Genomic DNA, 129,847 nt, shown 5'->3' with positions numbered 1-129,847 from the left:
AACCTTTTTCTGACTACATTAAGATGAGTCAAGCTGCATGACTCTGCACTATCTTTAATGTTCCAATAACATTATGATGATTCGTTTGCTGTTGTTGTTCCCTGATATTCAGATGGCCCAGAAAATGTCATTTTGTCCCCTTCACAAGAATACTTTGAGAAAGGATCAAACGTTGTGCTGTCCTGCCATGCTGACTCCAGACCTGAAGCTCAGTTTGACTGGTTTCTAAATGGAAGTCAGCAGAATCATACTGGACCTGAGCTCAGACTGACCAACATTCAGGAGAGTCAGAGTGGATTTTATAGCTGCCGGGCTTTTAACGCCAAAACTCTAACATATGAAACATCTCTGCAGTTACCTGTGACTGTACTGGGTGAGTTTCTATGAAAGGTTTGTGAAAAATAATGTAGATTCATCGTAAAACCTTTTTTAAAAGAAGGAACTTTAAATTTGTGTAACAAACACAAACACACAAACACATCCATGTGTTTGTTCTTCAGATGTTTCTGCCTTTTCCATCCGGAACAGAAACAACTGAGGGGTCACACATTAAGTCCCATTTAAACCCAATCAACATGTGAACGCACACCACGTGTTCAAACTGAAACTCTTACTTATGATCAATAACCCACAAAATATACATCTTTGACAAGTCTGTCTTTCTTTTCTTTTGAGTTTAGATCATGGTTTTCCTGTTTTGTCTGTTTGTTTGACAAAACATTTTTTCACAAAGTTTACCAGTGCTGATAGTGAATAGGGAAGAGGCTCCAACACTGGTTAATTATTGCACCAAGAACCAGGACTCAGAAATGTTAAGATGTAATCATTAAACATTCAGAGTGAGTCTGACAGCTGAGCTCAGAGCGCTTTTACATTTAAAACTGTTTTAGTTAAACATAGTTTTTGTCTGTTAGTTTGACACATGCTGATTTATTACCTCGTGTTCATTTCTCTGTGTCGTTGAGTGTTCTCTAGTTATTTGATGCAATACAAAGAGATTTAATGACGTGACTGACAGTACAGTTGACACATGTAGCTCAGTAATGACTTCATAAAATGTTGTATTAACTGTAAACTCAATCTTTCTCTTCACTTTAGAAAAGTGATTTTGTGGCCCGGACTTATCCACTGACCAGGGTTTGAGCACCGATCACTGTAAAACCATTGTTATAGTAACCGTCGTGTTTCATTCAGTCAAACATCGTCTGTGATTTTATTTCAATCATCAAATACTGATTATTAGAAAACACATTTTCTCAATACAGGTTTGACTCACCTGGTTGAAAGAATGAAGAAGAAAGTTGCTCTGAATGAAGTTTGTGCTTGTGAGGTTGTGAACTTTTTGGTAACATGTTAGTTTGCATGTTAGATAACGATGTAGTGTATACGGCTTGTTTCCATTAGACTTGAGGTGAAACCTTTCAAACAATGACGTTCAATTAGAGCTCAAAGACCTTGTTGCTGTTGAATATTTTAATCAATTGTTGTTTTATACCGACAGAATCCTGTGTTTTTCTTCTTCATACATTTAAGAAGTTTCTGTGATCTTTTGTCCAACAGAGAGAATATCAAATGCTTCTATCACATCATCACCAAAGGAGGCAATAGAGGGGAAGTCTGTCATCTTAACCTGTGACGCTGCTGGCTCCGTGTTTACCAGAAAGTGGATGAAGGATGGATCTGATCTGACTCAAGCCGACTTTATACTTCATGATTACAACAGAGTGCTGTTTTTTCAACGCCTGAGTAAAACAGACAAAGGAGAATATTCCTGTAAAATCAGCAACCCCATCAACACCATGGAAGCTAAATACCACTTGGTTGTGAACTGTAGGTAACAAACGACTGTGCTCATTAACTGTTCAAATGATGAGCGTCATAACACTAATATGCCATTAAAACACAGCTTACCTTTACCTGTTACACATTGATTTTGATTTTTTTACTCTTTTTTCAGACGGACCAGAACGCCCCACAATCAAAGGCCACCATGTCGTATCTTTGGGACAAACCATCACTTTAACCTGTGATGCAAAGTCTGAACCACCTGCAAACTACAAATGGTTACTGGATGGGACAGAGATACACAATTCTCCTGAGTACACTAAAATGAACGCTGAACTGTCCGACAGTGGAAACTACATCTGTCAAGCTAAGAATATCATAATTGGAAGATCATCTTTTTCAGTGTTTGACGTGACTGTAACAGGTAACAAGACAGTCAGACTTAAAGTTGATAAAGGAGTATTCAAATGAATGAGCACAGGACCAGAGATTTCGTGGTTTAATTCCAAGCATTCATCTTCCTTGTTTAAACTGAATCTGCTTCATTACCCATAATGCCTTAATAATCTGTCGAGAGAAATCAGGGTAAATCAATGAATGCGACCTATCTGCTGTTCGTATGGTACAGTTCCTGTTTACAGAACATGTTCTTGTCCCCCTCTTTTCTTTTCACCTTTGAACTCCTTACATCAGGCTGTCCGGGTGGTTGTATCGCTGGAATAGTTATTGCATGTTTGGTGATCCTTGGAGCAGCTGCTGTTGCAGGATACTTTCTCTATAAAAAGAAGTAAGTTGAAAAGGTCTTTGAATCGTAAGCGGGAAAGCTTATTTTTCATCCCAGCACGTTTGAATGTAATAGTTCATTATGACTAGTAGTTATTTAGTTGTTGCCTACAGTAGGAGAGTGAGGACGATCTCTCCACTTATGAAGCAGCCACAAAGGTGAGAAGTTTAAAATGCAGGAACGGGTTTGTGGAGTTACAGGGGGTTGCTCCAACATTAAATTGAAAGCAACAGGAGGAGAACGAGATTATATGAAAAGCACAGAAGATGTAAAAATGTACGTAGTGGAAAGACAAAGATTGCAAAACAAAAGAGAGAGTTGGAATCCAAGAAGACACGAGTGAGTTCAGAGGAAAAAGCAGACAGAAAATGTTCAACTAGATTCAGTTTTACAGATTGACAGGACAAACGTGGAGGAGTGGTTAGTAAATGGGATTTAAAGATAGTTACAGTAGCAGTAATATGATATGAGAGCAGAGAGAGAGAGAGAGAGAGAGAGAGAGAGAGAGAGAGAGAGAGAAGAGTTCAAGGTGCCAGCTCCCACTGTAGTCTAGGCCTATAGCAGAATAACTATGAGCTGGTCTATACCTGCACCAGCCCTAACTATAAGAATCATCAAATTAATATTTGGTCTGATAATTATTTATTTTAGAGCCAACAACAAACCTCAGCAAAAAGGGACAGGTAAGAACTCCTCAGATTGAATTGAACACATGACTGATATAAATATCTACATATATTCATCTATTACATGTAATTCACCATCACGGCTCTTTGTTTCAGATACACCACAACAACCAAAACAACAAGATCCTGTAAATGAGAACACTTCAACGGTATATGAAAACACATTAATAGTGTATGAGAACGTATCAACAGTATATGACAGGTCATCAGCAGAATATGAGGACACATTCAGGGTATATGAGTGCATATAAAGTCAGCTGTCTTTTGAAGGTAAATGGAACTTGTGACATGAGGAAACGTGTACCAGGAGGAACTCGTCCACAGAGACATCCTTATTATAATGTCAAAGCACTTTGTAAACATCTGTTTTAAATGAGATATAGTAAAACAGATGCTTAAATATATGTATATAGTTTTTTTTCTGGTAATTACTTTAATTAATACATTTTTAATGTTCTGAGACAATAACCACTCAGTTTAGGATAAATACTTTTAGAGAAGTTAGTCACAATGCAGGGAAACTACAATCATCAGTATGACCAAGGGTAACAATCAGTGTGCCTTACAGCTGAAATAATGAACCTTTTGTAACAAACAACAAAAGCATTTCTGTTTTTATTGGGCTGTAGCAATATTATCTATGAAAAGAATTTCAGTTTTCTGTGAACTTTCTTTATTTTTAATTGTTCAGCTACAGAAAACAGACAGGTGCTTTAATTATTTTTTTCACCTTTGATTCTAAAAAATAATAATATTACTAAGAGAGTCTAATCGTAGAGGAGACTGTTGCAGTCGTCTTGTTTGGAGGTGATGAATGTGTGGCTGTGGGTTTTGACAGCTAAAAATGAGAGGGAGGGGCTGGCGATGTTTCGGGGATGGAAAAAGGTTGTTTTGGTGATGTGTTTAATGTATTTCAATCAGGAGAGACTTAATTAAGAATGAACAATTATTTATTACAATGAAATGTGCAACAATTGTAGAATGAAATGTGCAAAGTCTTTTGGGGGCTAGACTCCGTCATGACGACTTCATGAGCTCCGAGGGATAGTGAGGCCGACGCGGGATAGGATGCCCCCCTGTGCAGTCTAGACACTGGTGGTGGTGAAAAGGATGGAGGCTGAGAAGAGGAGTGGGTTTCAGCCGGGGCCTGGACTCTGCTGAGCTGGAGGGAGGTGACTGGGGTGGAGGAGGGTTGCGGCGTATGCCTGCAGCTACAGGATGACTGGAAGAGAGAGAGTTTTTAAACTATTGACAGCAAGCCATTGATTGGTAGAGAAAGTTCGTGGCAGAGTCTGGTTGGTTAATTCCAGGATGATACACGCCCATGATCACCTGCTTGCCAGAGAGAGATACAGGTGGTAGTAGGGGGTGTGGTTTAAGAATTAATGAAGAGGTGAATGAATGAAAGAATAACACCAGTCTTCCTGTCTGAACTTACGCTGAGCTCCATTTGTCAAAGGATAGTGTTTGGTCAAATGAGATATTTTAAATAAAAGGTGTTATGTTGATAGATAAAAAAAAAAGTTGATTTTAAAATGATTTTACAATGTTTATTTATGTTCAGTTAAACATACTTTATCGTCCCTAAAGAGAACAATCAAGTGTTTCAGTCAGCACGATACGAGATAGGATATCTGTGATTTCAACTGAACAGACAAGTGACCCTACCAGGCTCTTATCCTGCATGAAATAATGCAGAACTCTGCCAATCTCATGAATGTGAGCCCGCTGTAATAACGACTCCATGTTGTTAAATGAAGTGATTTTATATTGGCCCCTGCACTAATGTGCTTTGTAGTCGACACATGGTACTCTAGTAAAGCTGTATACAGTAAAAGCTCATATTCTAGAATTAATACATTTGCCTTTTTACTTACACATTATACACACACTAAACACATGGTTTTGATGAAATGACCTCCAGTCCAAATTTTTACAAAAATGTAAAGTGCTGTGTGGAAAAATTAGAACAGAATAACATTACATCCTTATATGCACTGTGTGCATGATAGTGTTCATACTGTTTACACACAGACTTACATCGTTAAGTTACTGGCATTTCAACTGTTCCTTTTTTAATGCATATTTTTTACAAGCTCTCTTGTTATTGTTTTGATGCTGTTTTTACACTTATATTTTCATCTATTTTAATTATTTGCACTGTGTGATTCTGCTCTCCTGTTTTGCTGCTGTAATCCTGTACATTTTTCCGCTTGTGAGATGAATAAAGGATTATTTCTCTCTTGAGTGCCTTCAGAGCATGACACTGCTGTATGTAACGCTTTACACTGCTGTATGTTGCCCTCTTCTGGTTTGACTGTGGTTGTTCGAGCAGTCTGGATTGATGACATTAAAACAACTATTTCTAATCTGATTTACACACCTGGATGTTATCACAGAATTCCTTCTTTGATCAGTTTTGTAAAGGACAGGAAGCTCCCTCTGATAACAATCACCAGTCCCAAGGTCTCCAGACCAACCCTGAGAAGTGGACCTGACAGGAGGAGAAATTATATTGTTATAAATATATATATTTGTCTGGTCTTTGAATATAAAATCTTTATAGCTATTCAATGTAACATGTTAAGCTAACAGCAGTGCAGCATAGCTAATATCACAATTCAAGTAGGAGCACAACTTAAATAAAAACCCACTTACTCCCAAAACTTCAATGAGACACTACACATAACAAAATCAAACAACCCATACACTTGAAAATGTAGGTCTAAGGAAGAGATGAATAAGATGCCATATGAAGTGTTTGTTTGTGTGCATTATCATGAATTAAAGTGAAGAACAGTGACAAATGACCGGACATGAACTTTCTTGTTGCCTGTGTAAGACCTCTCTGGAACGATGCGTCAGTGGCTGTTTGTTGAGTTTAGTTGGTTTATAGTTTGATCTTAATTTGTTTTTTGACAAATAGCCACAATAAGACAAATAAACAGAAACAACAACATTAAGAAATAAAACTGATTTATAGCTACAACGCCAGTGATATTGGTAAAAGTATGTGAGGTGTAAGCAGTAATAAAGTATGATAATTGAGTGATCTATCTATCAACAGAATTATTATAACAACAATACAGTAGGCAGGAGTGATCACGTTAATCACAGCGGATGAAGTTGAGAAGCACTTTGATCCCCATTTTCACTCATCATAATGACGATAGACGTAAAACTGATACTGATGGTTCAATGGTGGCCAGCAGCCCGATCTTTAACTGATTCATATTCAGCAGCTGAAGAAGGCACCACACCTGTTGGGCCTCAAACAAGAAACAAACTGACAGTAACATTGAATCAAAGCTGTGTCCAGATTGGATAAAATAAAGGATTTTATCATTATCAAATAAAACATTTTAACTAACGTGAAAAGGGTGAACCAATCAGTCACATGTCATATACTGCAGTCCCATGCTGAAACCAAAGACACTGAACTCCTTAATGTTACTGAAGTTACTGAAATGTCAGAAGTGTTTGAATCTGCCCTTCACCAGACATTTTTGTCTCATATTTTGGCACCAACCATTCGTGCCTCCCTCCTCGCCTCATTCTGACCTCTGACCGAGGACAAAGTGTCTCAGCCTGTATTAGACTCAGCTCACCACCTGTCCTCAAACCATTGAGCCTCCTTTGGACTATTTCCTCTACGCTTAATACTGCAGTTATGCATTTCATCACCTTATATTTGTCAACATGTGTTTTCACTTCATTGCTGTTCCAAAGTTGCTTGTTATCAAGATAAATGAGGTAAATGATTAATTTACTGATGCAGACAGAGGAACATAAAAAAGACATTACTTCCTTATTCTGCATTCATATTAGAAACCCACTTTCTGATACTCACACATCCGTAGGGCTTGTTCAGAAGTGTGAAACATCAACTCTTTTCTCTGTTATACTTGACAGTACGTGAGATAAATGGACAAAGCTGTGATCAGCATCCTCCTGGGAGTCTTTTCAGGTAAGCTGTCATTATAATCATGAAGATTTTTCATTAGATTATTCAGGACATGTAGTAAGAGTTTGTCATATAATCTGGCATTTGTTTTAGGAAATGGAAATTGTATTGATCAATGTATTAATCACTAACATCATGTAGATCCCACAGCAGGAAAAATATCTACTTTTTTTCAAGAAGTTTAAACTCAGTACAGCCTGGATAAAAACAAGATATATGAACCTTTAACTAATCTGTCATTTACTATTCTAATATTCAGTTTATCCAAATGCACAGCCAAAGAGCAATTTACTTTCCAGAACTTAGAACTTCAAGGCTTTAAAAAAGAGTGAAATTATCCTCAAGTTTCACATTATTAAAGATCCTCTAAGATGTGTTTCTGTGTCTTCCAGGTTTAACTCATGGAGTTGGTTTGTTGCCAGATGGTCCTCTGAATAGTACTGTTGGAGGGACAGTGATGTTCACCACAGTGAATCCACCAGAGGGTCCATTTTTAAATGTTAGCTGGATGTTTGGGGACAGTTTGATATTCATGTCGACTACTGGAAACACAACTTCTCCAGGTTATGAGGGAAGAATCACCTACTTCCCCTCTACTGGATCTCTGGAGCTCAGGAATCTGTCTCTCAGTGACAGTGGAGAATACACAGTCAGGATTACAGGGGACCTTGAGGACATTGACGGTGTAACCACACTGGGTGTTTATGGTAAGACAATGTTTCAATTGATATATCTATTAGAGTGCTGTATAGAGATTATGCACAGCAGGAGAATAATACATGTTCATAATGATTTCATGTCTCTCTCCTCGACTTTATTAACTGTCCTATCTCTAACATAACAGCATTAAAAATCCCAAAATAATAGTTGAAAATAATGATATGAGGAAATACTGCTGTTTAAAAGTGGCAGTTAATGTAACTCTCAAACATGGGCTTAAATTCATCCTGTAGTTTCTCTCCACTCTACCTCGATTATGTGGGAACTATAAAGCCATTTTCTTTTTCACTCACAGAGCCGATCACTGCAGTAACAGCTCATGCCAACGATACAGACTTGATAGAGTTCAGCTCTGTCCGTCTCTCCTGCTCCTCCTCTGGATCCTCCCTCTCTTTCCTCTGGATGAACGACAGCTCTGAGGTCACAGCCAGTGACAGAGTCCAGCTCACTGATGGAGGCTCCACTCTCACTATAAGCAGTGTGAGCCGTTATGACCAGGGACCATACAGCTGTCATGTGTCCAATCCTGTCAGTACTGGTGTCAGTAATAAAGTTCACCTCACCATCAGCTGTGAGTTTCCTACATACTCAGACCTTTTTCTGACTACATTAAGATGAGTCAAGCTGCATGACTCTGCACTATCTTTAATGTTCCAATAACATTATGATGATTCGTTTGCTGTTGTTGTTCCCTGATATTCAGATGGCCCAGAAAATGTCATTTTGTCACCTTCAAAAGAATACTTTGAAAAAGGATCAAACGTTGTGCTGTCCTGCCATGCTGACTCCAGACCTGAAGCTCAGTTTGACTGGTTTCTAAATGGAAGTCAGCAGAATCATACTGGACCTGAGCTCAGACTGACCAACATTCAGGAGAGTCAGAGTGGAAATTATAGCTGCCGGGCTTTTAACGCCAAAACTCTAACATATGAAACATCTCTGCAGTCACCTGTGACTGTACTGGGTGAGTTTCTATGAAATGTTTTGTAAAAAATAAAGTAGATTAATTGTAAAACTGTTTTTAAAAGAATGAACTTTAAATTTGTGGAAAAAACACAAACACATCCATGTGTTTGTCCTTCAGATGTTTCTGCCTTTTCCATCCGGGATTTTGTGGCCCGGACTTATCCACTGACCAGGGTTTGAGCACCGATCACTGTAAAACCATTGTTGTAGTAACCGTCGTGTTTCATTCAGTCAAACATCGTCTGTGATTTTATTTCAAGCATCAAATACTGATTATTAGAAAACACATTTTCTCAATACAGGTTTGACTCACCTGGTTGAAAGAATGAAGAAGAAAGTTGCTCTGAATGAAGTTTGTGCTTGTGAGGTTGTGAACTTTTTGGTAACATGTTAGTTTGCATGTTAGATAACAATGTAGTGTATACGCTTGTTTCCACTGCCCTTTAGTTACCAGAAAAAGTTTCCATGGGTTTAAGGATTTCATTAAGACTTTTAAACGTTTCAAACAATGACGTTCAGTTAGAGCTCAAAGACCTTGTTGCTGTTGAATATTTTAACTAATTGTTGTTTTATACCTACAGGAACCTCTGTTTTTCTTCTTCATACATTTGAGAAGTTTCTGTGATCTTTTGTCCAACAGAGAGAATATCAAATGCTTCTATCACATCATCACCAAAGGAGGCAATAGAGGGGAAGTCTGTGAACTTAACGTGTGACGCTACTGACTCCGTGTTTACCAGAAAGTGGATGAAGGATGGATCTGATCTGACTCAAGCTGATTTTATACTTCATGATAACAACAGACTGCTGTTTTTTCAACACCTGAGTAAAACAGACAAAGGAGAATATTCCTGTAAAATCAGCAACCCCATCAACACCATGGAAGCTAAATACCACTTGGTTGTGAACTGTAGGTAACAAACGACTGTGCTCATTAACTGTTCAAATGATGAGTGTCATAACACTAATATGCCATTAAAACACAGCTTACCTTTACCTGTTACACATTGATTTTGATTTTTTTTACTTTTTTTCAGACGGACCAGAACGCCCCACAATCAAAGGCCACCATGTCGTATCTTTGGGACAAACCATCACTTTAACCTGTGATGCAAAGTCTGAACCACCTGCAAACTACAAATGGTTACTGGATGGGACAGAGATACACAATTCTCCTGAGTACACTAAAAAGAACGCTGAACTGTCCGACAGTGGAAACTACACCTGTCAAGCTGATAATATCATAACTGGAGGATCATCTTCTTCAGTGTTTGAAGTGACTGTAACAGGTAACAAGACAGTCGATTTAAATTAGATAAAGGAGTTTTCAAATGAATTCCATTAAGACTTGAGGTGAAACCTTTTAAACAACGACATTCAATCAGAGCTCAAAGTCTTGTTGCTGTTGAATATTTAAATCAATTGTTAATCTATACCTACAGGAACCTGTGTTTTGTAACAAGTAACAAGATAGGATTTATTGTAAATTTTGTTTGTGTGACATGTCGATAAGATCAATTTCACCAATTAAATGTCTGATCATTTTTTAGCCATGAGGCTGATAGTGGTGAGAGTAGGAAATGAGTGTGGGAAAGGACGGAGCAACATGGGAACAGCTGTGTTTTAAAGAACATGTTTTCTATTTGTTCATGTGTCTCAGAGAAAACAACAGGCCTGTCAGCTGGTGCCATTGCTGGTATAATAATTGCGTGTTTGATTGTTGCCTCTGCTGCTGCTGGAGGATACATGTTTTATAAAAAGAAGTGAGTATAAGAATTTAACATCATAACAACTGAATGTTTTCTGGATTAAGATATGTTGTAATCTGAACTAAACCCGGTTTATTGATTAAACATAGTGAGGCCAGTAACAGTACTTTTAAATAGACAAATATTCATTCAGATGATCAGAATCAGCTGTCAATCAATCAATCATCTTTGTTTGTTTATTATCAATTCATAAAAAGTGTTATCTCAAGGCACTTTACAAAAAGCAGGTAAAGGATCTTACACAATCTGTTAACATTAACAAAAGAGCAGGTAAACAGACCATGCTCATTGTTATTATTACACAAAGCAGGTAAAGTACCTTACTTATGGCTATATTAAAAGAGCCCAGCTTAATCCGTCATGGCAAAGGCAAAAAAAAACTTCCCTTTAACAGGCAGAAATCTTCAGCAGGCCCGGGCTCATGACGGAACAGCCATCTGTTAAACTGCGCTGGGCTTGAGAATGGGATGGGAGAGATGGGACAAGATGCAGAAAGAAGGGTAGGATTGGATGGGGGCGGGGAGAGAGATCGGCTATTTGGGGAGGCCGTCCTTTCCAATGGTCCCGAGGAACCTAAGAGAGCTCAGGAGCTCCCAGAAAAAGGAGTGATTAGTAAATGGGATTTAAAGATAGTTACAGTAGCAGTAATATGATATGATATGGTATGAGAGAGAGAGAGAGAGAGAGAGAGAGAGAGAGAGAGAGAGAAGAGTTCAAGGTGCCAGCTCCCACTGTAGTCTAGGCCTATAGCAGAATAACTATGAGCTGGTCTATACCTGCACCAGCCCTAACTATAAGAATCATCAAATTAATATTTGGTCTGATAATTATTTATTTTAGAGCCAACAACAAACCTCAGCAAAAAGGGACAGGTAAGAACTCCTCAGATTGAATTGAACACATGACTGATATAAATATCTACATATATTCATCTATTACATGTAATTCACCATCACAGCTCTTTGTTTCAGATACACCACAACAACCAAAACAACAAGATCCTGTAAATGAGAACACTTCAAAGGTATATGAAAACACAATAATAGTGTATGAGAACGTATCAACAGTATATGACAGGTCATCAGCAGAGTATGAGGACACATTCAGGGTATATGAGTGCATATAAAGTCAGCTGTCTTTTGAAGGTAAATGGAACTTGTGACATGAGGAAACGTGTACCAGGAGGAACTCGTCCACAGAGACATCCTTATTATAATAAATCAATCAATCAATCTTTATTTATATAGCGTCAATTCATAACAGGCGTTATCTCGAGACACTTTACAAAAGCAGGTAAAGGACCTTACTGTTTGTCTGTTATCATTAACAAAAGAGCAGGTAAACAGACCATGCTCATCGTTATGTTTACAAAAAGTAGGTAAAGGACCTTACTTATGGCTATATTACAAGAGCCCAGCTTAATCCATCATAGCGAGGCAAGAAAAAACTTCCTTTTAACAGGCAGAAATCTTCAGCTGACCCGGGCTCATGACGGAACAGCCATCTGCTAAACTGTGCTGGGCTTGAAAATGGGATGGGAGAGATGGGACAAGATGCAGATAGAAGGGTAGGATTGGATAGGATAGGATAATGTCAAAGCACTTTGTAAACATCTGTTTTAAATGAGATATAGTAAAACAGATGCTTATATATATGTATATAGTTTTTTTCTTCTTCTGGTAATTACTTTAATTAATACATTTTTAATGTTCTGAGACAATAACCACTCAGTTTAGGATAAATACTTTTAGAGAAGTTAGTCACAATGCAGGGAAACTACAATCATCAGTATGACCAAGGGTAACAATCAGTGTGCATTACAGCTGAAATAATGAACTTTTTGTAACAAACAACACAAGCATTTCTGTTTTTATTGGGCTGTAGCAATATTATCTATGAAAAGAATTTCAGTTTTCTGTGAACTCTCTTTATTTTTAATTGTTCTACAGAAAGCAGAGAGGCGCTTTAATCTGAGTCGAATCCTGGAGGAGACTGTTGCAGTCGTCTTTTTTGGAGGTGATGAATGTGCGGCTGAGGGTTTTGACGGTTGTGGCGGTTGTGACGGTGGGGGCGGTGGGGACGGTGGGGGCGGTGGGGGCGGTGGGGACGGTGGGGGCGGTGGGGGCGGTGGGGGCGGTGGGGACGGTGGGGGCTGTTAAAAATGAGAGGGAGGGGCGGGCGATGTTTCGTGGGTGGAAAAAGGTTGTTTTGGTGATGTGTTTGATGTATTTGTCAAAGGAAAGTGTTTGGTCAATTTAAATATTTTAAATAAAATGTGTTATGTTGATAGATAAAGAAAACATTTATTTTAAAATGTTTATTTATGATCAGTTAAACATACTTTATTGTCCCCAAAGAGAACAATCAAGTGTTTCAGTCAGCACAATGCGAGATAGGTTATCTGTGATTTCAACTGAACAGACAAGTGACCCTACCAGGCTGTTATCCTGCATGAAATAATGCAGAACACATTTCTTGAATGAGAGCCCGCTGTAATAACGACTCCATGTTGTTAAATGAAGTGATTTTAACATGGCCCCTGCACTAATGTGGTTTGTAGTGTACATATGGTACTCTAATAAAGCTGTATACAGTAAAAGCTCATATTGTAGAATTAATACATTTGCCTTTTTACTTACACATTATACACACACTAAACACATGGTTTTGAAGAAATGAACTCCAGTCCAAATTTTTACAATAATGTAAAGTGCTGTGTGGAAAAAATAGAACAGGATAACATTACATCCTTATATGCACTGTGTGCATGATAGTGTTCATACTGTTTACACACAGACTTACATCGTTAAGTTACTGGCATTTCAACTGTTCCTTTTTTAATGCATATTTTTTACGAGCTCTCTTGTTATTGTTTTGATGCTTTTTTTACACTTATATTTTGATCTATTTTAATTATTTGCACTGTGTGATTTTCTTCTGCTATCCTGCTTTGCTGCTGGAACACTGTAAATGTTTAAACCCTGAGAAGTGGACCTGACAGGAAGAGAAATTATATTGTTATAAAAATATATTTTTGTCTGGTCTTTGAATTTATAGCTATTCAATGTAACATGTTAAGCTAACAAAAGTGCAGCATAGCTAATATCACAATTCAAGTAGGAGCTCAACTTAAATAAAAACTCACTTACTCCCAAAACTTCAATGAGACACTACACATAACAAAATCAAACAACCCATACACTTGAAAATGTAGGTTAAAGGAACAGATGAATAAGATGCCATATGAAATGTTTGTTTATGTGCATTATCATGAATTAAACTGAAGAACAGTGACAAATGACCGGACATGAACTTTCTTGTAGCCTGCATGAGACCTCACTGGAACGATGCGTCAGTGGCTGTTTGTTGAGTTTAGTGTTACGTTTTCGTTTGGCGGACCCCAAAATGCAAAGACATGCATTTTGACACACAAAAAGATATTTAATGTTCCAATGGGAAGAAACAAAAGAGAGCAGGCAGTGAGCTGGCTGGCTGGAAGATCCGGAAGACAGGGGACTCTGACGAGTTGAACTCAAACAGGAGGCACACCAGAAAAACTAGAGATAAGAAAAAACATGGTCAGTCCATAAAGTCACAAAACACCAAAAACACAAAATCCACAAGAGGCTACAAAAACAATTTGCTGAGAGCAAACGTGACCACTACCAAACAAGACGGAATTATCTGGCAGAGTGGTTGGGTGCAGGCCAGGCTTATATGGAGGGGTTGATTAGATAGAAGTCAGGTGTGCCTCGTCTGCTGCCTGGAGGAGCCAGCCACACCCCCTGCCACTCACATACCTGCAGCAGGAAGAAAAACCAGAAGAGGGAGGGGGAGAAAACACAACACAAACTACACCAGAAAAAACAAAACTGAACTGAAACCTCACATTTAGTTGGTTTATAGTTTGATCTTAATTGGTTTTTTGACAAATAGCCACAATAAGACAAACAAACAGAAACAACAACATTAAGACATGATTTAGCTAGAAGATAAAGCTACAACGCCAGTGATATTGGTAAAAGTATGTGAGGTGTAAGCAGTAATAAAGTATGATAAGTGAGTGATCGATCTATCAACAGAATTATTATAACAACAATACAATAGGCAGGAGTGATCACGTTAATCACAGTGGATGAAGTCAAGAAGCGCTTTGATCCCCATTTTCACTCATAATAATGACGATAGACGTAAGACTGATACTGATGGTTCAATGGTGGCCAGCAGCCCGATCTTTAACTGATTCATATTCAGCAGCTGAAGAAGGCACCACACCTGTTGGGCCTCAAACAAGAAACAAACTGACAGTAACATTGAATCAAAGCTGTGTCCAGATTGGATAAAATAAAGGATTTTATCATTATCAAATAAACATTTTTAACTAACACATACATGAGTTAATCATGTATGTCACATCCTGCAGTCCCATGCTGAAACCAAAGACACTGAACTCCAAATGTTCCTGCAACAGTGTCAGAAGTGTTTGAATCTGCCCTTCACCAGACATTTTTGTCTCATACTTTGGCACCAACCATTAGTGCCTCCCTCCTCGCCTCATTCTGACCTCTGACCGAGGACAAAGTGTCTCAATATTTGTCAACAGGTGTTTTCCCCACTTCATTGCTGTTCCAAAGTTGCTGTCATCAAGATAAATGAGGTAAATGATTAATTCAATGATGCAGACAGATGAACACAAAAAAGAAATTACTTCCTTATACTGCTATCAAATTAGAAATCCACTTTCTGATACTCACACATTCGTAGGGCTTGTTCAGAAGTGTGAAACATCACTCTTACAGTACGTTAGATAAAATGGAAAAGACTGTGATCAGCATCCTTCTGGGAGTCTTTTCAGGTAAGCTATCACTACAGCACATTTATGAAGATTTTTCATTAGATTATTCAAGAACATGTCAAGATTTTGTCACATTTAACTATAATCTTTCATTTACTACTCTAGTACTCAGTTTATCCAAATGCAGAACCAAAGAGCAATTTACTTTGTATTGAATAATTATTTTCTGTCCATGCAGATATTCTGAAAAGACACTTTAAGCATATATATCACAGGCTTTCTGAAAGTGTTTGACGGCCGTTCTAGCATCAAATAAAATCAAAGCATCACATTAACGAAAGACCTCAAACCAGCCTGTGTTAATGATTAATTCAATCTACTTAAAGTCATTTTCTGAATGTTTCTGTGTCTTCCAGGTTTAACTCATGGAGTTGGTTTGTTGCCAGATGGTCCTCTGAATAGAGCTGTTGGAGGGACAGTGATGTTCACCACAGTGAATCCACCAGAAAGTCCATTTTTTATAGTTAGTTGGAATTTTGGGGACAGATTGATATTCGTTTCAACTGGTGAAAACACAACATTTCCAGGTTATGAGGGAAGAATCACCTACTTCCCCTCTACTGCATCTCTGGAGCTCAGGAGTCTGTCTCTCAGTGACAGTGGAGAATACACAGTCAGAATTACAACTAACTTTGAGGACATTGACGGTGTAACCACACTGGGTGTTTATGGCAAGACAATGTTTCAATTGATATATCTGTTTCAGTGCTGAATAGAGATTATGCACAGCAGGAGAATAATATATGTTCATAATGATTTCATGTCTCTCTCCTCGACTTTATTAACTGTCCTATCTCTAACATAACAGCATTAAAAGCCCCAAAATAATAATTGCAAATAATGATATGAGGAAATACTGCTGTTTAAAAGTGGCAGTTAATGTAACTCTCAAACATGGGCTTAAATTCATCCTGTAGTTTCTCTCCACTCTACCTCGATTATGTGGGAACTATAAAGCCATTTTCTTTTTCACTCACAGAGCCGATCACTGCAGTAACAGCTCATGCTAACAATACAGACTTGGTAGAGTTCAGCTCTGTCCGTCTCTCCTGCTCCTCCTCTGGATCCTCCCTCTCTTTCCTCTGGATGAACGACAGCTCTGAGGTCACAGCCAGTGACAGAGTCCAGCTCACTGATGGAGGCTCCACTCTCACTATAAGCAGTGTGAGCCGTTATGACCAGGGACCATACAGCTGTCATGTGTCCAATCCTGTCAGTACTGGTGTCAGTAATAAAGTTCACCTCACCTTCAGCTGTGAGTTTCTTACCTACTCAGACCTTTTTCTGACTACATTAAGATGAGTCAAGCTGCATGACTCTGCACTATCTTTAATTTTCCAATAACATTGTAACCATTCAGATTTATTGGTCACGTATGTAAGCATGTAAGGGATTTGTCTTCAGTAACCGTGCTCTCAATGTATAAAAGTACAGTAAATTTAAACATAAATAAGAAAAGAACAATATATACAAAATATATAATATATATATAAATAAGACAAAGGTGAGTTGTGCAAAAATGCTTAGATGATATTGATTGTCATAAATAAGGAACAGATGGATAATAAACATGAGATAGACTTTTAACAGTGTTTACATTAAAGGAGTGCATGTGCATGAGGAGGACAATATCACAGAATTTACTGATTAAGTTATTGAACATAAAGTGTTACAATCTATGTACATTAAGGATTCCTTTGGTGTTGTTCCCTGATATTCAGATGGCCCAGAAAAAAACATTTTGGAGCAGTCACCTTCAAGAACACTTTGAGAAAGGATCAAACGTTGTGCTGTCCTGCCATGCTGACTCCAGACCTGAAGCTCAGTTTGACTGGTTTCTAAATGGAAGTCAGCAGAATCATGCTGGACCTGAGCTCAGACTGACCAACATTCAGGAGAGTCAGAGTGGAAATTACAGCTGCCGGGCTTTTAACGCCAAAACTGTAAAATATGAAACATCTCTGCAGTCACCTGTGACTGTACTGGGTGAGTTTTCATGAAATGTTGATTAAATCATGCAAAATATGAGGAATTTGTCTTGGTCTATGGGTGCGAAAGAAAAAACAAGGCTAAAATAAAAAGTGCACCAAGAACCAGGACTCAGAAATGATAAGGTGTAGTAATTAAACATTCAGAGTGAGTTAGTTTGATTGATTTATTTCCTTGTGTTCATTTCTCTGTGTCTTCTGTAGTTATTTGATGCAATACAAAGAGATAGAGATATAATGTCATGACTGACAGTACAGTTGACACATGTAGCTCAGTAATGACTTCATAAAAGGTCGTATTAACTGTAAACTCAATCTTTCTTTTTAAATCACTTTAGAAAAGTGATTTTGTGGCCCGGACTTATCCACTGACCAGGGTTTGAGCACCGATCACTGTAAAACCATTGTTGTAGTAACCGTCGTGTTTCATTCAGTCAAACATCGTCTGTGATTTTATTTCAGGCATCAAATACTGATTATTAGAAAACACATTTTCTCAATACAGGTTTGACTCACCTGGTTGAAAGAATGAAGAAGAAAGTTGCTCTGAATGAAGGTTGTGCTTGTGAAGTCATTAATTATTACAATGTAAAGTACTCTGTGGAAAAACTAGAAGGACGACTTTAGGTTTACACTGCTGTATGCTGCCCTCTTGTGGTTCGACTGTGGTTGTTCGAGCAGTCTGGATTGATGACATTTGACCAACTATTACTAATCTGATTTACACACCTGGCTGTCATCACAGAATTCTTTCTTTGATCAGTTTTGTAAAGGACACTTTACAGTATTAGCCTCTTACCAACACCAAACAATGTGAAGCTCCCTCTGATAACAATCACCAGTCCCAAGGTCTCCAGACCAACCCTGAGAAGTGGAAATTAGAAATTATATTTTTGATATGTTTGTCTGGTCTTTGAATATAAAATCTTTATAGCTATTCAATGTAACATGTTAAGCTAACAGCAGTGCAGCATAGCTAATATCACAGTTCAAGTAGGAGCACAACTTAAATAAAAACCCACTTACTCCCAAAACTTCAATGAGACACTACACATAACAAAATCAAACAACCCATACACTTGAAAACAACACAGATAATACATCAAAAATGTGACATAAAGCTAAAGGATGCTTGTGTGTTGGGGGACAGTCCCTGCTCAACCCCATTGAAGTTCCATTTGTAGGCACATTTTGTTTCCTTTGAATTTACATCTTGACCATGTTAGTAAATACAATGTACACTCAAAGGCTAATCACTAAAACAATGAAAGGTCCTGTTAGAGTTACATTTATTGAGTCATGATCAGTAAAATATTTTTTTTCATTAATAAAAACTAAGATTAGTTACATAACATACCAGACTTGATGTGCCCCTCTGGGATATGCCATCCTTCTTGTAATGACTTACAAATCATTTGACATACAAATTTGACCTTCGGTTCCAGCATTTTTTCCCAAGCTTTCCCATGAGTTTTCAAGTTTTTGCCCTGCCTTGGGCTTGACTCTATCTCGGTAACTTAATGTTGGTTGTTTCATCAAGATCCTGACTTCTGTACCTCATTATCTCAGGTTAACAGCCTGGTTTTCCTGAGATGATAAGTTCATTCTTCAAGATCTTGAGAGAAGGGTTGAAATTGAGTTATCTTGGAAAAACTAGCCTTGTTATCTTGTGATAAGAAGGTAGGCTAAATAAACCCAGATCTCAAGAAAAGTACTGAAGTGTACTTGTTATCACGGAAACACAGAGTTTAATAAAATGTATTGATGTATGTCATCTGAGGGCTTCCTTAGAAAACAACAATGCTTGATGTTATACTAGAGTACAATCCAAGTCGAAGTCTATTTACATGGGGAGACTGCAGTAATACTCTGATAATCAATTGTCTTTGGGTCTGTCAGTTCAGAAAACTACCAACATGGGAACAAGTTCTCTCTAAATAACGAATGACTCTAGTAGGATGAAGCTATTTTAAATACTTCCTGCTTTGTCATGTCAACTTTTTTTTTTTTAAATCACATTTGAGTATTTCAGTATAAACTTCCTCAATGTAGTTTATTTTATTGTTGACCATAGTCCATGATGTCAATGATTGACAGGCTGTGAACAGTGATACAGGTGTGTCAACCTCACACAGCACTTCCTTCTATTGCTTCAGTTCTCTGATATCCAGATTCTGACATTAAAATAAGTAGCTTGGAAAATAAAATAGTTGAATCAATATTATCACTTTTTCTGTGACATACTTGATGCTCTAGATGAAATGGAAACTGCTGCTATCGCTGTCATCATCCTGGGAATCTCATCAGGTGAGTGATCACCATGCAGCTCATTCATTCTGTTATTTTCTGAATGTATGACATTCGAACACACATCGTCCATATAGCTGAATGATTTATTTTGAATTGATTATTCCGGTTCTTCTTTAATGAATTGCTTATATTTTGACTGTTATTATTATTTAAATTAAATGATCATCTGTGCATTATAAAATTATAAAAGATAATTACTTCATGTTTACTTCATCATCCCTTTGCACTACTCACCACTGTTATGTCATTTAGTCTTGTACATATTAGTCTTTAACATCTGTTTACATTTTTAGTTAATTGTTATTATTTAATGTTTACATTGTACAAAGAGAGCACAGTCTACAGAAGTTAAATTCCTTGTGTGTTAAACATACCTGGTCAATAAACCTGATTCTGATTATATTGTGATATTAAAACATCATGCCATTTCTTTAATGAGATATAGTAGGATTTTAAAAGGGGTGTTTTTGATGTTTGTTTTAACTTAACATTAATATATACAGTATGTATTCATAGTCTGATCAATGGACACATGATTTCACTTTTATTCATTCTCAGATTGGAAGGCTGAAATTATTACAGATAAGTCTGCAAAAGGAACCACTTAGCAAGATAAGAAGTTTGTGTCTTAATTGTACAGCTTCCAACCTGAGTCACAGCAGTATGACATACCAGTTGTCAATTCAATATCAGTATTTGATCTTTTCCACCTCAAGTATGACATTGAGGATGAAAACAGCTGATGTGAATGTGTGAATACAGCCTATTAAAAAAATGAGCTAATTTAGCAGCAGTAGTGATATAGGTCCTATACCAGGGGTGTCCAAACTTTTTTCACAGAGGGCCACATACAGGAAAATATACAAACGGACAGGCCACACACTAGAGGTGAGGTATATCACTGCATTATGTTGACAGTTTTCACCACAGTGTTCATCACATCGCCAAGCTGGACTGTCTTGGCACAGAGGGCTTCTTGATGGATGATACAGTGCGTCTTAACAGCCTCACCTCCACTTTCTTGCACCTTGGCGCATACCATAGATGCCATTCCTTTGCGCTCCCCTGTCATAGAAGCTCCTCTGTGATACAAAAGTTATTGTCAACTCCCCGCAAATAAAATGAGCAGCTGTGCGGTGTCTGTGACATCTGTGCTCTCGTTACATGCAATGGAGTAAAAATCACAAAAGCACAAGCTTTATCTGAAACTTCATGTTTTATATTAGCTGACAAGTCTTCGACTCGCCGCGCAGCTGTGTTTGTGGACACGCTGACGTTATTGAACTCGGCACATCATTCCTGCGACTTTAGTGAGGCACTGTTTTATCAAGTCACCATCTGAGAAAGGTTTCCCGTGTCGGGCAATGAGCTGAGCTACCTCGTAGCTGGCGATTGTGGCATTTTCTTGTGTTTTATTAGCACTGTAACCGAGGGTGTCCATGATTGGGAAAATATAAAATAAAGTACGGAGTCTTCGATGAGTTGAACATTGCACGTCTGCTCCTTTATTGCCGCACACGGCGGGAGAACCCCTCACGGGTCCCGAACCACGCTCTCCCGTTTCTTGACCTTTCAAAATAAGAGCTGCCGATATAGGCTATACACTGCTTTACCAGGTAACTCAAATAACACAATAAAATAGCTTACAGCACTTATATTTGCATTTGTTGAACCTTCTGTTCACTCTCGGCAGCAGTGCAGGACGTGTAGGTCTGATGTTTGGTTTCATAATGTCGCCGTACATTATATTCTTTCATCACTGCAACTGTTTCATTGCAAATCAAACAGACACACTTCCCCTTGACTTCTATGAAGAAACTCATTTTCCCACCGTGTCTGAAGTTTTCTACACTCACTTGCTATCTTGCGTTTCTTTGATTCTGCCATTTCTGGTTTTTTTTCTTTTATTTCTCTTATTCTGGGAAGAAGCTGCCTTGTTCAAAACAAGTAGGACTCCCCCTAGTGTCAAAAATAGGAAGCACATTAAAGTCAAGTTCCATGTGTGGGCCATATTCCATTATATTTTTAGAATTTGCTGCGGGCCAATTAAAAACGGACCACGGGCCGCAGTTGGCACGCGGGCCGTAGTTTGGACACCCCTGTCCTATACCAACCAACTGAACATCATCACATTGTGTTCTCAGTTGAGTCCTTCTCAGAATTTTCTTTTGTCTCCCAGGTTTCACTGATGCTGTCGGTGTGTTGCCAGACCTGTTGAACGCTGCCGTAAGAGGGAGAGTGAATTTCACAACAACACTGAGTCCAACAGAAATACCCTTTTCCTCAGTGACCTGGTGGTTTGGTGATAGTAAAATATTCTCTTCCGACACTGGACCTGACCCAGGTTATACAGACAGGATTACTTTCTTCCCCTCTACGGGCTCACTGGAGCTCAGGAGTCTGGCCCTTGGCGACAGTGGAGAATACAGAGTTGTCATTATACCACATGGAGAACCAACGAAGTACGGAAGCACAAGACTGCAAGTATATGGTGAAGCAACTTTTTAAAATGTGTTTTCTTTTGCAGAATGGAAAAATGGTTAATTTTGAAACATTTGTTGTGAATAATGATATTTTTTTAGTTTAAATCATCTATCATCAACAAAGAGCATACGCCCAGACTTACATTGCTGTCCTTTACTATCCAGAGTTATTGAATGTTTTAAAAACCTTGAATAAATGCTTCACCTACAGAGCCAGTTTCCAACATAATGGTGACTAACATTAGTCAGTATTAACTTTTAAAGTGCACCAATGAATACTCATCACGATAAACAGTGGTTCATTCCATCCTCTGTAGTTTCTCTCCACTCTACCTCTATTATTTATTACTATTTTTATCTTTATTTTTTACTCTTATTGTATATGCTGCTGGAACCTGAATTTCCTGAGGGAGTCATCCCAAAGGATCAACAAAGTTTAGTCTAAGTCTAAGTCTAAGCCTATTATGTGGGAACTATAAAGCCATTTTCTTTTTCACCCACAGAGCCGATCACTGCAGTAACAGCTCATGCCAGCGATACAGACTTGGTAGAGTTCAGCTCTGTCCGTCTCTCCTGCTCCTCCTCTGGATCCTCCCTCTCTTTCCTCTGGATGAACGACAGCTCTGAGGTCACAGCCAGTGACAGAGTCCAGCTCACTGATGGAGGCTCCACTCTCATTATAACCAATGTGACCCGCTATGACCAGGGACCATACAGCTGTTTGGTTGGCAATCCTGTCAGTAACGGACGCAGTGATCTAACAAACCTCTCCATCAGCTGTGAGTGACTGACCAGTTCGTTCACTGCTTTAACCGACTGAATCCAACACATGCTAACATTCAACAGGGATTTAAAAACAATTTCGCTTCTGGGCTGCAGATAGCCAAGCGGTAGTGACGCACACCCCATGAGCGTGTGGCAGCAGCATTGGGTTCAAATCAAACCTCTGCCCTTTGCATGTAATGTCCTGCTCTTTCCTCCCAACATTTCCTCTCTCTCCACCTGCTCTATCCTTCTGAGGTGAAAATGACCAAACACAAAAAAAGTAAAATAAAGGCTTTACATTAATGTGGGGCCTTATCCTCATGAACAAGTCAGTGCCAGTTGGCCTTTACTCGTCAATAGGAAATGATGAACAGGTTTATTTTTTTCCTTGACTTTTTTAACAACAGACCTTTAAGCAACAACTTGATATTCATACCCTGTCCAAACACACACTACTATTTATCTTGAGGCTTCACACTGACTGAATATATTTTTTGTGCTAAATGTTTGTTTTTTTCAGTTTGAGCCCATTTCTTAAAGTTTTAATGTTTTATTTTTAGTTGGTCCTGAAAGCACCAGTTTACAACTATCTCCATCACAACAATACTTTGCTGAAGGATCAGACCTCACCATGTCCTGCTCAGCTGACTCAAGACCTGCTGCTGTGTTTTACTGGTGGTTGGATGGAGAGAGGCTGTCTGACACTGGACCCGAACTCGCACTGACGAACATTCATGTGAATCAAAGTGGAAACTACAGCTGTCAGGCCTTTAACAGTAAGACCCTGAATGAGCTAACATCGCAGATATCAAATATCTCTGTCCTTGGTGAGTAACATTTTTCAGGTAAAGAACACTTGGAAATAATCATTTTTACCTACATTTTCATATTAACTTTTTCTTTCAACCCACAGAGAGAATATCAGGAGCTTTTGTCAAACCATCAACAAACCTGATGATTGAGGGGAACTATGCAAACCTAACCTGTGATGCTGCTGGCTCTGTGTTTACCAGAAAATGGATAAAGGACGGATCAAATATGACTCTGCCTGACAACATAAAATTTTACGATGGAAAAAAAATATTGTCCTTTCAACCACTAACAAAAAATGACAGTGGAGAATATTCCTGCAGAGTCAGCAACCCTGTAAGCAATGAGGAAGCGAAATACATCATGGTTGTTAACTGTAAGTAACAACCAATATGATTCTGTTTAAGATAAAAGTGAAAAGAGGTGTCACAATACCAGAATAATAAAATTGAAACGAAGTGAAAGTGAAAATCTAACGATATCCTCCTTCACTCTTAGTCTGTTTGTAAGATACATGAGTATAACTTTATCTTTTATACATGTTTTAAAGCTTCTGTACTTTTCAATACTATTGATCGGTAAATGGTGACTGTAGCATTCACCCTGATATCAAATAAGTACGGAAGTAAAGGACCCTTTCACAACCTTACTAATGGAAAAGGGAAGTGGTCTAGTGCAGGGTTTACACAGGTGTACACACTTGTTTGTTCAGTCTCGATACACCTCTAAATCTTCTCTGATTAACACCATTGATTGATGGAAAATATTCATTAGAATGCCACTTCTTTTTTTTTCAAGGATGGTCTATTCAGTCTGTAATTGGCTAATACACACCAACTACAGTACATATAAAAGAGTAGTCTTAGTCACTGTCGATATCAGAGGCATTTTATACTGTACTGGAGAGGCCACTCAACAAAAAAACATTTTGGGAAAATACAAGTATCCCCACGTCTTTAGGCACCACTACGCCACTGGGAAAGGGTCTGGGTTTCATTTTATCTCAAGGAAGAAAACTTATCAAACTGGTGATGTCATTCTTTGCCTGAACGTTTCACTTTATTTGCTGCCTATTTGTAACTGTGTATACTCCACTGTTGGCCTCTTCTGCACACTACAGCATTACATTTGAACAAGAATGCTTTTTTTCTTTGCATGTATGAGTACTCCAGCAATAAGTCAAAATGACACCCTCTGCTACATCAATGTTCATGTTATGATCTCTGCTTTGTTTGCCTGTTTTACAAGACTTCAGAGTTGAATTTCAATTGTTGCACAGTTTATTCTAATCCTGCTGAGGGAAGTCTACAACTCTGGTTTTCGATTGCAGATGGACCAGAAAATGTTCAAATCAAAGGCCCAAGTGAGATCATTCTCGATCAAGTCCTCATGTTAACCTGCTCTGCTGAGTCCACACCATCTGCATCCTACACCTGGATACTGAATGGATCAGAGATATGCAATTTGGCTGTGTACATTAAAAATGACACTAAACACTCGGACAGTGGAAACTACACCTGTAAAGCCAGGAACAGGATAACTGGGGGGACATTGTATGCAGTGCATGGATTAACAGGTATCTATCATTTTGCAACTATAGTCGTTTTAATCAAAGGAGACTTAAGAAAGAGTTTACAATTATTTATTTACCAGTTAAGGTAAAGCTACATGTACAATGTATTTGTCCTGGGTGAATTAACTCCATCATGAAAACTTCATTGCACTAAGAGGGCTAGTGATGTCAACAGCAGAATAAGATACCCTCCTTTGGATTTTGGTGGTGGGGATAGAAGAGAGGGAGAGGGAGGGTTTCTGAACTCTGCTAAGCTAGAATGGATGGGACGGAGTAATGTCACAATGATTATACTGAAATGATAAAACTGACTGAGAGAGAACAGATTTGAAAATTTGACCCCGGCAGGTTGATTGGTTGTGAGAGGTTGTGGTAGAATCAAGGTTGGATTATAACTTAAAGACTAAACACATAATCAGCTGATCAAAGACTGTAACCAGTCTTCCTGCTGACCTCCGAGTAAAAGTACAGTCTGCAGTGTATTGAAAGCCTTGGTTAGTACAGCTATGTCAGTGGTGGCTGGCCTTCTTCAATATATCTGGCATTTGCAAAGTCTGGAGGAAATCTTTGTGTTAGAATAATTACAACATTTCTGGGCAGTGTTTTTTGTTCATAGGTCCTGTGAGGAGAGTTTTAGAGAAAATAAAACAGTAAGCAAACACGGCCATTAGAAGAAAACTGATTGTTTCTATTAAGTTCTTTTTCATGCCGATACAGTAACTGCTCGTAGCTGGTCGCTGTCAGACAAAATGTATGCCAAAATGCCTAAAGTTAAATTTACCACAAAAATATTTATTTTGAGGGATTTGTCTGTAGGACAACATTTTTGTTAAAACCCACAATTGTACTTTAGCCATTTTCACGTGCATTTCAGAAAGGCTGCCACTGATTACTTCATGAGAAGCTTATTTTCAGAAATGCATCTTACATCAGGAGACTATTCCTGTCAGGCATGAATGATGTTCCTTTTATGACCACGATTAGCTCAAATAGTGTAGCCATATTTATAGTATATAAAGTAAACTGTGTGTGATTGCTGATATGATGATGAGTGAATGTAAATACCGTTCATAGTCATGTTTTCAGGAATATGTTTTTTTGTTTTTTTTTAAGTAAGTATTAAAGTGAGTGCACATCGAGGTCTTTCAGCTGGTGCCACTGCTGGAATAATAATCGCATGTTTAGTGGTGGCATTGTGTTTCACTGCTGGAGGATACTTTATTTACAAAAAGAAGTGAGTAAAACGACTTCATGAAATGATATTGCTATCTTGTAATTTTGTAGTTTTAATTGACAAGCTTACCTGAGCTTTATCTGAGTAAATAGGTTTTATTATAAACAACACTGTATTTCCAAATATAGAGTGCAGAAACACCTAGAGGGGACAAGACAAGAACAGAATATGCCAAGTAAGTTTTATCTGTATTATAATGGCTATATAGAGAAGTACATAAGATGTGTAGTATAACAAAGCACCTTTTTTTTCCAGTGCAACAAGAACAACCGAATCAGGCAGAACACATTTATGAAAATGTTAGCTTTTCGAGAAAAAGAAATGCATAAGATCAACTGTCTCTACCTTCTCAGGTAAGTTGTAAACTCACTGCAGAGAAGAGGATAGCTAAATCAACACTGAAATAAAGATTTGGCTTGAATCTGAAAGGCATTAATCCCGTTAAGTTTACAGTATACTGTAGTTACTGCAACTCTAAACTTGAACCTGTTGTTTGTCCTGCAGATGATCAGGAAGAAGTCCACTTGTAAACCTTCCCCACCACCAACACCTCTGAAAGGGTTTTTGTTAGACGTTCAGCAATATTTGCTTAAAGCTGCATTTATTTCCTTTTTTGGGAATTGGAGAGACGCTCAACACCGTTAAACCAGACAGCAGCATCACATCATTAACTCAGGTTTATGAGGTTTATGACTTTTTTATGTGATGTTATATTAGCATAAACATATTTACATATTTTTTGGAAAATCGCTCATTTAGCTTTTTTTCACTTGGAAAAATTAAGCATTTAACATTTATTTTTTATTTACCAAGAGGAGCCTGGTTACTGAGGCGCTGAAACAACTTGTGAAATGTCTTGGGTACTTTCTAAGTTTAGGGAAACAACAGTGATTATTGGTTTGATTCTCCTGGTCTAATGTATTAAAATTGTAAACGGCTGATGTAAAAAAAATATTGGGGAGGAAACAACTAAACAAAATCTTTTTCTCTGTCAGGTGAAGTTTAAAGTGTAAAACAAATAATAATAATAATAATAATACTGTTTCACTTTGGATTTAATTTTGTGTTCCTTTACTGATTCCTGGTGTGGTTTATGTCAGTCAGATCATTAAAATCATTTGTTTTGTTTTCCTTTAGAGTCCAATATGGTTTAAAGACTCAAACAGTGGTGTGTCCTCAGTAAATCATTGACTCACGGTCAAGGGTCGGCACAGTTGAAAGATTTTAAAAGTGGAGGCTGTTAAAGCTGCTTTAAACATTTTTTAAAAAATCCAACCAATAATAGATCGTACTGACTTGATATGTATATTTTGATGTGAAATAAAGACGTCCAAACCTTTTCAGTGTTAAACTGAAAGGTAAAGGTGTAAGGATGTGTTCAGTTGGCTAACTTGTTATTTTTGATCATGTGAAATGTGTGCGTGTGTGTGTGTTCAAGATGAAATGAATAGTTAATTGATAAGGGAGATCTACAAAGAATAAATGATTTGATCAATAAATCTTTAAAAAGCAGATTTGTGAAAAACGTTAAACAGTCTTTAAGTTTCAGACACTGAAATGTGCTGACTCGTTGCTTTTTCAGACATCAGTAGAGAATATATTTGGGTTTTAGACTTGGGGTAAGAGAAAAACTTCATTGATTGCATCTTGGGTTTCTGAAAAGTATGGATCAGTAATTTGGTGTGCTTAGTAATTAAATGATCAAAAATAGTAGATAAGCTGTTAATACAAGCAGCACTTGCATCATTTCTGCTTAATTTAAGCTTCTCATTTTGTAGATCTGCTCTTGTCAGTTTAAGATACAAGACTGGTTCAAGAACGTGAAAAGGGAAACATTTTAATAGTAAAATCAAATAAATCCATTTCAAGAAAGCCATGAAAGTATTAAAAGCAGTAGAACACGTTTTTTAACTAGAACACTTCAAAACAAAACACTGAGTCTAATGACGTAGCTCTTCTATTGAAATTGAGGAGGTTTGATTTTGAATGCGAACTGTCTTAATGTTGAAATGTGCTCTTCCGTGTACATTACAGTAAACTAATGTTAACTGTGTCTTATTTACAGATGTGGAAAATAGCCAGAGAATCCACTCAGTCCATAAAAACTTCAAGAGGTGTAGCATGACTCCCTACGTAAAGAATGTGTGTTGTATCACATAAAGTTTGAGTTTCAGTATTTCGCTTCATTGTGAAATTCATCCCAGTTACTTAACTTAAAGTGTCTTTTAACAGACATGTATTCTAACAGAGATACTTAGAGAAAGACAAAGCTGTCTCAACATTAACCAGAGATGTTTATATATTTAGCTTTGCAGTGTTTCCCAGATCAGCTCACAAATAGAAACAGCATTTAATTTTTGTCACTATTTAATCCTGAACTTTTATAACATCGTTGGTCACTACCAATAAAACAGCCTGTCTGCCTTTTATACATCCCTGAATGAAGTTTCACATCCCATAATGTACATACACCTATTAAGAAATGTGGAGAAGATTGCTCATTGTTCCAGCTAATCTGATCGTTTCCACCCACAATATTAAAATAGCTTTAATTGTACAATTTAATAGAGATTATTAAAATAAACAAAAAACAATAAAGAGCCCCTTTTTAAGTATTTTTATCATGACAATTTCAGTTTATCTGCAAAGCCTGAAGTGGTGTTTGTAAAGTTGTCTGATGGAGTACAATTGTCTTGTGTGTCTTTGATCCTCCTCTCGCAGGAATGCCTCGGCTCGCTGCAGCTCCTCAAACATTACCCAGACCCAAAACCACTCACTGAAGAGCCCATAAAAAGTGGCACACGACACGCCCTACGTAACACACATGTCTGCTGAATTCAATGTATGAAATAAACCCTGAATACATTTGTTATTTTGACTCTCATTGTAGTGACTTCTATTTGAATGTGAAGAATCTGCCAGTTGAAGCATCTTCAGCTCACTTTATACAGCTGTTGTCTGAGAGGTGATGTCCTTATCTTAAGGGACCTTATTTAATGTGTAACTAATAAGTGATTTACCTTCAGGCAATACTAAGCAATCATTGGAAGTCCTCTTTCTGAATAATTAGAGATGATGATCAAGCCACTATCCCTCCAAGTCAAATTAAAGAAGTGCTCAGACTTCCCAAATCAAGACTATATGTGCATTCAGTGTTGTTCAGCTAGCTTAAAAAAAACAGTTCATGCATTAGAACATATTCAAATCTTTTAACATTTATAAGTAGACAGCTGATATTTGCAACAGTTTGATCACAGCTTTTCCTGATTCTTGTTTTTGTACATCACCAGATCTATCTATCTATCTATCTATCTATCTATCTATCTATCTATCTATCTATCTATCTATCTATCTATCTATCTATCTATCTATCTATCTATCTATCTATCTATCTATCTATCTATCTATCTATCTATCTATCTATTTGCAACAGTTTGATCACAGCTTTTCCTGATTCTTGTTTTTGTACATCACCAATGACGCTATCTGATCAAACTGTCACACAAAACAAGAGGCCGGCTGATTACATGTTCTGGTGCTATGATTATGAAGACTTGTTAATCATGATCAAATAAACGTCAGCAAAATGGTAAAATGGTAAAAATGGTAAAAAAAAAAAGAGTTTTGATTGTGTGCTGATGATGGGTTAGAGAAATAGGGGCAAACATACCCAAAGATTTGTCAATGTCATGTCAGGGGGTTACTTGTCGTGATCTGATCTGTGACACGGTTCAAAACATCTCTGGTTATAATTATGCAGTCACAAGTTTGAAGCAAAAAGATAATGTTGTTCCTTTTAGACTATATAACTGATCTTTTCTTTGTCCGATCACAGACAAAAACCACAAATCCTTCACAGTTCATAAGTTCATCTTGGTGACTTGATCCAGACTGAACATACAGCCATGGGCGTTTTTGTGGTATGTACACAGTGGCATCGTAAACTGTGTGAGTGCTTCATCACGGGGGGCTGGAGGTGACCCTGTGCTGGAGGTGTAGGTCAATAAAAGAGCAGCAGTTTCTCCCTGTTTTGCGTGTTAGAGACAACAGAGAGGCATCGTGAAGGTTTTTGTTCACCATGGACAAGAATGTGGCGCTCAGGACTGCTGCTTATTTGGTGCTTTTCATATCAGGTACATTCAATTCAGACATTCAATGAGCCACATGATGAATTGAGTTTTTCTGTGTGATCTCCTGAATAATCATAACTGTTTGTCTCTGGGTCATAGGTACGTGTGTTGCCGAGGGTATCTTACCAGCTGGACCCCTGAGTGGTGCTGTGGCAGGCAAAGTGAAGTTCACCACCACCCTCAAACCTCCAGAAAGTCCCTTCCTCTCAGTCAGCTGGAGCTTCAAAGGCATCAACATCATCACCTCCACCAGCACCAACATCACAGAGCCCGGACACGCCAACAGGATTTCATTAGACCGAGCCACGGGCTCGCTGGAGCTTAGGAACCTGGTGTTGGAGGACAGTGGGGAGTACACAGTCACCATCATACCAGATGGAGGGCTGCAGAAACAGGGGAAGATCACCCTGAGTGTGTATGGTGGGTTAAATTATTACATTTTTTGAAAAGATGAACGAATCCTGCCTTTAAATCACATTTTATTGATGCAATTACATAAATAATTTCTTGGAGGAAACAATTCCAGAACAAGAATCTGGGCATATATTTTCTAGATGTATAGACGAATGATTTGAAGAAGTCCAAGAAGCATTTTTCTACACCTTGTTCCTGTTAATGCACTCCAGCCCATGATAGGTTAAACAATTCAATAGTTTTATTTTATTTAATCACAGAAAAATATGATTAAATAAGAAAAATAAGGAAAAAGATCCCACTAGGACAGGTTCGAAAATACACATTGAACAAAAGATAAGAATGGACAAAATCTGATTTCCTTTTTACTGCCTACTTAATTAAGTTGGTTTATGCCATTCTTTAAAATTGAAATCTCTTTTGTCGAAACATGTTTCATCATAGTTTACACTTTGAAATAACTTGTCAAGCAGAGACAGTCAGCTTAACTTCACACACAAATGTTTCGTCTGAATAGATAAGTCTGAATAACGATGGACTGGACTGATTTAGTCATGTTTAGATCTTTTAATCCAGATACAAAATGTCTGTGCTTTCTGCTCCTGTAATGAACCAGTTCTTCTTCATTGGACTGACACTCTTTGTCCTGCCAGTTTTGATCTCTGGAGCCACCATCCGCAGCCCAGCAGCCATATTGATTGAAGACAAAAGCTCCACCAACCTGACCTGCGAGGCCTCAGGCTCCGTGAGCACCAGAGAGTGGATGAAGGATGGCTGGCCTCTCCATGAGAGTGACCGAGTCCGTGTCTCCATAGACAACAGGACGGTGTTCATACAACCTGTTCACAGCTCCAACCATGGCACCTACCAGTGTCGAGTCAGCAACCCAGTCAGCACCATGACTGTGGCTCATAACCTCACTGTCAACTGTCAGTACTCCGCCCTGAAGTGTTTAGAAATAACATCTTAAATGTGTGTGTTTATTGAAGGCATTATGGTCTGAACTCTTTAATTCTTATATGTTATTTATGCAGTTGGACCACACAACATTTCAATATCCGGGCCGTCAGCAGCAACACCGGGTCACAGAGTGGCTCTACAGTGCACTGCAGACTCTGTCCCGCCAGCAAACTTCAGCTGGACGTTCAACGGCAACGAGACTCATTTTAAAGACTCTGCTTACGTCATAGAGCGGCTGGAGGAAGACAGCATCGGGAATTACACCTGCACTGCCAGAAACATGGTGACCATGCTGGAAAACTCCACAACTCTGTACCTGAGAGGTGAAAGTTGTTCATGTGATAAAGCAGAGTATAAAACCGTATGTAAAATGTGGCTGTTGTTGTTTTTGGATTGGTGATGAAGCTAATGACTATCTTAAAGAAAAGTTGCATTTTAAGAGCCAATTATTAATGTGACCTTTGTTTCTTGAAGCATCCTGCACTGCCCCCTGCTGGTCGTTTTCAGTGCTGCTGATCGGCTCGCTGGCCCTGAGTGGTTTAATGTGAGACGAAGTTAGTAGGTGAGAGAAACTTTTGATTAAATATATGCTATATTGTTCACTTTTAACTTAAATGTTAATATATTTTGTTTATTTCTTTCAGATTCCAGCCTTCCTGATAAGTTTTACTTTTGACTCATGAATTTAATCAACCAAAATGTGATCTAGAAGCAGTTTTATGTGACCCCAGAGACTTTGATGCTTCAGCTTAACGATAATGAGACAAAGTAGAAAGTGTCACACAGGACGTACCAATAATCAAACCTGTAAATCATTGAAAATCTATGTCAGAAACATCTTAAAGAGAATAAAAGTGATGTGAACTGGTTTTGCTCTCAAAGTTGCACTCTAATTTTATTGTTCAGTAAACATCATACAGCTGGATAACTGACTTTAATTTGAGTTATATATGCATGTATTTACAAGTAAGAGTGAAAATAAACGTCAATGTTTCAACATTTATTTAAAGAACTGAAGCACATGTATTATCTTTTCCAGTCAGACACACTCTAGACACTAGCTCCTGTTTTAGACCAAAGGACACACAGATGAAGCTTGTTCTATAAATTTAGATCTAAGTTTTGAATCAAAGTTTCTTCTTAATGTTTACATTCAAGAATACAGGCATACAGCACTTGATTGTTCCCTTCTGCTTGACAAAATGTTCAGCATTGTTGTTCCAAAGATGCTCACTTTCAAACTTTGTTACCCTAACACTGAGCTGGTTTGCAGCTTTAGAACCAAACGTTGATGTCATAGGGTCAACAATATATCATCTCATCTCTCCTGATTGCTTGCTGTTTCTCTGGGAAAACATCAGACCTAAGTCACTTGGCGAGTGCCAAAGGCATTCAGAGCTTAGATCAAATTGTATAAAGATGATGATATGCAGGCACTGTACTGTAGATATCAGTATATTATGAATAATAATAAAAAAACTATGGACTATGTATTCTTAGCCTAGTAATGAATGATGATTTTACAAAAGAAATTACCAAATCGTTCCTGTTTACAGCACAAATTAATTGTAGACGTTGGATGATTTGTTTGTTAATTCATCATCATGTGTAACATAATGTGGTTATAGAAATTACTGTGCAACAGCAAGTGCCCTGAAGTAATTAATCAACCTTTGAAATATCCCCTGAAACTACTGTAGAGTTTAGACATACATATTTATTTTTTTATAAATGTACCTTTTACGAACACATTCAGGATATTTAAAGCACCACTGTTTTGTCCTTGGAGGGTTGCAGCTCTGGATGCAGAGCTGTGCTTGCTGCAGTTGTTATTCTTGTCTCGCCCTGTAGACCAGTCATTTACATGCAGGCAACAAGCTGAGTTCAACCAACTGAAACAGGCGAAGCTCTGCATCCCTGACCTGATTACCCTGATCAACACCTGAGGCTCATCAGCTGGAGACTCTGATTGGTGGAGATAATTATCACATCTTCTCAGACGCAGCTTCCTTCAGGAGGTTTGGCACAAAGGTCACTGGTGCGAGGATTTTAAATGAATACACTGCTCGTCTTTATGCCTTTCTGTTCACTCACACCGTTATTATTCAGCATCTAAGCTAAAACTGTCAAAATATATGAACTGTTTCTTTAGCTGATCACACATGGTGTCTGTTCAAAGTGATAAGTGTTGCAGTAGCTTCCTTTAGTGGTTATAAAGTCATCGTTAGGTCTGTTGTTCTCACTTTCAGAGTATACATTTTCAAACACAATGAAGAAAACGAGTGTTGTGTGCCTGGTCAATAATATAATAATGTATTTCTTTGTTTCTATTTACTATAGTCTTATTCATAAAATAAAAAAATAAATTAAAAAAAAACATAAAATAGACTTCAGACTCACAAATCACATTCACACACCTTGGGGGGTTCAATGTCTTGCCTAAGACCACTTCAAAATGTAGCTGAAGGAGCTGGGGATCGAACCCCTGACCTTCTGAATGAGAGAAAACACAACAGAAACCTTTTTTGAGCCAAGGACCAATTATACAGCAGCAGGTTCTATGAACTGTGCTGTTTATTCACATACAGTGGAATCTTTAGTTTTGGCCTCTTCAAGTAATCAACATTTAATTAATAGTAATACAAATTGAAGAAGAAGAAATGAGAAAGTAATCGTAATCTTGCAGATACAATGATAATGCTCTGGTAGACACAAGAGTGTCAGACTTTAGGACCACCTCTTTTCTTTTTGTCTACACTTGAAATGTACAATTAAGCTCAACGTTTCATCTTAATTTCCTTCAAAACCATTTTCTTAAAAAATCAAATCAATAAAGGACAGGAAACAATTTAATTTCAAACACTGAGTGTTTTAAATGTGACTCTATAATTCCCTCCTTCACAGAACGGGACACAAAGAGTTGAGATTAACACTTAAATACAAAATAACACATCACACAGAATCTGGGCGATGCTGTTAATAACTTACTCTCTGTCTTTCTACTTTCATTGCCAAGAAATTTACAAAAATATTCATGTGTTGTTTTTCTCTCATGGCACAAGGGGGCAAACATAGAGTGCATATGTAGCCTTATATTTTTACTAAGGATGGTGCAATGCATACTACAAAATGAAAACATTTGAATTCTTTAAACCTGGCAGCAGAGAAGCAGATCTTCTGCTGAAGAGCTCTGAATCCATCAACAAACTCACTGAGACTTCTTATGAGGGAGCTGCTTTGTTCAAAACTATTACTTGAACTGCTGCCTCAATAAGAGGTACTATACTGTATAGGTTTCGCTATATGAAGTAATGTTCATGTTTTAACCACAAGAGGTCGCTGTTCCATTGGTGGGTGCTTTACATGTGAAAACTAAAAAAAAGAAAAGTCGGCGAACGTGCTGACTGCTCACTTGAAAACAGAAGAGAATCATGTTGATGGAGAATGAATTCCAGGAGAAAGTGCTGAGAGAGGAGGATATGCTTTCATCCAGAGTCATGCTCTTCTTCTATTTTAAACGTTTGCACACTTTATTATAACGTATCTAACTTATGTTAACCTATACCTGTCTCTATGGTAACTTCTGTAGGAGAGAAGTGCTGCAGCAGTTAGTCAGTCAGTCATTGATGGAATCACTTCAGACACTTCAAGTTCCTCTTTACTGATCAGGTTGGGTTTTTTTTTGTCGTCTGTCACAGTCATAAGAGAGACTTCTCTGTCGTTGCCACACATTTAACCTGTTGTGTTTTTGGACTAATGCAGGCACGGATTCGTCTTTGAAACTGTAAGTTTCCTTAATATTTATGTCAACCAGTAAATAAATAAAACAACATTTAGCCTAATTGTATTTTATAACATCACATTTGAAGAGTTAAAATGTAGGATACTGCAAAAGTGGTCAAATGTGTGAAAATATGCTTTGTTAATATCCCTCTGTAGGTTCTTTCTCCAAACGTGTCTGTCGACCTTTCTGTCGTAACACAATGAAATTATACAACATATCTCTGTTTCTGCTGAAGATGATGTATGTCACAGTACTTCCAGGTAAGACACAACATTTAAAACTACACTGGGGTTTTTTTTTCTCCGAGGCTTATTAAGCAAACGTTTCAGTTGGCTAATATTGATTAAGTTCATGTCAAATTACTTAGAATCAAATTCATTCAAAATAACAAAAATTAACAACCATGTGTAAAGAAAAGATTTCAATTTATGAAATAAAAGTTAGGTATATCCAGTTTATAATTAGATTTTTGGTAAGACTGGAAACTTCCCCTTTTATACACAACAGCTTCCCTGTTTGAGCAGATCCATAAGTCTGATTGAAAATCTTCATCACTAAATTATGTTTGACTTTTTAACCAGACTACAAATCTCCTGCCACCATAATCCTCCTTTTTTTTCTGACAGGTCTGGATGCAAAAAAAATTCAAGTTAAGCCTGAAGTGACTGGATACGTCGGCCATGATGTCACCCTGCCATGTCATGTCCTCTCAGATAAAGAAAACATCTCTCAAGTTGAGTGGAGGCTCAAACAGTCGAACGGTTCAGAAATCTCCATTATTGTTCTTCTTGATAAACCAGAATTTACTGTTCATGATACATTTCTGAAGGACAGAGTGGGGATTTCAAAACAATCTCTGATCATTACACATGTAGAAATGAGAGATGCAGGGTCCTACACCTGTATCCTTTCAACCTTTCCTAGTGGTACGTTGGAAGGAACCACCACCTTTATTGTCAAAGGTGAGGTTTTTTTTTTTTTAATTGAATATTGGTAAAAAAAACCAGGAGTGTATAAACCACTTACAATAATTCAACAACAACACACACACACACACACACACACCTCGAGACACTGTGATTCACCTTCACGTTTGTTCTCACAGAACAGACACCGTTATCATCAGGGGAGATTTCTGCTATCGTGATCTCTGTCCTGCTGCTGTTAGTGATCCTGTTAGCCGTAACATACCTCGTCTTCATCAAAAGGTATGTGTTGAGTTTGCCTGTGCACCTATGAGTTTGAACTCTGCATATTTTACACATGTAATAATGTTGTCAAACTTATGTGATAACTGAATAAATGTTAAAAGATTTAAAAGCTTTCATCAGCCATTTAATACTTTATTTTAAAATCACCCCCATCTGCTGCTTTATCGAACAGTTTCCCACGTGCTGATGTTTTTCACTGTATAGAGGGTTTGCATGATTCTGATGGGTGATAACATTATATTACAAAAAGAAAAAACAAACTTATTAAAATGGGGGGTTACTGTAATCTCTGTATTGGAAAAAAAAAACATAATTTCTCTGGTTTTTATAACATTAAGATGCACTGTTGAGTTTTGAGAAAGAATAGTGAAAGTTATTCCCAGCTCTGAGGTAAATGAAACAGTATTATAGAGGAGAGCCTGCAACAGGGAAACCGTAACTCTCCTGGTCGCTTTTAAGCTTTAAACAGCTTAAAAGCATAGAATTGTGTAACTTTGCCAACTTTCAAATTTCAGCACCAAACCTCCATAGTGCACCTTTAAGTTTTAACTGAGATTGAGTTACACACACACACACACACACACACACACACACACACACACACACACACAGTACGGTGATTTGATCCAGGATCTTTTATTAAACTTGAAAATGTTGTTTTTAAACTTCTTTTAAGTGCAGAGAAACTAACCACAGCCATCTTTTTACTCAGACCGGCTTCTTTGGTCAGACAGCAGGTGTTCATCGGTGAGAACAAAATCTTGAGTTCCTCTTCACTCCATCCATCTAGAACACATAATGGATGTATTTTTGAGACTTCTTTTTCAGTGACTCTCAGGTCCGTTGACTAAAATCTGTATTTCTTTCAGATACTGATGGTCCAGTGAGGGATGTGGCCAAGCCTTCTATTATTGTGAGAGAGCAGGTGAGTGAGCGTGAAAGAAAATTTATTGACTTAAATTGAATCTCTTTACGGGTTCATTTGTGATTTGTTCATTTGTTGTGTTATTTCAGATCAATTCAAATGGTACAGCTTATCACCAAACTCTCCACCATGACTCTCTCTCTCTCTCTCTCACACCTGTAGGATGTGGTCTATTCTGACGTCAAGTGCAAACCACCCAGAGTCGCTGCCCCTTTCTCCAAAGACAGACACACACAGAGCATGCATGTTGATGATGTCATGTACTCCGAGGTCCTGCTTTCAAGTAGGTTTTAAATGAGATCAAATGTGTGCTGCGGTCATGCTGAAGCTCTTTTCTTGGACTCATACAGGACAACAGAAAAATGTCCTTAAAGCGGCTGTCTGTGAGTTAATGTGTTCATGTCGTGTCATGGAGAAGAATCACGTGAGCCTGAAAGCTTTGAACAACTTAAAACCTCAGAATCACAGCCGCTGTTCGAGATCATAATGTCAATGTGTTATCACGAGCTGCTGTGTTTGTAAAGCTTTATTTGTTCCACCTTATGTAAACAAAGAAGAATTATACAGGGCATGTCCTCATGTGAATGATGTAAAGAGAACGACACTGTACAAAGAATGAATACATACTATATTTATAAATAAGCATATACTGACAAGAGTGCAATTGAGACTGTTGCAATTATTTTTTGGTTTACCTTCAGGGTTTAGTGTTCGAATGTGTTGTAAAATGTTTCATGCGTGTTAACAGCTGAACTGAGGGGAATGTCTAAAACTATGCAGGTAATTTGTCAAAGAAATGTAAGTGATGATGATCAAAGCTTAGAGCAGTGTAACGGAAATATGATTAAAGATCAACGTTTTCTCTCCACTCCATCCTCTGTAGTGAAGTCAGTCCGTATAGAAGATGTTGAGATATTTGTCAGAGTAATTTTTGACACATCGATGGCTCTAGAGAAAAAGTCACACATCCTCTGCAGAGCCTTTCAAGCGTGTATGATGTTAAGTAAGAATTAGCAACAAATAGCACCCCCAAAGATGCTATTAATGTTCAAGTGGAAGTGAAAAACCTTTCTTCTTCTTTTCCCCGTGACCTAGTGTGATGTTAGAGATCTGAGCAGACAATAATTGCTAACAGCGATGTTGTAATAGTTTTTGAATTTGCCAGTATTTCATTTAAGTTTTTCTTTTCAATTTTAGTTTAGATTATTTTTTGTTTTAAGATCATTTTTAGGCTTTTGGACTCCTTTTTTTTGTATTGGATAGGACAGTGGATAGAGTGGTAAACCAGGATGAGAGAGTGAGGAGTGACGTGGAATCGAACCCGGGATCCCTGCTTCAGGGACTAAAGCCTCTGTAGGCTACATGGGGCATGTGGTATTATGCTACAGGCTATCTAGCGTTTCCCTTAATGCTGATTTGTGAATTTATTATTTTGTCACATGTGATAGCTGTCTGCGTGATAAAAAAAACAAAACAAAAAAAAACATCTTAGCATTTTGAAAAAATCTATTCAGACAGGCCACAAAAGATGAACCACCCATGGACCGTGAAGAAAGGACAAACCACATGTCAATCAGTGTTTGGATTTAATATCCGCCCAACATAAATTTTTTGTTTTTTTTATTTTTGTTTCTGTTAATGAAAATATTTGTGACATATTGGGTTGTGTTCCTTCATTTGTTTTTTGTTAACGATAATAACTTTGGCTTTTGTCTCCGGCGAACTCAAATAAAACAATTAAGACCTGAATATATTCGAACCATCAGTCCATCATTCTGTGTGAGAACGTAGTCATGTAATGAAGACCGTTTTGTGGATGTATCAGCTAAGCTAAGCTATGTTATCTAACTGTGTCACATTAATTACATGTCACACAGACAGGTGCTGTTCTTGTGTCCACATTAGTACCATGTTGGAGCTCATCATACAGAGTTTTGGTTCCTCTTTTTCAGTCTGAACATCAAAGGAGGAACAATTTGCACATTTTTAAAAAAAACAGAACACATTTAGCAATGCGGCTCTATTGTTGTATTTTTAAAAAGGGCGAGAGCTGTGGGTGTTTAAAAGTGACTCTAAATGTGATCTTTTTCTGCACTCTGAAACTCTAGATTGCCATTTTATTGCAATATAACCAATAAGACGTCATGACTTTATGTGAGCCTTTTAAGAGGGCAACGTTTGATCAGTCAGAGAGGATGCTGGACTTATTGTGGTTATTCTCTTGTGTTCTCACTTCTTCTATCCTGATCCTGTCTTTGTTTTACGGCGTGTTTGCAGCAGCTTTGTATAAAAACTACATAAATACGATTTAATACCGTATGCATGTAAATGCACAGACACTTCTTATTACTGTTGTAGCATTGACCTTCCTCCTTTCTGTTCAGTGTTCATTTCAGAGTCCTGTACGCAGATGTTGCAGTCTGAGTGTGCCACCTGTAAAAAGGTGACAAACTATGGTTTGCAAGTTTAGCATGATCGTGATTCATGAATACCAACAGTTCCTATCTGTTATCACAGTTTACAGCAGCATTTCCTGGCAGAGCGAGTCTGTGGGTGTGAAATTGTGACATATCATTTTTCTTCTTTCAACATGTACAGATGTTGTGTTAAGATACAAACGCATGTAGTTTGGTGTTTTGTTTAATTTCTGTTTCAATCTAGAGTCTTAAACTGTTTTATGTTAAAAGTCAGTAACTTACAACTTTGATTTCAGTTAATGTAAGAAATGCTTTTCAGATGTTTTAGTTGTTTTTAATCAAATCATTATTTCAAGCTGTGCACCGACCTGTATATTGTTTTAAATTTTCTTTAAAACACACTTTTCGTTTGTGGTTGTTGATACTGTTGCAGGATACCGATTTACATTTTCACAGCCCTTCCCTTATTCATGTTGCTGCCTTGACAGGAAGCAGATCAGAGAGATAAAACACAGTTTGACTGTAATGTCTTTCCAGTTCATTATATGAACAGAAAGCATTGACATATTTCTCTGTGCTACAAAGAATGAGCCTCCCAACCTGTCAAGGTGGCCTGTTGTCAGTCGCGCGTTGTGGTGGACTGACAATTATTATTTACGAAAATCCTCACTTTTGTGATCGGAATTTTTCATGATGAGACCGTGAAAGTTGTCAGGCATCATTTCTCCTTTAATGAACAATGACATCCCCTCTGAACACTTTCATCATATGACCACAACTTATGTGCAAAAGGAAGAAAACAGGAAATGAAGGAGGCCGGTGGATTGCAGTCTGAGAAAGACAAAACTGTTAAGACACAGAAAGACTTTTTTTTTTTCTTGACCTCTGCTATTCGGTACAATGAAAGCGAGCAGCCGATCACTCCTTCTGTGGTCCATTTGCATCACAATAAGAGGTAAGCAAAGGCACTACATGCTGGATATTTATGAAATGCTGAGAATGGAAGAAGAAGTTTTGAGATATTTTACTATCACATATATGTGGTATTTTCACAACTGTTTTTTTCTGACAGGTCTGGATGCAAGAAAAATTCATGTTAAGCCTGAAGTGACTGGATACGTTGGCCATGATGTCACCCTGCCATGTCATCTCCTCTCAGATAAAGAAAACATCTCTCAAGTTGAGTGGAGGCTCAAACAGTCGAACGGTTCAGAAATCTCCATTATTGTTCTTCTTGATAAACCAGAATTTACTGTTCATGATACATTTCTGAAGGACAGAGTGGGGATTTCAAAACAATCTCTATGTATACATTCGATGCAGAACTTACAGGTAGTTAGAGTTCATTAATGAGTAATACTGTTAAAACTATTTTAAGGCAGTCATTTATCATGAACTCTCCTAAGATGTGTAAAAATGTTCTTCTTTGCCAGAACCAATGTTGACGTCAGCATGGGCTCCGATGTTACAAATAAAGCTGATTGCTGCTGGTGTGTTTTTCCTGGTAGTAGCGACCATGGCAACTACAACGTACTGCATCATCATCAAAATAAGGTGCATGTCTGTGTCTGTGTGTGTGTGGTTTGTATTTTAAGCAGGTGTCTGTAGTCACACCATGAAATGTTATATATTTTCTGTCCTCTTTAATCATTGAGTTTTTATTTAATTCAATCCACGAAGAATGCCAAAAGACGCTGTCTGTTAGTTAGTTAAAATCACTCTTAAAGTAACCTTTGTCTTTTTCTCAGACGGAAGGACGTGGTCGACCGTCATGTTTACACTGGTGAGAATAAATATTCTTCTTTTCTCTTTTTCACCAAATTCATTGACACATTATTATTAGTTTGAGTTGCCTTGACAGTAGCTCTTTTGTATTTCAGCTACAGACGGCTCAGTGATGAGTTTCTGAAGAAAAGATGAGCTCACAGTTTGACTGAGACTACAGATTGTAGTTTAAACTTGTGATGTTGTGTACAATTCTACTTTAGTACTGTATGTCCAGGAGTGGATTTAGTCACATTTAGAGATTATTTCAAGCAGCTTGTCTGTGCTCATGATTGATAATCAAAAGTAGTGTGAATTATAATAAAGAAGCAAGTTACCAAATGTAAAATTGTGGCTCATTGATGTTTTTCAGACATTCACAGATTTTAAAAGTCGTACTCACTTTGGTGGAGCTCTGTCTATTCTTTCGCACCACCAGAAGGTTGACCATTTTGCTTTGGATTGAAGTGCTGAAAACATATTTTAGACATTTAGCATTATTTGTTCTTTTTAAATTGGCAATTATTAATTGGAGGCACACTAACAGAAAGTGGATTGTAGTTCAACCGTAAGTGCTGAACGTCGATGATCAAGGTGACACACTTTTCTTTTTGTAACAAGGTTGAGGAAACAAACAAAAACACCCGTCATAAGAAGAGTTTGTTCCCCCAGGCTGTCACTCTGATGAACGCTGAACAGTCAGACCTGTCACTGTGAAAGAAATCTGAAACACAATGTCAATTTGAATCTGTATGTACATATACATATAATTTAATTGATCAATCTTCTAATACTTTTATGGTAAATACTGTAAAAAAACAACAAAAACATCTTCATATGAACTAACCTATTAACCTACTAACCTATGTCTTGTGTGTATTAGTTTATGCTTATTATGTTTATTGTTGCACCTCTGTAATTATTAAACATAAAGTCAGAACAGATTATCTATAAATGTAATTTTTTTCAATATTATATATATATATATATATATATATATATATATATATATATATATATATATTATTAAATAATTCAAATAAGTTTTCAGGAAATCTGAAAGGACGCTACATTTTTTGGGGTTTTCTGGATATAAATGTTTCTTTTTTCTTAAAGAAAATAATATTTCTTTCTTTAAGAAACTTTTGATGACTCATTCTGCTTCTGTGAAATATATTTCCTCCCTAGCTTCCTGCTTTTAACCCAAATATAGTCATCAACACGCTCTGTATTTGCAAGCCGATTCATGAGAAATCTATCAGTATCTGACTGCTTCTTCCACATCTGGTATGCTGACAGTGTTTCAGTAAATCACACGAGAAAAACAAACACAGCAGACCTTCCCCTCAGAAAGCAAAGAGCCGTGCCACTGTGGGACTGTTTGAATGTTTTTTATTCCAAAAGTAGTCCGTGTGTCTATAGGGTTGAACATCAGGGCAATCTCTCTGAAGAACATCATTGCACCTTCATCCCAGCACCGCCCACCTGTCACCACAGTTAGACTATAGAACCTCTTGCTCTTCAATAGGAATAATAACAACAATAATATTCATCATCAGTTTGAATAATCCATTTAGCACTGGTATAGAAATATGAAAAAATACCAAAGAAAAGAACATAAAAGTAAACAAAAAAGGTTTGTTTTGCGGTGTGACGTCCAGACACCCCGTCTGATTTGTTTTGTGACCCTCCCTTTCCTTTCGTATTCACACAGCTGATCATTTGGCTTCTCTTTGGCTCCCTTCGATAATGCTTTGCAGCTATTAAATGCTTTCAGCTGATGGTTTAAAGCCGTCGATAGCCAACCTTTTGGCTCTGTGGTACTGTCACAAATAAAGTTTTTATTTTTTACACATAAAAAAAAACATGGAAAGGACTGAAGACACATTTGAAAACAACAAAACAAACAGGGAATGTGCAGTCTTTAGAAAACAAAGAAAATCAGAGTCCAATTAGTTGTGTGTCTTTGTTAATGAGCTTGTGTGTGCACTGTTCTGGTAAAGGGGTTGACAGCTGTTGTTTTGCCATCATTGTTACACAAAAGGAAGTAACAACAGAGAGAAAGAGACACAACAAGTCAAGACAGAAAGAGCCGGATGTGTGCAAATAAAGTTCCAACAAATGTGTTTCACAGCTAAGAAATACATCATTTCACACAGCAACGCAACGTTTCGTTGACAAGAAAGTCCTTTTACTGCAAGTGTATATGTAAAGTCCTGAACTCTTTCCTCTCATGCCTTGTGTAACTGCTGAATGTGAATGGATGAAATGCCAGTGAGAGATAAAGTTCTCTGTGCTGCAATAATTCCTCAGTTTGTTTTGGAGGACACTCGAGAATGTCAAGAGATTATCAGAGAGGATTGTGGGGAAAAAAAATTGGGAAACTGTTATTCAAAACTATCAGTGAAAACAGAAGAAAGAGGTGAGCAGGAGGTGGAGAAAACGGACCCATCTGTTAGAAACCACCAGTCATTAAAACTCGTGACACAGAAAAGGATTGTGGGCTTTCACAGACCGGTTGCATTTAAAATGTAACATTTAAACTTTGAATGTTGATGTAAACTTTTCCCTGAACACCCTGAACTTAAGTAGAAGTACACTGACTGTACTGTAGTTCAGGGTGTGAATATATACCCTCTTCTTGTTCAGTGAGTAGTGAGTCACTCCACAGTGCATATTTTAGGAAGTGATTAGATAACTGATTGAATGAACACTGAGGCACTGATGAGTCAGTGACCGGCGGTGCAGGAAGTGCTAATACAGCAGTTGATCGTGATGTCAAATGGAAACAAACATAACGTGAAGGATCATAGGCTATTGTAGAAAATGTCAGGAGACATAACACTACTGATACTGTTTGACACGTTCTGATAGAGGGACTTTCACAAACAGAAAACAGCTCCCTCATATAAAAGCTCCCCTGGGGAGGTGTTTTCAAAGCTTGATAAGGAACCATGCTGCAGTAACCTGATTGGACACCTGCTGTTTGTCATGACTCTGTGTAAATAAGTTGATTGTAGCTCATTGTTTGGATCGATAATTATCTAATCTGTTTTATTTAGAGTCCTGAAAGTCAATGAGGCCAAGAGCTTAATACCATTTGGATTAATACGATGATTGATCTGCCTACAAATGAGCAATAATGGGAGGCCAATGGTGTCTAAATAAAGCTGACAGGATAAGGCTGGCGATACTTTTTTATAGTCGACAAATCCATTAAAATCAATGTCAGTGTGTAAGTTCGTCTCAGTTCTTCCTTAGCCTTTTACTAGCCGGCAGCTCATTTGGTCCCTGCCACTTGGAGACACATCTACTGTCTTACACTGATTGATTTTTAAACAGCTAGGCACTGCTGTTTTCATGTGAAACACACATTTTTGACCAGTAATGATTTGACTTATTCATGCAAAACTATTTAGGTCAATAGCAAAGAAGAATATGAAGACCTTCTCCTCTGTACAGTACATGGGGCATGTGCACTAAGCACCAGACTACGCCTCCTAATGTGTCTTTTGTTGGACCAGTTTAGGGGTCTGGGTTGTTTTTAAAAGTGTCCAGGGGAATTTGAAGTCTGTGGAAAAACGTGTGGTATGCTTTGAATTCTAATCAACAAGAAAAGTGTACACAATTTGAAGCTAAAGGACTAAAATCCACCAGTGTATTCCCTTTAAGCACCGTGACTGATTTACTGTAGCGTTTAGATTGTTTTAGTTTCAGTTTCACACAGTGTTAGGACTGTAACTTTAACAGCATAAATTAAACACGTTTAGATTTGCTTCCCAGTCAGTGTGAAAAACACATTTCTTTTACATTTTTTATCAGCACGTTTCCCTGTGTTCAGTCCCCCCTCCCGAATGAGTCCCCAGCCACCGGGGGGAGTAATTAGGCGATCAAAAGCTTGAGACAGTATTGACGAGGCTATGTTGAGTCTATCACTCTGGCAGGAGTCTGTGCTGTGGACGGCCAAGTCTGTGTGTTAAACGGAGAAAAGAGAAGAAGCTGCAGCTACAGCCCGCTGGCGCATTAACAAGCCCCTTTAAAGATGCCCAGAATTAACAGATCAGGACAGATCTAATAATGGAAGTAGTTCAGTTAGGGATTTCTCATTCAGATTCAGTAGTGTCCTTTTCATTCTCTGATCTACTCTCTTTCTCTTTCTCTCTATCTTGCCTCTCTTGTCTCTGCCTTTGCCTCGCCCGGTCTCTATCTCTTCTAGGCTGCGTGAACAGAGGTGAAAAAGAAGTAAAGGCTTGGCAAGCCTCACCAGGATAACGAAGGACATTAATTTCACATTTCAAAGCCTCGAGCTCTCAAACTCTGTTTCTGTCTCTCTCTCTCTCCTTCCTCTTTTTGTTGCGATCTGATTAGCAAACATTTGTAGTCGGGTGCAGTTGCTGGGTATATGTTCCTCCTCACTTTGAGTAGTAACAGACAGACCTACTGGAAGTAAACATTTTAACACGCACACACACATACACACCTACACACACACACAGACACACACACACACACACAGTGAAAAGGAAGGTAGGTTGACAGTTTCCTCTGCTACTGTTTTGCATTATTTAGCCTTAAAGTTGTTCATCCACCTTTTCTTACAGCATCCAAAAAGCAGCCATGGAGCACAGGGAGGGGCACAAAGCACAGTCACGTTTCTTGGTGCGTTATAATCCACCATATTGTCACACATAGTCTGTTTTTAATTCTGAAATTCCCACTTTGAACAACGGTAACAAAACAAGAAAAAGACAACAAAAGAAAAAAAACCCAACAGGAAATATTTCTCTGGAAATCTTTTAGTTGCTTAGTTTTAAATCACATACAGATACAGTATGTCCTCCATCAAGGCTTCATTTTACTACTGGCGGTAGTTATTTTCCAGGGGTGTGACCGTGAAAGAAAACCAGCGCCCTCAAATCTAAAGGAGAAGTGAGGGGGGAGTTAGGAGAGCAAGGAGACAAGCTGAAACCATCACCTGGTCATGTGTTTCCTCTCAGATTTATCCGAGCTTAAAAATGTTCCTCTGAGTTGATTTTGGAAGATTTACTGACGACCGTCTCACAGCCTGTTTGTAGCCAGTTCTGGTTCTGTCGGCCTCAGGCTCATCTTGAGAAAGGTTAACAGTTTTTCCTGTTTATTCCCCCTTTTAAAGGTCGTCTCATTTTCTATCAGCTTGCAGAGTTTCATTGCATTCCCTCCTCCTCTCCCTCTTTGAGCAGAGTTTCTCTCAGCAGCACAAATATTCCTCCGTCCCCTCATCACCAATCACACTTGTCCCGCCAATTGTGTTTCAGTCCTGCTCTCCCAGCAGGTCTGTGGTGTTGCTGTTCTGTGGCGGGGGAATGGGTCGAGGTGTATGAGGTGGGCTGTGGTGATGCCGTCTTGGGCTGGGCCCCCCTCCGCCCTCACTGTCTGTGTTGGATGAGGATTGAGGTGGGGGCGGGGGTAGCCTGGGCAGAGGTGCTGATGAAGGTGGTATTCTGGTTGTGGCTGATCCTAAACTTGTCCCTGACCTCAGGTTCTGGATCCTTCGGCACTCCTGGCAGATCCGGACATGGGTGCAGCTGCGGGCGGGCAGCATTACAGGGGTCGGGGCTGGTGGAGGAGGGGTGGTGTTGGCCCCCAGAGGATCTTCCAGGATCCGCTGAGGCCCAGGTCCCAGATCAGAAGGGCTTGTCCCTCCTGCCCCACCTCCTCCACCTCCAACTCCACTGTAGAGTTTCCCATTGCTGAGGCGCATCTCCCGGACCAGACGCAGAGGCCGAGGGGCCCCTAGAGCTATGCGTGTAGGGTGGCGCAGGGCTGCCGAGCTGCTGAGGGGCCGACGGCGGCGCATACGGGAGCTCTTCTTACAGGAGACGGCGTTTCGGAACTCGGTGATCATTTCCCGACAGACAGACACCTAGAAGGATCAACGAAGGAGGGAGGAGAGACGGAAGGGAAGGAGGGGCGCCAAGGACACAAAGTAGGCAGGCAGCAGAACAAGACAGTGGTAAGGCAGTACATAAATAGGAGGGCGGAGGAGAAACAAGGAGATTGAAAGGAAAAGCAAAACAAAAGAAGAACACGGCAGGAACAAGGCAGAAAGAACAGACACAGTGAGGCATGGTAAACAAAAAGTCGCAAGAGAAGCAAGGGCACAGAGATCAACAGATGGAGGAATGGTTTGAATAGAGAGGAGAGGAGGTGATGGGGCAGGGCGTAGAGATGGATAGAGATGGGAGAATATCCAAGGAGCAGAGAGAGTTATTACAATCCAAACACACAGGACACCAAAATGTTGTTTAGTTCATGGGCACTTCATCATGGCACTATGCACTATGAACAAACAGGCAGGCCTTTAAACTCAGGTGCACGTACACAAAGGCACACTCACGCATACAGCAGCTGTGCACACACCCACAAATCTTTTTTTTTTTTTCCGCCATTGCCACTACTGCGCACATGAAAGACCAAATGCATCAACATGTCAACTACAGACGAACAACATTCTCATTAAATCATAATCAAAATTCATGTGCTCACATAAACAGAAACAGGACTCATTATCGGAGAACAGACACTGATGGAGGTGTGTGTTTGAGAGAGAGACACAAAGGGAGACACACAGTGAGATGGGTGAGAGGTAGTCCAAGAATGGAAACGAAGAATACCAGCATACATGTGAGGCATGTAAAAGAAGATACATCATGACATTTAATGCCAGGGAAAAAGATCACACTACTTCTTTATGCAAGCAAATATTGCCATTTCTCAATATTGCTTATCCGTACCATCAAGTTTAGCTCACAAACACTTGCTGTTAAACACCGAAAAGGACACACTGACTTCAGAACAGGCAGGACATGCAAAGTGAAATATCTATGTTGTTTACATTTTTAGCACTACAGCAGTTCAGTGCCGCATACTTGAACATTCCTTTCATCTGACATGCACATAACCTCAAATGTAACAGCACACACAACACAAACAAATGGAGGCAAAAGCTACACACTTTCCCTCTCTCACACTCACACAAAACATAATAATTTAAAGGGTTGGCGGGATGCCATGGGAACCTACTGGGGTGTGTCTGTGGGGTCGGCGAGGGCAGGTATGGGGGCATACCTCATCGGTCTCTGCCGAGCGGCGTGTCGACCACACAAACTCCATTATGGCCACGAACACGGCAATGATGAGGCCACAGATCAGCACCACAAAGATGCCCCCAATGTTCTCCATGCCCAGACCTGGGGGGGGAGGCCACAGGAGACAGATATAAGCGCACACATCGTGTGCAGAAACACAACAAAACACTTTAAAAGGCTGTTTTCACATTTGGCTTATACAGAGTACCACAGTGAAAACATTTATAAAGGAATCGTCTCATGGGGGAGGTATCAAAAGGTGTGTCCCAAAACGACTACCTAAAAATAATTTTCTTATTGTCAGCTTTGGTTGGGAGAACAAAAGCTTTTGACAGACAGTCCAGGAGCAGAATGAAGGGTGTGTTTAAGAGACAACCTTTTTTTAAATTAAGGAGAGTACAAGTGTTCAACCAATTATTTTTTGGACTTGACTCATATTAGGAAGTAAAAATCTGGATTCCTCAGCCTCTGCAGCCCTGATTTTAACTGTTCCTTTTCAACCTGATTCTTGAAAGTATCTTGACTTTATGCAAGTGCAATACAAACCTGCTAGAGTGCTTTCTCAATTGGATTGAAAAAATTAAATTGCCCATGATAAAGTGGCTGAGTAAATGCCAGAATTAAAGTGCACTAAAATGTTTGAGATACACGGTGCAGATGGAACTCGATGAGGCTGAAAGTTTGGTGTGAAATGTCATTTTTAAAGTTATAGAAGCCATTTTAAAAAGAGATTTTTATTTTGTCAGCAGTAGCATGAATACTGTGGCAGTTTCACTGTCTTTGTCGTTAAATAAGGCACAGATAGACAAACACACGTGCACGTTTACCACACACACACACACACACACACACACACACATGTGCACAGACACACTCACTCTAATAAAATTCCCATTAAACACCACCTGAGACAAACAGGAAACATTTGGGAGAGTAGATTGTGCTAAGCACCCTTCACAAGGACATTAGGTTAGGCATTAGCCATTAGCTGGACTGTAGCAGGGAGTGAGGAGACTATTACTGAGGACATTAGAGAGAAAGAGGGAGAGGAGGCAGACAGCTGCGGTCTACTGACCCTTGGCACGGTGGTCCCCCTCTTTGGGACATTGGCCTCCCTCCCACCACCTCCTCTTCAGTATCTCCAGTCTGTTATTCTCCTGCAGCTGGAGGATGGCCAGCGTGATCTCATCTCTGAACGGCGACCCTGGCAAATGACAGAAAGCAGGCTAAGAGCAAGTGGCGGGGGATGAATGAGGTGTAGAAAAAGAGGCTAAACAAGAAAGTGATTATTTCAGAGAGGGATAAAAAAGTGAAATGAGGAAAGGATAAAGGACAAAGAGAAGGAATCCGTCGGAAAGAATTGCTGTTTCAGCCTGAAGATGGCTACGAGTGATCTTACTGCGAGAATAAAGAGAGGATTAGAGAGAGATAAAGAGTGAGATTACATCCCGACAGAGGCTGTGTACAGCTGCTGGTCAGACAGAATCCAAAGCATGCTTATGGAGATGTTTCAGGGTTATTTCTCCAGAACATTAAAATAAAGTCTCTCAGTTGTTTATCTATTAATTAGGACAATCGGGAGACCTCAAAGTGAACTTCTGTCATATGACCTACTTTATGGAAGAAGAATGAGTGTACTAAAAAGAAACCTGTTGAAAATTGCTTTGGTCTTGGATCCAACATGAATGATAATAATCATAATAAAACAAATTATTTGTAAAGCCCTTGACATTTGAAACAATACGAGATAACAACAGTATCCATATCCTCTCAAGCATAACGTTCAAAATGTTTGTATGGAGACCCTGAACTCCTGGTTCTCTCAGCACACACGGCTGTTAAGTGACTTATATGGAACTGATTCTTTCGACAACATGTCACCACTTGTTTGTAGTCAAGGCAGAGTAAAATATTTCTTTAATCTTTCACATTTAACCGCAATTATTTTACTAATCAGTCACCTGCAAAGCTCCACTGTAAACAATGGCTGCCACAAAGAGGAGCTGATAAAAAAAATGATATGATATGATATAATGATAGCCTAAAACAACACTGTGTTGCTAGAAGAGAGTGTCACAATAATCCTAAAGATAAATGTCAAATATCACATAGAGTGTGTAGCTATGTTATTTACATTCAAAGTTAAAATACGTTTATGCCGCTCTTTCGCTCAGCTTGTTTCAAGTTGTTCAGTGTGCTGAGTATGGCCATGCATCAAAGATCGTATCCATACAAGGTCAACACTTTAAGTAATGGTTATATTTTAAATGTATTATCAGACTGAAATCCGACAGAAAAGAGGCATCAACAAATACTCAGGATTTGCATTGAAAAGGTAAAACTCTGACGTCTCCTAACGGGTGTTTTCGTCGTCCTAAATTCTCTCATTTTCATCTGTTGTTTTGTGAAAACTTTCTCTTATCTTCTTCACACCTTTGGTTGTCTAAATCTCACTTTTTGCTTCTCTCTCTCTCTGGTCATGGCCTCTTCCTCCGGGTTTGAAAAGATCACTGTGATGTGGCGACACAACCTCGATGTGCTGAGCGGGAGCTTCAGAGGAGTCTGACGTGTGTAGAAAAGCAATTAACTGGATGTTCATTACTTCCAGTTGAAATACTTACTAATCCCTGAGATAAAAAATAAATCAACCACGTACAAGACATTTCTCAGATCTAATCTCTCACCAATCAGTACTACTACATGTGTCTATTTAGCATAATTGATCTCATGAAGGTGTTTCTGCCTCAATGACAGCCAAGTGAGTTCTGTCTTTCATTAGGTCTATAGACAAGGTGCTTAAGATCAGCATTTTTACACGATTTTAATTAAACATGTCATCATTACATTTTTAATTACTGTAAATCTGTGTCATAACAGTTTAATGACTGAGTGTGCCTGTACTCATTATGTTCCTCTTTAACTGCATGTGGTGCACTTTCTTGTCCTTTCATTTTGAACCCACTGCTCCATTGATCATTACGACTGCAATAACATCAGTGAGCAAACTCTGCAATCTGATCCGTAAATGATCAATATAGGACTTCAGATCTGTCCCATCTCTAATATATAGCTACAAAAGTGGTATTCAAACCATCTAACAAAGGAAACTCTTTTAGGGGAGCTGGACAGATGTTGCTTCGAAAGGAGACACAACAATAAAGGGGCACATGACAATAAAGACTGTTTAAAGCCTGCAGTTGGATGTCTAAACTGCTGCTCTGTTGTTGTTGTTTTTCCCACTCTTGAATGTTTGAGAAGCATGCATTATTTGATATGCTGTTTGAAATACGTTTGTCTGAATTCACAAGCTGTGGTGACACACTGCAGAGTTTTATCAGAAGATCAGGGAAAGAAAACATCTGCTGCGCTGGTTGCCTGCTGTTATTATTTCTGCTAGACTTCCGGCCTTTATTGATAAATGATATGTCAATTCAAAGACATGACAACCATGTGTGTGACCTTCGGTGACCTTTACACCAAAGACAAGGCTGATCATAGCCTTAAACCTGCAGGCATGTCAGCTGAGGCGCACAGACAAAAAGTGATTGAGTGTCTGCTGTAGGGGCTTGTAGGCTTTGAAATGCCCTGCCTGAAAATGACACTAGCTAAATCAATACTGATGTTATGAGGTCCTATTTATAGTCTTCAAGGACTTGTGATAATTTCTCCTTTCCTTTGTTATTTTCATTCAGTATTTTACCTGTTTGTTATGGTTAAAACACAAACTAGTACAGTAAAATAATAATAAATAAATACAGAATAATCAATGGGGGCGTATTAACTTCTAAAGGCGTCATGTTTGATGAAATGAACAATTCATATTTTACTTTTTAAAGTTATTACCTAGTTATTATCATCTGGACTAAAAACACAAGTTTTGTTTGAAATGAATAAATAAAGTATGTAGGGAGGGGCTTATGATGTAAAGGATCATGTTTAGGGAGGGGTTCATTATGTAAGGCATCAGAATCAAGTCAAAATTGATTTTCAATAACACACTAATTACCCAGGGGCATGCCTATGCCGTAGCCCTTTGTGTCCAGCAGGCCGCCGATCTGTGTGAGATTGCAGTTGAGGCCACGGTGGTACTCGTTCATGGTGCTCTCCATCAGAAAGGCGTACTTGGAATTGACCACGCGGGCGATGCCCTCCTCTGTGCTTTTCACAAACACACTGGGCTGCTTGGAGTTCATGTAGTTCCACATGCGCTGGTAGATCTGGTATCTTGAGTTCTGTTGAGGAATGGAAACACAACAATGGGAATTCAACTCTGCCTACAGAATGTTTTTATATTCACGGTCCTTTCATCCGTCTTTGAGCCAGAAATCAAATAGAGGTCGATAAAAATAAAAGAGGGAAGAAAGAAAAAAACAAAGAGACAGATGCATCTTCAATAAACAGGGGAGGAAATGCTCACAGAATAGAGAATCCAGTGTGAATTATGACAGGAAGAGTTAAACATCAATGGCAAGTAAGAGGCAGAAGAGGAGAGCAGAGGGGGAAAAGCGATGTGTTAAGGCAGCAGATTATTTGCTCATGGCACTGCTGACGCATCATCCTTCATGCAGTTGGAGGTAAATCAGCACACAGGAGGTGGTACATCACTTAAGAAAAATGTGGCAAGCTCGTTTACAGGATTAAGTATTTAAAGAGTACAATTACATGTTGTATCCTTGTGTGTAGAGAAAACGAAAAATGAAAAGGGTGGAGGAGGGTTGTGTGTAATAATTGCGAGTGCAATCTCTATGTGTGTGAGTGTGGATTAGGCTATGAGTGGGGTAATGTACTGTAACCTTGAAACTGGCTCATGAAAGCAAACATAAACCAGTCTTTCAAATAACCTCAATATGGACAAACACCATGTGAATAAAACAGACATACACTTATTATTTGGCATGTAGCCATTTCCCATGTACGCACACAAATAAACAAATGCTTATTTTTTCATCCACTCACCTACACATGCTCCCACGTGCAAACACACACCTACACAAACATACGCACTTACACACACGGGCTCTATGACAAACACAGATGCCGACACAGATGCTAGAGGCGCTCTCATAAGCAAACACAGGCAGTCAGCCACTTAACACAAACAGCCGTAAAGAAAACAACACAGAAATTCAGAGAAACGGTAACATCTGAGGACAGGCTCTAACTACGGGCATGGCGATAAAATACCAAACAAAACCATAAAAAAACCTACATGCAAAGACTTCAGAAAAATTTTAGTTTTTGATGCATTTCAGAAAATTGTCTGACTCTGAGAAATACAAAGACACACAAACACTGAATCAAAAGGCTTAAAAATAAAAGAAGAATAGGTGCCAGAGTGGGCTGTACCATGAAGAAGGTCATGGTGCTCCCGCCATGGATGGTGCCATATTCAATATTGGTCTGGTCAGCCAAGTCGTCTGGAGACTCGATGGGGACCTCCATCCTCTGCACAGTCAGGAAGGCTGCGAGGTTGGCCGTGTAGGAGGAGATGATGATCAGGGTGAAAGCCCACCTGTTGGGGGGGAGATAAAGGGAAGACCAGAGAGAAATGGATGTATGCAGGGATACATTGATGAAATCTTTAGTGTTGTTATTTGTAAAATGTATACATTTTTATTTTTGGACGACAGAGTGAATGAAATGCCTGACAAACAACGATATTCAATTAAGTAATTCAACTGCATTCAATACATCTACAGTAGTACAATAAATCATTAATTCTCATTGATTTGAAACAGAGTCTAAAATGACCCATGATACCAAGAGATATTTTCTGCCGTACAAATGTTTTGCCCACAGCATTTATCAGCATGTCTTGTAACAGTGAAGTACAGTGACGAAAAGGATTCAGGTTTCCAGGAATAACCGATAACATTCAACAAGCAAAGACCTTTCTCTCGTGTTTAAAAATGTTACTGAAGAACAACAACCTGCACTTATTACTGCTGCCTAGGACTGCCTCTCCCTTATCTGCCCCAAACTCATCCTGTCTTCCTCTGCCCTTTATTTATCTCCTCAGCGAGTCTTCTCCAAGCACAAGTCTCTTTTACAGTTATACTGCTTCCATAGGAGTATCATCAGGCTGCTGTTGCATTTGTGTGAACTTAGCATTTTTGTATTGTTTGCTTGGAGTGCTGGAGCCCAGGGGCTGAGCTATACATCAGCTATTTGCTTGAAATTTAAAATGTAAATGTCATTATCTTACGCAGCAAATGTGCAGAAGAAAAAAGCAACGCACAGGAAAAATGAAAGTTCTCCACGAAGAAATTGCAAAGTCTGTTAATTTGTTTTGAAAAAGATGTCTAAGGGGAGCTTTGGAGAAAATGTGGATAATTGAAATGTGGATCACATATTGTCAAAATGACTGTTTTGTGTCTTGGATGGTGCTTTAAAGAGTAAGAAAGTTATACTTTTATTATTCCCTTCACATAAAAGTCTCATCTGATGTACATTTTCAGTAAAAAGAGCCTCATGGACTCAAACTCTAATTTCATGTTGCACAGTCACATCGTATGTGAGAAACAATACTCAAATGATGGAGACCTTAAAGTGGCTGTTGCACACACCAGCACGAACTGAACCATCCAGTAACTCACCACACTCCACTGACACATCTGGTGGACAGAGCTCTGGGCATTATCTCTGATCCCTGCTGCATGAAACCTCCCACAGGGAACCACAGGCTGTTTCCCAGGGTGTACTGGTTCTCCAGCATGTCCTTGCGTTCTCGCAGACATGGGTGAGGGTTGTACCACTCGTAGGGGCTCAGCCTGGCGGTGAAACACATGTACAGTGTAAAGACCTTGAGGTCACACTGCAGCACAGTGATGCACTTCTGTCATATCATTTAAGTAATATGATTCCTGTCAAACTGTCTACTGGAAGTTGTCTGAGGTAAAAAAAAATAAAATAAAAATTATGTTACATGGCGGAGGACCCATGTTGTACAAGATAAATGACAACAGAGCAGAAATGTGAGATGCAGACTATCAGGACAGTGTGTGATGTAATGTACGGACCTTGCAGCCAGGAAGAGCACACAGCTGACAGCCAGGTAGGCGAGCAGCATGAAGAGCCAGACAGCTGGAGAGAAAGGATCAAGGAAGGAGAAGTAACCTGGCTTCCGACCCTGGTGCAAAGCGAAGGAAGACGAGGAGAAAGAAGGATCCAAAAAGAAAGACAGAGACAAACAGGAAAGTACAGCATGTAAGAAATCATCGTGTCACGTCTCAGCAGTCAGGTCATGTCTCCTTTGCACCACAGGAGGGCACTGTGTCCTACCCTGCACTCAGTAAGTCTGCAGTGCTTTGATACGCTAATGCTACAATCCATAAACGCTGTGTTTCACAATGCCTACTGCTGAAGCACATTTGGCTTAGATCCAGAAGCTTGTTAGCAATGTAAAGCTGCCACTGTTAGCCAGTTACAGAGCACTGACTTATTGAACAATTCAGATTACACCTATACATTTCACTGTGGACAGAGTGGATGCAGCTTACAACACAAATACAGTCCTTAGCTTCAAACAGGGGATCAACTCTGTTGAAATATTAATTTGATTGGTTAAGATTCATCTACAAAATGTTTCCTGTCCCTGGCTTTGGTATGAGCCCATCAGCAGTGAAAACAAAGATATGAAATCAAACATTAGATCTGTAGCTGGTATCACTCTCACCAGTTGAACTCTGTACAAGATGCTGATCCCCAGGGTCATGAACGGCTTAGAGAAGTCGATAACTTTCTCTCTCTCCGACGTGATGGTGAAGCCTGCCACGGCCAGGTCTGCTTTCTGGGGATTGACAAAGATAGATAGGTTGTTAGATAGTAGCGGGGGCGAGAGAAGGATCGAGGCAGTTGAGAAGAGTCAGGAAGAAAAACGGCAAGCGGTCAGGTAACTCTGCAAAAATAGAAAGACACTTGATGCTGAGAGATCTGTTTGTGCAAAATGTTGACTTCCCGAATGAGAAATGAAAAATATGACTGTGCACTTGAAAGCCCATTTTGAAAATCATACAGAACATGCACTCTTGTCTCTTTCCCTTTCGGCAGAAACACACATTATCCACCATCCAAACGAGGCTAATTGGAAGCAAAGCACTGGATGGCTGGTCTCTGCACCTGCATAAAAACCTTGCAGGTCTCTGGTCGTTATGCCTCCCCTCCATCTCTTCCATTAAAAGCTAATTGATGAACATGGGCTGCTAATTACAGCTGAGTGATCAGGCAATGGGGAGGGCAGGGAGGGAGAGGAAGTGTGTAGAGCAGGGGGAGCACCAGTGTGGCAGGCCCCACACAGGGACCACAGCCTGGTAATTGAAGTATACCGTATGGTAATTAAGCAAAAAGGGGCTCTCATTAGCCTGCTTCAACCAGAGTGTCTGTCAGAGGCGCACTCGGCCTGGACAGAGAGAGAGAAAAAAATGGGTGGGGGGTGGGGCTGCTATTGGGAGAGAAAATGTTACTGCATGGAAAGACGGTGCGGACAATTTTAGGCAACGCTACTGCTCTCTTTTGGGGAATTATCAAGTCTGCTTTTGTCCTAGATAAGAGACTTATTCCCCTCTGAGGGCAATTTGAGACATGGGGAGATACAGCAGAGTTGTGCTTTGGGGCTACAGCAGGGTATATGTGTGTGGGCGGATGGGAGTGTGCGTGTGCAGGCTTTTGTTTGTAGAGACACTGGTAGGAACACTTGAGCATGTATCTGTAGTGTGTGTGAGGCAGTAAGAGAGACAGTGAGAGCAGGGCGGGAAAAGGAGAGAACTCACTCTGTTGATTAGCTCTCCAACCATGCCAGTCCAAGAGCCGTTAGGCTCTGGAGCGCCATACAGCCCATCATCCACCAGCTTGATCTTGAAGGAGAATTTTAAGGTGTCTGCCAGCTCCCTCAGCATGTCAACACAGAAGCCCTCATACTGTTCATTGCCCTGGAAGTCCTGGTAGTTGTCTTTGCGCATCACATACGGGTTCTCCTGAATATGGGGGGAACATATGGGATGTGAATCAGAATCTAAGAATATCTGTTTGAGGAGGAATAAGGAACGGAAGTGTTTCAGAAACAGAGATGTGTCAGTAGTAGATTAAATGACATTTCAGGATATATGCTCATTTGGTTGAAGGTAGAGGGTGGTGAAAAGATCAATACCAATCTCATGAGTCCCTTGAATACGCTACAAGCAGGATTTGATTAGCTGCAAATAACACAGAAAAGGGCTGAAACAGCTTGCCTGATCCTATCCAACGTTTGAGAAATCACCAACCACACCACCTCCAAGTCAGACTTTTTAACAATTTAAAGGAAGAATATGCAACTTTTTGATCCAGCAGATGTTGCACCAGCATGACACCAAAACAACTCGAGCTGCATCGTTGTGCGAGCAGGCTCATAGTAGCGCTTTTTAGTTTTCTCGTAGCTTCACACTGCATGTAAATTTACACGAAATGAACATGATCTGAAAACGTCTGCAAATAAATAAATAAATAAGCAGAGAGTACAGTATGCTATTCTTCTTTCAGTCCCTTAATTTAACAGCTTTCATATGCAAGGGGATGAGCCGGCCATCTGTCGCGTCCATGTAAACACGGTGTAGACAACATCACAGACAGCAGGACTCGAGTGTTGCACTCATTGTAGACACTTATAACTCATAGTTATTTTCAGAGGATTTACTGGATGTCTGCTATATTTAATTGTAAAATGTTGCACAGCCTTTAAAGTTTAGTTGTTTTTTTTAAATGTGACCATCAGCCTTTTTATCAAATTAAGTCAAAATCACAATAAAAGTGCAGACCTGAGAACGGTATCAATATTCTCTTCTCACTCTTGGCAGAAAGTGAGTAAGTGTCTTCAAACATCAAATTATTCCTTTAACATTTAACAATCTACCAGCACAAGCTGCTTTTAGTGTATTATTAGAAATGTTGTCAAAGCAAGAGTCCCTTTTTCACAAGCCATACTCTTTCTAAAGCATTTTGTGTCTCGACTCAAATCAAATTACATTTATTTAAAGGTTACGTTTGACAATTTTACACATTCAAATCAGTTTTATTTGCCATGGGGTGCATTACTCACTCTGTCAAAACAGTGCTGGAGAGACTTTAAAGTAGGGCACTGAGTTTTCAAGACATAGGACTAAAGCAGGCAGGGAGAGTCTTAACAAAAAACGATATATTCAGTGTCATCATGGGAATTGGAGGATTCAGCTTTTTTGGAGCTTGACCAAAACTTTCTTAGGGGAGAGAGAGTCGGGATATTTTGGCTCCTTTAGAATCAATTTAGACAATACTTGTCTGTCTCCTGTGAGTCCCCCAACATTATGGATGTCCAATACTAAACTGCTAGAGTACTCTTTTAAAATACATAAACTGGCTAGTGTAAAATTGTAGACATAAGGAGGTGAGAGAGCCAAGACGGCAGACAGACACAGTGACCGCGGTCTGGCCAACGGACTCAGACAAACCAGGCAACCATGAGGCGACAGACGCCGCTGTCACAGTCTAATGTTTTGACCTAAAGGAAGAATTCTTCACAGCGCAAACATATGTGGCCCAGAAAATGCATGACTGATGCAACCAAAGATAAGATTGTTTAAGACGTTTCTTCATGTATTTGTTTAAATTTTCTTTCTTAAAAATAATATTGTATAACATGAATCTGGATTAACCTTAGGATGACGGAGTAGCCTCATTCATGTGAAGGATTTTTATTTTTTTTTATTTTTTATGAAATCACTCTAGAATGACACAGCTTCATGTGTATGAAGCAGGATATTGGTGGTTTGAATGTAGTAACACATCCCTGAGAGTGCTCTGTCAGCTTCTATGACAGCTAAAGTGACAGCAATATTAGCAGAAAACAGATTGCGACACAGTGTGAGCTGCAGCACAGCCTGTACAGCGACACAAAAATGACTTTGACCTAACCAGCCAACGACTTGGTGCAGGCAGGAGGTAACTGTGACCTTACCAGTATGGTGGTCACAATGAGGGTCTTGTTTGCCAGCGTCTCTGACACGTTGATATCCAGACTGGTGGAGTTCATTGCAAGGGTGTTGTTAGAGTACCAGATCCCGATCTGACAGAGAGGAGAAAGCAGGAGGAAATCAATGGCTATTGTGCCAAGAATATTGTACTGTTGAGCTCTAACTTCAACTCTACTGAACTACTTTACTGTTCTGGCAGGCTACACACCATCTATAGCAAATAAGCATCTCAGCGAGTGCATTAACACTATTGGGTTATTTTATTGAGTCGATTACATGTTGAATATTTAATGCTGGCTTTGATTTCAGTACTCTTTCTTACTGTAAACAGTGATTTAACAGCCTGTGTCTGAGCAATACCCACACATCTTCAGCACTGTGCATGGTCATAAAAAAAACTGTTCATAAGCAGAGCAATGAGCTGAAACATGTTGGCAAATACCTGAAAGCTTTCATGATCAGGATTTTCATTGCTGTGTTTATTTTTCCCTTTACTCACACCTTTTTTTAAATAGCTTAAAAAAAAACGAAAAGCGAATTTTATGGGGATAGTAAAGTCACCTAGGTAGATAAGAGTGTGATTATGATCTAACCAGTGTGCAGAGGTGGAACCACAGCTCTCAGAGGCATTTCTTTTGGAGATATTCCTCTACATCTCTCAATAGGTCAGCGGTGGTAATGACTCCTCAGACACAATCACAGTTTTTCTCTGACACTCTTTATCCCACCCTGACATTTAACAGTTCTCTTTTCTGCCTCCAATCTGGATGCCGCTGTGCTGAGAGGTGTGCATGGGTAATTATCACAACCTAGCAGAGTTAACATGTAGGTTTAAGAATGGTTATGAGGGGGTATTTGCTGTTAGCCTATGAATCATTTGGCCTCTTGTAGAGCATGGCAAGACATAATAAGAGAATGTGGAAATAAAGTGTTTGCTGCAGGTAATGAAGCGCAGCGTAATTCCCTTAGTCTGGATCTGCAGCGATGTGTGTAATCTTGCTTCATTAAATCTTGACTTTGAAAAGCAGGTGAAAATCTTTGTCACCTTTTCTTCTAAAGCTCACTTGGTGTGCGACAGCAGAAATCGACAACAAGGGTCTGTAACACCTCGTTAGCTGGATCAGACATTATTTTATATTTTAGGTTCCAAACTGTGTTCATCTATCCTCTAAAAAACATGGCTGTGGTGGTCGAGCTAAAAATACTATGTAAGACTAACAGGGAAGATCTTCTCCATCAAAAGGCTGCAGTTGCCGTGTGCGGCCACAGTGGGTGCTTTTAAGAACACTTTGAAACACTTTATTTAAAATAGCAATTTTCAACTCAAATTACTGCACGTTGCAAACACTTAAAGTTTCTGCTTGTGTTTTTGAACCTCACTGTACAGAGATGCACATTGATTTTGTGTCAATCTAAAATGTAACCTTTCTTTCTTGGGTGTATGCACTTAAATTTGAACTTTTGTATGCAGTGGTCAGTGCTCTTTGCTTTATTTGTTCAGCTAAAGTAAAAGGTTATGCGTAGCTCAGTAGAGACCAAAGAAATCAGTATACCACCTCTGCCTACTGCTTCCGTTGCGTTATGGATCAATCAATCTTTTCCCAGAAATGCTAACTCGACACCAAAGAAGGACAGGCTCAGTCACAATTATATTGACACCCTCAGCAAACATGGCGACTTAACTAAACCTCTTAAGGATTACAACACAGCATTACAATGTAATCAGAACTTCATACAGACTTGAAGTGAGAGGCTGAACATGATAAGACAGCTAGTCCGATGAATTCAAAACCAATAGAGATTAAACACAAGACGCAAACCCAGTTCGACGCAAAACAGAGACTAAAATAAACTCTATATAAACATTATAGAGTTCAGGAGCAGTAAGTAGATCTGTCAGCATATCTGCACTGTATTGAGCCTTAGGGCCAAATACAAACGGTCCTAGAAATTGATGTCACTGTATGTAGCAATGGGAAGAAAATAAATCAACCATTAATAAAATACCCTATCTGTATCGTTACATCAGAAAAACATATGTCAACATGCAGGCAGGGAGAAAAAAACAGGTTTGCAGGGATAAAAACAAACCTTGATAGGACATGGATTCTTAAGGCGACACATACATACAGTAACACTTTGAATAATGACAAACTGGACTCAATATTAACCTCCTATAAAACTTTAGCAGCCTTTTCATAAAGCCGTTAATTTATCATATGATCATATGTCTGGTTGGCAGTATGAACTACATTGTTGTCAAGTGAAATATAGATAAAGATGACGTTTTAAAGAAGAAAAGATTTTTGGCTGTGATGAGACTGACCTTAGTGTAAAACACCTCCCCTGTCTTTGTGACATCATACAGTAGACCTGTAACTGACCTATAGCCTTTAGGTGACTTAACCTGGCTGATGCATTATAACAGGAGACCCCTGACCTCTTTGTGACCTCCTCTGTGCTTCTCGAGGATCCTCAGGGTGTAGTTGGTCCTCTGACCTTTGCTGTTGAACTCCACACGGCCGGTCAGACCATCGTACTCCACCTGGCAAGCAGAGGGAGAAAGGGTGGTAAGGGAGTATGATAGAAGACAGGAAAGGAAGAGAGAGATGTGGAAATGAGATGAAAGTAGGCAGAAACAATGAGGATAAATGGAGATATAAACACAGGCGATCTTCTATAAAAAAAAAAGTCTTCTTCACACTATCTATCATCATTAGGCAAAGAGAAACTATCTATAATATTTAGGCGGAAAGAGAGGGTGAAAGGCAAGGAGACAGAAAGAGCGACAGAGAGGAAGTGTCTGAGGCTGGACCAGATATGGACGATCAGTTTTGGATCAACTTTAAGAAGAGGAGAGACAGTGACTGACTGAGCACAGAGGCTCAGACAGAGAAGGAAAAAAAAAGCCAACAGCTCGCTAATAAGACTCAAAAGAGCACCTCACAGCTCAGCTCTTCCTCTCCAGAAGCCCAGGTGCCGGCACAGTAAGTGAGATCTATGATGAATGGCACTGTGCTGAAGATGGAGCACACCATGATGTTGACTAACAAAGGCAGATGTCGGGCCGGTGGGGAGAAGGCAATGAGAGATGGGGCTCAGGCTGCCTTGACAGCAGGCCGTTGATGACGGAGACACACACACAGACACCCGGAGATGGGAGATGACAAAGAGCAACAAGAGACAGAGGTTACATGCAGCATGACATGAGGATGACACATAATGGTGTGAAACTGTTGTCTAAAGTCAACTGAGAGAAAATGGATGAACCAGAGTTCTAATCATTTAAGTTTTAAAAGCTAAAATGCCACAACATCCTCTGGTGTGAGGATTTTAGCATGTGTGTATGTTTTATACATGGACACATGCTGTGAAATTTGGAACACATGGGGAAGTTCTGAATTGACTTTACTTTACAAAATTCCCCAAAACCATGTTTCCACAGTACAAAGGAGAGGCATCACGTGCAAATACGCACACGTCTCCAACATATTCTAGTATGATCAAATGTTTTGGTCAGAATGATGAGGGATTTTTTATATAAGTGAGAAAAAGTCTTTGACTTCAAGGTGGGGTTTTTTTTAAATGTTTTTGTTTTTTCAAACCAACACTGAAAATCCAGCCATTCAGTTTATTATCACGTACAATAAAAATAAAACAAACTTTAGATTTCATATATGGAAAGAGCCTTTTTGCTTGATAGATTACTTAGAATATTAACAGTTATCACAATACTTACAAGTTCATGTTATTGTCATTGGCCTTTTGTCTAATCAGCTATTATTTTAATTTCAGGCTTTGGAAAGTCTGGAATTAGTATTTTCACAATTTTGAGAAATACTTAAAAAATCTCATTTTTAATTAACTCTACATAATGAATACACATCTTCATTAGAACATTCAAAAGTTCTTGGCAACAGCCAAACTTGTTTTGGGGTATAACTAATGTTTTACTTCGATAATCACATATGGAGAACAAACATTGAAGTGACACTTCAACAAATATAAACATAAAACACGTCAACATGGAAAGACATAAAATTCAGTTCAATTAAAATGAGACCTTTTAATTTCACATTTTGCACATATTCAGATTGATCAGGGGTTTACCATGCGCAGGTAGTTCATAAGACTGGTCCCGTGTTGCCAGATCTGAGGCGATGTGCAGCTGAGTGGCTTCACACCGATTTCCTGACTGCGGTTCAATTCCCTCACCGCCCCGACCACCACATGCACCGCATCAAACATCAGTGCAGACGAGAGCTGTGGCATGGGGTAAAGGGGGGGGGGGACAAGGAGTCGAGGGAAGAGATGCATTGAAGAGAAAGGTGTGAGCAGAAATGATTGAACGGTTAACAAGGAAAATAAGAGGAGAGAGAGAGAGCAGAGATGCTGCATATGAGTAAACCAGTGGGGAGGAAACACAGATGGAAACATCAATACCCATTAAATGCAAGCAAAAGACTAGCTGAATCTCTTTAACTGCTCCATGAATCAGCGTGAGGAATAAACTAGCTTAATGTTACGTGGCATGCAAACAAAGACTCGTGTGCGCATGCATGAACACTCAAGTGTCCGTGAGACTAACCGCGGGGCCGGGGTACGTTAGGTCACAGCCCTCCCTCCACGAGAGGTTGAGGCTCCTGATGAACTCCAAATAGAAGGGATGGGTGGTGTTGAACATGGAGAAACCCACAATGTTGGACTGCTCATCTACTATATCATCCAGTCTCAGAAGAGGGAAGTCCTTGAGAGGAGTAGCGAGGGGAAGAGTGAGGGTGTTTGCAGAGAGAAAGAGACAGAGAGAGGGAGAGAAAATTGAGGTGAGTGACAATGTTGACAGTGTTTCAAATCTTGAAAAAGACTCTGCAGAGAAGAGTGTGAGAGAGAAAAAGAGAGGCGACAGGGAGTGACAACATCCAATCTCTGTTGGAGGAAGAAAAAAAAAGAAAAGAGACACATGGGAAAATTGGGAAAACAGTGATACAGAGGAGGAGAGGTTGATGGAAAGACTCCTGTACCTTTTGCTGAAGGTACACAAGACACAGCCATAAGGCATAAGAGCACATCATGCAAAGAGGGAGGGGGGTCAAACTCCTGCGCAAAGCACTAAGTGACTTATTAACTCAAATGATAGAAGGGGAGGTGAGTATATCAAAGCGCAGATTAAAACACTAGAAGCGTAGAGAAGGTTGCGGGTGGCAGGAGAAAAAGGGCACATCAAGACCGTCATTAGCTTCACCTCAGGCTCCCTTTTCTTTTTTTTATTCTTTTAAATGCCATCGTCCTCTGCACGCCCACATCTTTGTACAGTATGTTCATTTTTACATCCTTCATCTCCTCACTTTTCTCTCTCTGTCACCTCTTTCATCTCCATCTATCTAACACTTTCCCTGCCTTTGCACCTTTTTGTTGCTCATAAACGGACAGAAGAGCGGGAGCAGGAGAGAGGTAACGAGCGAAAATGGAGGGCTCGGAGACAGAACAGAGGGAAGTGGCAGGATGGGGGGAAAAGCTCTTACCATTGTGGTGAGGATGTACTTGTAAAATGCTGATGTCATCCCAAGCTCTGATGCCTGTAGGACAGAGAGAAAAGTAGGGGAGGTTAAAAAATAAGGAAGAGGCAGGTGGGATATGGCAGGAGGAAAGAGAGGGATGTTGGAGAGATTGATGGAGAGAGAGAAAGAAAGAAAGAAAGAAAGAAAGAAAGAAAGAAAGAAAGAAAGAAAGAAAGAAAGAAAGGGCAAAGGAGGAGAGTTATTGAGAGGCAGAGAGCAAAGGAGACAGTTGGGGGACAAAGATGGGGAGAACATGGGGGAGGAGGGATACGTTAATCACAGTTTTACATCATCATGCGAACACTAGGACATTTCGCTGAGGGCATACAGCCGCTGCGATGTGCCCAGCGAAAAAACATCCCATACGCATTCAAACTGTGAGTCACTGCGCTGGCTATCAGCATTACATGTCGTAACATGAATCAGAACAAGCCCGGGTAACATCTGCGCCGCAGCGCTGCAAAATGTTCTTTTGTCAAATACTTTCTTAGGAGGGTAAGTGATTGTTGCTGGCAGACATGAATAAGTATTGTTTCCCTATGCAGCTCTGGAGTACAGAGGAGGTAAAAATACATGTTTATACTGTTACAACAGCAAACGTGAAGCCTATGGGACTTGAGAAGAGCTGCATTATTATTTTCCAGATGATAAACTCTGCATGCCCTTCAAAGGAGGAAAGCTGAATTTTCCTGTATCGGTACATTTTATAGAAAAAACAACCCATGGGCATACGAGAGTAACGTTCTTATCCTGCTTGTGGGGGTAGATTAAAAGAAAGCATGTGTGAGAACTGACCTTCTTGAGGATGAGATAGGAGACAGACGCGTTGGCATCAATGATGATGGTGGCCACTTTGTCGTCACGGATCTCCTTCAGCAGCGGCGTAGGGTCCAGGTTGTCATCGAGCATCCTGATTGACAACGTCTCCCGGGAGATGAGAAAGCGGCGCACCAGTTCCTCCAATCTCAGCAGGCCTGAGGCAAAGCCAAAGCAGAGCCAGGTCGCATATCAATGTCTGTATCAGATCAAACAGCTCACATTTCCAAAAGCTTGGCACGACATGTAAAACCTTGATTCATCCTCGGCCTGTCACATATTTCTGTCTTTATGCAAAGTGTGACCGATTATTTCACTAAATGAGACATCACGTTGCATAAGAACCCACGTACATTTTCTCTTTCTCTCTTTACAGGACTCATTGTATCAATTCATGACCTTCACAAAGGTTTTTTTTGTTTACCATTATACAGTATCTCAATGTTGAGATGAATATTCTGTTGAAGGCTATGTGGGCTGATGAGTCAATTCCGTTGATAAAGAAACCATGTGGCATGAAATACTTCTCATTGTTGCTCTTAACTCCTGAGCAGCGGAGCACTGGAGCACAGGAGTGTCCTAAAGACACTGACAAACATGAAAGGAGACTCACAGTGATTTCAAGGCTGTATTTTTAACATCAAACCTTGTTTTTAGCTATCTGCTCGAGTTAGTTTTTCTTAGATAATATATTTCACATCATACACATGGATCCTCGGAACACATCTTCAGTGCTACTCGTACATATCGCATTCAACCAGTTGCTATGAAATATGTCATGAAGTACAAACCCATTCACAAATCCAATGGACATGACATTTTTCGTATGTCTCGATCCATTAGCTCCATAGATACTGTCAAAGGAGATTATTTCACTCGATGTCTATGAGTCCGTTTTTAACGTCAACAGCAAAGGTGTGCATTAGAGACACACTTTCCCAGCAGCTTCAGCTGACTCTTTGGTTGCTTGAGTTTTATTTTCAGATGTAAACATGTTGTTCATGACATTGAAATATCGTCCAACAAGAACAATCTTTTACCATATACTATAAATACTTACCACTTTTTCAAAACTGTAAAATGTGTTTATATTAGATTATCTAAAGATACAATTAGTGTACAATGCATTCTTTTAATCAATGTCAATATCAACATGGGAGATGTTGCAAAATTCCCCTTGCATATCTGATATCTTTTGAAATGTTGTCAAACCTTTTGAAAATTAATTCATGTGAGAATACCATTAGTCATAGATACGATTAATTATTCACAGAAACAAAACAACCCATGTCTTTGCGTAAAAAGGTCAGGCATTTTTGTCCTGACACATTTTTCACGTTCTTTGAGGTTAGGCCATGTCTGCTTCTCCATACCAACAGAAACATACAGAGATTCATTATCCGTCTCCTTTAAGGTTTTTCAGAAAAAATAATTATTAAAGTACTCATGAAAACTCCTTGTTATTGCTCACAATATGTATGTAAGCATACATATGCATTTGCATTACAGTCGATCATTACAGGCTCATATTTGACCTCACTCCCAACTAGTTTTTACATCCCAAGTTCACAATGAGTCTTTCCAAAAGGTAAACACAATGTGTTTCTACCATTGATCTTGTACTAACAACACAATATAACTCTCTGAGTCCCAATCCTTGTTTAAATCTATTTTTATTACCAGACAAGATTTATGTGTCCTTCATCATTTATTACCAGCAGCCAATCAGAATGACACAAACATTTTCTAATAAACCAATAATAAATTAAGTGTACTGTTGCCGCTTTGGCAGAAGCATGTGCTCCTTGAGTGCTTGTAAATCACGTTGTGTCTGTTTTAACAGGCATCAACTAATTCATTTCAAATCCTTGAGAAATGCATTCACTGCATAAAATAGTTAGACAACCAGAAAACCATCATGATAAAAAAAGAATAGGGTTGCAAGGGGTCTTCAGACTGAAGTGATGGATAAGACATTGGGTAGAAAATGAAAAACTGAAATATAATACTTGAGACACGTCCACTTGAAGCGAATGTCTCTTGAAAATGAGTATAACCAATGGAAGTCAAGACTCACTTGATATTGTGTGTGCAAGCTGCCTGTACTAGAAAGTCTTCCTTGCTGCATCCTAATTGTAATTCCATGGTAAAGCACCCCTAGCTATGTAAATAAGTGGTGGTGGGGCAGGCATCTGGGGGACAGGGTGGAAGAGGAGGGGAGAGGGAGGAGAAGAGGAGGGGAGAGAGGTGGCACACAGAGCCCTTCAGCAGGAGAAAGCCTCTGTAAGCAGTGGGGTAATCACTGAACCAGGCCAAAACTTTAATTAGTTTGAGGAAGGAGGGGGAAAAAAATCAATGCACTTTACAGCTTCCTCTCCCCCTCGCTCACTCTTCCTTCCTTCACATATTCTCCCTCCAACACCAACCTCTCTATCTGCCTTTTCTTCAGCCACGTGCTCTAGTTACCTCTCTCTGTCTTTATCCATCTCGCTCGTACGCTGCCCGCCGCCATCTCCTCATCCTGTCTCCCTCTCCCTGTCCTTAACCTCATCCATCTCATGAAAACTGCATAATGGAATTAGGCTCAGATAGCGCGTTGTGACCCAGGCATCGGGAGAGAAGGAGACGTCGGAAATGACCCAAAATCTCTGACTCACTCTCATTTAACAGAATATCTATGGACTGTGACCTACACGGCTGGAAGAGGGAGAAATTAGATGAATGCCTCTAACATGCTGCTGAAAAAGTGACTGGTTTCTAAATACGCTGCTTAATTAGCAGTGTGTGCATGGTGGGTGTCAATAAAACGTGTGACTTCACATATTACCCGCCTCACTGACAAAATAGAGAGCGTGTCTGCTTCACTTGAACACACCACTCTACAGCGGGGTAAACAAGATGAATAAAAGAAGTGGGCTGGTGGTAAACATTGTGTGATGATGAACCCCTGCAGCTGCAAAGCAGAGACCTACACACACCCATAGAAGTACCCCGAAACACACTCACACATGTACGGACACCCAGAGCAAACAATACACGCACGCACTCCTAAATTGGCACTTGAGCACATGCACATGTAAGGACAAAGCGAACGGCAGAAAGGAATATATCAGACACACACGAACCCAGCCTCACACACCCACTCGCAGTCGTTCAGAGGAACAAGCCTGTTGAGTGGCAGTTAGCACCTATTCTGCAGCCATGGCAACCAGCTCCATGGCGATAGATAGCGCAGCCAAGTGGGTCAGAGTCTGTGAGTGTGATAACCTTGTATAGATCACCTTCAAGACGGTAATGTTACACACACTCGCAGCCCCCAGTCTACCTTGCAGATGATGCGTCATCTTTCGGCCTCGGGAAGGTAACCATCAGGTGATCTGCAGCTACTGATTCCCACGAGAGGAGAAACCAAGTGTAAATAAATTAATAAAAAAGGCTCTCATCAACCCGTTCAACTGATCATCAGACCTGGGGAATAAAGATGACTGATTTGACTGACTGCCATTTCAAAGCTCTTTAACTTCAATGGAATGACAATTCCAGCAGGATTTCAGCTTACTTCCAGGAACAACATCGGACGGCTGGTTAACTGCTGTGGAGATAATGGAAGGATCTCAATGAATACATCAATTTTTGATAATGTCACAGCTTTTTGTTTGGTAATATCTACCCTTTCACGCTGCCATGAGAAATGACTCCAATGCTGGTCCCTTTTATTCTGTATCTAATTACCCTTCAGTTTTTGTAGAGCTCTACTTGGCTGCATCACAGCTCACTTTTACTCCCTAATTGAGGAAAAATTCAGCCTATTATTCAGAGCAAAATTTAGATTTACAATTAACTTGCTTTCTTCTCCCCGCAAAGTATGTTCTGTCATAAATTCCCCAGCTTTGTTTGAATATGACAGCTACCATCAGACCAAGAACTTGAATTCCTACAGGCTCTGATAGGGCAAAAGCATAATAAATCAATAATGCACTCTCTCGAAATGAAAAATAAAGAGTGCCACTGACTAAGCCCTGAATCCTCTGGGATGTTTAAACTGACTGAGTGCCTGGTAAGTTAAATCAAATGTCCCCTAAGTTCTTCCAATACTGGAAAGCCTTTTAAACAGGAATATTTATTAAATTGGTTTGGCCTAACAACTCTCTGAGGTGGATAAGAGACAAGGTGCTGGTGCATGAGTAATAATCAGCGAGGCTGCGGTAAGAGCTGTGCTCTGAACTCTGACAACAGACACAACTTTATGACCAGACTGTCAAAATGAGTGTCCAACAGTGCAAAACAGTCACATGCGCCTAAACACTGTGTATGTGCCAACACTCCCACAGACAAAACATAAACAAAAACACACAAATATAGAAGCTGAGTAAGCTAGCAAGGACAGATCTCTTGCTTTCACACCCACCTAAACACAACGCCGCCATGCAGTCACAAGCAATCTAATGTAAAAAGAAGGTGCAGGTCTACTTACATTCAGCCTTGGCACAGACAAGGCTGGCTGAAGGGTAACTGAATGAGCGCAAAATGGCTCCTATTGCCAGGCTGAGGTCTTCGTTGCTAGGGTACAGAGTGACAGAGGCGAAGCGCAGGTACGGCAAGCGGGGAGTCTCCTCAGGACCGATCTTCACATGAGGGATCTATAAAGAAGGACAGGATAATGGAGCTTTTGCGACCCGTTTTACATAAAGCCATTAAAACCTGTTGAGTTGAATCCAGAGGCAAGGAGACAAACATTTAGCAATGGAAAAGTGTTGTGATAAACTCTTCTACAAACACAAACAGCAGGAAAGAAAAGCAGTGAATAAGGAAGATCCATTAGAGAGACAAGATGGAGATGGTTCAGAACAGAGACACCTAAGGATGAAAGGCAACAGTAAGAAAGGAGAAAAGAGCTGGAAGACACAGATGATGAGAGGCAATTCAATAGGCAAGAAAAACAGAACCTCTAGACACATCAATCATGACATCTGTGGTTGGGAGGGCTAATAAGACAGATGCTAGATGCTTGTGTACACACAAACGTACAGGATTGCACATACTGCTGTGTGTGTTTAATATTTTACTCACTCACCTCCTTCTCTCCACATATATGACTGACAGTAGAGCCAGAGGCGGGGCTGGAGGCGGGACCTATCACAGAGACGACGCCTTTGGGTAGAATCTGACACACTGAAAAGAAAAAAGGGAAAGCACACACTGACTATGCAGACACACAAACACACACACACCTGTTTTCTTTTTGATGGCAGCACAGAGTTGGTTACAATAGAGGCTGCAGTCAGGAGACAGTGTTCAAATTCAATTTGCATCAGGTGCACTGTGAGTTCAGTTTAACCACTGATTGTTCTGAAGCTGCACTATTTGTCTCATTATTATCGGACATATTTTGAGATAAACTTTCCCATGAGAAGAGCAGGGCAGGTCAGGGTTCTCCTGCTGCTATTATTCTCTTGTTTAGACAATCACTTTTAATGATTTTAATGATCCTGGAGACATGTTGGAGTAACTCATTTCTGGCATCAAAACAAGACTAACAGAATGGTGGTTGACTTCCATTAATAAATGCCAGATACCTTAATTAGCCTTTTTCAGGTGGACATTTAGGTTGAATGATGGTTTTTTTACAATACATTTACACTTTGCATAACTATTATCTCTACCAATTCTACTACTATCTCTGGCTCCTCAAGTTCAGTCAGTACAAGCAGGCACCACAAGTATACGGGCAAAGTCCTCAAAGACTCAGCTGCAAGTTCTAGCCCTGAGCTCAGCCCTTCATCGCATGCCTCCTTCATGCAAAAGGACAAACAAAAAAAAGACCAAAATGTCTCTGTTATCTGCAGGTAGACTTCATGCTTCATGTTTCTTACCTTTTTGCAACAAATTCATGTCAAAACAGAACACTATAAGAGTTTGAGACAGTGTGTGTGTGTGTGTGTGTGTGTGTGTTTGCACATGTGTAAATATAAAGCCAAAGATCATAGATCATATTTGAAAATGTCAAACTTCTTCTTTGTTTGTAACATCTTCTATCAACAAATGTCAAGAACAGACATAAGACTGACAGTATTATTCACTCGGGGGTTTCATACTTAAGCTTACACGAATACGCTTGCCTGTTTGTGTCTTCAGACTTCACAGTGATTTTCTTTCAAATACAACACAGAATTTATTCCTCTGACTTTACTGTGCTTTCATAAAAAGCTCCTTCCTCTCTGGTTTATTCACTTTGTGTTTTAATTCATCCCAATCAGCCCTCTTCACTCCCTGCTGTTGTCTATGGATGTACACGTACACCCATGTGTGAAAGAGTGCATGTGTCTGCAGAAGGAGGTGTGTGACAGTGCACGTGTAAATGTTTTTGTGTGTGTGGGTGGGCGTGTGTTGTGAGTGCCTGCGTGCCTCAGACAGATGTAGCTGTAAGATGAGGAGCTCTCCGATCCAGAGACAGAAAGAAAAAAGGCTGCGGGGAAACAAGCCTGTCAGAGTCTCCTGCCCATCGGTCAAGGACACAAACAAACATACAAACATGCACACACATACACACACATACACACACACATAAGCAAACAACTACAACTCAAGCATGCACAAATTTACACATCCCTTCTCAAGCACACATAAACATTGTGCGTGCAGCCCGTGGCAGGGTCAGAGACCTATTGGAAGAGGAGCAGGGAGTCAGTGTCTCCTCTGTGACTGGCTTCAGCAGCTCCTCTGTCTTTATAGACTCCAAACATTCTGTTTTAACTCGCTATATTGATACAAATTTCATGGAGTGGTCTCTGTGGTGTAGTGCTCAGTCTGTTGGCCTGCATTGCTGATATGTATTAGAATTTGATGATTTCTTTTTGTGCTAGCTTGCAGGGTACACAGTGCCAGCTGTTACTGGAGGGCACTGTTCCATTTTTTTTTAATGAGACGGGTTTACTGGCCCATTACTGGTCTCCAATGACATGTAATCTAACCAGAACAAGCCCTTACTGATTCCTAATCACATGGAAGTTGTGGTGTTTTTATCACCTAGTAATCATTAGAGGGTTTTTTACAGAATAAAAATTCAGCTTTTTAAAAAAAAAGAAGTAACAACTGTTTTTTTTTCTTTTTTTTTTGAATACCTGCAGCTTTCTGAAATAAATGAAAAACCTGCAGTATTCAGAAGATCTCTTTGCTGCCTGCTAATATTAGTTATTTCTTTGCCTATGTGGATTAAGACTATCCTTTCATATCCTTTATCCTTCTCAAATGGATTTGTGATTCTGCTTCATTTGTCTTTCTGTCGTCGAGTGAATCAGCTCCACTCACTGGTGTCAGTCGTGTCATACTGGGAGTCTTTCTGCAGCTCGTATATGTCCACCTCCACTCTGGCTCGGGCCGGACCCTCCATCACGCTGTTGATGTTCTCCCTGGCCAGAGCCAGAGCAAGCCGTTCCCCGCGCCCACACACAGACTGGTCGTCCAAGATTGCCGCTAGAGAGGCAGAGAGGGAAGAAGAGACAGGTGAAGCAGAGGAGAGGAGGCCAGAGGACGATGATGGAAGGCAGAGAGGGGAAAGAAAAAGGTGAGGAGTGAGCAAAAGAAATTCTGAGCTGTTATGTGAAAGGGGAATAAGAGTGCAGCAGGCAGGGAATTAACAACCACAGAAGAAATCAAGGGGTTTAACCTTCGATCAAATAAGTAAGGGATGTTGGTCATCTTTTTTTAGGATAGTCCCCTTCCACACATGCAATAAGTTGAACTAATAACATTTTGCTTCAGTAGAAATTGTTGGTTATTAAAATACTGACAGCCAAACCCATTTTTCTATATGATCAATGTTGCTAATAATTTCTCAGCCCCTTTACCCAGTTTTTTTGCAACTCCCTTAATCATCGTCTGTTCGAGAAGGACTGTAAAACCTCCAATGTAAATGTCACAGAGTTGAAAAGGCGGGGTAGAGATGTTCTGCCGCTGAGCCAATCAGAATATGCAGCAACAGTGTTTGTATGTAAAGCTTGCCTCTCGTGCTTCTGCAACATGTCACACAATGTAAAATCACACACTGGGATAAACAATGAATGTTGTTGTGAACATAGAGTATTGCAAACTTTGAACGAATCAGTGATGATTCAACATAACGACGGATTAGTCTATGGCAGTAATAACCTGAATTCTCTATTTTTTTTTCCTAGGGAGGTTTCCTGCGTAGGTACTGAATATAAAACATAAAGGAATGACCTTCATTTTTCCTTTAGACAAGTTATTGTTTACAGTGTGCCTCACAACCTATGAATAAAACATGGAGCCTGAGTTGAGAGATGTTAACAATCACATTAATAGTCATTTATTAATGGTGAAATGATAGCTGATCAGATTAGTTTGCTCTTTACATGGGATGTTTTACCTGAATAAAACCAAAGCCATGTGAAGTGTGTCTTCATATAAGAGTTGATGATAAAACATTTTGAAGACTGAGAACACTTGAAACTAAAAATTGAAGACATCTCGGGATAGAGTTGTAAAAAAAGGAATGACTGATGTGGGACTTTTTGGAGCAGCTTTCTGCTTTCACGCAGCAGATCAGGAGGACTCAAGTGTGTCAATAAGGATTGTAACTTTTGATCACTTTTTGGTAGACAGATATTTTACTCTACAAGAACAGTTTGATCAAAGGTTTAGAGCTTCCAGAGCTTTTTTGTGCTCCGTCTTATTTTATTGATTAAAGCTGAAAAGTCCATTTTGACCTCGAACAGCAGGCTACCCCAAACGCTGAAGAGTTTGTTGAAAAGTTTTGGAATGGAGTGATGGCCATCCACTCACCCATGCGGACAGAGGAGAGCAAGGGCGCCTGACAGAGGCCGTGTGGCGGCATGGTGACTAGCAGGAAAGAGAGGAAGTGTATTGACAGCAGCAGTGCTGGCAGAGCCGGCATCTTCTACTGCTCCTCATGGAGAACGGTCTGCTGGCTGCCTGTACCACCACCTGCAGGAGCGGAGGAGAAAACACAGCAAGTCAGACACGTACTCACTTTCCTAGCAAACAGTGTCTCTCTTTCAAATTGTCATCCCATAGCTTATCTTCTGTTTGCTCTGTCACACTCCAATGTAGTGGGGAGCACTTTGTAATTTGACAGCACGTATTGTAGACTTTTATATTCCAGCTATGAAGATGTTCACTGTCATATCGCGGGAGCAGCCCATGCATGCAGCCTGTCGAATAAAATACAGCATACACTTCTCAGTTTGTGTCGCCTGTGGAACGTGTGATAGAATTGACAAGACTCAAACCCTGAAGGGATCTCAGTTCAAACATAACATCAATACAACCGGCACCTACTGTATGTGGCTGCACATACTGTGCCGACATATGCATACATATAACAGGAACACATTCACTCTTACTAAGACTCGAAGGAACTGTCTTAATGACATTTGCGTTGACACAAGATACATTCACGCAGACCTGTACACAGTTTTCAATAGCCTGACTCCCCCACCTCACCCCCCGCCTCCACCTCTAAAGACAAACAGAGTGCATAAAGAGAGCTCAGCTGAGCTTCAAGCAGCCCTCTCCAGGAGTGACAAACCTTGCTCTGACTGATAACATTACAAGGACGGAGAGAGACGGGAGGGAGGGATGAAAACACTGGAGAAGCGGGGGAGGAGCTTTGTGTGACTGACAGGAGGGGAGCGGAGGTTGCGAGAGGGGTGTTGTTGGTGATGGAGTTGGAGATGGTGTTGATGGCAGTCGTGGCAGTCTGGGTCGCCAGTCTGATCTTAAGACAGGTCTGACAGACAGCTGAAGACTCAGTTTGTGACCTTCAATTGACCCCTGCAGCTGTAACCAGGGGGATGCTTGAGATGTAGAAAGCTGACCTGTGACCCTGACAAGTTAAAAAGAGTTGTGTTGCATTGTGCATTTGTGTAGATGTACATCAAAGAGACAGATGATGTGGATTGTCGGTCACTGCGTTGAATGAATATCCTTCCCACCTTTTCTTTTAAAGCTCTTTGCCTTGGAGATATATATTTTACCTTTCAAACAGCTTTGATGTTTAGAGCACAAAAAAAAATCAACTTCACTTTTCAGAATACCACCAAGATTTCATTTTATAAACATAAATTCATATTTAAGTAAATCGACTTCATAGTCATATGTGGCGAATTGGAGTACCTTGCTTACTGACTTGACAGACTTGATGTCATTTTGTAAAGAAACATGGCAGAACAAAGAAACACTGACTTAAAATTTGGGTGGGTATCCTTATCTTTCAGTTATTGTAAATTTTAAAGAGATTTGTTGCCACAGCTGTGTGATTTGTGACTGTATTGAAAAGATGAAAAGCAAACATTTCTTCTTCTTCCCTTTTTTCCTTGAGAATACGCGTTTGTATTTGTTTAAGAAGTGCATTTCATTTCTTAGCTGATATATTATTCCTATTATTATTATTTTGATTTTTTTCCGTCATTCTGTCTATGTAGAGTGACCTTGAATAGTTACGAGTGAAGAAATACAACGCAACTTCCTGTAAGACCGACATGATATGAGAAAATATACATATATATGTCTAACATCTGTTAAATTTCTTAACGATAATAAGTGTGATACATGATCAAAAAAAATGCATGATAGCTATATCTCAGTTTCCGTGACTATCTGCGGTTCTTCATGTCAAACACATCATGTGTTTGCAAAATGTCAACTCTGAATTTAGAATTCATCCAAACAGCAGCTTTTCTTTATCTTTAAATTGGCATCATTTAATCTGTGGGTATCAGCTAGCCAGCTCGAGCGTCATCCTACTGCAGCAGTACGATGTGAAGGCATTCCAGTTACACCCAGGCCTCCATCCAATGGGTAAAATGTGCACATGCACAGTGAGTGAGAGAGTACTGCTTAAACAAGTCTTGTTAATTGGATCAATTCAGACTTCTTGATGAGATAACCGCAAATGTGCACGATGAGATATCGGTGAAATTACAATCAATTGTGCAGTCCTACTTCAATCACTTGTGTGCATGTTGCAACCTGAAGCGAATCAACACGACGACGACGACGAAGACGAAGACGAAGACGAAGAAGAAGAAGAAGAAGAAGAAGAAGAAGAAGAAGAAGAAGAAGAAGAAGAAGAAGAAGAAGAATTCTTCAACATGGGATCTGCTTACGCATCATTGCACGGTTGCTCCAAAAAAAGGATTTGAATAGGGACAGGTACAAAAACATAATAACTTGAACAGTCAGATGATGTATGTAGGCTAGTTTAAAGTTCAAAGTGTCAGACAGCTCATCCTGCAACAGAAAAAGGTTGTTTTGAAGTATTTTTCCTTCTTTACTCTCATACAGTAGATCTCAAAGACTGGACTATATTTACCAAGATAGGTGCATAAGGACACTTTGGATACCAAGAGGTTTAGCATGTTTATATTTGTCCACCGGGGACAAATAATGTTTTTTGAATTGAAATGAAAAGGGGCAGATGAAGGGAATAGTCTGTTACTATACTGAACGTACGTCCCTTTTCTTAACAGCCTTTCTGACCATCTGTGTTTTTATTTTTTCACCCCGCTTATCTTTCAGCCATTTTATAAAGAATCCACAACCCTACGCTGTCAATCCCTCTTCAAATCTCATAAAACCACCAAACTCTTCTATTTTTCCTTTTGTTCTTTACCCAATGTGCCATTATTGACCTCCCTTTCTTTGCATTCATGTTTCATCGTTGGCTTTGCTGTGGCAAGCATGTGCAGGAGCATGTTTGTAAGACTAATAGTAGGCACCATAGTGTGCAGACGGCCATGTTGTTCTCATTATCGTTACCGCAGCTCGGGATGAACAGAGGCCAGGCCATCTGTATGTGTGCCACAACATAGAATAACAGGCACACAGTTGGAGTAGTTTCATTGTTATCAATGAATCATTCTTGTTTCAGCACATCATTAAAGATACCAATAAATAAATAATGACTGAAGCAAAAAACTTGGTTCAGTGTTTTCACGTCTGTATTCACCTCGCACGCTGAGATCACTATACAGCACACTGTTGTGTTGTGCTGCACATTTGTCCGTTTTGTTGGTTTTTACAACTGGATTGTGTTTCTCCTATAGCACCAATGGTCTCTTTTTAAATTTATCCTTCAGTGTGTGTGTGTGTGTGTGTGTGTGTGTGTGTGTGTGTGTGTGTGTGTTGTGTGTGCGTGCGTGTGTGTGTTCAGACTTGTGTCTATTCTAAGACATGTATGGGCATGCCTTAGTTTGATGGTGTATTGATCGAGGCCAGCCGAAGTGGTGGGCCCTCAGGTGCAGTCAATCAAAACAATGGAGGAACCTATCATGGGAGCGCAGCATTTTCACAGGAGCCATCTGATTGGCTATTACCAAGGAGCAGATTGCTATGATGACAAATAAGATCCTATGCCTTCATCAGTACTGGAGTGGAACCGGTGCTATTTCATTGTTATTGAGTGCTATTGACAGTATTAGACAGCAAAGATTACAGCATCTACTCCAAGGAAGGGGGAGATGAGGAGGGAGGAAGGAAGGAGGTGAGAAGCTGTGATAGAAGTAAGGAGAATAAGTGAAAAAAAAAGAAGCAGAGAGGGAATGGGCCGGGCACGACGGGGGAATAAAAGAACAAAATTGAATACAGAGAGAAGAGATTGGAAAGTGTTTCTGCAGAAAGAGAGACGCAGAGCAGGATAAAGATAGAGAAGCAGAGGAGCAGCGAGGGAAAGATACAAAGTACGTTTACACATTTAATGTATTTTGAGGTAGGCTACTGTACTTGAATATTTTTCATGCTATGTTTGTTTCAGCTTAAATCCGACACATTTAGTCAACCTGTAATGTGTAAAGCATTGTTATAGACAAAGATGAATCCCTCAACAGTACATTAAGTCGTTAAAAATGGCTCCACTTCATCGACAGTGGCTGCAGCATTAAAATCCTGTGAGGGCTATATGTTGCAGTATTTCATCAATAAACCATTATGTGTAATAAAATATACCGAGGACATTCTGTCACATTGACCTTGCATTACTTCAGATGTTGAAGACTGTTTATCACAGTGTGTAACATTTGTTATCACTAATGGAACATTTCATTCTGGTTACTGCTTTAAGGATCACACAGTTGGATGGGCTTTCTTCTTAAAAAAAAAAAAAGATTGTAATTATGTCATGATTTTAATGTCTTAAGCTCTGCTGCTAAAGTGGCCAAATTACCTCATGCCTCTTAAGAATTAATACTTACAGTAAAATATCCCATACATAAAGTACAAACTCATTAATACTAAGGTTTTAGTATTTTAATAATCAATGTTTTTTCTTCATTTTCATTGTGATTATTAACTGTATAGAGTTTGATTACCTTACTCTTAAAATGTCTTGTTCTCAGGTCTCCGGAAAATACAACTGACATGACCAAAAGAATTGAGGCCTTAATGGTTAGCTGGTCTACAAACATGACACCAAGGATCTGGGCAGAGGTTTTAAGGCATGACTTTGGCTGCTTCGCGGTTGTATTGCATTGCATTTTATTATTTTGTACATTTGTATATTTTTGATATTAGGCATCTACAGGCTTGCTCCAACAGTATTTCATACTTTTATAGGGACAATTAAGACATTTTATCCTATCTGTTCTTATTGAGGGAGTGACTGGGATGACAGCTACGGATCTCACCACGTTCACACTGCAGGCAAAGGTGACCTGAATCAGGTTTTTAATCTGCCCTTCAGTGATGATTTTCTTTCAGTTTTTCTGAAAGTTTGAAGACACAAGTCAAACTGATATGGGCTACCTCCATATGTGATCTTCAGTCACATGCAGGTCAGAGATTTTACCATGTGACCTGAGTCTGAACAGAATTCAGATTTAGGCCAGAACAGTCTGAATTGATTTAGCATTAAAGCTTACAGTACAAGGTACTATAGTCCAAGATAGATTTAGATTAAAGTGGCATTTTTTCATCAATTTAGAGATACCAGCAAGGCAGGAAAAGATCTGTGCCAAGACGGTGATGTACTCCAGCTAGAATACATCCCATTAAGAGTTGGGTTTTGTCCACATAGCAACGGTATAAGAACTCATGGGAGCAGGTGCACCAAGTGAGGTGGTGCATATTGAAAAGGGAAAAGGACCGAGACTGACCCCTGAGGCACCCCTAAGGGGTCAGTACTTGGTGGATAGCTGGCGGTGACAAATTCACTTTAAATAAAGCTTGTACCAAATGGCACTGAGAATTCAATTTATTGCTGCATTATTACATTGAATTCTTCCATCACTACAAGAGAGAAAGCTATAATCCGCTGGTAAAAGTTGGAGAGAATCAGAAAGACAAGTACAAGTCGCAGATGTAGAAAGAGCAAACAGCAAGATACAAAGTCGTGTTTAATTTGCAAGGACTGTGTCTGGCTTCGTTGCTGTAGTTGTAAATGACTGAGTCCCTGCAGCAGTTGGGTGTCAGTCTGCAGGGAGCCGGAGCAGCGAGAGGCCCAAGCAGAGTCAGACTTGTCTGAGCTCTACAGAAAAACACTGCTCCTAGCCCTCTTCGCTCGCTTTCATTCTGCACCCTGCTGTAAGTCAACCCGCATGCGGGCATCACTGAGACACACACAATCGCAAAAATACATAAAATATCCTGACTAGCTGTGTGAGTTGATGTGTGTTTGTGTCCATGCAGAAAAGGACAGAGAATGGAAGGGAGGGAAAGGAGTCATCCCAGTTGGAGATTTAGCTGTCTGCCGCATGCATTCATCTTAGTGTGTGTGTGTATGAAAGCATATTCATATTTTCATTTGTGTGTGTGTGTGTGTGTGTGTGTCTGTGTGTGTGTGTGTGTGTGTGTGTGTGTGTGTGTGTGAGCGAGAGAGAGAGACTTGGCGGCTTGCTCATCGTGTCTGCAGTGCCTATTATGAAAGAGAAAACCGTAAAATCAGAGATCTTAATTATCTGGAGGGAGCGTGAGGGAGAAGCAGGGATGTGCAGAGTTGGAAGTGCGAGAGAGGGAGGGAGGGATAGGGGAGATATGGAGAGAACCAGAAAACGAGGGAATGCTATCTCTCCCCACATCCCCAGGCAGAGGAGGAAAGGATGCACTGAGGCTTAAGCGGAGGAAGCAGGATGAGTGATAGCATGGAAAAAGTGGAAGAGGAGAGAAAAAGGGACGAGGAGAGAAAGAAAAACAACTCAACTGGAGAGAAAAGCGTCTTGAGGGGGGGTGAGGAGAAGGAGAAGGATGTCCGTTGGGGGGCTGGCGAATCATTTGTTTCCCCCCTTATGCCTTTTTGTATGACACAAGAAAATCTGACAGTTATCATAATAGAAGGATGAATCATTCCCGTAATTGAATTTGCAAGTGGAACGGCTTTAGTGGTTGTGGATTTAAGACGAATGTACCTCCAGCCATGCTGGAACACAATTGTGTTTTGATTATTTCGTGGAGAAATTAACATTCATTGTTGACTGGAGACAGGCTGCGTAGTGCATCCCCTGAAAAATGAGGGTCAGATCTTTTTTTTTAAACCCAGACTGTATGGATGAGCTGGGAGGGCTGTGTGTGTGTGTGTGTGCGTGTGTGTGTGTGTGTGTGTGTGTGTATGTGTAAGAGAGAGAGAGAGAGAGAGAGAGTCATTTTAGGAGAGGAAAAATACTGAAGACCTTCCCCTCACCCCTTTTGGCTTTTTGCCGGATTAAGTGTTTAGTACTTTGTGTCTGGATCTAATATCAAAGCAGCAGCACATGTTCTTGGTGGCATTGACTCAGCATTTTCACGTTGCACCCTCTCCCACCTTCTCCCTCTCCTCTCCTGTTGCATTTACCTCTTTAATCTCACCATCTCTGCTTTCCACGTATATATTACCTGTGTGCTCCCTTTATCTCACAGTGTCTGCTATTCAAACTCGACTGTTTCAGGATGTTTGTTTATATGTTTCACTTTTCCTCCCTAATGTCGGTGTTACAGGCTTTAGAGAATCAAATTTAACATTTCGACAGTTTGAGCAAATACAATATGTCAAGTGGTGTATTCTAACCAGAAAGCCAATATCTTAAATTAGATTTTTGAAAATGTTTACAATAAAAGGCTGCAGTAAATATTGTATTTCAATTCAACAAGAGTGCAATAAACTAAGCCTCGTGAAGCTTATAGCGTTTGCTTTGGAGGGATGATCATTTCACTCCACTGAAGGTAAAAGAATAAAATCAACCCACTCAAACACAGCAACACCACAAAACCTGAGACATGAATATGACTGAACACTTTTAACTCACGTTTGTTTGAAAGAGGTGAAAGAGAGGCGGTGGCCAAGTGGTTAGTTTGCACGCCCCATACAGAGACTGTAGTCACAGATTCGGGTGGCCATTATCCTCTCTCTTCCTTTCTCTCTCTCTCCAGAATAACAAACTAATCAACTCTCCAGTTTCTCCAATAAAGACAAAAAAAAGCACAAAATAAATCTTGGTAATAAAACTGGGTTTATAATCACCACATTTTTAATTCTTTCTTTTTTTTGGTTTTCTATCAAGCAAATGCCTTTTTCTTTGGGTAATGGAGTTTATTGTTGGATTAAATGAGCAGTTTGTTTTTTGAAAGAGAAATTTTAAGTCTTTGTCATTTTCCAGGAACACTTAAAAAATCATTTCATTGCTCACAAACAAATCCCAAATGTAATTGTTTAAGCAGATGTGATTCTGACTCCGTATAGCTGAAATCAGATCAGCCAAGATTCCACTTGGGTGGAAACAATCATTTCTGTTGCTACGGGTCAAAACAGAGTTCAAATAGTTTGATGATGTCTGTGTAGCATACGATCACAAGAGTAACAAAACTCATGTGATGGAGACTGAGTCTTACGTGACTTAGGCTGAAGACGTGTTACAGAACAGTCAATATTCTACAGTTAAATTTACATTATGTTAAGTCAGTCATGTTTGTTCTTGTGATTTCACGCTAATAAAATATTCATAAGTGATGCAGTCTTTAAGCTATAGGATGTGATCTTGCATCTCTGACATGTTATTTGTGGTGCAGACAGCATTCTATTATTTATTTAGGCATTTGAGTGTGCATTTTATTCCTTTAAATAAATATTCTTTTTTATCAATGCTGGTTTCTAAAAGCACTATTATCACCTTGGATTTGTTTAAACACATTTCTGAAATAAACAGAAGTATCAACCACAGCTACACGACATCAGTCAAATAATGATTCTGTTGTGGAGCTCGTCAGGTGTTGACGTGAGTGTTCCCAATCCATGCGTGTCATTTTCTCTCCTTCTGCCATTCACTTCCTGGACAAACTGTCCTCCCTTCGCAAGGCTGCAGACATTTTGATCTCTCGTTTCAGCGTCCTGCTCCTCTCTCTCTTTGTCTCTCCCACCTCCACCTCTGTATCTCTTCTCACTCAGCCTCTTTCTCTCTGCTTCTCAGGAACACTCCTGTCTCTTTACTGACCTCTCTCTCCCCTCGCTTTCTATCTTAGCTCTCTCAGGTCTCTTCAATCTCAACAGTGCACTTTGTCTGTTACAGTGCCCCCCACCCCCACCCCCAGCCTTCATCTCCCTTCCCCCTTTCTTTCTCTGTTCATTGGACATGGATAAATTCTATCCAGTCGTCTCCTTGACAAAGAGGCCCTCAGTCAGTGACACCGTCTGCTTGGGGAACCGCAGTGCTCCTGTGACACTGTCACATCTGAGTATGTCACGCACACACACACACACACACACACACACACACACACACAAAAGCAAACGAACCATCCGCAAGTTGCACACACATACACCAACTCTCGAGGAAGTTTGTTTTTTTTCCCTCTGCATCTGCGTCCCAGTACAAGCTTGTGTATTATCTGTTTGTACAGGCCAGCAGCGAGTTTGCATTTCCGCCTTTCTGAATGCATATGTACCACATGCTGTTCACTTCAGTGTTGTTGGGGTCGGGCAAACTCGATGCACCGCTTTCCCCAGGAGCTGTTTAAAAAAGACGTGCAGTTCAGTGTCACAAGCTGTCGTTACAGGTCCCACTTGTTGCAGACGAGGCTTACATAAGAGCAGCAGTTTAATCACAATTAGGACGCTCTCCTTGAACTCACGAGCCCTCTGGCTCGTTTGTGGAGCTGAAATTTGCATGTCGAGCAAAGCCTTGGAAATAAAAGAGTGATATTATTACACGTGGCACTGTGCAGCGAACAACATCTGAGTGCAAATAGAGCCCTGCCAATTTAAATCAGCGTTTGCGACAAGGTGGACGTCACAGTCAATGACTTCACTTTCACAGTAAACGGAAGGTACGGATTGAGTCTCACGGATGGTACGTATTTGTTTTGCTTTTTTTATTGTTTGACTACACACCTCTTGTGTTTTGACATTTACTAACTGTAACATTTTTTCGCTCTTTGTTCATACTGTTCTTTCTCCTCCTGGCCAAACGAGAAGGAGGAGGAGGAGGAATGTCTTTTTGAATCGTCTCTCTCCTGAGGCTTCTTCCAGAGTTTTTTTTTTTACACTGGAGACTTTTCGAGTGTGTGAACAATATTTCCCTCGTCTTTTAAGAGAGCTTAGCACCAATGGTGTGAGTCTGTGAAGCCCAATGGGACATTCAGAGGTTTTATTTGGCTTAAAGGGAAATCTTGAATAACATCGGAGTGGTGGTATCAGGAGTTTAAATCAAAACGGGGATCTTCTGTAAGTTTCAGACGGCAACTGATGCTGAACATCGCGTTAACATTTGATGCTGTTCAGGAAGAGGAACGGCGTCGCATAAAGGGAGCACTTTGCTGTCGAAAGTTACGTTTGATCAATCAGTCAGAGCACAAAAGCTTTACAACACAGAAATGTTTTTGAATCACTCGACGCTGACGAGGAAACAACCAGATATTTAAATTGAACATGAAATAGAAAACGGAAACACAACGTTTGTATGGAGAGAGACAGACAAAGAGTGTTTGCCTTCGCACTGCCACAGCTCTGTGATGAACCCATGAACCGACTCCACGCAGCTCTCCCACTTAGACTCCCACACACCCTAAAAACACACACATACAACAGATACACAGAAATGTACATGAACATATCCAACATAATCGCCTTCACACACACACACACACACACACACACACACACACACACACACACACACACACTGTACACAGGTTGTAGAATAAATGACTCAGATGGCATTTGCTCCCTCTGTCCCTCTCTCTCCATGATTGTCAGGTTTTGCTGCCGTGGCAACAGAGTAGAGACTAAGAGAAGGAAGCAGTGGGAGGGAGATGTAGAGTTTGAAGGAACAGGTAAATGAGGGATCGGGGAGTCGGGGCCTGTTGGTCATGTGAGGCGCGGCTTCATCATGGTGTGTGTGTGTGTTTCTGTGTTACTGTGTGACTGACTAAGCTCTAACAGTCAGAGGCAGAAACACAAGGAATGTTATTTTGCTGCGTGACTGGGAGCAAGTGTTCACTCTGCGCCTGACTTGGACGCGCGTACTCGGACATGTTGCGTGTCCACTCAGACACTCGTGATCGTTGTGTAACTCTGTCACCCACTCCATGTCTAAAACTGGTCATTTGAGATCAGGGTGAGCCGGCACACTGATGGAGAGAGACTAAATAGACGTGAAACCTAAAAGGGAAAAGCGAGTGCTGTGAGAGGGCTCTTGTGATTCGAGTTTACATGTGGGGCTTCTGGTTTGTGTTTTCGTCTGTGCTAATTTGCTCCGCAGAAAGCAGCATGCTCAAATTTGGTTTGTTTTCAGCTGCCCCGGGCAGGAGACAAATTCTCTCTGACTGCACTTCTCAGACTCAGTTCAACATCTGAAAAAGGATTCACTTGCAACTATGCAAAGTGACTACGCAAAGACAAAAATATGTAGGGCAAGTCAGTGTTCTCATACAGGAGACGAAAGATGGTGCTCTCTTGTAGAGTTCAATCATCGACTATTTATACAGAACGCCAAGGTTCAAATCCTGAGGAAAAACAAAGTGTTACATCACGTTTGTTTGGAGGATCTCTACCAGCTCTTTCTTTTTAGACGTTTTACAAAGACATCTGTGAGTTGTTAGATTCTCTACTTTATAAAGTGTACACGGATGAGTAATAAGATCATCTTAGAATTTATTTGTGTGATCGCGGCAGGTGTTTGGAAAGGCTTTCAAAGAGTCTGTGAGAAAAAGATTTTTTGTTTTTTTTCCCCCAATAAACAGAGATTAGGTTGATAATAAAATGAATGAATCACAAATTCACTTTGCTAGTGTTTTATTAGTAATCATCATCTGGAAGTGTTTGCTAGTTAAAACCTCCCGGCTAAATCAAAGCCTTCTTCACACATCCGCTTGTTCATTTGGAAGTCGAATACATTTGAAAGTTTAGTTAGCACCATTCAGCGGGTGAAAAATAACCTAATTTATTGAAAACAAATGTTGTAATCATCTTGTTTACTTCATGTTCCTTCATCTGACATTGTTCTGCGAGTGTGCCTTGGGATAAACGCATGAAAAATACATTTCTACTTCTGACGCTGCAGCTAAAATAGCTGAGAACTTTGCATCAGTGCCAGATTGCGAATATAAACCCTGAATAATGCCGTGTGACTCAAGACAGCGCCAAACTGTGTTGACTCAGCGACAATCTGAAGTCTGCGTTTTCAGAGATAATCCTAACTCCGGCCTCTCTGTTCGTACAGCAGATTAAAAAAAAAAAACGTCTGTCACCAAAAACTAACTCTACCACGGTCTGTCAAATCTGAGAAAGTTATTAAAAGTATTAATCTATTTCTTTTTCCCAACATGCGTACATATAAAGAAACAAACCCCCTGTATTGGAGTACATAATTGAGCAGAGGATTTATGAGCAATTTCATTAAAGCACGCGAGGGGGGGGGAACAGCGCCATCCATTTTAAAAAGGTCACAGAAGCGATAGGATAACATAATGAAGCCCCCCAGGGGTTTTTTTTTTCATGCTGAAAACAACATGGTATGAATATAGCTCTTGACCTTGGCTGATGTCATTCCCTCTCTGCCATGTTGTCTTTCATTCTGCACTCTGAAACAACCAGCACAGTGGAAATGCCAGGAGAATAATCTTCAATAAAGCCAGATTGTGGAGGGGTTTAAATGCATAGAAAACGCCACAAAGCTCGAGGAGGCAACAAATAATATAATGACTTTTCACTGTTCAGCTTGTGTTAAGCCATAAATTATTCTTTTAATCAAACCATTATATCAGAATTAGACCTCTTTTTTTAATTAACTCTACAAGCTTACAGACCATAACAACATTAAAATCTTTATTTTAATAGTGACCATGAAAACTGCTTTAATCCGAACATGCTTTATTCTACTAATCCGGAGGCTGTGCAGATGTTCTATCACGGCTGCATGTTTCAGATAATAAGTGTATATTAAGAAATTAAAGTGCTATTTGTTGGTCTTTATTTTATCTAAATTGCCCAGGGATAGTTTGTCCAGCTCTGATTGATGTTAGCCTTGCTGAGCGATATAACCAGCTGCCATACATATTCATCAGATCAAATTAGACATATAATTATCTTATTAAATAAGTGGCGTAACCAGAGGCTTAGCTGGATTTTTTTTAACAGAGTTTTATTAGCCTAAAATATTTCACAGTTCTCCTGAATATACTGCATCTCTACTCAAGATGTTGTATAATTCTGTCACCCATGACTGAGTCTAAAATTGGTCATCTGGGCTCAACACGAGACATCAGACTATTAGGCCTGATTGGGACTGACTGCGGAGGGGAGGGGGGGACATCCTGCAAAATACAGAAATGGAGTGACTGGGCACTTTAAAGATGTTGTGGTGCATGAGTTTTGCATAAAAATCTTTTTATTTGTGAAGCCGTCTGGGCTAAATGGGTAACATTGTCAAACTGTTTTCAGATGGCCCCGGGCAAGATGCAATTTCTCCTTATTTTGACTTTAAAGCCAAGATGAGAAACAAAAAAAGACATGAAAAATGAGTCAGAGTGAGCACATTTTAAGGGCTCAACAACTTAGTGTGATTTATGAACACAAGGTTTTTGTCTTGTTATTCAGAGATGAAGCTGTAAAGTATCCTGATGAGAGAAACACGGATGAGCGATTTAAATCCATAAAAGTATTGATGTGAAGAGGAACAAATTCAAGTTCATTCGTGATTCTGACAGTTTAAGAAAAGACTTGTTTAGACGTCAATCAGCATTTGTTTTGTTTTTTAAAGACAACACAGTGAACACGCTCTCTATTACAAAACAATTCAACCAAACAGAGAAGAGTTATAGTTTGCTGTGTTCCAATTTACATTCATAGAAGTTTTTCTCTCCTTCCCTCCTTACAGTACAGTTTGTGCTCTAAGTTACTATTTTTAAGAAAACACGGACACTTACTCTGAGACCTTTTCACCAGTTATCCTCAGCATGTAACTGCTGCCGCTACAAGAGAATCAGACCATCTGCAGCACAGTTTACTATTTCTATTGAGTTATTCTTAATCCCTGTCACCGCTGTGATCCCCAGGACAAAGAAGAGTACAGCGTGGTGTTTACTTTTTCCTCATCAATGTTTCACAGTGACTTTCACCTGAGTCAGTAAGAAAGGTGCAGAAGGAGAGTTTTCTTGAGCAGATATACTCAATAAGAATCTAAAAAGCAGGATAACAAAGAGATGATAAGTATCACTTTTGTCCAAAAAACCCCACAAAGATGATGATAATAAATTCCTCATTGCTATTTTAAACTGATGAAGACTGATGAGGTGGGTGTTTCATTTAAGAATATGCATCTCTATCAAAGTCATTACATGCACTGGATTAAGAAATAAAGCAATCAGAATGAATACAGGTTGAAGACAGTGTTTAAATGTAAGACAATCCTGCTCGTTTAAGTGGCGTACAAGACGAGTGTTTGAGTCCATGTTTGACGCAATAAGCTCCATATGTGTTTCATGATGATTGGATTCAGTGAAAGGTCAGCAACGCAACTGAGGCCAGGCGTCGGAAGCTTCACAATGGCTCACATGATTAAAAAAAAAAAAAAGTGACAAAATGGTGAATAATTTCCTGCCATGTGACCCTTGATTCTATGAGTACATCAATATTTCATGTCTCTCTCAAGCAGGACGGATCAGCTCTTCAACCTTCTCAACACGTTTCAGCAGAGCAGGAGAGCAGGAGAGCTGCATCTCTGCGGAAGAGCCGTCCAAATACTAAAGGAAACAAATTGCTATGCCGCTGTTTTTCAGTACAAGTGCAGGTCACTTTCAGGCTGTGTGTGTGTGTGTGTGTGTGTGTGTGTGTGTGTGTGTGTGTGTGTGTGTGTGTGTCCGTGACCGCAGTGTAACCTTCACAAGGTCAACTCAGTGGTCAAACACTGCAGCAGTACATTCAGTCCAGCTCTCTCATACTAAATCATTGCTTATCTCTCAGCCCGCTCTATGCTAATGGGTGGTAGCATATGCTAAAAGCAATGACTGTTAGAGTATTTATGCAACAGCAGCGTATTTAATGCAGGATTAGCATTTTGTTTGCCTCATTGTGGAGTAAATCAGTACCAAGCAGTGGTGAATAAATGCATAATACATTGAGTTAGCCGATGGTACATTAGCCTTAGAAGTTCCACAACTTACTACAAAATTATGAATACCCGGAATCATTTTTTATACAAGCGGAAACTCGCATCCTTCATTCATGTGAATTGATCTCAGATCAAACTTAATTGTCTGACAAATGAATAATAAATTGCCCATTTATATGAATTACTGTTTGTAATGTACTATCATCCTTCCCAATGCAAAACAGCTGTTTTTTTCCCTCTCTTGAATACAGATTGAACAAAATCAAATATTCAATGTAGCAGTTTGAGGCTGAGAGTGGTATAATATATGTTAATGGCGGATCGCACTATGCTTTTACTGAGTATGTTGCACATATGTACTGGGTGTAGAACAATATGCCAGCGGGAATAAAGACTACACTTGTGTGTGCTATGTTTGCATGCTGTATTGTACTGGTGAGCTCAGACATAAGTAGGTTGTGTGCATGCAGCACAAATATTAGGTTAATGTATGTAATATTATTTTTAACAGCATTAAGTCTGAATCTAAATGTCACAGACTGTCTCTATAAGATCAGCACCATCAGACAAAAGCTAGTCCAGTGTCAAATGAGCTGCTGCATAGAATATTGAAATCACCTATAATGTCCAAAAACTGCCCGAGAGAAGAGAAACAAAACTCTGTGTTTCCAATAATAATCTATAAAAGAGTGGACACAAAAGCCACAGAATGGTGTTATGGGCAATGGAAAAGAGATCGTTTTAATTGAATCGCCCATATTAGCATTTAAACTGCACTGTATGTCTTGCAGTGTGTGTCCACACTGCAGTGGGGATTATTGAGGGGCATGGAACCAGGATTTGGAAACAACAAAGCGCAATGTGCTTTTGAAAACAACACTTTTGATAGCCTGCATGTCTGAGATAAATGTAAAACAATATAACATGGACGCAGGGGAGACCAGGCACTGCAGGCATTGAATTTACTCGTCCGTTTTATTGCTAGTCTTTTCACATGGTGCGTCTGGTCAGAAAACGAGTTCCCCGAGGTATAAATGGGGTGTGATTTGAAAGTTGCCCTATATTTGGCTCAGTTGTTTTCAAATGCTGCCTGTCAAGTTGCACCATGTGCTGCGGCACCTCTCACTCTTGCCTGCCCACCCGCCCGCCCGGCGGCCGTCCGCTTGGTCAGGTGAGTTATTGCCTGGACTGCTTCTTAAACACCCCCCCAACAACACACACACACACACACACACTCCAAGTCCTCCATTACTGTGCCTGTCAGCTGAGCGTGCAATCAATACTCCCCCCTCCGACAGCATGCACACATGTGATGGAAGGCAAAAAGGCAAGAGAAGAGGAGGACAGCAAGGGTGAAGAAGGGTTCTTAAAGGGAGGAGGGGGGGGCTGTTAGTGATGGGGAGTGCAGGGCTCGGGGGCAGCGGGTGAAGGAAAGGCAGGGGGAAAAAAAGACGATGACAAGAAAAATGTCCAGAGAGCGAAGACAAACAACAGAGAGCAGTAATATATAACAAAACACAGAGATGGAGTGAGTGTGGGAGTAGGAGATGGAGGACAGAGATGAGGAGTGGCAGAGAGATGGACAATAGAGGAAAAAATAGAAAAAATGTGTGTTTGTGGGAGAGAGAGAAGGAGAGAGGTTGTGGGTAGATGAGGAGAATACTATATATAATGGCAGAGATGCAGGAATAGATCAGAGGGATTGTGTTTTCTGATTACCTAACGAATAACATCTGCAAACAGTAGCATCCACCAGCTGACATCAAAGACCACACACACACACACACACAAACTCATTGACACACACACACACAAACTCACTGACACACACACGCGCGCAGAGATGAACTTTGCAAAGAAAAAGGCTGGCGCACGACAGGCCTCATCTTCATGCTAAACTGAACTAACTGTCCACTAAAGAGCTTCTGTCGTCTGGCCCGGATTGATAACAGAAGCAAACACAACCCACTCACAAACACAAACACTTGGACACAATCACACTGTTGCCGAGCTACGAACTCATCTCCTGTGCATAAAAAGATCCATAATCACATATAAACACACAGACATGGCTGTAAAGTAAACACTGCTGCTCGTCTGCAACACACATGCAGACTTTAAACCATGGCAGGGTCTTAATTGTTCATTTTTCGCTCTACAAGAACTCTAACCTTTTTCTGCTGTTGTTTGAAAGCAGGAAGAAGTCGAGTTGAATACTGACAATGAGATCCAGTTATTGCCTGAAATGCGTCCAACATGTAGTAAATTGATAATGTGAAAAATAGCTGCAGGAACCCAGTAAGTGTGTTAGTGAATCAGTGCATGCCTTTATGTTCACAAACTGACTACATAAGTCAAAATGAACACTGTTAATGATGCCAAGTGGTTATATGGCTGTATACATTTCTGCAGCTGTGGTGCTGTTTAAAGCAGAGCACTACAGATCAGTGTTTTACAGTCAGATGAAAATCACAAAGTAAATCTTGTTTGACAGGTTACGAGTGAGACATGCAGGTCTCTGTCGTCAGGTCAGTGATGGTTTTGCATGTCAGGCCTAAAACCACCCAAACAACGTCGCACAGTGGCTGCATGCAAAAGAATACTTCCTCCTTACTGCTGCACTCAGTCATCACGTCAGCGACATGCACTTCTTCAGCCGCTGTTCAGGTTCAACACTCTGATTGTTTGTATTGACAAAAAAGGAATCAAATTATCCCAACATAAAGGTGTTGTACTTCATTAAGATGAAAATATGCCTGAAGAAATATATCATTAATGGTATGAACAACACTTTAAATCTGCAGTTGTTTATTAAACATCAATCTAAAATCACGGATAGACTCCCAGAAAGTCATCATTCAAAATGAAGGCTAGCAGCAGAGTGCACATGAGTGTGTTGGTGGGAAAATCTGTGTGTGTGTGTGTGTGTGTGTGTGTGTGTGTGTTATACAGTAGAATAGCTTCCTTCAGCCTCAGGAAGACCTGCTCCCAGCTGGCCCAGTCCTCAGCCAGCTACGCGACTTTCTTTGATTCCCAGCGAGGGAAATTATAATTAAATTGTTTCTGCATGCATGTGTCGTAGAAACCTCAGCAGAGTGCAGTGTGTGTGTGTGTGTGTGTGTGTGTGTGTGTATCTTCACAGTCTGTGGAAAGCATGGGGGCTCAAAGGGAATGTTACAGCTGGGGCACAGGAGGAGCTACCCATGTACTTAGAGTCCAAATCTCAAAAACAAAAGCCAACTATCACTTTGTGTAAACTCACTAAGCTGTGGAGTCAAGGAATATCTAAACAGGAAGAAATGACGGTGTGGAGGCGCTCCAGTTTCATGCCTGTATTGAGCAGGCGGTGAGCTTTAACGCAGCCAAGGTGATCCCTGCCAGCCATTTTGCCCTGCATTTAGTATTCATTTTCCAGGCGATCAAACCTGCCACCAGGAGGTGGAGAGAGAGTGTGTGTGTGTGTGAGTATTAATGTGCTCACACAAATGGAGTGTTTGTGTGTGGAAGTGTGAGCGCTTTGACACATCGGTGTGGGTGTAGAGATGTAGGCTAAACACTCTCACCGACTAATACATAACTAAAGTGTCTGCGCACACGTGCGAGGATGTGTGTTCGTTAATGAGTTTGCGAACACGTGTGCATCGTGCAGCAGGGCTGATTAGGAACACAGGGATGGAGCCAGAATAGGCCAGGGGCCAGCAGAGCCGACTCCCAGTACACAAACCAGCAGAGTAAACCTGGAAGTGCACCGCTTCCTGCAGGAGAGGGATAAGGGAGAAAGGGAAAAAACACAGGAAGTAATGAGAGGAGAAAGAACAAAGGACGCAGTAAAGAAGGGTGAAGCGGGGAGAAGGAGGATGAGCGGAAGAAGTGGGGTTTGGGGAGAAAAGACAAAACAGTGAAGTAACAGGATGAGTAGGAGAGAGGAGGAGGGGAAAGAAGCGATAAGGGGCAGAGTGAGCAGAAAGAGAAACCAAGAGGGGGATGCGAAGAGTTATTCTTCTAGGGGGGGGGGGGGGGGGGGGGGGGGGGGGGAGAAGAAGAAAGGAGACGAAGAAGAAGAAGAAATAACAGGGGGAAATGAGGAGAGCCGAAGATGAGGGAAGGAGCAGAGCAGCAGTGCCCTGGCAGCATGCGGTGGAGGCAGGCAAGATGGCTGCAGGGGAAAGAGCCGGGGCCAAATATGGTCATCAGGACCCAGTTCTGTCCTACTTTCTCTAATGGGCTAAACCAAAGCCTGAATGATGAACCATATATGGTCAGCAGGCAGCAGCAGCAGCAGCGTCGGCCTCTGTCTCTTTGATGTGTCGAGCTGGAATGAGTGATGCAGGACTTCTGCCTAATATACAAACAAAGCCCTACAGCCAACACACACACACATACACACAAACGCCCACGAGTTCGCACAGATTTCTGTTATTCCCCCTTTTTCATGGTCAGCTAGTTGACATGCCGCCCCCCCTGTCCAGAAACCGGCGATGAGGGATACTTTTAAAGCATGCCGGTGGCTGAGCAGGTTGCAAACACATCGTAACTGTCCGAGTGTGTGTGTGAATGTGCGCGCTGACTCCTTCTTGTACGCGTCTGTGTCATGCCACCCGGGGGGGCTTCAACAAGCCCTACGAGCTCTCATCAATGTATGAAGGCTTAACCCTCAGGTTTCACTCGGGGCTATGGTGTCATAGACTGGAGACACTCAGCATACATGCACCATGTGGCCCAGGTCAAAAAGCCCGCAGCAGCAACATCTGTACGCATGGCCTGCGATCAGACGTGTACAAATAAAAATCGACTGGGGGCATCGCTGCGAGTGTCCACCTCTTGTTGTTGTTTGTGTCCTTTCTAGCCTCGCGAGGTGTTGCGCTCAGATAAAAGCAACAGTGTCCTTCTGTTGTAAACATGCATATTTCTTTTGAATTATTCCAACGCCTAATTAGCCTCTGTTTATTTCTACAGTGTTTTTTCCTGGCAATGTTTTTCCATCCCTGCATGTGGGGACAAACTGGCTGATCTTTGAGGCGCTGCCTTGTCCGGGAGATACAGCATGCCAACAGTAAGAGCAGTGCTACTGATTCATCTCGTGTATTCCATTTGTCCCACGCAGGTCTTGTTGCTATGTGAGTTGCTATGATTGACCAGTGGGTCTCACATCCGTAAGTGCAGCAAAAATATAATTCCTGTTTGATTTAAGCCATTATACGAGAGGCAGCGCTTCAAAAGAAGGGGTCTCTTTCATGCTGGCTTCTGTGTCTGGAGCTGCACAAACAATCACATTCCTGCAGCACTGAAAACAACTTGAACATGGTATGTGCTGTGAGGGCAGTCAGGCAGCAAAACATAGCTTTAGAGCGCAGGGCCGCTAAGTGAGATGGCTCCAAATGTGACAAATTGAAGCCCTCTATCTGCTTCACATGGCTATATAGAGCACGGTGTCACACTCGCCATCACTGAAGCAGGTAAGTCTTAAATGATCCCATCACACAGGCCTGCAGACTTAAATAACAACAGCAGCTGACAAAGTCTGCTGTTGTAGCAGGAGGCTATATTAAAATAAAGAATGTGATTTTATTATCAGGATTCAGAGAAGTGAACTTACACTTCCTGGGGAAACTAAAACATATGCCCACAGTTTATCTGCAAACACTGACATACCAAAGGGAACACACTGTTTCCTTTGACAGCCCACACACTAATGTACACATTATCATCAAAACATATGCACAACAACAGCGCACTTTCAAATCCTTCCTGTCTCCCCAGGAAATATTTTCGACAACAACCCTGGGAATAGTTCAAGTGTTCCTATGTCATCTTTGTTCTCCTGCAAAGCACCAGCTCCTTAATCAGCCGCTCATCTGTTGTGTGTTTGTAACAAGCCCCAGTGTGGGGCTTAGTTCCTGTTCTTTCTGACAGCTACACTTACAATGAGGCCTGTTGGCAACCCACCATTGGTTAACATTCAGCTCCTGTGCTGCTTAACAACTCCACTGTGGCTGCTAAGCCGTGTATTAAAGCAGGTAAGGTAGTGCACCAGGAGTTCTTTGCGCGCCATGTTAGACAGACATGCTTGAATTCCAAATCCTGCATGCCAAGTGAAATTACAGACTTTTAGATACAAGACATTTTATATTTCAGAAGGAGAATTATGTGCAGGCGGTTCAAAAATCCAACAGTATCACATAAGTTAGAGAGAAAGTGTGTTCATGTCAAGTGAGTGTATGTCAGAGCTACAGGATAGAAGTGAGGGAAAAGGGACAGTGGAAGACAGGCCTCTGCCCCTTTCAGGTGATCTGACACTAACTCACAGTCTGACAGAATTTTGTTATGAGTTTGCATAACACGGACACTCACCAACGGCTGGTGGCAGAGCAGGAAGAATACGTGCCTGTCCGTGTATTTTTCTACGCTGGCGGAGTGCCTAAAAAGGAGTACATTAGGCATGTTGCCATGTGTATGTGTGCGTGTGTGTGTGTGTGTGTGTGTGTTATGTTCACATTGAAGTCAGTGTTTTTATGAAGGTGTGTCCATCTCTGTCAGTGCTCAGAACGCAGCCAGTAGACTGCCCAGGGCTGCGCTGGGTGGATGACACCTACTGTTGACAGTAGGCTCGGAGCGAGGACGCCAGTCATAACATAACAGCAGGAGGGTGGGAGGACACCACCTCTAAGCACACGGACACACACACACACACACACACACACACACACACACACACACACACAGTGACACACTATGACACAATGTAAAAGTCATATCAAGGTCCATATTTAGATTGGCTTTCATCTCTGACTTCTCTCTTCATCCTCATTAGTCGGACGAGACAGCCTCTGCAGGCCCACACACAAGATGTCACATTGCTTCATCATTGGTACAGTAACTAATGCACACAGCCTGTAGGTTTTTTTCATTCTCGTAAATCTTGTTTTGCCATAATGGACTGCTTGATCACTTGTGGTGCTCATGATAGTCTTTTTGCCAATCTGGGACCAGGTTGAGCTCTCTATGGATCAGCTTTACTCAGAATGTGGGTGAGGTGTGTGGCACAGGATGTTTTGATGGACACGAATAAGAGAACAGCGTATATTACACAACACCAAGATGGCAGGATTTGTCACTGACTTCCGTTGTCTTTGGAGGAACAGTTAGAGGTGCAGAATGGCTGGAGAGGATGGAGGCAATGCTCAAGTACTGACAAGAGCAAGAAATGGGTTCAAAGCAGGCCTGTGTCACATTTCACTCTCTTCAATGTACTGCACCCCCCCTAAAAAATGCCAAAGTTAAGTCTACTGCCTACCTCTTTTAAATGTCAGATGTCAAATGTCAAATGCCCCTTGAGTACGACCTTAAACATCAAAATGAAGGTTGAATCTAGAATTATCTAAATACGTCATCTGCCCTTATCTCGGGACCACATCCCGTGTGCATGTAGCCTTTAATAATTAATGTAAGCAGGGGTGACAGAAAAAAAAGGCCGGTCTTTTACCTGTAGGACAAAACCTTTCATTATCTTCCTTCCTATCTATCTTTTGGTCTTTGTTCCAAAGTCCATTTCTCTTTATTATTTTTTTTTGGCTCTCCTCCCCTTTTCTCTGCATGTCTCAAGTCAATTCGGTTCAGTTCAAAGGGTCTTTATTAGCGTGACCAACCCTGTGGCGAAGGGCCGGCTCACTGAGGAGGAACACTGCACTGGAACATCAGCAAAACCACGGATATCTCAGCACTGATACATAAACACTCATCAGGTGAAGGACAATCAACAGAGAAATGAGAAAATCCATGTGGCTGTGTGGCTGTGTGTGTGTGTGTGTGTGTGTGTGTGTGTGTGTGTGTGTGTGTGTGTGTGTGTGTGTGTGTGCATGTCATATATTTTAATCCTGGCTTATGTATATTGAGCAGATGAAATGATTTTATTAAGCACGTACAAAAGGTAATGTGAGAAGGCTTTCGCCCACACGTCTCGCTGGCTCTGACAGTCAGATATATTGTGTGTTCCATGCATTAGTCATGTCTGCAAGGACGACACACGCACGGCATGCCAAACAGCTAATGCTGGATCAGAAAGAGACAGCAAGAGAGAGAGAGGGAGGGTGGGCAGACGATGGTTGATAGAAGTCATTACTGTAAAAGAACATAATATCAATGACATCACCTGAATGGTTTACACCTTGATGTTGCCATGAACTACAAACCTGATAAATTAGCATTCTGACATGTTTTTAGCAACAATTATCTGCACTGGCTTGGAAAAACCTATCCCCTTTATAAACCTTAAAATACAAATTAATGAGAACGTTACTCTCCAAATCACTTCCTGGAAATGTACATTAAGCTTTAAGAATGGAAACTTTAGATTTCTAACTAGTTTAAATTCGACAGAAAGTCACAGTCCTGATGTGATATTTAAGCTAGCAGACGTTTAAATAGCTGCTGTAAATCAATGCAATCTCCCACTGAGTGTTTCTTATATCCGTCTTGGTGAGAAAGTAAACCATGCTCTTCGGGTTTGTGAAGAATCTATTCCAACACGTGCTATTAGAAAGTGGAGGGATCGTGACAAAGACGATTCATTTCATTTGCTAACATTCAGACAAATTAAGGATCCCATGGGGTATTGTTCGTTCAAATATTCCTGTCAAAACAGTTTCTTCCCTAATGTTCCTGAATGGCAGCCCTGATGGGGAACGTTTGACAGAGCTGTCCAAATGTTTGCCTCTATCCCTCTTGGTAACATGCTAAGCTCATGCTAACACCTCTTTAGCTCTTTAATTGGGGTTTACAACATAGACTGGAAGTGAACATGGCCGAAGCCTCAGTGATCCCATTGGCAAGGGAGAACTTAAATAGTCGATTGTGGCGACATTTGAAATGCAATCTCAAGTTTTAATAATGACAAACAGCGACACGGCAACCACCTGCCAGTCCAGTCAGCCACATGCCTCACTATGATGAACTCTGCAGCCTCAGGTGAACACATAGGAACTGAAATATTCTGCACTTCCACATTGATTTCAGAAGTTGCAGTTGGTTTTACACATGAGAGCTGCATCAATTTCCACTTCTAAATAAAATAACTTTCCAAATACTACAATCATTCTTTTTTACTTTGTGTTTGGCATGTGAAATAGGAAAAGAAAGAAAACACAATTCTTAAATAAAAATTAAAATTAAAAAATGTGTGTCTTTAAAGTAGGGCAGCTTTTATAGTTGCTTAAAATGTTAATGTTACACTAAATAATGTTTTCCTTTTTTTAGGACTTTAGCAGGATGTTTTGAACAGGTAGAACTCCATCTCTATCTACTCTGACTTTTCCAAGAAACCAGCATGTAGTGGCCTTTATTTGAGTTCTATGAGGCCCTTTTTCATTGGCTGCTGGTGACAACGTGTGCCATGAAGCTTCTCTGATTTCGACGCACGTTTCGACCACAGATGGTACGAGAGGACGTATTATGTACTACACATTCTTCATTGACTTCCTTGGTGACTTTAAGTTGGCTCTATGGCGGCTCTCTACATGTGGTAATGAGCACATACCATTGTCATATTAGCTTAATGAGCAGGATCAAGGGTGCGTGAAGCTCCACATTCTCACACATACTGCTGTCAAGCACGCCTTCAACCACATGCACATACACACTAGCAGGTGGTCCCGTATCCTTGTTGTGTCAAACACCAGCATACCTATTAGAAAACCAATCATGCTCTGCACCTGGGCCTATTTATGGGATTTAAGGGACAATTTGAAACAATGCTTAAAATGTGACTAGTTGTCCAACAATCTGCTCGCTTTTTACCAAACAAATCAACAGAAATAAAATTGAAGGAACATCATTTTATAAATCATATGGATGCTGAAATGAATAGTTTGTGTCCGAGGGGCTCGTTTTTGTATTGTGGTGTGTCAGAGAGAAAGCGTAATAAAGGGAGAGAGAGAAAGAGAGATTGCAAAGCCAAAAAGGGCAGGTAGAGGGAGAACACAATTTATGTGCTTTCAGAGTACAAGCCTCGATTCAGAATCACTTTAAACTCATAAATGATAACAAGGGAGACGGTCAGTGGAGGTCAAAATGGTCAGCACCCTTTCTGTGTTGTCACAACAAAAGAGAGTACAGGAAGGGTTGGAAAATGGTTTCAAACTCACATTATGGAAAACATGGTCAATAAAATAACATGAACTCCTTCAGATATGAAAAAGTGTTCGGGGCCTTTGAATAAACAATTTTCAGACTTCACTTGAGATATTTCTTGCAGTTCTATTGAATGAAATAGGATTATTGTTAAGTTGTTGGTGGTATAAGCAGCTATCTGGAGTTTTACGGTAGTGACAGTAATACTTGTTGGACTTTCCATACGTATAGCTGAGGCTTAGCCTGATAAAGTTGAGTTAGGAAGAGCTGAGCTGCAGAATGTCAGTCATGGTTTGGGAGGGCTGATAAATGTCATTCTTTATGGAGACATCAGACTGTCTGCTGTGTATTGTGTAAATGCATATTTTATCAATGAAATGAAATGATCATCTTCAGGATTATTCAAACTTTAAAGTATCGATACATAACTGCGACTCATAGCCATCTTGGAATATTTGACACTTCGGCAGACAATAAACTGCACAGCTAAAGTTCTCTCATGATCCATTTATAGTTGATAATTAAGTAACGGAGAGGATTTATTCTATTTATACAATGTGACTCAACATTGGAGCTATTTACATGAAAGCATCAAGTCAGCAATGTTGTTCACACACTTTACATTAGAACCGATGTGAAGACAGTTGTTACCTGTACTTCAACTTGTTGATGTAAGTGCATGCTACCTGCCTCTCCCTCGCCTGTTTAAACTCAATACTTACCTGCTTAACAATAATAATAATAATTAACTAAAACTGAAAATTCTAGAGAAACATATTGTTATGATGTTCTGCCTCTGACGTCTATGTTTCAGAGGTCTTCACCATAATCAATGTGTTTGCAATGATGTAAAAGCTCAACTGCTTTGACTTGTTTCACTCACAGATGGTTATATAGGCCTGATTTCAGCTCGCCTGCAGCTGAGCTTAAAACCATCTAAGACATGCTTAATAGTCTTTTAGAAAAAACACTAAACCTTCTTGTTTAGGTAACGATGTGGCCTTTCTTCACGCAGAGCAAAAAAATCACCATTCAGATGTGGGTAAATATGATGTGGAAGGGTTTGTTTGAATCAAAAATTCAGTCTATGAAAAAAAAAACAGAGCATGCCTTGTACTCCAGCAGGGATTGGAAAGGCACTTATTTTTTCGACTAACAGGATTTGATGCAATATGTGAGCAACTCGGCCATTTCCTTTGTGCATAGCAATGGGGAGAGTGTTGATGACATGAATGTGTTAAGAAGGACTGTCATGTTTTTCTCATACAGCGTGCATGTCCTCGACTTCTGCTGGCTGAGCCTCCATGCTTCTAACAGACATACATGAACTCTCTATTCTCTTATACTCTCTGTAAACGATACTGGATCATAATAAATGATTCGAAAAGGAATTTCCTTCTGAATCATGCCTGAAAATGTCTTTGCCATATTTGCGACCCTTCTATATGTACCAGTGACAGGTTATGGGAGTAGGCCAAATCACCCATCACTGGGGACATCGACATAGCACTCTTGATACAAGGAATCTCTGCCTGACTTCTGTTTATTTTTTTTTTTATTTTTTTTTTAATATTCCTAATTTCAGCCCTTCTCCAATTTTCACACACTTCATAAGCAACACTTATAAAATAGTGCATTGTATGGAAAAGGCATAGAGCTTTGGTTCTATTGTTGCTCTACAAACTTTTCCTTCATGAAACGCCTTTAGATATTAACGTCTGCCTCCTTCCAAATAGGCGACATGTACTGTAATTAGGAGTGCCGGGTTTCTGTGACACTGTGACATCTAACCACAGCCCCCTAATTATCCATGATTGTAAATATCATGTAATTCCACATTGAGGCACAAATTACACGCAGGCATCGCATCCTCTACTAAATACTGCTGATAAGCACTGACACCCGGATGCCTCCGCCTGTAGCAGCGCCGCAGGTCTCACCTTTCACCTGTCTGTCAACATGCCACGGACAACATCACTCCCACACAAACACATGTGGACACAACACAAACAAGCAAATACACCATCCAATTTTCACACCACAGAGAGGACACAGGGAGGGAGACGCAGGCAGAAAGATTAGCTTGACAGAACCAAAATAAGGGTGTGATAGAGGAGGGGAGAGTAAAATGGAGAATAGGTGAGAGACAGGGAATGAGAACAAAGCTCATGAAACAGCGAGACAAAGCCTGCTACCGAGCAGAAGCATAGAAATAAGAGAGAAGCGAAAAGGAAAGGAAGACGTGCTAGAAGAGAGATGGGCTATAGCGAGGGCAGACAATGAAAATCAACACTCTTTCTTTTTTCTTTCAAAGAAAAAGGCGAACGCTCGAGAAGAATTCCTTAATGAATAGATAGGAGGAGCCTGGAGGATAACACTATATTTATACTCTACTATGCCATTATTTATTAGTTTCTCTCCCCTCTCTCCCCCGCTCCCTTTGCTGCCTCTCTTTGACGGGCCTGGGTTTTTAATAACATGCATATCTTTGTTCCTCTTGATTAAGGGATGGAGATTGTGAAGACAGCGCCCCAGGGGCTGTGAAGTGAAGACCACACTCCTGCAGGATGGAGGACAAATCTCCCTCCTTCATCCATCCTCCCCCACTTCCATCACCCCCCCCCCCCCCCCCAAATACACACACACACACACACACACACACACACACCGCATCTTCACTGTATCATCGTCTTTCCTGTGCTCGTTTTCTCAGCCCGCACTTTTCTCCCCTCTCACATCCTGGGTATAGCCCCCCCCTCCCCATCTTATCAAACACGTTGGGCATCTACAACCATTATACACACCAATTTAATTGTAAAGAAACATTATGTTAACATGTGAAATTTTGCAAAATTCTATTTTACATATGAATCCACAAAGTGACATTTCCAAGAGTTGCTTCTTATGCAGAGAGTGTTGTAAAGTATGCGTTAATTTAATAACATCAAAGTAATACAGTAATAATTGCAATGCTAATGCAATATTTAATGAATAAAATTGATGCCCAGAAATGAGCTCTCAATGACACCATAGAGAAAGCTGTCCTCTTAAAGAACTTGTGTGACTGGTTGTCTGTGTTACTGCAGCACTGGGCGTTTGTCCGGGGAGAATGGATCTGGTTTTGTACTGGGCAGCCAACAAGTAGATATTGTATCTGCCAGTCAATTTTCTTGTCCCTTATCATGTAATAGTCCTTGAATCAGATTTATTCAGGAAACCCTTCATTAATGATTCACCACTGGTTCTTTAACTACTCACAGCGACTTACTGATATTATAAGCCTTAATCTTCACAAACATCTAAAGCCTCTTGTGCTAAATCAATTTGAAAGGCTAGATCTCTCTCCCCAAGAAAGAGCTGTCTAAATATTTAAAATTCTTTTTTTTTTTTGCTTTCACACCACCCTCAGCACACTGTTCTCCACTCCCCCAGCTCACCGTGCTGGTAACAACCCGATCCTCCAGCCTCCCTTGCACATTAACATGACAGCCGTCAGCACCTCTGTGCAGCCTGGCCTTTTGCACTGAGAGTCTGTGAGGATGCGTGGACGGGTTTGTCTCTGTGAAGATGTGTCATGGCACGTGGTTCAGTCAAGTGTGCGGGAGTTGTGAGTGAGAGCATACAATGCATGCATGAATTCTCTTTTATATTGTGGGTGTGATTTTATTTGTGTATATTCTCAGCTGTTCTCTGCTTTGTGGTTTATTGCACCATTTACTCCTCCACTTCAATTTGACAGCTTTCTTTTTAGAATACAGTTTGGATCGAAATCATGTAATCAAATCGTTAAATGGGATGCACTGTATTTAATTCAAGGACCAAACTGATAAGAAAATGTTTGTCGTTCAAATTAAACACATTTGTAGCAGATTTAATATTGAACGCTGCTTCCATGTTAATGTTTGAGTAATAAAATCCCATAATATAAGAACACTCTGAGAGGGACTCTGCTGCATAATGAGTACTTGAATATTTGATACCTTTGTTAATAGATTTGACTGATCACATTTAATTTAATCAGGGATTCACCCAGAATAAAATACAAGCTCATTTAGCAGGTTTGATATGCAGATGGTTTTTGCATTTGGTTGCTAGAACTTAAAAAAGTCTGCACTGTAAAAGCTGTTGCTCGCAGAGTTGCTGAGATTTTTTGAGGGGGCGGGGGGGGAAGAGGCCTTGCTGTTAAATTTTTTAAAGGTAGTACTTTTTTGGTGTGAGCACTGCAAGGAAGCAGTAATGTCAGATATCTTTAAGGCTGTGCGATCGATGTTTAAACTATGCGAGTGATGTGATGTTTGGGTGGAGTGACGTGTTGAATGACTGCTTTTTCGTTATGGGGATGTCTATTTAAGTAATGTCTGTCTACATTTTCCCTCCTCTGTCACGTACCTTGGCAAGCGTCACCACAGCAACCAAACCCAGACAGGCCTCTGCCTGAGGCCGCCTTTTATTGGTCCAATAAAGCTCGAACAACTGCTGCCTTCAATCAGCTGCTCTAACTAAATATGTGGATGTGTGTGAGTCAACACATTTGTGTTCTATGAATGAGGACGGATGACTTTGTGTCTATACAATATGTATGTCTGTGTGTCGTATCACATTTAACGCATCGCTTCACTTATAGCACATTGTTGCAGATTCCTTCTCTCCTATCATTTTTTTCTCTTTTGCGTTATCTGTTTCCCTGCGAGGCATTTTTTCCCTTTCCCTCCCTTAAGCCTGTAATACATGTGTGGCGAGACACACACACACACACACACACACACACACACAGATGGATTGCGGATGTGCTGACACAAGATATTCTTCCTTCCGCATGAGCCATCTCCTCTAAGCTTTGGGTCAGAACGGAGCGCGTAGCCTCCACACACCAGTAACAGCTTAAAGACTGGATCCTGTTCCCTGAAATCCACAAATACACAAACACGCCCACAGAAACAAAAACACACACAGCACACGTGTGTGTTGCCTTTAGTTTTCATTATCCTCCAATTCTCTAGAAGCCTTTCACCCACCACCCCCCAACACACACACACACACACACACACACACACACACACACACACACACACACACAATGCATCCTAATGGTTCTCTTTCTCTCCCTCGTTCCCTCCTGAAACAGAGGTGAAGGACACCGAAAAGAGCAGATGAAAGAGGGAAAGAGAGGGTGACTCTAATGGTGATGTTTTTCAATTGGGTTGATTTATGGCTGGCTGTTAACCATTATTTTACCATTTACTCCTGCAGGCTGGAGGAACAGGGCTGGACAGCTCAAGCTCGAGGGTGGAATAGAAAGAGGAAGACCAGGAAACAGAGAGTAGGAAGGATGAAGGGGAATGCCTGCAGGCCGCTGTGAGGATGAAGACGACACAGGCACAGAAAGCAAAAGGAGAATGAAGAAATAAGGGAGTGAGTGGGAGAAAGATAATAAGAGAGAGAGAGAGAGCAGGGGGGGGGGCTTAATGAATGTAAAGGCTATTACAATGAGGTGAGGTAAATTGTCCATTAACTCAAGAGTTTCTCATGCGTGTGTGTAGCCTCACCATAACGTTCCAATTTAGCAGGTTACACTCTGATGCTCCCCTGCCTGAGACTTGCAGGGCGTCTTAAGGAAACAGAGTAAAGACTGAAGTTAGATGGAGGAGGAGTGATCGCGGTGGACAGATAAGAGGGGAAAGAGAATTGAAACAGAGGAGAGGAGAAAGTAAGACCAAGAGGGAGGAAATGTAGTGGTGAAGGAGAGATAAGGGAGGAAGATTGGGGGGGGGGGGACAGAGAGAAAATATCAAGAGCTGAGAAAGAGCGCAATAAGGGGAGAATGGATAATTCAGCTGGAGAGGAGCAAATTCACAGGGGGGGGAGGGAGATAGCATCGCTCCTTCAGATACGGAGGGAGATAGGCACTGCGGAGGGACAGGATCAAGATCTCAACACGGACCCAAAAGAAACAGAGAGCACAACATCATCACACAGCAAGAAACACAATCATTACTTTGGACAGCCCCTGTGAGAGGCGAACCAAACAACAGAGACTCAGCTCAGGCAGTGCTGATGCTCAACAAATGACAACAATTTGGCGTCAGGAAAAGAGTGAACTGGATGGGAGGCTAATCTGTTTTAATTGGTCCGTGCAAATCACAGGGTGCGATAAAGAAGATAATGAAGGGAGGGATCGAATGACTACTCCCTCTGATGCAGCCTAACTGGCTAAATTAAGCCTGTCACATCAATGTCATTAAAGTGATTCAACTACGGATATCAAATGTCACATTTCAATTAATATTTAATGAGTGGAACGAGGGTGCAGGAATAGATAACGCACCTCATTCTACTGAATATTTGCACACTCCGCACAGTTTGATGCTAGTGGTGGCAGGCATTTAGTTGGCAGTGTTTCCCTTCTGCAAACACAACAAAAAGAGACACCTGTCATTAGCACTTATAACGAGTCAATTGGGTTTCTAAGTAGCTTGTAGTGGCGTGACGGGAAAAGCCACACACACAAGCGTTCCTTAAGCAGCCTTTAAGAGCAGGATCGAGCTGGAGAAGGAGTTCCTGGCTTTGGTTTTGGTGCGACGACATTTTCTTGAACTACAGTGATCTAAGCAGTTGTGACAGATGTCAAGTTGAAATGATGAACACCCATCAAGGAATTACTGCTTTAAGATGTATGTATATCTCTGTTTAGCCTAATTGTTTATGAAAGCTTGTGTCTGTGCCAATGAATGCATGTATGCAAGTGTGTGTGTGTGTGTGTGTGTGTGTGTGTGTGTGTGTGTGTGTGTGTGTGTGTGTGTGTGTGTAAATCTGTGTTTGGAGGCTGCCAATGTTTGTAGGAAAAAGGAGCCCACACTGTATAAAACGGATTACCCGACTATTATGGAGGAGCTGTCAGATGCCTATAAGAGCAAAACACATTCCCCCTCCCGTTTTTCTTTAACCGATGTTGCTTAATCTTCACCCAGATCCGCCTCAGCAAGACTTAAGGGCTGTTACTGATTCCTCTTATGCTTTCAGATGAACCCTGTGCTCTGACATGTATTCAGCTCGCCCGAAAAAAAAAAAGAAGAGAGAAAAGAAATTAAAGTGCACAGCCTGAAACACTGATGGCAAGGCTGGGAAAATGGCATTTTTGGCCCTGGGTGATGTGGGGGAGGGTCGGTTATGCAGAGGGTTATTCATAACCAGCAGCCTAACATACTGGAGGCTATCAGAACTCCAACGAGTGTATTAGCATTTCACCAGGCTGGGTTTCTAATCACACCACAGCTTCACAGGGCTGCATGGGCTTATAAGGTGCTAGTTCATTTTGCTCCGCCTTGGGGGAGCACTGGTTAATATGAGAGGAGCCTATAGATGAGTTATGAATTGAGTGGAGGTGCAGGGAGTGTTATGTAATTTACACTATATCATTATCTGCAGTAATAGACATTATCATCCGTTTGTTTCGGGCAACTTAAAAAAAAATCCCTCCTAAATGATATTAGAGTGAAACTCTGGAGATTAGCCCGATGGTTTTTCTTTATAAACGTGAAGACGGAGGAGACTCATTAGGTAGTTGACATCATAATTGCGAGGTAATTTTGAAATTGTGAGAAATTAAAAGTTAATGAAATGCAGTAGATGATCTCTACTGTTTTCATTTCTGCACAGTACACTTGAGCTTTGTGGAGTTTTCTTTCTAATTAGTGCCTCCATTCTTTTTTAATGCTAGCATGCACGATTAGACAAAGATTGAGAGTTCAAATGATAAGCACTCCCGGATGAACTTGCAGGGCTTCTCAGTGCAGTGAATTGATAAGGGCCCGACTTCTTAACATGGCCTTGTGCTCTCTAATGAGCCTCACACCTTCGGCAGAGCAAACATCTCCCATGTTTATTTATGACATGCCAATGTGGACGACTTCAAAAGATCGTCCGGTGGCTCTTTCAAAGGTGTCGCTCTTCCTCTTCTTCCCCGAGTTACAGTAGCTCTCCTTTGGCCCTGCCTGCTGCACCTGTCTGCCTGCCAAAACTCAAGCTTTATTTACCGTAAAGCTTTCACACAGATAAACACAGCAACCAAGCAACTACACACACAGACACACGCACACACAGGCACACGCAATTTGTGCACAAGCACGCTTCCCAGATTTTGGCTTACGATCAGAGCGAAACAAAACAAGGCTGTTCTGGGCTCGCCTGTTTGTTTGATTCCTGTCTGTCGTTTTGTCGATTGTTCTCGCTCAACACACCTTAGTCATTTTTCATCTGCCTCATTTCTGATTGCTTTCTTTCCATCTTCAATCCTCAGTCTTCTCTCTGTGCTGTTCTTCCCGTGAGAAAGCAGCTGCCCGAGCTACAGGCGGTGGTCTGAGTCGGTGGGGGTCGAGAGAGAGGATGAGGGGGTGAGTTAGTCTGCACCCCTCTCCTTCCTGACGGCTAATCAATGTGTTTGGGTTTCCCCCTGAGGCTGTAGCCTCGGCGGCTTGAAAGGTGAGCCCCACGGAGCTTTCCCCTTCCTCCGTGAGGGCACAGAGAAAACCAGGCGCCCTAAGTCTGGCAGATTAGCAAGCCACTGGAGGACTTACAACTTTCTGCTGAGCTATCGCTTCCTATCTCCTCCCCCCAACGCCTCCTCCTCCTCCTCCTCTGCCTCTAACATCCCCTCACTAGAGAAGCCTCCGAGGATTCGGTTGTACACACACACTTCCCTTTATTAGCATATTTCTGTTTTGGGTTTTTTTTTTTTTTTTGCTTTAAAATGGATTATTGTACAACAGTGTTTTAATATCCAAGCCTCTGTGGGAGAGTAAATCAGATTGCTGTTGTAATAGTTTGGTCTCCTGCGAGAGAAGTCGTGCCTTTTCTCTGCTTCACAGCAACACTGAGTGAGATGGATTCATGGAGGCAGCGAAGATGACGACCCACAGGTAGCCATTTAGATGAAATACAAACACATACATGCACACGCACATACACACACACACACACACACACAGACAATCAGACACATTACAATCTTCCTAACGGCACATTGATCGCTGCAGCGGCATGGCCCAACAGGCCTTATAGCCAAATGAAAACAAAGGCTGCATGTTCAGTGCTGACACACGCCATCAGTCACAGATAGCCTGCAGTCACAATGATTACCTCCTGTATGTAAATCCATTGAGCAATCATGCAGGTTATCCCCTTATGAGACGCTGTTGTTATTATCGTGGACAGGATATCACCAGCAAGAGCCGCCGGCCAACTGCAGGCGACTGATTATGTCCAATGGAGAGTTGATGGCCAAATTGGAAAATGGTGATATCAGGAGGCGAGGTTAAGCAAATCTTCTGTATAAATGATGGCTCTGCATTTTGTCTTAATTGTCGGAGTGGACAAAGGGCTGTAAACTATAAGTCCCCACGAGGGGGAACAACATATAAATGCTAATAAGCTACCTGGTGTATACCTGGATTTTCACCAGCAGACAAACAGATTAAAAACATCATTCTGTCTGCAGATTATGAATAACTGAAGCATTAAAGTGTGGTCCTGTCTGTACTGAGAGGTCAACTGCAGTTCTGAAACAGAGTGCTATAAAGCAATGCTGCAGTTTTACTCTCAGCTGTAAAGAGCCATCAGTTCTGAAAGGCACGGGCGTTGGTATTTTCTTTGAAAGATATTTTTCAACATGTTTTTGAAACTTTTGTTACGGAGGGGATTTTTGATTGGGAAAAAAAATTGGCTGTTGGAAGATGGCTGGAGACTTATATTGCTAAAATAAAGAAAGAAGGACGTCAGCAGAAAAGCTAGCCAGTTCGTTACTGTTTGTTAGCATTGTAGTCACATGCCAAAACAAAGACCTTATTTTTGGCCTTAGCCAATTGATTATTGCCAGTTTGGTTAAAGTAAATCAGAAGCTTTAATCAGGAAGCACTTAAGTAAGACCAATAAAAGTTGTTTCTCAAGTTTTGGTCATTATTTTCTTATGTTACCTTCTAAAAACAGAAAACAGCTGTCGTTGGTATTACCATGCATATGCACGCTCTCAGCCTGTTTTACTTTGGATCAAAGAGCCACTCCTGAGCAGTATGAAATCCTCGGAGCTCTGTCTGTATGAAATGCATCAATTCCGACATCTTCCGACACACGGGCACGAGTCAAGACATTGTCAGAATGAGCAGATTTCATCACATATGAAATTCAAAGGAATAATAAACACACACCGGAGCAGCACGATACAGCCGTCATCTTGACAGATGCTTGACACGATCAGGAAAAAAACGCAGATAGAACATCTCTATTACACACAAATACAGTCAATGCAAAAAAAAAAAGCAAACACTGGCCAGCTCTGACATTGATATACACGTAGACATACTTTACACTTATGCTCACACATAAATAAACAACAACTGGACAGTCTTCTGGTGTACAAACACAGCTAATCGGGCGTACATAAAGCATTTTCTTCCATGTGCCTGCAGCATTTGGAGTTTGCTGAGAGTGAAAATTACTCCAGAAATGGTGGATTCAGACAAAAGCACAAGATAAATTACTCGAGCTTTAGACTTTGATTCCTGAGCAAATCAATCGCTCAGCACAACTTGAAATAAGAAAAGGACAAAGAAATCTTTGGACGTCAACGAGAAATGAAATGTCTTTATTTTAACTGAGCCCATGGATGATGTACTGTTAAGAGTTTAGATGAAGAAAAGAAGGATAGAACCGGGAAGGCGTCAAACAGTAAAAGAGTTACTGTGTTTCATGTTTGTTTGTTTTTTTGACACACTCACCTCCATATGAGCTTAATTATGGTCGACACCTCCTTCCCTTTTCGTCCGAATTCACAGCCTACCATTTTCTAACCCAGCTAATCTGAGAGTTATACCCCAAAAAGGCAACGATGCAGATAATATCCTTCTTTTCTGTGACACCTCTGTGTATGTGGTTGCAGCAGGGAGCGGGGGGGGGGGGGTTCAACATGGCAGCCCAGTTTATAACTCAGCAGGAAGAATCTTTTCAGTTCTCTGTTCTGCACAGCACAGAAATCTACAGCATGACAAAAGAGTGAATTAATGCAGTCTGTTGTTTTTATTTTAATTCAGTTATAATGACATGATAGGAGCCAATTTGGAGTGTTACGTTTCATTGTGTCAATTAAATATTCAGCAGTTTTAAATCTGGCTGTAGCCCATAATCAACTGCTGCATCACTGTTTGGACCGCAGCAGCTGAGCTGAAACTGACTCGCATGTTAATACCTCTGATTGGTGGCTCTGATTACAGGCTCTTGACTCACAATCCCAAAATACTAGTGTTGTGGAAACAATTAGACACGGTGCAATATTTAGAATTGGCAATGAAGGTGACAACTTCCTGTTAAGTGGATTAAAATATTACAGATTATTTCACGGGGGATGAGACATCAGCTGGAGTCTGACATTTGGCCAGGTCGATAATGCCCTAAATGTGAAAGATGGAATACCAAGCTTTTTTTTTCTTCCATAAATTCTAGTGCTTGGCTTTATTTACACCCAGGCATGACATGTAGGTTTATGACAGTTATTATTATCTGACAAAATGCTGTGTCATGTTTTGTAGATAAAGAGTATTAAAAACAAAAAAAGAGAGTTTTAAAATGCTCTTTAAACCTAATAAAATATCTTTTAATGCTTGCTACAAATTTACATTTTGCACATACCTGTATGGTCTCAGAAGAAATCTTTTCAGTGGTTCCCTTATTAAGGAGATTCCCTATAAAGTCTGTTTTACATGTTATTGTTCGTCGTTTAATAATTAAAAGCCCACGTGTTGTTGGTTTCTTATCTGTCAATAGGAGAAGACAAAGTTGTTTGAAAAGAAGATCTTTCCAACACATTTTGAAGCTACGACAAAGACATGCATGTGCACTGCTGTATGTGCAGGAATAAAGGAGCAGCCATTGCTACACTTGTAGATCTAACACATGTGCTCTCCATGTATACACTGGTATTTTTGCAGCAGTAACATCAGTCCAGTTGTTGTACATTATTCTAAGAGGGTCTCAATTTACATTCACCAGTTAGGCTCCCTCTTTGCTCTTGATGAGAGCGCTTAGGGAAGACCACCCAAAACGCAAGGAAAAATCTTGTCTGATCCAGTTCCACCTTGGTGTCCTTTTAGTCTAACAGAGCTGATCTAAGACCTACATATATTAATGATGAGCTTTAGAGAGCAGTGATACCTGTAGATATCACGATGAGGGCCATTATCACGCTGTCTGGCACACTGCAGCTCAGCAGAAGCCTCAGTGAAACATTAAAATGTAAAATAGACTCACTAGACCACGGCTGACACTGGTGGCAACCTGAACGACAAGAGAACATTTTTTCTCCTACTAAGGCAATTACGTAGAATAGAAGCAGAATGGATGAACAGTGTAAGATAGCCTCAGCTCATACTGTAACAAACGACATTGCCCTTCAACGGAAGTCACACTCTATTTACAGCTTAACAAAAAGACTCCCCGAACACAAAAACATATCGGCTTTATCTACTATCATTTTGTCTCTTATGACTGATATAATGAAATCTAAGATTACAACATCCACCCAGATAATACCCATCACTAGACTATCTGAAAATAAAATAACATGGAGATTAAGCCAGTTTTCCTTATTTTGCAGCATGACCCCCTGAGGGGTCTGCAGACAGGTTTGATCAGTGATTGCGGTGTGACAACCCCTGCTGAGACTCCATTTCATAGCTGCAGGCTTTCTCTGCTTAGTCACTGATTAGATTAAAAGGTACGCTCGTTCCCTCTGAAATGTATCCTCTGATCTTCTGAAACAAGGACTGACACCGCTTGACAGATAAATATTCTCCTGGGCTGGCAAAGGTTTGAGTGTTGAAATGTGTAAACAGTGTAGTAAAAGTCAGCTCTGTTTGAAGTTTTAAAACAATTGTACTTTCAGAGAGGAAAAAAAAAAAACAGTTTTATGTTTGGCATTAAAAGTATTGACTCTCTGCACGGCCTAATTAGAAAAGACTTTTCTGCCTTGTTTTAATTAACTTATCCTGTGATTTAATGTGAATTCTGCCTGCAAACTAGCCTTCCCTTGTGGTGCAATAAAGGCTGCATTTCATTGAATACAACAAGCCAACGAGGCACGCTGGACCAACCGCAGCTCAAGCTTAAAACATGATGAGCACAGTGACATAAGCAAAACCCTCTGGTAAGAAAACAAGAAATTGACATAGACTTAATGAGCAGTCATGCCACCATGAAAATAACACGCAACACTACCCAGAATGCCTTTCGTCAGCCTTGCCATATTCTCTCAGGGACAGATCCTGGAATGACCTCAAATCAAGCCCATCAGCATTTGTCACTTGTCACACTCACACAAGGCAACGGCGACGTCGCACTAAAACGTTATCCCTGTGACTTGGTGAGGCTCGGCCAGCTGACTGATCAGGACAGAGCGAGTCACCTGAGCCTCACATGGCATTACAACAATTAAACTGATAGAATAATGACCTTTCCTGCTGACGATTATGCGGGACAGTGTCACTGTTGCAGAAAGTGGCATCCAGGGAGTATCAACTAGAGCACTAAATAAGCAGAAATACACAAAGCAGCTACAGTAACAGTACACCAACGCTCACACTTCCATTCGTTTCACACACATTGTACACATTGCTTTTATCTTTTTGCAATCCAATCTTAATGACTCCATTAACCGAGGGGCCATTAGCGGCATTCACTTTATGGCCAGCCAAACAGCCCAGCCGGGAGCACATTACTGAAAGGGCATGTGTGTCCTAATGTCCATTTTTTGCCATCCTCTTCACAAACACACACACACACACACACACACGTTCATACACTCACTCAATCTTTTCCCTCAAGGCCACCTAGCCTGAAGCAAGCAGGAGTGGACAAACGGCTAGGCAAACAGGGACATTTTTTGTGCTCCATTAGGCAATGAGGAGCAAAGGTTTAGTGCAAGGCTGCAGTGCCTCGCGCTGGTGGTCAAGCGAAGGAAGATTGAAGGCAGAGGAGGCTGAAGTGCTGCTCGATTGTAGAGGAGATTATATATCCTGAATAAGCGAGGCTCATTTCGGAGCAGGGGCTGAAAGAGATACTTCAGGAGTGACTTGCCGGGCGAGAGGTATCATGGGGAATGACTGCAGAAGCCAATCACACTCAAAAAGAAAAAAAAGATGAATTTAGTGTTGATAAACGTAAAAGCAACCATCAATTCCTGCTATGACACAATGAATTCATTCATCTGCATACAACCTAAACACCTAAAACTATTTTCAAACCAAACAAGTTCAAAGTTATTTGTAAAACATTGGTAATAAAATCATTGTTTTTCATTCATTCCCTCCGGCAGTACCTTTATAAGAAGATCGAAAGATTCCCTGAACATCACGGCACAGTTCAAGAAATAACAGACGCTGACCCAGGCAAGAACAGCTGCTAAAGAACTGTGAAACGATTCATTAGGAAAACGATCTGAACATGTATTTTCTGCCTTAACAATAAGACGTGAGGAATCACCAAGGAGTGAAATTTGTCAACTTGCACGAGGAAAACAGGAACCAGCGAATAAAAATCTAACCCAACAATTAGACAGTCAAACCCTGAGGGACGATGGCATCACTGATCTGAGAGGGCCTGACTTGTGCAAACGGGAGGACGGGAAGCTCAATGTGAAAATTATCTCATGAACCATGTGAATTTCTGCCACAATTCAGACCAAGTGGAGTGAAATGATTGTATAGTAGACGATACCAACACACCACACTGCTGCTGTGAAAAGCACTTCAAAAGAAGACTAAATGGCAGGAACACGCTCCTGATCATTTGGCATCATCCCCATGATGTCTTCCTGTTTCTGCATGTCTGGTCACGCTGAGCAGAGGGCATGTGATTCAACATGGATGCTTTTTGACCAGAGCTGTTCTGGTTCTGCACAGTGACTCATACAGTTATTTTCTGGCTATGGGGCTCAGACGGGGGACAGCTTAGGGTCAAAGTTCATTTTGATGTCGGTGCAGCAAGTATACTCTCTGACATGTACATGAAGCGTCCACTAGATGACAAATGTGCTGCATGGGAACAGAAAGTGAAATGGATGGTTGCCAACTTGTAGTAGTTTGAGGCTGTTTTAAGCGGCATGTTTTTTGATGTGTGTCATATTTCATTGATTTTATCTCCCCCCCCCGGTTTGTTGTTTGTTATTTTTATACAGTACTATCAAATGCCTACTGCTCCTAGCAAAGCTTTAACTCTACAGGCTGTAGATGTAGGGTGCTCCAGCTGAGAGGAGAGCTAAGATGCTCCATGTCTCCGAGGAGGGGGGCTCGGGCTCAGACCTACCCTGATATTAGCTAAGTACACTGGGATCAGTGGGTTTCAGAAGGTTGTATTTTACTTCCGCTCAGTAGGACTGGACTGCAGTTTATGCTGCCTGCTTGTTTTTTTTTTTTTTCCCTCTCCTCCCAAGGGGTTAGCAGACCATTTATCAGCTACCAGGAGAACATGTATCGATGTGCAACACAGCAAGGGAATTCAGCTTTTATTACACATTAAACTGCAAGGTCAACTTGGCAGGAATCCGTGTCAAGTCTGTCAAGCGCAGAAAACATGAAACAAATAGCCCACGCAGAGGATGTGGTGTAAAACATCAAGATAAGGGGCAGACGTCTCAACATGAGAGCTTTGGTTTATGTTTATGTGTGTGGGATCAGGTAACACACAGACATTTTCCTTGTTTATGATTTTTTTTTGTCTCTTTATGAGTTACAGTGACACATTCACAACTGAAAACGATAAGTGGAGTCAAAATTTATGACACGTAATAGGACCAAATGACAACCTTCCTCCATTTCATCCATTTTTTCTGCCTAAGAAACCTTGTCCATGGCTACTTTTCTTTAAAACATCACACTAGCTTTTGGGCTTCAAACAGCAGAAAGCCGAGAAGCATGGCCCCTTTGACTCTGTTATGTTGTCACTTCTGTCATGCCTTTGATGCCATCATATGCCACTCCTCCTCCTCCTCTCTTCTCTGGCTCTTGTGACAGCGACAAAGGGGATCGGCAGCAGCGTGTTATCAGTGTGCAGCTGCAGTAATCGTATTATTTAGTAATCTTAATTCTGAGAGGCTGACCAACAGTGTGAACAAAGTGGGGCCTTTGCTAAGCCCATCAGAGTGATCCCATGGAGCAGAGGTCTTTTCCTGCTTCATGGCCCCTCCAGGCCCATGCACTCCCATCTCACTCTCTGTTTCTCACCCTCCCTCCCTCCCTCCCTCGATCCTCTGTGTCCTCCTCTCTGTTGCCTGTCTCATCATTCTTCTATCTCCAGAATGCTTTTCATTCCCTTGATTTCTTTTCCCCTTTTTTGCACCCTCCCAATCTTCCCTGTCTCTGTAACGCTCTGAGCTGGGACTTTGTGTAATGGCGTTATTCACAGTTCATTGGTCTGTTTGAAGGGACTATCTTGATTGAGCGTCTCCCGGTGCAGGGCCTGGTGACTGTGGGAGTGTATAAAGATGTGGATGTGTCCACTGAGATAGATGGGCTCAGTAATATGCAGGACATTGCAGAGGCTGGGTCTTGGGATTGGGGTTCTTCCAAGGCAACACATACAGAGATAAAAGGATGCTGAAATGATATGAAGCCGGGGTGCAAGACTCAGGGCATTAAGACTTCAAATGAAGACAACAAAGAATTAGTCCGGGAATCAGAATCAGAGTCCCCCCCCCCCCCCCCAACAGCACACTGAAACACAACCAAAAAAACTGCTCTGAGAAGCAAAAACGGTCACCACTAATTAGTTCAATTTAACCTCAGGACCAATACGCAAGCATACACACACACACACACACACACACAAACACATACACATAAAGGCACCTCCTTTGTCTCTTTCTGACACCACTCCGATGCTGTTGTAAGCTCGGCTGTAAGATCAAAATCTCTTTCTTTCGCAGACACACACACACACACACACACACACACACACACACACACACACACACACACACACACACACACACAGACTCACACGCTGTAACTGCCTGGAGCAGAGGAAGCACAGGAAAGCAAATCTGCTGTGAAGACACCATAAAACCAACACTGCAAAAAGACAGACCACATCTGTGTTTGTGGGCTGAATACACGTTAATGACAGTCAGCGCACATGTGAACAAACACACACACACACACACACACACACACCCAAAGGAAGAGAGAGAGTCCTACTTACAGAATGAATCAGACGTTATCAGACGCGTTGTGCCATATTATCGTTGGAGAGGTGAGTCAACACAGGCATTGAGATGTGAGACCAAAGGGTTTCAGCTCTTCAGTTGAGGGTGGGGGGTGCCAAGGGGGAATCAGAGGGGTCCACACTTTGTCATTTGGGGGCTGAGGACATATGGAGGGAATCTGAAGGATTCTAGTGTTTATACGGAGATGGAGAAAATAATCCCTTACGGATAAGGTAGGAAAAATCGACACTTGATAAAAGGAGAAGTTCAATTCTGTCTACGAAGAGAATGAGGGATTGATTGGACTGTGTTTTTCCTCTCTTACTTTGAGAGAAAAAAACAATCAAAAAGTGAAGAAATAACAAAAGCCAGCCTTGACAAATAGGAAAAGAAATGGGGTGAAAAATTAGTCAATCACAACAGTGCTCCAGCTTTCCTTTTATTCTGTCTTTTACTGCTTTCCCTCTCTCTGCCCAGCTCTTGGTTTCCTCAGGATTGTGGAAGAGCAGGGGGCGGGGGGTGGGGTGGTGGTGGGGGGTAGCAGTGGTGTTGGTGTTTTTGATATGGGGGCTATATAGAGAGGAACGCCAGCATCAGAAAAACCAATCACTTCGCCAGACGACGAGAGAACATAAAGGAGTAAATGACAAGCAGATGAAGGGGAGGATTTCCAACACCTGCTCGCTCCCTCTGTTTCTCTTCCTCCCTCACTCTCTCTTCACTCTCTCTCTCTCTCTGTCTCTTTCTCTCTCTCTCTTTTCAACTTCTCTTTCCTTTCTAGTAACAACCCCTTTCCTCACTGCCTGTTTTTCTTTTTTCAGAGCATGGGCTCTTGACTGAGGTGGATGCAGATGAAGTAAGATCCTCCACAAGTTACAAACACAGGGGTGCTCCTCTTGTCTCTTCCTGTCACTGTTTTCTTTACTTCTCTCTGTCTCTTCCTTGCAGGCAGCAAAGAATGACAACGAATCGCACGCTGTCTACTGTGCCCGCACTGGACGTCTGCCTGGCTCTCTGCCTGACTCTTGGAAAAGGCTGTGTACCTGTCTTTCTCTCTTCCTGTCTCTCTCTCTAGCCTCAGAGCTTGTCTGTCATTCGGTATAGCTGTCTGTTTACCAGGACAGCTTTCAGTCTTTCTTTCTGCCAAACACTAAGATTCAAATCAGGTGGGTGCAGGGGGGACATAAGCCTACTCTCCTGCTCAAGTGCCCCCCCTAGTGTAAATCCTGACCCCTCCCCTGCCCATTGCGCTAACTAGCCTCCAACAAGGCAGAAACAATTACAAGGATTACAAAACACCCCAGTAAATGTTCTATTTTTCTTTTTTCTTTCCCGTATCTGTTTTCTTCTTTTCTCTTCTCTGCCTGTTTCCCTCTATTTCCCCCCTGTGTCAGTCTCCTTGTTGGCTATCTATTCCGGACAGTCAGTCCCTCCAGTCTCTCTGTCACCAAGGGGGGATGAAGAGGAATGCTGGTGCTTCATAATGTAGATGGTGAAAAAAGAAATATGGGGGACAATGTGGGATATGGAGTGTTTTTTTTAAATTAATTGTTTTCCTTAGAAAAAAAACTCCTCCCTCAAAAAAAATCAGAAGAAAGAGCGTTTCAAGGAGGGATTTTCAATTGCTCACTTTGGCTCACAAGCCAATCTGGAAAAGAGGCCCAGCTCTAAAGTGTGCACTAAAGTGTGCACTAAAGTGTCGTAATCTCGATAGGATATCCAGGCGATAAATCCAGACATGTCCAAAAGCTCCATACCACTTCTCAAGCATCACTGCAGATTATTTCATTTCAGATGAAGTCCAAGAAGCCTTTTTTCTGATGCTCTCAACAGGTGGACTGGGTTTTAGTTCAACTCCTTTTTCTGGAGCTTTTGTTTCGATCTCTTAGGATCTCAGTCAAGCCTGTCCAGCTTCCGTCCTTGCTGGATTGGTTCAGGCTGATGGCTGACAAAGTCGACGGCAGTCAGGTCTAGAAGGCTCGTCCCCGCAGGTTCTCTACTGGCATCCATGCTGTCCATTTTGGTGTCCATCTCTGCGAGGCTTCAGATCTAGAAGTAGAAGACGAAGAGAGTCAAAGTAGAGGTGAGGGAGAGTGAGAGTGCATGAAAGGTTAGCATGGTGACATTTGTGTCAGTCTGCCTTATCGCGCATGTCATTCTCCCCCTCGTCACGCTCGACCCTGCCTGTCGTCCTGCTGTCTATTCCGTCCTTGTCACTCTTCTCAGACTTTGCTGCTTGTTTGTTCCTTCCTCCACTTCACTCACCCTGTGATTTGATTCTTTAACTCTCTTCTAACAAGCTCATTTCCAAACACTCTCCCCAATCACGTCACTCTTCTATTTTCTCTGTCCGATTTCTAGAACTGCACCGAGCCTCCTTTCATCCAATCTTCTCTGCTTTCTTTTTCTTCAAATCAAAGCTAGCTGTCTTTCACAATCCACTGTTTCCAGCACCAGAGGCAATCGAGGGAGCACACTGAAGGACTGCAAGAGATCTCGAACTGGTCAGAATGCCTGAGGCATGTGAAGGACTAAAGTCAAAGAGATGGTCAGGTCCACATAGTCACACTTGACAGGGTATAGAAGGGATGTGTTTTTTTTTTTCTCCTAGAATTTAATCTAGCGTTCTCACTTGGGGAAACATAAAGCATTTGTTCTGTTATGATTTACTAGAGATTAACATTTGCAGTGAGAGAGGTGCATGTGCCTAATCCAATTGGGACATCCCTTAACACACTGACGCTCTGATCCACTCTGTGCCCTTGATGCCCTCTTGTTGCCCTCTTTGCAAAAGCTGTGCTGAATTACTAAAAAGTGAAGCAAAACCAAATCTTCTCTATGCTAAGTGGATTCAGCACTATACTGTAGATGTAGCAATGGCAGCTTGCTCGCTGTGAACTGCACCTAACTGCCTAATAGTAACACTAGCCTGTCGCTCGAGTGCAGTAGCTGAGGCTCTGCTGTGAACCAAGTTTATTCCTCAGTGTGTTTTAGGATACGGTCACACGGGTTGTGTTCAGGCAATCAGTTTGAATTTGTTTGAACAAGATATTATGAAAAAGTGGCAGCCCGGGTATAGACTAACATTGAACTGGCTGTCAAAGTAAATGAAGGGAAGCATGTTCAATTAAAACACAATACAGGGATCCCTGTTTGATTCAACGAAAGAACAAAATGAGTCTTGTTCGGAATAAAAGTCTGCTTTGAAGTTTTACATTCTCTTCAATTTTTTTAACAGGTTTCATGGCAAATGTATAGAATCTGTTGAATTTAGCAGAACAATGTTGAACATTAAAAACATAAACAGTATAATACAAATGTTAGAAAGAAAAAACCCTTTGGGGAAAAGAATTGACATCAAATATAAATAAAGGAACATTGTCAGTTTTCCCATATTTTTACAAAAACTAATGCAAGACCCTTTTTATGTTGGAGTTTCAGGCTGTACTGTGAGATCTCTGACAGGTCATTATGTTGGTATTTGATTTCTCTCTCTTGCATTTTTTTGCACACAACTGAAATGTAGTGCCCATGGGAAAACTGTGATCAGATCTAGTTTGTACTTTCATCAAATGCTCAGCTCCACGGAGGGTTTTGTTCTCAATGATGAACCTTTATATTGTGCCAAAACATAATCTCACATCCCTGCAGACTAACGACGTTTAAAGCAGACAGGTATCCAGGCAGATGACAGATGGTAAAACCAACACCGGCCTGAGATTTGAAAGACTTGGATGCCTGCTGAGTTTTTTTTTTTTGTTTGAGTAAATCATACCGCCTTTTAAAGAACAGATTGTCTTCATTTTTAAAGATAGAAGCAGGATTTCAAATCTTAGCGAGCCAACAGGTAGTTTTTTTCTGTTACTATGCAACAGTTTGCACCTGTTGAATATCAAAGTCATTTATTAAATTTTAATTTAAAAAAAAAAAGCTCTCAGCTCAAAAGCCCAGAATGGCATGTTTTTGTCCTTTAGAGTAGATGTCCATTTTAAATGAAACATTAGAAGCCATTCAGTGTTTCGAATCAATATTGCTGTGTGGATGGAGCTGACCCTGCTGTAACACCCAGATCCTCATAGGACCATTTAGCATGAGACCATATGTGTGTTATGTCAGGTCAATGCTCACTGTTTGTTTGTGTGTGCACTATTGGCATGCTTTCAGGTCACACTTGAGAGAGAGGCAGGTAGGTAGGTGTGAATTGGTGTGCAGGAGGAATGTCAGCAAGAAGTGCAAAGATGGAGGTAAGTGTCAACGGAGCGACAATGCGAGTGTGTGTGCGTGCGTTTGTCACAGCTGTCATGCCTGAAGCAATTAAACACATTGATCTACTTCATAACCTTCTGTTCCACCAATCCCACACACTCAGGCTGAACACACACCTCTACCCTCCTCGCATTGTGCCTCAGACGCAAACACATGAAAAGCTTTCAGGATGATTGACACAGGCACAGAAATAGCACACACACACACACACACACACACACACCCACACACACACATACCCAGCACCTCCATTCAGTGTCTATGTCAGGAGAGAGACTGAAATGTCTCCATGTATGTCTGAATTCAAACAGAATATAGAGAGGATCTTGAAGAGACTAAAAAAAGAGAGAGGGATGGATGGATGGAGGAGAGTGGGGGGGAGGGGTAACACAGCCAATGAGGGGAAGTAAGAGAGGAGGAAAGAGGGAGAAGCAACACATTTAAGTAAAACATTCAGATTTCATTCAAATCCATCAAACTGGACAGGCATGTGCGGGTCTCGATGTGAGGAAAAGAGATAAACAGAGGATGGGTGCTGGATGAAAAAAAGGACCAGGAAAGGATGCGATGGAGGAAAACAGGTGGGGGAGTGGTAGGGAGGTTGGTTGGACGGGGTGAGTGGTTGGGGGAGACATGGAGGAAACGAAGGGGAAAACCCGTCAGCGGTGAAAAAACATTATTAACATAACTGCAGACTGAAGAAGAGTGTGTGGTCAAAGAGATACAAGGAGCAAGAAAATAGGAGGTGTGAAAGAGAACGTAAAGAGGGGAGGAAAAAAGAGGGGAGGAAAAAAGAGGAGGACACTCACCAATTTCAGCGGGGCATTCCACAGGCGAGCACAATCCCTGCTCTGTGATCCCATCCTGGGGAAAGGCGCAGCGAGATCCTGGAGCTCCCTCCACTGAATACAAATGGGGCTGCTATTATCAGCTCACACACACATTCTCACACACTACCGATACACACACACACACACACACACAGCGGCACTGTGGAGGAAATGACACAAATACACAGTCAAGTCTGGGGTAGTTGTTTAAATTGAAGAAGAAAAAAAAAAAAAGCTGCTCAGTGAGGCACACAGCACTTCACAACAGAAGAGATATTGCAGCACTATACTGCATTTTCATTCCCTTCTTCCCCTCTAATGTCATCTGTCTTTAAACTAAAGCGCACACATACCAACCTTGTACAATTGAATTCTCAGGATATACTTACAGAGCATACATTAAATCCAATCCGGCTGTGTTCTTGCTCCCCCTCGGCTTCCAAGGATGTTCGAGAGAAATGAGTTGTCCGCTGTGTTCCTCTGCCTCCCCGTGGGTTTCTCAGTGTTATCTGATGCAGAGATAAAAAGAGATGAAGGCTGACTCTCCGTCCTCCCTTATTTTCTCCTCATATCCAGTGTGATTTCAGTTTTTTTCTGTATCCATTTGTTGATTCAGGTCCAATCTGTCCTCCTGCCTGCGCGTAGACTTTGCTGTGAGTCGGCGACACGCGACGGCAAACTGCATTCACTTAGTCCCCCTCCCCTCTCTGCCCCTCTCTCTCTCTCTCTCTCTCTCTCTCTCTCTCTCTCTCCCCTTGCTCAATAGTATACCCGCTCCGACTTGGCTTTCTCAAATCTAATCAGCTCGCTCACTCTCTCTCTCTCTCTCTCTCTCTCTCTCTCTCTCTCCCTCCTACTTTCCTACACCCACTGCTTTACTCTCTCTCTCCCTCCTAGGTATTTTTTCTGAAAAGATGAATATCAACTCAGCCCCTTACCCTGTTTCTTCTCTCTGTCAGTCTCTGAGATAAACATTTGAAATAAGGGGGAAAGGCAAAACATAAGTAAAAAAAATCAACAACAAAAAACAACAACACACATTTCAGAGTGTGTGTGTGTGTGTGTGTGTGTGTGTTGGGTGGGGGGGGCAGAGTAATCATAGGGATGTATTACATTCCCTGCCAGGGTAAACTAGCCTGACAGAGTTTGACATGGCTACATGCTCAGGGTGACAAACACTATCACACCAACACGTAACTCGCCTCATGCCCTATGACACACACAGACACACAGCATCAGATGTAAGCACACAACTGGGCTCACATTTGGAGGCACATATTGACATTATGTCACTGATATGCACAAACACAAGCAGGGCAAGGAGAGGTAAACACAAACACAAGCATGAATATCGTCAGAGTGAGATAACATCTAACATGTTCATAGCCTTACACAGTGCAAAGTAACTAATTACATTTCCTCAAGTCCAATGTCACTTTGGAGTAGTACGCATATATATCAAGTTTATGTTACTTAAGACTTTAACTGCACACCTTTTATTTGACAGCTGTAGAAAACAAACTACATTGAGATTTTTTGTTTGTTGGTTGGTTTTTGGGGGACATTTTCAGCATGCATGACAAGAAGACAGTAAAGAGATGAATTGAAATAATGTGTACAGAATAGAGATGGATAGATAGATACTGTAGTGAGAGAGAGAGAGAGAGAGAGAGAGAGAGAGAGAGAGAGAGAGAGAGATGGAAAACCTCAGCAGCAATCCAGCTGAATGTAAACTCATTGATGTTGCAATTTATGGTCTTTCTTTTTTTTTTCAATTTGGCGCAATAGCGTGACAAACTGGTGACATATATATGATAAATAAGACTCAAAAACAAGCAGAAGGATCGGACGATACAAAACAAATCAGAAAGAGCGTAGGAGGAGAAATACAATGATACAAATAAATAAATGAATACAAATAGAGAAGAATATTGAGACTTCAACAGACACATCCACTGACGACAACGAGCAAAATTACAAAACTATATACATAAAAAAAGCTACAGGGTGCAGTTAATGGTCTTAATACACACCTCGGCCAGCAGTGAGCCAAGAACTTAGTGATTTTACAGACTATAAAACTTCAAACTATCAGCTTTCACATTATCAGGATTTACTTTTCTGTTGTGCAGTATGTGACCTCTTAAAGGTCACATATTATATTCATTTTCAACCAGTTCAAATAAATCTCAGACGTCCCCAAAACACGTCTGTGGAATTTCTTGTTGGAGCAGACGAGATATGGAGAGGATGGGCTTTTGTCATATTTAGCAGGTTTGTAGATAGAGACACATATTAGTGTTAGAAATCATGGTAAAGTGTATTTGGGATAATATGTGAGCCTTAAAGATGTTTAACAAGTATTTAAACGTGCCCAGGTCCAATGACAAAATAAAGTGCAGGGCAAGTTGAGGTAAACTGACCCACACAGGGATAAATCCTGTCAGAGTGCAAGGTGCCATCAAACACATCTCAAACAGTAGCTAAGTTTAATCATACTGTACATTTGTGTCCAGGGTAGTTTGAATGTGTGTGGAGTTCTTTTGCACACTTCTCAGCTCTTCAAATGAAGAAATCCTCCCCGATCTGCAACAAGAAAAGTGGAACGTGACTTTTTATTAACATAGTCTGCTTTTTAAATGTGCTTAGTATTTAACATTTGATAACATGTGCAACCTAACTTAACAATTCTGGCTGTATTGAGTTTATCATTGTGTGCATTATTCATTTTACTGTCAGAGTCTAAGTACACTGAATGACTTACATATTAAAAAAAAGGACGTTAATAGTAGAGCCCGACGTACAGGACAGGATCAGATAAGATGTTTCACGTTGTATTATTTCTACTGTTACAAACAAAAACAACAACTGACCATTTCTTTATCTGCTGCACATTTACTGTACAGTGACAAATGTGCTGGAAATCATCTGCCCTCTCACCAGAGCTCCCTGACACTTCATGTGGGACTCCGCTGAATGGAGCTGACATCCTCCTCACTATTTATAATGTTCACTCGTGTAATTCACAACTCCACAACAGCATGAGTCCATTGTGAGCAGACAGCAGTCTCCAGAGAAGCAGCTCACACTATCCGATGTCACCGCCTCACTTGTAACACGCTACGCTGTCTCATCCGTCCTAACGAGACCAGGACATTGGCCTTATGATGCCTTTGTTCCTCTCTGGTGCTCGGTTGGTCCAAGTAGCCTATTCAATATAGATCTTTTTCTTAACCTTGCAGCCCCAATGCTCCCTGTGCATTTCGTATCCTCCAAGGCCATTAAACTTGCCACACTGTGTTGAATCATTGATTTTGTCACTCTGTGCATGAGGTGGCTCTTTAATTGCTAGTGACAACGCTGTGTTGCCTGGCAGTGCTATTTGTAAATAATGCTCTAAAAGATTGTAGAGGAGGTGTTAAAAAAAACAAGATTGGTGTTAGATTTTAAATGAACAAACTGACTGATTAAACATGCGATGTGTCCATAAGTGCTCCATTCACATATAGCTTCTGCATTTTGTTGGTTGTACGCCAGCAACATCGCGTAAAGCAAAGGGCTATTTGTGTCTCCCATGTTGACTAATACCGCCTGATTTGGGCCTTTGGAAACATCAGCTCTGATTCGCTCACTTATCTGTCCCCTCATCAAAAGGAGGAGGAAGCAAATATAGTTAGTGACATTGCTGAGTTGTGCCTCTACTTTAGCCTCAAAAAGCCCCCCTCCCAATGCATCATCATGTTTTCACCTCTCCACTTTGCATCTTACAAAGTAATGCGCATCTTAAGATGTCTTTGTCCAGTGGGCGGACAGTGCTGGAACACCTATTACTCACTCGGGCTTGTGCCTATCAGACTGCCGCCATGTCACGCCAGAGGTTCCCTGAGGCAATGGCATCTTTGTTTTGTCTATTGTGTTTTTATTTTGTTTAGCTCTGTCTATTTTTACATCCAATAACTTGCAAATGTACAATTCTTCATCAGGATTGGTGCATGTGGATGGCGAGGAGGGTTTTGCTCACAGCGGTACCCCTGGCTGCAGTTTTCAGGGACTCAGGAGGAGTCTCAGTCTTCTGTCACTCCAATTCCATCACACTCACTGACACGAGGCCCGCAGTCTCTGACTGACTGTTTGTGCATGTGTTGTCTAATTTTCCACTGGTCGAATTTACCCAAATCATCGTGTTAAGCAATACTGACTGAGACACTGACTCTACCTTTTTAGACTGGCATTGAGCATAATAATACGACAGCACCCACTCATTTTATGTTATAATTAATTGAAAATCCAGAAACTCGAAATGCAAGAAGGCAATTTGATATAATATCATGTTTAAGGCCTTACTGCATCCACTGAAAAGTCTGCTGTCACTCTCTGTTTTAGTCTCTCTCATCTCTCTAAATATGCATTCAACAGCTGTCTCTCTCTCATCTCCATCCCACACCACTTTGCTCTTGACAAATTGATGTGGAGCACTTTTACATAACAACTACGTATCACTCACACACACACCACGAATACCATCCACAGCACAAATGTAAACCTTACTCAACCATTACACATACACCTCACTGCAGGTGTTAAGAGCCCAGTGTTTGCAATTACCAATATGTATGGAGTGTTTCCTCACTTTTCTCTTTGTAGAACACAAATATGGCTTCTAATTAAACTATTGCTTGAAAAAGATGCAAAATAGGGGTGGGAGAGGAAGACAGAGGAAGACAGTGGGGGGGGGGGGGGGGGGGGTGACATTCTGCCTGAGCACTGCGTTGCGCTCGTGGAATAATGATTAGCTCCTCAGTATTCTAGTCACAAATGCACCACTATCAATGGGAAAGAGAGAGCGGAAGAAAGGAAGGAGGAAACAAGAGGGAGGGGAGAGAAGAGGTAGGAGGGGGAGCCAAGAGGAGGGAGGGAGGAGGGAGAAGAGGAGCATGCAGGGAGAAACAAGGTGAACAAGAGAGCAAGGGATGAAAAAAGTGAGGGGTAATGGAGGACAAACCAGACTGAGTATAGTATGACATAAGCAGCAGATGTAAGGGCTAGTATGCGGCAGTATGTTTACAAACACACACACACACACAGATACACACAAACATGTGCACACACATAAACACACCGAAGCACGGAGCAAGGGACAAATGTGTACCTTCAAACAAACAACAAACAGTGAAATTTGCCACCGCAGTGCATGCACTCAAACACACAAACTGTGCCGCCTACGCACACGCACACGGACAAACACACCACTACATGCATGCAGAGTCATTTGTCATAGTCACAGAAGGTACAGCAACCTCAGCAAAGACAGAGACAGAGGCCATGGGGGGGGGGGAATATATAAGGGGACAATGGGTGGAGAGGAAGCATGTGCACGCAATAAATATGTAATCACAAGGCATAGCGAATGATAAATGTATAACATCAGTTAAATAGGTCAATCATACATTAATAACTAGCATATGATAATAGAGTTGGGAAGTCAACTGTAGCAGAGTGAATAAGTTTGCATAAGTGTGCTCACTTAGTCAAATACAAAGAAGAACATCATGTTTTTGCACGCCCCCTAACTCACACTAAATCTTTTTTTGAAACGGATTATCATAAGAGATGTGAAATGTTGGGATTTCTATTAAGATGGAGAACCATAAAAACGATGTGATTGTATGGGACTTAGTGAAATGTCACTTGCAGAGCTCTGCAAAAGAAAAGAAGGATTCATTACCATAAGAGAAATCTTTATTTAGTATAAAACAATACATTAATGATACATTCATATTTTAAGCTGTTACAGCGGGTCTACAACTTCATTATGGTGCTATTCTGATTTTGTCATCTGAATCAGTTTTAAACCTCTCAGACTTAATAAGGAAATATGGGCTGCTTATGTGGAGAGATAGGATAAAGAATGTGCTTCCAACATCTCCAGTACTGTATATAAAAGCTCATAAAACATGTCTGCCCTTCTGAATCTGAACACTTTTATTTGGTTTGCACAGACTCATTGTGTAGTACAGCACATATATTGCACTGACCTTAGCGTGATTGATGGTATGTTCCTGTTCCTGTAGCACATCTGCTCTACGTTATTTTCACTGTTAAACTGTTTGACCTTTAATGGCTACATGGAGACTTTTACTATGAAATTCATGCTGCGTCCATCAGAAATGTGTTGTAGCATTCCTTCAGCTCTTTGTACATGTGGAAGATGGCAAAAATAATTTAATGATATCATTTTTGCTCTCATTTTTTAGTGCCATGTTGCTAATTGAAACACAGGGTTTTTATCATGTTTCCTTGGAAACAAAGCTTTGCCCAGCATCTCCAGCTTGCCAAGATGTAAACAAGAATACCACCAACAATGTATGACTCATGGTTTCCTGAGAACTCAGTGTTATCAGGTTAACATGGACTGCATACAAGTTTACAGTGGCTCTTTGATTTGTCTTTTTAATGAACGACTAAAATGTATCTCCAGGATATTGTAGCTTAGCAACTCCACCTGTAGCGTATCCTCAGGAAGATCCTTCTAGCATCACCGTATGCCTTTCATTTGTGCTACATGTTGCAGTTACAAAGACAGCTTCAACTTGTATTCAGCTGCAAGTCAAAAGAGCTAATTAAGGAAATATATTTACCCACAGGCTTATCGGTTACACTATTTTGTGGCAAATCATCAACTAGTTGTAGAATTGTGTTGTTGCAAGGGAGCAAGTGCAAAACAAAGTGCAGCTCAAAGTGACATGTACGTTGACCAAATGTGCAGGAAATGTCATGAAACGCCCTCCCAGCTGTGATAATGCAATACAGGGAGCACAGCTGGTGCCACTGCAGCTGCTCTCTCTCTCTCTCTCTCTCTCTCTCTCTGTCTCTTTCACCCCTGCCTCTCACACAGCCTCAATCCACCACTACTCTTTATGCACAAACATGGTTCCTGTCAGTGTTTCCCTCTTACAGTGTATGTTACCAGCAATGATTTGTTTGTTCCATTTGACTGATTACTAATGTGTATTTAACTGTAACATTATCCTGCCCACAGTTGTAAAATGTATTTTACA

General features: G+C 40.8%; 6 protein-coding genes across 11 annotated transcripts in view; 5 read left to right on the top strand and 1 right to left on the bottom strand.

Moving 5' to 3' along the window:
- Positions 1-4,111, top strand: part of LOC306824012 (cell adhesion molecule CEACAM5-like) — a gene marked incomplete at its 5' end in the record, with an annotated part of 15,493 nt that extends 11,382 nt beyond the window's left edge. Inside the window, 5 exons of the mRNA XM_079343969.1 lie at positions 1,561-1,830; positions 1,958-2,209; positions 2,479-2,572; positions 3,221-3,252; positions 3,352-4,111. Of these exons, the coding sequence (XP_079200095.1) occupies positions 1,561-1,830; positions 1,958-2,209; positions 2,479-2,572; positions 3,221-3,252; positions 3,352-3,506 (803 nt within the window). The 3' untranslated portion in view covers positions 3,507-4,111. The remainder of the gene's footprint in view (positions 1-1,560; positions 1,831-1,957; positions 2,210-2,478; positions 2,573-3,220; positions 3,253-3,351) is intronic.
- Positions 4,112-7,169: 3,058 nt separating this feature from the next.
- On the top strand, positions 7,170-9,656 carry LOC306824011 (cell adhesion molecule CEACAM6-like; the record flags this gene model as incomplete). The annotated part of the gene is made up of 6 exons (XM_079343968.1): positions 7,170-7,222; positions 7,612-7,926; positions 8,235-8,510; positions 8,643-8,903; positions 9,546-9,615; positions 9,650-9,656. The coding sequence occupies exons 1-6, from the start codon at positions 7,180-7,182 to the stop codon at positions 9,654-9,656; spliced, it is 972 nt and encodes a 323-aa protein (XP_079200094.1). The 5' UTR covers positions 7,170-7,179.
- Positions 9,657-18,419: 8,763 nt separating this feature from the next.
- LOC306823494 (cell adhesion molecule CEACAM5-like) lies at positions 18,420-28,062 on the top strand. Its single transcript, XM_079343060.1, has 10 exons — positions 18,420-19,824; positions 22,007-22,318; positions 22,814-23,089; positions 23,636-23,902; positions 23,989-24,261; positions 25,216-25,461; positions 26,584-26,692; positions 26,821-26,867; positions 26,948-27,045; positions 27,197-28,062. The coding sequence occupies exons 1-9, from the start codon at positions 19,779-19,781 to the stop codon at positions 27,019-27,021; spliced, it is 1,650 nt and encodes a 549-aa protein (XP_079199186.1). The 5' UTR covers positions 18,420-19,778; the 3' UTR covers positions 27,022-27,045; positions 27,197-28,062.
- Positions 28,063-30,770: 2,708 nt separating this feature from the next.
- LOC306824009 (cell adhesion molecule CEACAM6-like) lies at positions 30,771-33,077 on the top strand (the record flags this gene model as incomplete). Its single annotated transcript, XM_079343967.1, has 6 exons — positions 30,771-30,825; positions 30,922-31,242; positions 31,890-32,165; positions 32,271-32,519; positions 32,671-32,758; positions 32,841-33,077. 5 exons carry the CDS (start codon positions 30,771-30,773, stop codon positions 32,742-32,744), a joined length of 975 nt encoding a protein of 324 aa, XP_079200093.1. The 3' UTR covers positions 32,745-32,758; positions 32,841-33,077.
- A 2,523-nt stretch (positions 33,078-35,600) lies between these two features.
- Positions 35,601-42,646, top strand: LOC306824157 (nectin-2-like). 2 transcript variants are annotated; one of them, XM_079344176.1, is made up of 8 exons: positions 35,606-35,715; positions 35,895-35,980; positions 36,136-36,240; positions 36,607-36,942; positions 37,086-37,188; positions 37,904-37,938; positions 38,061-38,116; positions 38,279-38,989. In XM_079344176.1, the coding sequence occupies exons 3-8, from the start codon at positions 36,180-36,182 to the stop codon at positions 38,408-38,410; spliced, it is 723 nt and encodes a 240-aa protein (XP_079200302.1). In that variant the 5' UTR covers positions 35,606-35,715; positions 35,895-35,980; positions 36,136-36,179; the 3' UTR covers positions 38,411-38,989. The 2 variants fall into 2 exon arrangements, with proteins under 2 accessions (XP_079200303.1, XP_079200302.1); XM_079344177.1 differs by lacking the exons at positions 37,086-37,188; positions 37,904-37,938; positions 38,061-38,116; positions 38,279-38,989 and adding exons at positions 41,967-42,087; positions 42,282-42,316; positions 42,414-42,646 and having other exon boundaries at positions 35,601-35,980.
- Positions 42,647-43,544: 898 nt separating this feature from the next.
- Positions 43,545-123,584, bottom strand: grik5 (glutamate receptor, ionotropic, kainate 5). Of its 5 annotated transcripts, XM_079343053.1 has the most exons (23): positions 123,179-123,584; positions 122,769-122,949; positions 117,690-119,742; positions 75,583-75,744; positions 74,089-74,253; positions 71,855-71,952; positions 71,255-71,420; positions 66,760-66,938; positions 65,929-65,982; positions 64,995-65,153; positions 64,517-64,669; positions 62,847-62,951; positions 60,391-60,498; positions 58,193-58,396; positions 57,100-57,213; positions 56,444-56,553; positions 56,021-56,194; positions 54,771-54,936; positions 53,431-53,656; positions 50,500-50,628; positions 49,360-49,526; positions 48,823-48,859; positions 48,042-48,199 (listed from the first exon to the last, which is right to left on the bottom strand). In XM_079343053.1, exons 4-23 carry the CDS (start codon positions 75,692-75,694, stop codon positions 48,147-48,149), a joined length of 2,679 nt encoding a protein of 892 aa, XP_079199179.1. In that variant the 5' UTR covers positions 75,695-75,744; positions 117,690-119,742; positions 122,769-122,949; positions 123,179-123,584; the 3' UTR covers positions 48,042-48,146. The 5 variants fall into 5 exon arrangements, with proteins under 5 accessions (XP_079199175.1, XP_079199177.1, XP_079199176.1 ...); XM_079343049.1 differs by lacking the exon at positions 48,823-48,859 and having other exon boundaries at positions 43,545-48,199; XM_079343051.1 differs by lacking the exon at positions 48,823-48,859 and having other exon boundaries at positions 43,545-48,199; positions 49,405-49,526.
- Between the last annotated feature and the right edge of the window lie 6,263 nt (positions 123,585-129,847).

This window comes from Symphodus melops (genome assembly GCF_947650265.1).
Source record: "Symphodus melops genome assembly, chromosome: 5".
In the NCBI taxonomy this organism is placed as follows: Eukaryota; Metazoa; Chordata; class Actinopteri; order Labriformes; family Labridae; genus Symphodus; species Symphodus melops.
This window is presented reverse-complemented; position numbering and strand designations above follow the sequence as displayed.

Excerpts from the sequence above, each read along its gene's own strand:
- LOC306823494 (XM_079343060.1), top strand. The coding sequence starts at position 19,779 with ATGGAAACTGCTGCTATCGCTGTCATCATCCTGGGAATCTCATCAG. Across the intron at positions 23,090-23,635 it reads AACAAACCTCTCCATCAGCT|TTGGTCCTGAAAGCACCAGT; the intron begins GTGAGTGACTGA and ends TTTTATTTTTAG. Across the intron at positions 24,262-25,215 it reads ATACATCATGGTTGTTAACT|ATGGACCAGAAAATGTTCAA; the intron begins GTAAGTAACAAC and ends TTTCGATTGCAG.
- LOC306824157 (XM_079344176.1), top strand. The coding sequence starts at position 36,180 with ATGAAATTATACAACATATCTCTGTTTCTGCTGAAGATGATGTATGTC. Across the intron at positions 36,943-37,085 it reads CACCACCTTTATTGTCAAAG|AACAGACACCGTTATCATCA; the intron begins GTGAGGTTTTTT and ends TTGTTCTCACAG. Across the intron at positions 37,939-38,060 it reads CAGACAGCAGGTGTTCATCG|ATACTGATGGTCCAGTGAGG; the intron begins GTGAGAACAAAA and ends TATTTCTTTCAG.
- grik5 (XM_079343049.1), bottom strand. The coding sequence starts at position 75,694 with ATGCCGGCTCTGCCAGCACTGCTGCTGTCAATACACTTCCTCTCTTTC. Across the intron at positions 71,953-74,088 it reads GTATGACACGACTGACACCA|TGTGTCAGATTCTACCCAAA; the intron begins GTGAGTGGAGCT and ends TTTTCTTTTCAG. Across the intron at positions 49,527-50,499 it reads GGGGGACCACCGTGCCAAGG|GTCTGGGCATGGAGAACATT; the intron begins GTCAGTAGACCG and ends CTCCCCCCCCAG.